This window comes from Crinia signifera, chromosome 6 (genome assembly GCF_055691185.1).
Source record: "Crinia signifera chromosome 6, ASM5569118v1, whole genome shotgun sequence".
NCBI classification, from domain to species: Eukaryota; Metazoa; Chordata; class Amphibia; order Anura; family Myobatrachidae; genus Crinia; species Crinia signifera.
Window position 1 is genome coordinate 48582444 of NC_139222.1, and position 144179 is coordinate 48726622.

The window sequence follows — 144179 nt, forward strand, 5'->3', positions numbered from 1 at the left end:
ACCCTATAAAATCGCATGCGATGCGATCGCAATTTGCTTAGTGGGCGCCCTGCTATTACACAAGTACCTTTTTATGTAACCAGGGAGACAGAAGAGCTAATAGTGTAGTGGATGTGTACACACCCACATTGCCCTGGCAACACTCACGAAGCATTGCTCACACATCCTTCTCGTATCAGTATATGGGTCGATCCGTTTCGACAGCTGTGACCATGCCCGTTTTCGTTCTGTTTGACCGCAGATCGCCAGGCGGAATTCAATGTCCACGTAAACGGCTGTGGATTGTCGATATTCGGCCGCGATCCCAACAATTCATGGGCGTAATCTACAAAACGGGCTCGACTGCTTTTAAAGATCGGGCCCGTTCTGTCAATCTGCCTCCTCAATACTGTCCGGTAAAGACAGCATTGTGTAGGCGCCCGCCGCTATTTACAATGGGGATTGAATAACACCCCCCCCCCCCCCCCCATGTCTGTCAAAGCTTTAAGCTCCAGGACAATGTGGTCCATAATCCAGCATTGTCTGGTAACCTGTACATATTGCTTTGTCTTGTATAAAGTGCTGCTTTCCCTTGTGGAAAATGAGGCATATTAATACAGTTGTGCAGAAAATTTGAGCATTTTGATTGCAACTTCCCTGTAGGATATAATATTTTTCCATAGAAACTGGTATTCGTAAAATAAGTATTACCTTAATGTAACAGTACATTTTAATTTCACCAAATTTTCTAAGGTGGAATTACTCTTACTGTATAGTATGTGATTGTGTAATCAATGTGGCATTTTCTTTTCTTCTGTTGTCCAATCTCCTTCTTCTTCTTCATCTTCTTCTTTTCACATTTATTTACATAAATTTATACTTGTTACATTAATTAATTGATTTAGCAAAAAGGGTTTTAACAAATAGTAGAAAAAACAAAAGTCCTATTTCTTATTTATCAAGAACAATGGTTGAGCGATGTTATCCATTCAACAATTTTCTCATTGGTTCATAAGAATATTAAACATTTTTTCTGGAAAAATGGTCCAGGATATCACCAAGTGCAGACACTTTGTTCAACATTAAAAACAATATTGAGCCTACTGCTCTGCACCTCTCTATACTGCTTTACACACCTCTGTACTGATCTACACCCCTCTATACCCCTCTGTACTGCTCTACACTATTTTATACTGCTCTACACCTCTCTATACTGTTCTGCACCTCTCTGTACTGCACTACACCCCTCTCTACTGCTCTACACTATTGTATACTGCTCTCGACCTCTCTATACTGCTATACACCCCTATGTACTGATTTACACCCCTCTGTACTGCTCTACACCACTCTATACCCTTCTACTGCTCTACAGTTTTTATACTGCTTTACACCTCTCTATACTGCTCTGCACCCCTCTGTACTGCTCTATACACCCCTCTGTACTGCTCTACACCACTCTATACCCCTGTCTACTTCTCTACACTATATTATACTGCTCTACACCCCTGTATACTGTTCTGCTCTCCTCTGCTCTCCTCTGTATTGCCCTACAGGCCTGTATACTCCTCTTCAACCATTTATACTTCTCTACACCCTTCTGTACTCCTCTACATTTCTCTGTACTGCTTTACACTCTTTTTTGCTCCTCTTCATCTCTCTATACAGCTATACATCCATCCCCTATGCTCCTACATACCTCTATATTGCTCTGTACTCTATAAAATAAATTGATTGGGTCACTTTTATGATACACTATGCATGTATAATATTATATCAGTATTCTTTATTGGATACTTCATCTATTAATGCTGTATATAGTACAACAGAAATTTGAGGTATGTTATTGCTCACTGAAGCCTTCTGAACAGGGCCGGACTGGCCATCTGGCACTTCTGGCAAATGCCAGAAGGGCCGATGGCCATGTGGGCCGATTTTGTCCATAGCCGCAGCCACACTGTGCTGTCCGAGCACCCATGTAATTTACATATTGACATCATGACGCGGCGCGAATAGGGGGGAGCTACGTGAGGTCGGAGTGACAGCGTCTTTTCCCTTCAACCTACCAATCTGCGTGGGCGGGAGGAGCAGCTGAGCGGGCTTGTGAAGTTTTAGTGGTCGGATCCTGTGAGCTCCTCCAGCCTCACAGTGCTCAGTGACAGTCATTACTGCAGCGGCAGCCTCCAGTATGCTGACAGATAACGAGGTGGGCAGCAGCTGCAGAAGGTAAAAGTCAGATCATATTACAGCAGGGGCAGCGATAGTAACTGGCTGTAACACTGACGAGGGGTCCACTGACTGATGCTGCTGATCGCAGCCTCCTTCCCTGTGACAGTGTGACTGCAAGAAGCAGCTTGGGGCTCGGTCAGCAGGCAGCAGCATCAGAGGGAGCATTTGCTAGCCTTTCCTCATTAGATCCAAGGGGTATGGGGATGGTGTATGGTACCCCCCCCCCCCACCCTTAGCAACTGCAGTCTCTTGGACTAGTACAGCTGACAGTAGCTCCTCTTGTAGCCACGCCCCCATGTCTCTGAAAGATCGTGCCTTATCCCTCACTGCTTTCCCCCCACATCCCCTGGTAGCTGCCCCCCCTCATATTGCCTTTTGTCATCCTGCCATGATCTCCACTTGCCCCCCCCCCCCCCTCCCTCATCCAAATGTGCCTCTGCCCTTTCCCTATTTGTGCCTCTGCTAACTCCTCTGCATGCCTCAGCCACCCCACCATCAGTGACAAAGACCATGTGCAGGGCAACATCATTTATCTAAAAGCAGGTAAACACAATGTGCCCTTGATCATTTTATACAGTATTTTAATTTATGTGTGTTTGTGTATATTCCTAGTTTTATGTGCATATAGATATATATCTCTATCTATCTATCTATCTATCTATCTATCTATCTATCTATCTATCTATATCAGGGCTGGGCAATTGCGGCATTCCAGATGTTGAGGAACTACACAACCCAGGATGCTTTGCATTAGTTTTGCTATGTGGCCATGCTAAAACTGATGCAAGGCATCCTGGGATGTGTAGTTCCTCAACATCTGGAGGGCCGCAATTGCCCAGCCCTGATATATATAGTACCTTAGCACAAGCGTAGCACTCAGTGTCTATTTTCTCTTCCTTTACTTATACAACCGAGTGCCGCACCTTTGTTAAGGTATCTATGCATTTTTCGTTGTGAGGACACATGGTGATTTAGCATCTGTTGGGCTAATTCAGACTAATCAGCGACTTTGCAGTAGACAGAGGGAAAAACTGCAGCCCATTCTTTGATATTCGACTGAATTGCAAAGTCGTTGATTAGCGGGCAAGTCTGAATTAGGATAATTGTGTGCATTGTGATTCAGGTTATTTAGTGCTGTTATTTAATGTGTAATGGGCATAACGGTGTGCGCCACATTGTGTAATGAGCATAACGGTATGTGCCACAATGTGTAATGGGCATTATGGTGTGTGCCACAAGGTGTAATGGGCATAACGGTGTGTGCCACATTGTGTAATGGGCATAACGGTGTGTGTCACATTCTGTAATGGGCATAACGGTGTGTGCCACAAGGCGTAATAGGCATAACGGTGTGTGTCACATTCTGTAATGGGCATAACGGTGTGTGCCACAAGGTGTAATGGGCATAACGGTGTGTGTCACAAGGTGTAATGGGCATAACGGTGTGTGCCACAAGGTGTTATGGGCATAACGGTGTGTGTCACAAGCTGTAATGGGCATAACGGTGTGCTCCATAATGTGCAATGCTACTTTTTGGGATGCCACGCCTCCTTTCTGTGCCACCACCCCCCCTTTTCGCAGCGCAAGGTTCCCGCCTACTGCTGGTGGGCCTGTGTGCTCAAAAATGCCAGGGCCTATTTCTGGTCCCAGTCCGGCCCTGCTTCTGAATACTGTATAATGGTGGTAATATAGTGGAAATACTGGTTGTTGAAATGAGGATAAGAATGCCAATGTAAAATGGGGAACCATTGTGGCCCAGCATGCTTCCTACTTTCCCTGCATGCTTGCCTCTCACAGCCAGCCGAGAAGCCGAGATTTTATGCTGCAGAGCAGTGAAATCCACCCAGCAGGAGAGATATTGTTGCCACCTCATCATTGATTCCTGGCGATCCACCACCACCCAACAGCCCCCCGGACAACAAGTGAGCGGGCGGAGTCTAATTCAGTAAGGAGCGGAGCTATTATCGCAACCCACGATCAGACAACAAAAATGCAGATTACACATAATGCCATACCCCATAATGTCCAAAACACATAATGACACACACCGTAATGTCCACCTTTACACATAATGCCACCCAACGTAGAGCCCATTACAAATTATACCACACAACACAATGCCTACTACACATTATAGTACATACAGTAATGCCAATTAAATATTATGCCACATATGTGAAGCTAACCTACTGTACATGCTCATTGCCAGGGGTTTCATTCTCATTGCCACAGGGGATAACATGCTCATTGCTAGGGGGAGTTACATGCTCATTGCTAGGGGGAGTTATGTGTCCATTGTCGGAGGGGGGGGGTGTTACATGCTTGTTGACAGGTGGAGCTATATGTTCTTTACCAGAGGAGAGTTATATGCTTGTTATCAGGGGGAGGGGTTGCTTACTAGTTGTCAAGAGGACTTGCACGTTCGTTGCAAGGGTGGGGGACTTACATGCCGTGCTCCTTTCCTCTGCGTCCACCAACAACCACCAACCCGTGGGCCCATTCTGTGGGCAGGGACCCCTCCAAAAATAGCCACAACCTTGGAAGAGACAGACACTAGAGGTCTGCCTGGACCTTTAGTGTCTGTCTCCTCCATGGCAACTGGCATTCACAGTAATGGTCACTCGAGCGTGTGAGACGCTCACACGTCCACATTCACCCATGCACTAGCCACCAGGAATGAGACGCTAACGGGCTGGACGAGGGAGACTCCATCTGTAGGGCACAAAGCGCATGTTCATTGTTGTATTGGGAAGTAACTCTACATAATGAGCTTTACATAAAGCCCACCAAAAACAATCATTTACTTCTATTTAGTCACTTCGCCCATCTAATGAGCATAAATCTACCCAGGTGTATAAGCAAAAATCAGCACACAAACCAAAACATGTAACTATATACACGTGTGCATGCAGCTATCCTTTCTCTCTACATGACTGCTGCCTTGGACTGTAAGCTCAGTTGGTTGCTTTGAAGTGTTCCAGTGTGCTAACAGCAATCTGCCTGCATGGACTTGGTTTGTTTGCACAGTTAATGGGTCTTGGAAAGACATTTCCTGACTGTGATCAATTTTCAGCACCATATACCTTCTCCCTGTTTTAAGCTAAAGATTTCTACACAGCTAAGAACGTTGAGATTGATATAATGAGCCAAATCTACAGAGCTTTTTTTGACACTTAAAACTTGATTTAAAAAAAACTTGAAGTAAAAAAAAATAGTTTAAGCTATATGGATAAAAGTAGTACAAAAACACAAGTTGAGCATGTACTCCAGGGTTGCCGACTTTCTCATTCTCCTCTCCGGGAGAAGCCCGGAGAGGAGAGATTCAGTAGCAGCTCGGGGGGCGGGGCTTAAGTGTGACATCACTAAGCCCCACCCCCATGCTGGTAAACCATCGAATTCAGTGATCTCCGTGGAGGGGGCGGGGCTAAAATGACGGGATTGTGTCATTTTAGCTCCGCCCCCTCCTCAGACCCGAGCCGCGATCCGGGGGACAGCGGGGGTCCCCCCTGAATCCGGGAGGGTTGCCCACCCTTCCGGGGGCCGGGAGGGAGCCCCGATTTTCGGGACACTCCCGGAAATTTCGGGAGGGTCGGCAACCCTGATGTACTCTAAAGATTGCAGCACTGTCCACTGAGCTAGTAAAGTATGAACAAGTCGATTAAAGGAAAAAAGTCATGAAAAAATCGTGCCGTCCTTGTCACTGTCAACAACGTTCCCATCCATTTTTTGCTTGTATTGATATTCTATTACTGTCGATCAAAATGCTGTCAACTATGTTAAATGTCTAGTCGCGTTTGTTGTGTCAAAGGTCAAAAACAGCAACTGCAGGTAGAAGTAGAGATGTACAGTATGTATTTTAATTGTATACAAACTTACAGTCTAAGAGGTTGTAATAAAGATTTGTGTGTGCGTGTTTGTTTGTGCATGTGTGTGAAAATATGTATGCATATTTGTCCTTCATAGGCTCCTACATTGATGTATGTATCTGAGGGCCAGATTCTCTAAGCTTCAACAGTGATAAAATGGACAGTGATAAACAGTCAGCCAATCAGCTCATGCCTGACATATTTCAAACACAGTCTGTGACATGGCAGGTCGGAGCTGATTGGCTGGCTGTTTATCACTCTCCATTTTATCACTTTTGAAGCTTAGAGAATCTGGTCCTCCATCTTTATTGTCCAACTTAAAATACTGGCAGGGTTTACACCAGGACTTAAAGTGGTCCTGGGGAGGTGGTGGAAATCTGTTCCCGTAACACCAAACATTTATCCCCCCCACCCATTAGGCAGAGCACAGACCAGTGCCAGGGAATTTGTACCCTACAACCCATAAAGGGATATTGTCCCACAACACATGGTAGCACAATCGTATACACATTACACCGCATGTAGTGCCCTTGATTTATATTAAATCACACAGTAATGCCCCTTATACACTTAATGTCCACAGTTGTTAGTGTTCACCTTACATTACTTACGCCGTGCCATAAGAAGAAGCCGCTGGGACAGGCTTTTCTGCTGGAATTACTGTTCAGGACTGTGGTAGAGGTGGAACTCAGTTCCCCCTACCATTAGAGGTGGTGGAACTCAGTTCCACCCCATTCCCCCTCACTTTAACCCCTGGTTTACACTAATAAAATACACCTTTTGGGGTCAGAGGGACATATATCTTATATTTAAAATTCATTGGTCTGTTTGTTTGGTCTGGCTATGCATTTGGACACCCCTGCACCAATTAGTATGGAACCAATGCAATGTGGTCGAGATGGATCCTGTTCAGGGTGTAGGAGTGTGGGGGACAGTTGGGTCCCTGTCAAATGGCACAGCAGAATGCGCCGGTCAGAACTTTGATCCAGGGAGCCTGTTCTGGTCCTTCCACTGGATGGATTTGATAGAACACTTCACAGAGTGGTAACATTGGATCCTAGATGACATACTAGGGGGGGGAGGGTTGAAACTTTGACCCAACTTAACTTTGACCTAGGGAGCCTGTTCATGGCTTTTGGATGGAAACTTAATAATTGAGAGATATGACCATAATCAATGACCTGATATAACCATAAATTAATTAAAGCTACTGGTGACACCCCAAAAACACAACCCTGGGGAGCTACTGTTTTTATGTTGATAGTTACATCCAACCTTACATCAAACTTAACAACTGTAAAATGTAAACATGGGCAATGGCGGATACTTCAGCTTATAATAAGTGTGGTACCGCAGACCCTTGGCGCAACTACACATGCTGGGTCCTACTGTATATAAAAGATATTGTAACTTATGCTGTGCCACCACTGCCTCACAGCAATGACAGTGTTAAGTGGTCACTGATGTGACAGACAGTGTGTGGGTCCTATAGAGGACAGCTGGGCAGATACCAAAATAAGAAAGAAAGAAGAACTTTGTAAATACATTAGCAGTTCTTAATTGAATATAAATAAATTACTTCTAACAAAGAGCTTTCAAATGAAATAAAGTAGTGCTCATCCTGGGAAGCAACTTGTATAGTATTGATCATCAGCATATGGGGCCTTATTCTGGTTCACTCTCAGAGGCAAATTCCTTCTCAAATGGACAAAACCATGTGCACTGCCGTTATAACGTGCAGATAGAATTAGATTTGGGCGGGGTGTTTCTTCAAAGTGAGATCTATATTGCAGTGTAGAAATAAAGCAGCCAGTATTTTCCCTGCACAGAAACAAAATTACTCACCCAAATCTAATTCTCTCTGCACATGTTACATCTGCCCCACCTGCAGTGCACATGGTTTTGTCCATTTGAGATGGAATTTGCCTCTGAGAGTGAACCAGAATAAGGCCCCTGGCCACATGGCTAGCCTGGAAATAAATATTAACTTTTAATGTGCACCACCTGTAAAGACATCATTGAACATGGTTACTGTATCAATAGATAGATAGATAGAAAAAATAGGTCCAGGAATTGGGGGTGGATCAGATTAAATAAAGAGAGAGAGAGAGAGGGAGAGTATATATTGTATTTAGAAAGAAAAGCACTCACAGGTGACTTTAAAGACTTTAAAATAAAACTTATCTTATGGAAAGTACATTTTGTCACAGCTTCTGATTATGTCATATTTAATTAAGAATCAGGAACTGAGAAAGAAACTTTTTTTTTCCGGACACTGACAGTGGCTTGCACCCATGTGCTCCAATCATTATGGTGCGACGAGGAGCAAATGGCCCATGAGCTCTGGGGGCAAAGCAGAAGAGGCCGCCGGCAGACCCCCCCCCCCCCCCTCCCCAAGGACTTCAGGTAGGAGCTACCACTGCTAATATCCTATCCCTAATACCAATAACGGTACTTGTTTCCTAGCACAGTGCCCATCGCATACCATCGCATGCCTTAACTAAGAGCCGCACTGTACAATTTTAAAATCACATCGCATGCCATTAAAATGGCATGCGATGCAATCGATGCGATCAAAACGATGATTTAATTGTACATTTGATTAGTATGTTAAATGCACCCCTGTCGTTAACGCAACCACCACTATTAACGCCAACCCGAAGCGTGGCGAGCGCAGCAAGCCCGCGAGGGGCAGCGGTACGCGTCCTCCAACCTTTCATACCCCCACTATCCACGTTGGCATGGAGTTGATTTTATATAGTGTGTCGAGCGCAGTGAGCCACCGTGCCCTAAGCGTGGCGAGCGGACGCGGAATACATGTGAAGTTATCCACGTCCCCGTGCGGGGCTCACTGCGCTCACCACGCTTCGGGCTCTGTGGCTCGCCGCACTATATAAGATCAACTCCATGCCGACGTGGATAGTGGGGCTATGAAAAGGTCGGAGGACGCGTACCGCCACCCCTCGCGGGCTAGCTGTGCTCGCCATGCTTCGGGTTGGCGTTAAGTGGCGGTGGCGTTAACAATGGGGGTGCATATAAGTGGCGGTGGCGTTAACAATGGGGGTGCATATAACATACTAATCACCCATCAGGGTGATTATACAATGAAATCATCGTTTTGATTGCATCGATCGCATCACATGCGATCTGGTCGCATGCGATGCGATCAAAACGATGTAATAAGATTAAAATCGTGGGCGCCGTGCTAGGAAACAAGTACCCCAATAACCTCTAACCAAGTCCTAATACCCTAACAGGCAGACTGGATCGGCCATATAGTTTTTATCTACTGACTATTCTTATCTACTGTAATTCTATTTTTCTGTGTAAAATATGCACTCAAAAGGGCAGACATTTAGATCACTTATTTTGCCATTGTTAAAGTTTTAGCAAGAACTAATACATAGAACATGAGGATATATATTGCAAGTTCATGTTTAAATGAATCTGAAGCTAATACAATCTTCAGTGCACTGTCAAAGACACATAGGGAAACAGCTTCAATAAATCCTGACCAATCCTATGGGACTTAAAATATGTTCCCATAGCTAGAAGGACCCCTGGCTTGTACTTCCAATATGTTGTAAATCTCAAGCTGCAAGACTTCAGCTACAAAGGATTCCATTTGGATCTTAGATACATGTAACACATAATGTAATATTACCAGCACCATTCCATTGGTAAGATGTTTTTACCACCTCTTGTTCTGACAGAAAAACAGTTATTTTTGGCAGTTATGAGAAAACGTTGCCAAATGTACTCACTTTACTGCAATGATACCCACATGATACCCACATTTTGGCTTTCAGGTTCCAACATATGTGACAGAAAATGTAAAACATTTTATTTTAAACTTTCTAAAATATTGATGAGTTTAAAAAGTGTTCTATTCTAAGAATGTATGTTTTTCATTATTTTGTCTTGTTATCACCATATAGAGGTAATTGTTAAATAGGCTTCCCCGTGCAGTTATTATTGGTAGTAATCCCATTCATGCTCTATGCAATGAGATAACCAGACAAGGAAAAGCATCTATTTTCCCTGGCAATAGGTCTTTTATATGTGATAAATAGTCTTGCAATTCCATGTTCTAATTACCGCCCCTGATGGATTTATTCTTGTTTTCGCTGGATAATTATGGTGTGTTTCACTCGCATTGAGAGCTCCTGTAACTGCATGTTATACAGCTTCCAAATGCAAATACCACGCTTGGGATCAACTTCAGACCTAAGACTGCTTATTGGATAAAGAAATAACAAAGGAATAGCCCAGGCCTGTCCAAGAAACAGCTTTTGAGTCAATTATCCAATTACTTTTGATCCATTAAAAAGAGGCAGCTACTTATTACACAGCTGTAATTCCTAAATCTTTCCTCCAATTTGGGCCAGAATACCATCAAATTAAAGATTATAGTCTACATATTAAAATGATATTAATGATATAACTGTAATTTAAAGTAAACATGATTTGGTAAACATCTGAATTGAGGAGTAATTAATAGCTAATGGGAAGAAAAGGGGAACAGAACAACTTGAAAGTAAATGTCACTAGAAAAAATAACTGATTGTAGGCAGATCCTTTATTACTTTTACTTTTGCTGATGTGTTTGAGATAATATAATATGCGCACACGTACCTGGCTCTAAAGCAATGTAATATGAGTGTTGTTACCATGTTGGAATTACTTTTCTTAACGAATATATGTTTCAAAATTCTAAATCCGACAAGCCTGAGGCAAAATCCTGACAATGTGTCAAACATTTTTTCAACATACAAGCTTGTCTGGCTTTTATTTTCTCTTTTGACAAAACACAGTATTGAATCTGTTTCAAATAAAAAAAAAACAACAGATATTACAGTAGTTTGAACTGTTGGAATATTTAATTTGGCAATAAACCACTACTTAGAATCAGTGGATGATTTTGCCTAGGGGTTGCGTCAAGAGAAACTTGTGATCAACAAGCCTTTATATGTTGTTTTTTAAACTAGATGCTTGTGCAAATTTACTATTTTGAAAAATTCATACTTAAGGGGCCCATACACGGTCCGTTTAACGGATCCGTTTGGGTCTTAATTAGCACGCATCGCATCGGATCGCATGCCTAGTGCATGCGGTGTGCATTCAATGCCATCCGATGCGATGTATAGCAAGTACAAAAAGTATGTGCAGCACATACTTTTTGTACCGTACTATGTGATGCGCGGGAGCGCGCATCGCATAGTACAAAACGAACGCTCCTTTACTTTCTTTTTCTCCCCTCCGGGAGAAGCCTGGAGAGAAGACGCTCAGCAGCACTTCAGGGGGTGGAGAACCGGAGTCTTACATCACCTCAAGTCCCACCCCCATTGCAGGATATGGGCCCCATTTGTGGGGCCCTGAGCAGGGGGCAGGGCTAAAATAACATGAAATTATGCAATTTGCATCATTTTAGCTCTGCCTACTCCGAAGAGTAGTGACTTGCTCATATTTCACCAGAGGGGGATGCCAAGGTCCAAGGGCATGTGGGAGGCTTGCCCACCTTTCGGGGGGTAGAAGGGCCACCCTCTTCATGACATTCCAGGTTGGTAGGCAATTGTGAAAAAAAGGGAATAGAAGAGGGCTGGGGAGAAGTGAGAGTGAGTTGGATCGAAACAAGTGGCAATGAGTTAGCGAGACATTGGTGCATAAGCTTGGCGTGACATACAGGGTACAAGCTTGAAGTGACAGAGGGGCAATGAGATGGAGAGACACAAAGGTGCATGGTCTAGAGTGAAGTAGGGAGATTATTCACAATTGGCAGGCTTTTAAGAAAAGGCTAGTTTGCAGTAGTCTTTATTATGACACTAATTCTAAAGAAAACATATTAACATGGCATACTAAATTAGTTTAATAGTAAAAAAAAAGTTCACAAGATGCTCTACTACCAAATCTTCTTTTACTGTGAACCTATGTTGTATGACAATGACTTTTATTCTGAGGCAGGCCGTCTCGATAGCATGTGATCTATATGCATAGTTAATACTGTCTGATGCTGTCTGCCCAAAGATGCTTCCTTTCATTAGGGATTACCTCAGAAAAACCACCCTATAGGTAAGGGATCTATTTTGTCAGCCTTTTAACAAAAAGCCTAAAGGACTTTTTGCCCTAGGGTAACGTCATCTAAAGTTAGCATTACTCACTGGGTCCCAGCTCTGGACTGTATCCCATTCTGGAGCTTTGTGAATAAGAAGTATGGACGGTGTAATGGTTAGCATTACTGCCTCACAGCACTGAGGACATGGGTTCGATTCCCACTATGGCTCTAATAGAGGGTACAAACGGTGAAATATGCACTATTTTTCTATTCGATTTTGCTTACAGAAGCAAAATCGAAATGAAAATCCAATAAAGAATCGAATGGGCAACAAATGGTTTTCTATATTCGATGCAGATTCGTTCCCAATGCGCGCGCCCGTGTAGTGTAAATTGAATAGAAAAATAGTCTTGTCAGGCAAGACTATATAGTACAGATCTGTACTACAAAGTCAAATCGAATGCATTTTGCGTACCATTCGTTTCCATCCCAATCAAATCCGGATTAAATCGCAAGCAAAATCACACTGTGTGTACCCACCAGGGCCGGTTTTTAATGGGGGCACAAGGGGTCAGTGCCCCTGGGCCCCCCTCTAGCTAGGCCCCCCCTGTGGTTGGCATGTATTTAAAATATATATATATATATTTTTTTTTTTAGCTAAAGGTTTTGTGTATGGGAGTGGGGTAGTGCTGCAGCTTCACCTATCTGCCAATGTGACAATGATTAATGGTGCTGAGCATTGGGAGCCAAGTGTGCAGTGCATTACTGGGAGTTGACTAAGTCCCATGACACTTTGCACCAGAGGGCAGAGACTGAGACATTTGTGCTAAGCTCTGATTGGTGGAGCTCATTACATGCTTCTCAGGCCCATGGATAACAACAGCAGCAGCCTAGTCATGGGAGGGTTTTTAATCAGAGGCAGCACTGGGACTGTGAGGTCTCCTACAGAGTAAGGTGCAGAGGGACAAACACAGGCTTTTCATGTGGTATGTATGTATGGTATGTATGTGTGTATGTATGTGAGATCAACTGAAGCTACCCATTGACCAAGTTTATGCTGCCTTTACTCTGTGTTTTGACAGTGTAATATTCCCCCATGCAGTTTGCGGCCAGTAATGACAAGTGCACTGGTACCCACTATAACTGTGCAGAGTTTGTATATTCTCCCTGTACTTGCGTGGGTTTACTCCGGGTAGTCCGGTATCCTCCCACAATCCAAAAATATACTGGTGGGTTATTTGGCTCCCATCAAATTGACCCTAGAATTTCTGTATGTGCGTGTACATGTGGTAGGGAATATAGATTGTAAGCTCCACTGGGGAAGGGACAGTTGTGAATGTTCAACTATACTCTGTAAAGAGGTTTAACCACGTTAATGACATTCAGAACATACTGCACATGACTTTTTTGAAAAACACACTACTTTATTTAGCATATATATATTGTTTACATGTATAAATGCATAATAAAAAATACATATATATTTTTCTTTATCAAAACGGAATATACTACAGTAAAAGTAAAAGAAATTACAAAAAGATAGAACAGATGTGCATAGTTGGAAGCTGCCTTCATGTTACTCGATTCCTTATTCACATTATCTGGGAAATCTAATGCATGGTGAAAGAATGCAAACACACACAAGGCAGAAATAACCCTTCACTGGAGAGCCTGCACCATTAGTGCAGGTGTGTATTATACATGCAGATCGATGTTCCCCTGCAACGCATCTATATATAAATATACAGCAGCTTGTGAGATCCCTATTACTGTTTTACGGAACTTTTCTAATAACATTCTCACGTGGTATATATTGAATTGCAGTATTACTCATAAAATCATAGTCTTAAGATCTACTTTTATAATGTAATAAATGTGTTACATTAAATATACCACTTTTTAGTATATATAAAATACCTCCCAACTTCTGATTGAATGAAATAGGGACACTCGAGTGGCCGAAAAGGGGGCGGGGCGTATGCAAATGAGGGCGTGGCTTATGCTAATTAGCCGCAACCTCATTTTCATACGAGAATAGACGCTGTGCGCATGCGCACAGCGTCTATTCTATTAGATTGGGGGGTCTCCCAACTGCCACCCCCCGCAGCGGGACAATGCCTGCAGCGGGTAGGACAGCGGGACAGGACCCGAAATCGGGACTGTCCCGCTGTAATTGTGACAGTTGGGAGGTATACTGTATATTCCTTTGCTATGAGTATGCTGACTGGATATTGCATGAATTCCTAGTGATCATTTCCTGAAATTACCTCTAATTTTTTAAGAAAAAGTGTCTGGAGTTTCACACATACAGATTGGTACAGATTGGTATAGAGGTATTCACATGCAGCCAAATCCAGCTGAATTCATTAGAATCTCTTGCGCCTCACGACACTTCAGCTCAGTGGCGTAGCCTGGTTTGGGGCGCCCCCCCCACCATTAATGCCCCCCCCGCCATTAATGGGGGACGCCTCCCCCCCCACCGGCCTCCCCACCCCAGCCGCCAGTGCCCATCTATGGAGGCTGTGCAATTATATTAAGATGTTATTTATTCGATTTTCTGAGCACCAAACACATTTTCAGGGGAATATAGGGTTAACGGTTCAGCTGTATAAAAATATACATTTTGGGTTAAATGTAATGAGTGCCATTATGTCAAAACACAGGTTTCAGCCACAGAATTAAAAGCTGCAATTTTAAAAACAACATTTCCCTGTTAAAAAAAATATTGCTGTTTATTACATTTGCTCTGATTGTAGATGTTGGTTGGTTTGTTTGCATTTGTCTGTGTGTCATTATTATTTGCCAGAGACATTCCAGATGCATGCAAGTCAGCAAAACGGGAGGATTGGTAAATTTGCTGACTTGTCTTCTCTGTGGTAGAATAACCTGCTCAGATCTTCCACAAACTCTGTGCCAAAGAGATATTTTGAATGTCTTAAATCAGTGGTTTTCAAACTGCAGTCCCCTGGGGTGCTTTGAGAGTCTTGCAGGGGTGTCTAGGCTTGGTGGTACAGGACCGAGCACATGACAGGTACCCACAATTTCCTTCAAATTTGGCAATAAAAAAACATTTGGTCTTAGAGGTGCCGTGAATAAAATGCTGACACTTAAAGGTGATGTTATTCAAGAAAGTTTGGGAACCACTGCCTTAAACCATAATGGAATGCTTAAATAATCAGACATTACTCTTAATGGGCCTGCCAGCTGAAGCTTACAGTCCACATCACAATGTTCTTCACTAAACAGCTTGGCTAACCATGTTTTGGAACCTGCCTAATAAGACTTTCCACTCCACATATACATTTAAATTAAAGTGGAATTATAGATGTAATTATGATGGGAACCAATTCCATTCAAAGATTCACCCCTGAAACACACATCTATTGCAAGCATTGCTTACATATACTGTATATATGCATATACTTAGTAAAGCTATAGGTAGATAGTGGTTATCCATACACTTGTGTTTGTGTTTATTAGTTCCATGCCAGTGTGACCCTGTACATTCTAATGACATATATATAGTTTGGTATTAATTACTCCTCTAAACTATCTGACTAATGGGGTGATCAGTATCACCCTTGACAGTAATATAGTTAATTCCTTCTTTGGATAACACAACTTAGAAGTGCAATATTCTTTTTTATATAGTAAGCAGAATTACACATTTCCTGTGCCCTTACTTTCAAGAGGTAAGTTACCAAGTCAAATACATTGCCACCTGTTGGTGTCCTTAAGCAATGACCACTCTCCACTTTACGATTTGGTAGATTTTGAAAGCCATCAGTGAAGACCCAAAGAGCAAACAGTGAGCGAAAATTGACTTAAAGTTCACAAATCAGTGCAACCATCCATTCTGCCACCAGTGCCAGAATGACAAGCATCATGTGTCTGTATCTATATATAGATATATAAAAAGCCCAGTATGTTCTAGAGTTCTGTGTGCAGCTGGAAGCTTATGGAGGGGTTGCCAGGAATTAGTGCTGGAGAATTTTCACAAAGTGTCCTCTGAGCCAGTATCCTAGGAGGAGTTTAAGTTTTCACCTTCCTGTGGATAAAGAAGAAATGATTGTCAGAAAAAGTTACACCTTCCAATCAAAACATATAGATGAGATTAATGGGTGTGGTATATTATGTCAACATTCAAAAGTATAATATTGATATTGCCAAAATGACATTGTGAATGTCAACAATGGTATTTAAAATAAACCTAAGTATAGGCCTAACTGAAATTGCAATCTAACCTTAAGTGCAGTTTAACCACAACCCTAATCTAAGGGCGGTATTCAATGAGGCTGATTCGCCAGGTTTTTATGGCGATTTTGTGCTGTAAGGCGAATTTTTGACAAAAACGGTGAATCACCCTATTTAATGACCAGATGGCGAATACATTTCAAGGTTTTTTTCGCCATGATTCACCGAGTAGCAATCGCTATCTTTTTATGGTGAAGTGGAATGTGAACTTTTAAAATAAAGTGTTTTGTTTTTTACAATTGGTGTAAAAAAAATAGGAATTTTATTCTGAGGAGGGGCATGTTATTTTTATTCATGTGCTGTAAGCACAAGAATATATATTTAATTTAAAAAAAAAATATTTTTTTTTTATTATTTTTTTACACAGACCAGCCAGCAGGGGGCGCCGGAGCTGAGCCGCTCATTAGATATGGTACTCTTTACCTAGCACGGCGCCCATCACGGGCATCGCGGCCATCGCATGCACTAAAAAACGGGTGCGACGCGATGGCCGCGATGCCCGCGATTTCCCATAGGGAACAATGTTAAAAGTGTCAATGGACGCGATTTTAGTGTTCAATGCCTCAATGCCCGCGATTTTTCCATAGGAAACAATGTTAAATGGGCCACAGAGCCCAAATAGTCCCCCTGAAGTCTGAAATGGCCCCCACAATTGTTAACGCCACCCCACGATCAACGTGAACCCAAAGCGTGGATATCCCCACTATCCACATCGGCGTGGAGTTGAGAATAGAATAGTGTGGCGAGCGCACGCGGATACCTTCACAGGTAAACGCGTCCCTTCGCGGGCTTCACAGGTGTCCGCGTCCGCTCGCCACGCTTCGGGCTCGGTGGCTCGCTGCGCTCGCCACACTATTCTATTCTCAACTCCACGCCGACGTGGATAGTGGGGGTATGAAAAGGTCGGAGGACGCGTACCGCCGCCCCTCGCGGGCTCGCTGCGCTCGACACGCTTCGGGTTCACGTTGATCGTGGGGTGGCGTTAACAATTGTGGGGGCCATTTCAGACTTCAGGGGGACTATTAGGGCTCTGTGGCCCATTTAACATTGTTTCCTATGGACAAATCGCGGGCATTGAGGCATTGAACACAAAAATCGCGTCCATTGACACTTTTAACATTGATCCCTAAGGGAAATAGCGGGCATTGCGGGCATCGCGTCACACCCGTTTTTTTAGTGCATGCGATGGCCGCGATGCCCGCGATTTTTTACCCCCGATGACCGCGATGCCAATCGCGGGCGCCGTGCTAGGTAAAGAGTACCTTAGATCAGTGGTTCCCAAACTGTGTGCCGTGGCTCCCTGGGGTGCCTTGGGACACATGCAGGGGTGCCACGGCTTGGTGGTCTAGGACCAACTCAAATTATTAATGGTTAATTATTTATGAGCAAAACCAGTGCTGGTAGCTGGCAATCATAGAATGTGTACCAACAGAAGCAAATCCTGCCCTTTACCACATAACTGCCACTAAAAATCGCATATAAACCCAATCTAAATAAAAAAAAATTGACCTAGGGGTGCCGTGAAAAAAAGTCTGATTCTCTAGGGTGCCGTGAATCAAAAAATATTGGGAACCCCTGCCTTAGATATTCATATATTCACTTCACCCGATCATTACATATGCAATGCAATCATTACACATTCATGTAGTAAATATACCCGGTCCCCTGCTGGCACCCCCGGGGGGCAGCCTGTGCTGCCTGGCACCCGGGGAGCCCAAATCCCCCCACAAACGTTCTGGGGCAGGCAGGGAGACTTCCATCTCCCTGCCTGCCACCGTCCTCAGGCTCCCTGCGGCGTCCGCCGCAGGAGCTCAAATTCGCCGGTCAGGGGCAGCGAGCCCCTGACTCATTGAATACCGGTGATAGGTTAATTTGAAAGAGCGCTGAAGAAATAAATAATTAATATGAATTATGAGCATCGGAATTAGTGGGGAAAAAAAGAGTGAAAAAATGTAAAAATATGGAATAAGATGACTAAGAGTGGTACCTGTAAAGAAAAAAGGTTAGTATAATGTTTACACCCTTTTGGGGACAAAAGGTGTAAACATTATACTAACCTTTTTTCTTTACAGGTTCCACTCTTAGTCATCTTATTCCATATTTTTTCATTTTTTCACTCTTTTTTTCCCCACTAATTCCGATGCTCATAATTCATATTAATTATTTATTTCTTCAGCGCTCTTTCAAATTAACCTATCACCACTTTACTACAAGAGCTGCTTAGACTAGCGCAAGTTTCCATTATTAAAACCAATCATTGAATACCGGAGCCGGCGAGGCTCCGGAACGCAGCGAGCAGTGGCGAATGTGCAGCGAATCCTAAACAGGATCCGCTGCACGTCGCCGGTATTCACATTGAATACCGCCCTAAGTCTTTCCCTAACCCTAATTACAGATTAACCCTAAGGACAGTATTCAATTATATTAATCGCTATGTGCAGTGAATCTTGTTTGGGATTCGCTGCACATTCGCCGTGTTCCGGAGGGCTGGAGCATTCACTGCCAGCCCTCCCTCTCCCCCTATTCAACTCCTGCTCACTGCCCCTGATGGCGGTTTTTAACCCCTCGGCGAATGCCACAGGGAGCCGGGGGGATGGCACAAGGCAGGGAGGTGGAAGCCTCCCTGCCTGCGCCAGACACTGTGGGGGAGGAGGGCTCCCGAGGACACAGGCAGTATAAGCTGTCCCCAGGAGGGTTGGCAGGGGATGTGGAGGAGGGAGCCACTGCGCTGGTCCCGCTCGTGCATATCTAATGAGCGGGACCAGTGTGCAGTGAATATGTAATGAGCGGTTCCCTCTGCTGACGTCATGTGTAAAAAAAAAAATTAAATGAAATATATATTCATGTACTGCAAGCACTGGAACCAAATAGCATGCCCCTTCACATAATAAAATTACTTTTTTACACAAAAAAAACTTTATTTTAAATAAACACCCTTTATTTTAAAAGACCACATTCCAGGTCACCTTTAAAAGAGGTCCAGGTGAATGACATCTTGCACAAAAAATGTTCACCTGTCTCTCTACAAGTAAAAATTTGTACCCAAAATAATGGAGCCTATTCAAATAATGTAGCATTAAATGATATGCCAATTTTTAAAATGTGTTCCGTAAATTACTGGAAAATTAAATTAAAGTCCCTTAATGGAAGAGAACATGCCACAATTTAAAAAAAAAAAAAAAATATATATATATATATATATATATATATATATATATATATATACATACACACACTATACTGTAAATCCATTCTCGTGAGTTACTAAATGCAATGCAATTGCTGCTTCATTTCATATGTATTCTATGTTTTGTAGAGTGTTATACCCTGTAGGTGTCACTGTTTCCACTGCTGACACATTGGACAGGCTAGGAGAAGGTATTGGACCAAGTTTTGTATGCTAACATCTTGTACATGCACTTTGGCAACATTTGTCATTGAGTGTAGTGTACATGCTATTGAAGTATAGCTATTATAATCCATTATCTTGTGAAAAAAGGTATATATTTTATGATGCCATGTTTTTGTATGCACTACAGCAGATATTTATATAACAAATATAACAAATTTAAATACTGGTTATTCCATACTTTTTTTTTGTTTATTTATTATACAATTATGCAATGTTCTTGCACAGAAAAAAACTCCATGTATTCTTCAATAGGAGTGAAGCAGCTTTTTTTGGAAGCACAATTAGTCAGAGAGTATAGTACTGTATGTCCACACGGTATAATAACCACAGTTTAAAAAAAAAAAAAGCAGAACCGATAATTGTTGGGCCAAATTTTAGCATAACTAGATAACAGAAAAGAAATACAATGTACACATCTAAAATAAATTACATACCACATTGATTCCACCTATAGATGTAATTTTTTCTCATTTTGCCCTAAAGGGAGGCAATTATACATTGGGCAGCGCGTGCACAGATGGACTCTTGTGTCATAAGTAGCAAAGGATTGCTCTTTTTGGAAGCACTGTCCTTTGTGTTTTTAATTGCTATTGTACATGTACAGATGTAGCGTCTGCCATTTAGCGGGGGTTTGGCGGTTGGATCACCAACCGCCAGCCCCTGGCAGCCGCCGGAAGGGGACGCGGGTGCACCCCTTCCAGTCGGTCCCAGCCACCTCGCCGTCGGTCCCCACCGAGTGCCCCCACCTCCCCGCACATCCCCTAACCCTGCCCGTCTACCTGAAGCGGAGACGGGCAGGGTGCGTATGCCCCGCCGCCCAGAAACTGGGACTCGTGTGCATGTGGGACGCTCGCACGTCTCAGTCAGATGGAGCACCATCTCGCCAGCAGGGGCATTCTGGCGAGCCCCTGCGCTGACTGATAGGCACGACATCTGTATATGGACATCATCAACGCCACTATGCACATGATAGGTAGCGTAATGTACCGCTTCCAAAAGGAGATGCATAGTACATCGAACCACAACATTTGAATTATTTGAATATACAATGCGACCATCTGAGGTGAGTACCGTACCTTATTTTTGATTACATTTTTTATTTAAAATGATAGACAGATGCAATGAAACTCTGCAGGCAGTGTACCAGGTAAGTTGGGCTTAGGCTTTAACCACATAGGAATTGATATAATACACTTACAAAGCAGATCATATACAATGGAACAAAGCTGGGCTGCTTGTATCAGGGCACTTTTTATCATACAAGGATGTACAAATGTCACAAGCCTGCCAGCGTCAGGTCCATGTAAATATTGGCACTGGGCAGCTGCAATTGTAGGGGCCTTCACACAGGATAGGAAGGTGGTCACACAATCAGAGCCTCCCAGTCTGCAGGCAGACAGTCTGTCAGTATGCTAAGAGGTGGATGGTTGAAGCTATTCAGAGTGCCGACAGCCATTCACTATAAAGTACAATAACTTGAAGACAGCCATGGTTAGTGTACACGAGCAATGCACTTTTGCCGCTTGTTTTTATGTACGTGGCTTTTAAGCTAAAAAGTTTCTTGACAAAGCCAATTATAAATTCAAGTATATGTTGGACTTCGACAAAGCCAATTATAAACTCAGACCTGATCGCACAGCTGTGAATTCGCAGGACAGGGGCTTAACGACAGACTGTGCATGCATACAGATCATAGCGCGCATGCAATAAAATCCTGATACTTTTTTGAATGCTGGCTGCAACCAAAGTTGATGGGCAGAATGCCGGCACTTGATGTTGATAACCGGCCCTTTTCTGGGAGTGTCAGGGAAAACACAGTGCCCAAGCATTTCAGGGGAATATTGTGAGGTCAGCTATGGTCCCAATCGGATTGCATCTATCACAGTACAAGGGAAATCCTGGGCTACGCAAAGACTGCACACATTGGAAAAAATAATAAGAAGGTGAGCATCTCATAACATTGAATGGCTGATCCAGCTAATTTTCACAAACCGTGCTAAGAAGTTCACAGGTTTGTACGGGGCAGGATTTCCCTCAGACTGTGCAGCGGCTATCAAATGGCTGGTTGTTCGCAGGGTGCTGCTATATTGTGCCGCATTGATCAGGTCTGAACAACCCCTATGAGACACAGTACAAAAGAACATTGGTGATATTTAATAGGATGAGAGATTCAGAAAGTGAGAGATTTGGTAAGAAATCTCCAGGGTTTTTTTTAAAAGCGGCAATCATTTACACTGCAAAACCAGTTTGATTTTGAAGTGTAAATAATTGCCGCTTTTTAAAAAAAACCTGGAGATTTCTTACCAAATCTCTTACTTTCTGAATCTCTCATCCTATTAAATTTCAACCCATATCTGTAAAACTGATTTTCTTCCAAAAAACTATTTTATAATGTGTATATATTTAATGTCAAATATTGCATACAGTACTAATAGTGCAACAGCAGAAAAAGAAAAACATGAAAAAGTGCAGAATAATTAAGAAGGAATTTTAAGAGAAATTCAAGTATTTTTCTAAATAAGAAATATTTCGGAATTTATTTTCCAAGACTGTGGCCTGCCCTCATCATTTAGAAAAGCATTCAGTGCACACAACATGTTGAATTCACCACTTTATATATTTCATTTTAGTGTGTTTATATGACGACACAATTTACACGTGTCTGTATATACATTTTACAGTTCCTATAAATGTTACAGGCAAAGGATGCGTGCTGTTAGTAAAGTATATTAGTGACGCTGTGTGTGGTATTGTCAATGATGTGCCTGTATAAGAATGTGTAATGATCTTCTATTTATAAATGGTTTATAGCTGTTGATTGATCCAATTATACTAGCTAAAACATGGCTGACAGAACTAGGCCACACTCCGGACGGTCTTGTGAAATGGCAATTTTACAGTGGGTGCCATATTATATATAAAAGCCAGATGTTCTCAGGTCTGACTTGGACAAAATGTTTCTGTGCAATTCTCACTTTAATAAACCAGGTTTTCCTGCAAACATTTCTGGTGACAGTAGCGCACACAGGGAGGGTTTCTGAGTACCCAGAAACCCCCCCAGGAGTCTTAGGGCCTTAGGTTGAAAGCTGAGGGTCCCCTCTTTCCATAGGTACAAGAATTTTAAAAATCGGCCCTTGGGAACCGGAGATATCTGACTTCAAAGCAGTGGTCCCCATCCAAGCCTGTTAATTGCTCTTCCCAGTCAGATATTTCAAGTTCTGTCTGACTTAGAGTTTTTTTGAGGGTATATTCCAAAAGCTGGGACTCTCCCTCTTTGATGGACACTAGAAGCTTGTCTCTACTTTTCCCAAAACCAGAGATATCAGCCTTCCAGCAGCTGGTTACTGCAGCAGCTCCACACACCTGGTATGTAGTTTTATATTCTCGTTGGCAGATTGCTCTGTCTCCTGAACTCTCATCGCCTAATCCCCAATACCATTTGGTAGGTGGGATTATCTAGTTTTTAATTACATTAAAATCTAAGAAATTTATTTCCGTGAACTGGAGATATCTGCAGTCAAGCAAGCTGTCCTCCCACCAGAAAATTATGAATAATAAGCCCACTCTACTATATACCCCTCCTCTGCATATTAAACATCCTCTACCACCCTGGAAGTTATGTATCAGGGCCCCTTCATTCAGCCCAATGCCCCCTTCTCCCACCCCATCTCCCACCATTTGTGCAGTAAAGGAGTAATTAGTGGAAATCACTGATCCAGGCGCTACATGCTGAGCAGTTGATATAATACCCCCCACCACCCGCGGGACATCAAAGCTTCCCCCACCCCTACCACTGGAGGATCGGTAGGGGCCCCATTACATTTCTATGCCCAGGGGTCTACACTGCTGTTTTATTATTATTATTATTATTATTATTATTATATTATTATTTATATACATTTGGTCTATCTATAATACTTTAACTGACCCGGCATATAGTGGGTCACCTAAGTGTCCATCTCCGTGCTTTTCTCCGCCCCTCTGGAAACCCCCTTCTGAAAATCCTGCGTTTGCCCCTGGGTGACATGTGAACATAGCTCTGGTAAACTCCAGGATGCGTATTCACATACATCTGTATTTTATTCCCTTGTACCACTCTGATATAAAAGTATACCTATAGGAGTCTGCTCAGAGACAATTCTATCACAAATGGAAGTTGAGTAGAGTTATAAAATTGATAGTAATCTATGCTTATTTACAGTACAATAAGGATAAAGTGGTTTACAAAAGAGGTATTAACTAGTGTGAATGCAAAAAAAGATGGCAATTACGAAATATAAGTAGACTCAAAATAATAATGACAAAGTGGAGTATGTTGTCAGGCAGAAAGAGGCTAAGGAGGTAATCAGAAGTTCAAAGGCACAAGCTGGGAAGAAAATGGCTTATGCGGGGTACACACCAGGACGACCCGCTCACGATGCACATCGTGAGCGGGTCGTCAGTGTCTCGTCCGACCCGCTCACGATGACGCGGGGGGCACGACCCGCTCACGATGTGCACCGTGAGCGGGTCCGATCCGATGGCGACCCGCACCCGGCTGTATGGTCGTCATTGAGATCCTACCTGCAGCAGGTAGGATCTCAATAACGACCGACCGACCCGCGGGACCGCGCATCGGATCGGTATCGGTCCACACCAGGTCAGAAAAGGGCCCAATCAGCACACAATCTACATCCAATTGATCGGAATTGGATCTAGATTGTGCGGATCGGGCCCTAGTCGTCCTGGTGTGTACCCAGCATTAGTCAATACGTAAAGGGGGAAAAAAAATTTCATGTATATAAGTGAGAGGAGAAAAGCAGATGAGGGAGAATAAGATTTAAAACAGAGAGTGCAATTCTGGTCAAAAGAGACAAGGCAATTACAGATCATGTAAATAATTATTTTTGCTTAGTATTCACTACAGAGATATAGGGGAGAAACCACAGTTACAGTGTGTTGTTAGAACATTCATACAAATAAGGCAGATACAGGGTCCTAACATAACTGTCAAAACTAAAAGTGGATTAATCAATAGGACCAGATGGGATACATCCATGGATACTATTAACAGAATTAACACAATTATTCAACCAGTCACTAGCTATAGGAATGAATCCAGAGGACTGGGAAATGGTGAAGGTCATCACACTGCACAAAAGTGGAAGCAACAAAGAGGCAAGCAACTACTGACCAGTGAGCCTTACAGTAGTATGGAAAATGATAAAGTTAATATTTAAAGTTTAAGAGAATAGTAGAATATCTTAAATCCAGCAATTTACAGGATCCCAAACAGCATGGATTTACTGGGGGGGGGGGTGACATGGCAAACATATCTCGGTACTCTTTACTTAGAAGGGCGCCCACGATTTTGATCGTGGGCATCGTTAGTAAAAAATCTCGGGCATCTCGGGCATTGAATGCACTAAAAAATCGGGTGCGATCAACCGACGAGATGCCCGAGATTTCCCATAGGGAACAATGTTAAATAACAATGTTAAATGTCTCAATTGACCCGATTTTCCTGTTCAATGCCTCAATTGACCCGATTTTTCCATAGGAAACAATGTTAAATGGGCCACAGAGGCCAAATAGGCACCCTGAAGTGTATAATGGCCACCCGAATTGTTAACGCCACCCCACGATCAACGTCAACCCGATGCGTGGCGAGCGCAGCGGTACGCGTCCTACGACCTTTTCATACCCCCACTATCCACGTCGGCGTGGAGTTGAGAATAGAAAGTGTGGCGAGCGCAGCGAGCCACCGAGCCCGAAGCGTGGCGAGCGCACGCGGACAGCTGTGAAGCCCGCGAGGGGACGCGGATACCTGTGAAGGTATCCGCGTCCCCTCGCGGGGCGCGCTGCGCTCGCCACGCTTCGGGCTCGGTGGCTCGCTGCGCTCGCCACACTTTCTATTCTCAACTCCACGCCGACGTGGATAGTGGGGGTATGAAAAGGTCGTAGGACGCGTACCGCCGCCCCTCACGGGCTCGCTGCGCTCGCCACGCTTCGGGTTGACGTTGATCGTGGGGTGGTGTTAACAATTCGGGTGGCCATTATTCACTTCAGGGTGCCTATTTGGCCTCTGTGGCCCATTTAACATTGTTTCCTATGGAAAAATCGGGTCAATTGAGGCATTGAACAGGAAAATCGGGTCAATTGAGACATTTAACATTGTTCCCTATGGGAAATCGCGGGCATCTCGTCTGTCGCATCGCACCTGATTTTTTAGTGCATTCAATGCCCGAGATGGCCGAGATGGGCGCCCTTCTAAGTAAAGAGTACCCATATCTCATTGACTTTTCTGACTGACTAAAACAATAGATAAAGGTGTGGCCATCAATGAAAAATATTGACACTGTCCCACATTGCAGACTGACAAATAGACTCAGATTCCAAACCCATGCTTTTAAAATGATGTGAATGTTCAAATATTCTCTTAAAGCGCTTCGGAATATGCGTGTACTACATAAATAAATGGTAATAAATAATAATAGTTGAATGGATAAGAATTTACATGATGGTTCAGAGGGTGTAAATGGCATGCAGAGGTTAAAGTTATATCTCTAACCTCATCTCCATTCATACACCCTCCCACCCTCTATGGTCGGCCGATGACTGTCGTCTCTCCTTTACCCTGATCACTGCTTCCCACGCTAGAGTACAGGACTTTGCCTGTGCTGCACCTCTTCAGTGGAACGCACACTGTCGCTCCATCAGACTCCCCCCAACCTTGCAAAACTTCAAACGGGCACTGAAAACTCACCTATTCACCAAAGCGTTCCCTTCCGCTGCATAAACTAGTCCTGAGGCTGGTTCACCTCTAATGGTGAGGTGTACCATTTTAACCTCCACATTGGCCCTGCACAGCAATTTTCACAAAAAAAGCATTCTAGTTTGCAGGGGGATGCCCAAAACCCTACCACTGGCCCTGCCTCTGCCTATTGGGGGTAGGGGAGGGGGGTAAATAGGTGGCATAGAGAAATGAGTTCCCTCACCTCTGCATGACCACTTTAAGTTCTGATGGAGTGCAGTTAAGGAAAAGGTTACAAGTGGGGTACCTCAGGGATCTGTACCTGGATCAGTGCTTTTTTAATAAGTTTGTTATGGACATTGCAAATGATGTCAAAGGGAAAATATGCATTTTTGTAGATGACACAAAAGTATGCAACTGTTTCACCAGGAGGGATAAAACAAATGATTGAGGATCTAGGTAGACTAAAAGGAACGGTCAGCTGTGCCGAAAAAAATTCAAATCATTCACTTGGGTCTCAAAAATCAGAAGACTAAATATCATATCAATGATGGGAACTACAAGTTGGAAAGGGAGTCACCATTTCAGATATCTTGAAGGCAGGTCAGCAATGTAGAAAAGAGATGAGAAATGCTAATCAGATGTTTGGTTGCACAGGGATGGAATCAGTAGCAGGAAAAAATAAGTAATAATGCCACTGTGTAGGTCCTTGGTACAGCCTCATCTAGATGAATGTCTTCAGAAGGATATAAACACATTAGAGACTGTACTAAGAATGGCATCTAAAATTGTGCAAGGTCTACACCAAAAAACTTACAAAGAAAGATTAAACTGATTTAATATGTCTTGATTGGAACAAAGAAGAGAAAGAGGGGACATGACAGAAACTTTGAAATATAAAAAGGGTTTAACAAGGTACAGGAGGGAGACATTCTTCAAAGGAAATAAGTATTAGTACATGAGGACTCATCTGAAACTGGAAGGAGGAAGGTTCAAAGGAAACTTAAAGAAAAAATTACAGAAAAGGTAGTAGATAAGTGGAATAGACAGAACAGCAATTTAAACATGATGGGATAGACATAAGAATATCCTTACAAAGAAATAAGGATCCCATAGGGCTGAAGTTACGATCCGGTAAATAATGGGCAGACTTGATGGGCCAAGTGGTTCTTATCTGTCAACTATTTATATGTCTAAAGGTTACATGTTGCTGGGTCAGACTGAAAATAGAGATCAAGGCATCAGATGATCCTAATCATGTTGCATCTATTCTGTTAATGGCTATCTCCTGTGAGGAGCTGATGTAGAGTTTGTATGTCCAGCTTGTAAAAACAGGACGGGACTAAGCAAGAAAGGTATTTGACTTGAGATGCATCCCTCTACTCTTCACAAGCATAGCATTGCCTATTAACATTGTGTGCTTTAATAAAGTCACTAAGAACAATTCTCAGTGGTAAGAGCTGACCTTTTCAATTATAGGATTTTCAGGTTTATGGGATTTTCTGTACTAAGTGCAAAAAAATTGTAGATGTGTTGGTACTTGTTTCCTAGCACGGCGCCCGTTGTGGTAGATCGCATACCTTAAGTTAAGGTAACTTAAGGTATGCGATAGACGCGATGGACGCGATTTTCTGTCAATTAAGTGGCTTTATTGCCGGCAAAGAGAAAATCGCGTTGATTGCATCCATCACATGCCATTATAATGGCATGCGATGGACACAATCAACGCGATTTTACATAGGGCTCAATGTTAAATTAGCTTTCAATGATAAAATCGCGTTGATCGCGTCGATCGCATGCGATGCGATCGACGCGATGGGCCAATGGGCCCAATTTTTGATTGTATATGCACCGTCATGGGTTTTAAGTATGTAATATGTCCCCCCATTGTTAACGCCATCCCGAAGCGTGGCGAGCGCAGCGAGCCCCGTGAGGGGACGCGTATACCTGTGAAGTTATGCACCAGAATGAAGCTTGTACAGATACAGGGTCGTATCTGTACAAGCTTCATTCTGGTGTTGGATCATTCTGTTGGATCTACTGATCAAATTTTATGTTTATGTATTATTGAACTGAAAGTTTTTATGTATTAATAACTGTAATAAATACAGATTTTTAACAGTGTGCAATTTCTGCGGTGAAAAAAACTGTATTGGGCGCACTCCTATTCCTTTTCTTGCTTCTATCTGTATCTGTTGTGCCTTTATTAACAGCAAGGCACTATAGAAGCGCTGCCCCCACACTAGCGCAGAAAAATGGCCACAAAACCCCCTTTGTTTTATAAATATATATATATATATATATATATATATATGCACAGGAATTACCTTAAGCCATCTACATTCCATCTACATTGCCATACATATAGGGGTACTGGACGAGACATGGTGTTACCCACAGAGCTCTACATACTGAGCAGCAGCAGCAGCATCACATACCCCTAGTTACGACCCTGTCATTTCCTTTTGTGTTTTTGTTGTATCCAACTGTACATCAGCCCTTGAATGTTTAAAGTTCGTTATTATGAATCATTTCAGCTCAAAACATGAAAAGCAAATACAAGCAGAGGAAATGAGGAACAAGCCTACATTTTATAGCAATATGCTCCAAACAGCAACCGGTCTGTTAGCATAATGGCCTTTTTAAACATTACCCTTGATCTTATCTCTGTTCCATTTGGTTCTACAAAGTAAGGTATGTGCCATAGTTATTGTTATAGATATCCTGCAAAAAGTTCCCTTCACTAGATCAGTCTTCACATAATGAGGGCTACATACGTGTCAGACAATTGACTTGTTGGATGGATAGTATTGGAAGAATTATGTCATTCTACAGCTGAGCCTATGGATCTTTCCAGGGATGGTGCAGGGCCGTCTTTCCCATTGGGCACGATGGGCAGTTGCCCAGGGGCCCTATGACCTAAGGGCCCACCCCAATGGGGAAGACAGCACTGTCCGTACACCCACTCCAGCCTGGGGTGGCAGCTCGGTCGGTCCTGTCAGTCATCCGCCCACTCTCCGCTGCCCGGCTCAGCCTCCTGCAGTGCGGACCCGCACCCCCCGCTGGATAGGCTTCGTCAGCTGACGGGCGCGTGCTCCGGCCAATCACAGCTTCGCAGCCTCCCGGGTACCTGGGGGAAGTGGTGCTCCGGCTAGCTGCACCTGGGATGTGGGAGGGCGTCCTGTGCTCCGTCTGCCTGACATCGGCTGGACAGTGTCTCGCTATTTGCCGGGTTGGTGGGACACTGAGATGCTGATTGGCTGAGAGAATTCAGTGGACACTGATTGGCTGAATTCTCTCAGCCAATCAGCATCCGGCCAGTCTTTTCAAAATCAGCAGTGCTTCCCGCCGACCCGGCAAATAGCGCTACAGCTCCCAGCCGCCGCTGCTCAGATCCCGCTGCCCATAGGTATGTGGTGGGGTTGTTTGTGAGGGGGGCCGTATGTGAGGGGGGGCCCGCGCTAGTGTTGTGCCCAGGGGCCCCTGACAATGTTAAGACGGCCCTGGGATGGTGGGATAGAAACAAAAGCAGTGGCAAGCCGCCAGTGGGCCATGCTATTATAAATCAGCATGACTTCCACTGTACTTGACAACAATTTTCCAAATAAGCTACTGTAAATCCAGTGAGCTTATGATTTCAATCAAATATGTTTACTTCCTTGTCTTTCTTTGTGATGGTACAGCCTAAATATGTAGAAATGCAATAAACATGATTTAAACGGTTACATCAAACTTCATTTTTCTTCACACATTTCCAATTCCAATGTATCTTGTACAAAAAAACGAAGACAAATTAACCGTCGATTGTGTTTCACCAAAATTGCCCTTTCTATGAGATGATATACTTTTAAATTACTACAACATGGAAAGCCTTGCAGGCTGCTTGCTTGGGTCATAAAGTTGGTGACCACAAAAATGTATCTAAAGCTTTAATGTGTAGTAATTATGCCTCAACCATCGCTTCTTGGCTTTTGGTAAGCTCATGGGGGGCATTTAATGAACCATGTATGTGCACAGCTGTTGCACACTAACATTGAGTACATTTACATTTTATAAGCGTGCTGCAATATTCATGTTCTGTCTACCCAGATCAACTCTGATTCCTTTCTATTTTGTTACACCTATACATAGGTTCTGTATGTATTTAGATTTTTGTGAGATCTAGGAAAGGGAAGGTCTGAGGAGTAAGAGCCGCATGGGGTGTCATGCCTCTGATTGTGCCAAAAATGTAATGTTGGGGGGACCATGATGATGGGAGTCACAGTAAACTGGAAATTGACTCTACAGATGGCATTGCCAACCGTGTCCAATAAAACACATTCCACACTAGTGTGCATTGTGGGTTAGTAAGATCTTCTTGTTTAATATTTCACATTTTAATGAGTACAAACAACCCAAATGAGTAAACTAAGAGCCATATTAAGACCCTTGGCAAGATACTGATTTAGCCCGAACCCCCAGATAAATCATACCCACCCTTATGTAATTATTTTATACATGCCCCAAACATTATTTTACCTTGTTCCGCTAATATGATGTAGTTATGCACAGAGAGACATTGGTGCTGGACTTTAAGGACGTACACTTACCCACCTTTTATTGTGCATGTGTTCCAGGTACACTTATCCCCTCGCCCCTCAATCTTTGTGTCTGCAGAGTATACTGTATACTCATTCCTCTACTGAGGATGGTTACCCACTTTACAAAGGTGCATTTCTGTACCAGGAAAACGCATCCCTGTCCTTCATATGAAGCTTCAACTTTCGAGGCCCAGTGGTTTACTTACTAAGATGGGAGTTCTGTTGAAGATGAGATGTTGCTATGGACAATCAATGAGATTCTATCTATTATCCCCTAGAAGGTGCTAAATAGATAAAAAGTAGATTCTGATTGGTTGCTATGGGCAACATAACATCTTTAATAGATCTCCCCCCTCCCCTCCTCCCCCGGCCAAAATATTTTAAGTTCTCCTGCGGTTTGCCAACACACATTTTTGAATCTTCTTCCTATGTTTTCAGAAAGGATTAAGTAGAATTTGTTTACTAGCATTTTAAAATAAGCAAAAGTAAATTGTATCCTAGCAAAATAAAAGGAGCAAATGCAACTGGGTGCTTATTATTACATATAATTATTAATTATTGATAGCCTAATGACTGTTATTACAGTACATTTCAATGTAGTCACCCAAGATGTAATATAATATTTTCAAGTATTTTTAAGTATTGGGAGATTAAAATTATATCAACCAGAAAAGTTAATAGGACAGAGTTTCACTATGTTTATTCCCTTGCATCTAAGACATTTCAGTAATTCTAACCTTCTGCTTTTGTTGTTATTATTCCTAGTACTTTCCGCAATCTGTATTCCCCTTCCCTTGCAGTAGCGAATTGCTACAAATGATGCACTGATTCCTTCCGATATTCATTTGCATGCCAGCACCCAAGATGCACTGGGGATTGCACAGCTGTATAGATCCGACTGCCTACAAGACTCGGCATCTGGCATCCAGATGAAACTTCATGTTATTAAAAGTTTTACTTTTTCCCATAACCACGTAAATTTAACCAAAAAGCAGCCAGTGGCCAAACAACAGAGAGAATGTCTTTATATAAGAATGATGCGGGAGGTCGTTAAAATTAAGGTTAAGTTGATTCCTTAACTCTTTTGTGTACAGTGGAAATAGCACTTGTAAAACTACTCGCTAAAACATAATTCATTTTTTCATGCATATAACCTCTGGATTTTTTTTATTTAAGTAATAATTATTTGTACTCTGCTTTAAGGGATTTGTTTTTGTTCTTTGAATTTGAATGCTACTTAGATGCTATTTAGACATATGGGGCTAATTACATTTAGAACGGAATTCTGTATTTCCATGTAAGTGCTGTGCCAACGTAATATAAACCATCATTTACAGCAATACAGACAGGCCAGGACAAAACAATATTCATTTAATCAACAATATTGCAAACAAAAGAGAGTGATGTAATAGAGAAAGCAAAGCACGTTTGATATATGATCTTTGTTTCACGTTGTGGTCTATATGAGAGCACACTACTGTAATTTGACAATAAACTCGTGTTGCTGTTATGTGATTTTGGAGTTCAACAATTATTCTACTATAGTTTTGTAAGGCGCAGTTTCAATTAAGTGTGAGTTTCTGACACTATCCCTCCACAGGATGTAGGAAAACATTACTTAATATTTCCTTGGGCCTTATAGAGGGCAAAGAAAAAATGGTAAGGTTCTACCATACAGTATAGAACATTTAGAAATGCTTGAAGCTGCACATAACAGGAGGGTCCGACCGATCCTTTCAGCTAATTGAATCTTCCCATAAATCTGCAGCTTTAGAGGGTATTCAATCTCCCGCCACTATTCCAGACAGGGGAAATAGCGGCGGGGACTTATTCAATGCTGTCTTCACCGACAGCATTGAACAGGGATCTCGCCAGAACGGACCCAACTTTAAAAGCAGTCAGTCCCGTTCTGCCGAGAACGGCCATGGATTGTCGAGCTCCCATCCGCATGGCCGTATCTCATGGCCACGCCCCCTGTTGACATTGCATCCTGCCTGCCGATTTCAAGTCGAGCCAGCCGAGAACGGGACCGGGCCCAACAGTCGTGACCCAGGGTTGAATATCTCCCTTTGTCTTGCCTTGTTTTCTTCATTCAAGTGCATTATGTAACTTACACAATCAGATTGACAGGTCACTGCCTTCAATAAAAGAAAATAAAAAAGTATTCATGAAAGTTCTGAAGTTAACAGTCCAAGAAAGAATGCATTAATGCGTTCTATCTGCTTAGCAGAGCAGTGAATGACAGGGGTACTCCCAATTGCACATTCACCATGGTACACTGCCGCCCAGCGGGACAGTCCCCCAGAAAATGGTATTGTCCCATGAAAATTGTGAATGTTGGCAGATATGGATTTCTATCTAAACTAAGAGTAAAGAAGTAAGAGCTATTTTAAGGTTCTCAGCTGAAGGTTGTGCTAGGCTTATTTAATGCAAAAGTGATGCATGGGAAGTGTATATACAAATTTTCAATAATGAATGTGAACATCTTCTCCTGGACTATGGTGTAGAGCAGTGGTAGCCAACCCTAGCCCTCGAGAGCTACCAACAGTTCACATTTTCCAGACAACCTAGCTGCTGCACTCATTAATCACTGACACATTTTAAAAGATACACAGATGGAGCTAATTAGCTCACTTGTGATTCTGTGAGGAGACCTGCAAAACATGCACTGTTGGTAGCTCTCGAGGACTAGGGTTGGCTACCCCAGGTGTAGAGCTATCAAAGCTTAGAAAGAGAGAAATAAAATACAAAAAAAATAAAATAAGCTCCTGACATTTTACATTCTGAGGTCCAAATTTATTAAACCTTGGAGAGAAATAAACTACCAATCTGTTCCTGGCGTTTTTTTAAATACAGCCTGTAACATGCCAGATAGTAGCTGATTGGTAGGTGCTTTCTCTCCCTCCACTTTATCTCTCTCCAAGATATGTTAAATCATCCCACTAAGTTATCAGCAAAAATGTATTGGTAAATGTTGACCTTGATAAGTACAGACTTTGACCATGGGACTATTGTTATTTAGGCTCTGATTACTTTACACAGCAGTATTAGTTCTTGCCCACGTGTGACCTTAGGTAATGCATGCACATTGCTGGAGGGCATGCAGTGGGGGCAAATCCCTCTCCTCAACGAAGACCTCCCAAATAGAGCTGAAGGACCAACGCCAGCTAAAGATGGCATTGAATCACTAATGTAAACTCCGAGAACTTCCAACTTTCTAAGTTCCTTAATAATTATTGGACCAATTACTAAAAACATGTGGAACTGACATTTTGCATGTGTAATAGGCTCAATATTGATGATAAATAGGCCCCAAAAATGATCACTTAAATAAAAATAAAATAAAAATTTTACACAGTTTTTAAAGTTTTATAGAATAAAGAAAAACTATGGTGAAACCACTTAATGCTTAGATATTTAGAGACATAAAGGGGGGTAATAGACTGGTTCTCTTTACATAATGGTATAAGCATTACTGAGGATAAGACTAAGGAAGAAGTTTTAAACACCTTTTTCTAATCAGTTTTTACTATGGAGGAGCAGGCAGAGAACTCTACAGACAGATATAAAGATATGAGCCCAGTAGAACTAAAAATAGAATTTACTGCAGGGGAAGTCCATAAGTGGCTTTGCAAGATAAAAAAAAAAAATCACCAGGACCAGACGGGATTCATCTGAGGGTTCTGGAGGAATTAAGGGAGTGTTAACAGATCCGCTGCATTTCATGTTCTTAAAATAATTTTCATTTGGAATACAAGTTCCAAGGGACTGGAGATTAGCGGAAGTAGCATTAATAATTAAAAAAGGGAAAGAGAGCACCCTGCAAATTATGGACCAATAAGCTTAACATTGGTCATAGGTAAGTTATTTGAGGGAATTTTGAGATGGTATCCTGGAATATTTAATGAGGAATAAAGGAATTCTAACCCTATAGATTGTAAGCTTGCAGCAGGGCCCTCTAACCTCCAAGTCTGTCTATTATTACCCAGTTTGTTTTATCACTGTCTACTATTGTAAGCGCAACGGAATCTGCTGCGCTATATAAGAAACTGTAAATAAATAAACTAGCATGGGTTTGGGCCGTTCATGCCAAACTAACTGAATTAGTTTCTATGAGGAAGCTAGCACAAACCTGGATAAGGGAAATGCGGTAGACATAACCTGAATTTTGCTAAATTCTTGGACATTGTGTCATATAAGAGACTGGTCAAAAAAAATGGATGAATTGGGACTAGGGAAAAAAAATTATACCTGGATAGAGAACAGAGAGTGGTTGTAAATGGTGCATTTTCAAAATGGATACCAGTATTAGGTGGTATACCACCTGGCTTGGCGCTAGGGCCTCTTCTATTTAACATATTTATTAATTATATAGACGATAAAATACTAAGCAAGGTGTCCATCTTTGTGGATAATACTAAACTATGTAGAATAATTTAAACAGATCAGTATGTCTGCATGCTACAGATGGACATTACTTCATGAGTGGGCAAATAAATGGAAAATGCAGGTCAATGTACAGTAGATAAATTTAAGGTCATGCATCTTGAGAGACATAACCAGTGAGCTACCTAAAATCTAAATGGGGTAGAGTTTGGCAAATCACATCTGGAAAAGGACCTAGGAGTACAAATAGATATCAAATGGGGTGCAGTGCTCAGTGTCATGGGGAAGCTACTAAGGCCAAAAGGGTACTAGACTATAAAAAAGGGACAAGATACTGTGGGGAAGATACGGTAATTAGGCCACTGTACAAAGCATTGGTTAGTCCTCACCTGGAATTTGGAGTGCAATTCTGGGCTCCACACTACAAAAAGGACATCGTAGAACTGAAAAAGAATATACAGCGAAGGGCAACAAAGCTAATAAAAGGGATGGAGTCCTTAAACTATGAGGACAGACTAGCCAAATTAGGAGTGTTTATGCTTGAGAAAATATGGTTGAGGAGGGGATTTAAACTAGAGGAGAGGAGAATTTGGACCCTCCGAAGAAAAGGCTTTTTTATGGTCAGGGCAGTAAAGGTGTGGAACTCTCTGCCAGAGGAGGTGGTGTTGGCAGACACAATAAACACAGATAAGATAGGCTTTGACAAGTATCTATTACAGTGTAGAGTGTACAGGGGCAAACTAATGTCAACATAATCATAGATTAGCTTAAAATAAAAACAAGAAAAAAAGAGTGCCAGTTGGGAAGATCACATCTAGATTAAACCCTTAAATGAGTTATATCATTTTAAAAAAGGAGGAAAAAAAAAAAAAGGTTGGTCTTCTTTATTCAACCTTACTGACTATGTTACTATGTATGTTTTTGAATAAACTGAACTACTGTAATTTTGGGAGTGGCAGCTCCTACCTTCTTGGGGGAGGGGGACTGCCTCTGGCCACGGGGGTACTGCGATGCAGGGACCCCCCCTGCCACTGCCGCTGCTGCTGCCTCCGCCACTCCCCCCCCTTCTCATGGTCCCTGGCGCCTGTCCTATGATGACAGGCGCTGGGACTGGCGCATGCGCAGTACAAACATATGTACAGCGCATGCGGACAGCTTCTATGGGCTGCTTCGGCAACAGCCCATAGAATCAATCTTGGTCCCGGCACCTGTAAAATATAAATGACTGGCATATATTGGTACTGCGCACATGCTGGTCCCAGTGCCTGTCATTTTAAAAGTTCTAGAGTTTACCAGGTGAGCCTCTGCATCCGATGCCTACGCTGATTGCACATCACTGCACTGCAGGTACCTGTCTGGGTAACATAGGGTAGCAGATTCCTTCTGGTTTTTTTTTTTTTGCCCAAATGGACTACATCAAATGAATAGTGCATCAAGGGCTTTGGATAACATACACTATGTAATATACCTGTTGAAGACTGAGGACAAAAACTTACTCACAGAAAAAACTTCAATTAGCACTTTGAAGTCTAAAAAAAGAGGGATTTGTAAATAGGTTCCGTTTGTTGACTTTTATGCAATATATTCATATGTTCATAGCTACAAAACATGGTAGATGGATAGGATCCAGGAGGCACAGTAATAGCGACTCCAATAAAGATCAATACATGAATATAAAGTGAAATAGTGTTGACATCATAGATAGATGGGGAGGGGGGGGGAGGTTCAGGATTATATTAGATTTTAAGCATTTCAGCTGGTCCTTTTTACCTCTATTAATTCGCGATTCTATTGTATTATTGGGTTTGTTACAAATTGTAGAGTTCCAATAACTGTAACTTTGTAAATTACTGTGTCCAATTTATTGCTGAAAACCCTGAATTCAAACGAAAATATTGCAAAATATAACTGTAATTAAAAGCATATTTGTTGAATGGTTTATTGGCTAATTTGCTCCCTCAATTTCATACTTATTATGCTCAGATGTACAGCTAGATCAGATACTAAAGTTCTTGGGAAATAACAGTGGGGTTATATAAATCACAGTATTGCAGTATGTGTAACATACCAAGAATATATATTAACAAGAATAAGGTGGATTCTTGTGTAGTATCCAGACAGTTTCGCTTGAAACACGTCTCAGATCCATCATTGCTTCACTTCAAAGCTCTTTTGCATGTTACTCACGGAGAAATAGGGAGCAACACACGTAAGAAATTTTCCCAGAGGGAGATGTTTTGGATCTTTACGTTTGAAATCATTTCCCTAGTGATTTGAATGCTAGTTTTGAAAGAGCTCTTTAGATGTTATTTTCACATTCTAAGAGAGTATTTATCAAAGCTTGGCAAGAGATAAAATTATTAGAGATAAAGTACCACCCAATCAGCTCCTAACTGACATCTTTCAATAACAGCCTGTAAAATGATATTAGTAGCTGATTAGTTAATTCTTTCTTTCTGAAATTTTTATCTCTATTTAGGCTTTGATAAACAACCTCCTAATGCTGGGTACACACTGGAATAACGGAGATTATTAGCGACATTGGAACAAAACCCTGTCATCCCAGATTGCATGTACACACTGGAGTAGGGATGGCCATCGACCATTGATGATTCAAAATCATCGATGGTTTATGGCCGATGTCGAATACTTTTGCCATCGATGGGGGAGAACCAGATGGTTTCCCTCCTTTGATGGAACAGCAAAACTATGTTTTGCTTCTTTTTTTTTTTTCAAAGTGCCAGGACACAGAGCAAAGCTCCGCCCCCGACATGCATGAAGCCCCGCCCCCATGTTTTGCTTGTCCCACAGGCCAATCAATCAAACACAATGGATGGCCATCGATATGTAAAAATATCGATGGTCATCCATTGCATAGTTTAGCACTTTTGATGGCCAGTTGCAGAATTGCCATCAATGGCAACCATCGATGACAATGGCAACGATGGCCATCCTTACACTGGAGTGGTGTTAATGAAGGATGGAACAATCTCTGTTCCGTCCTTCATACGCATGCATGGTGTCGCTACCTATGTCAGGTTTGATGTGCAGCACAACAAACCTGACATTGTCGCATGTGACCACAGGAGCGTACATATCGCCAGTACACACTAAGCAATGTAGGTCTGATCTGCACTACCGGATAGCATATTGCTCACTGTATGCCCAACTTATGTGACTGCTTTTGGTTGAGTCTTTTCTGAGATACAGTACACGGTATATCCAGAAAGCAATGAGACTAAATCCAGGAAACTTTTTTTAATTTAATTTTCAGATACATAGTTATTAATCTTCAAAATATGACCCTTGAGAATTGATACACCATTGCCAGCGTGTGTCCAAGCTTGGTACGCCTCCTGGAAGGCATTAACCAGGACGTCCTTGAGTGCCCTTGCCGTGACTGCTTCCACTTATATGCATATGGTCTGAAAATGGTGTCCTTTCAAGTCATCTTTGATCCAGGGGAACAAAAAGAAGTCCACCTGAGCCAGATCTGTGGGGTGGATGAAGCAGTATTATCATGTAGTGCTTGATCAGAAACTCCAACACTTGCAGCAATGTGTGACTTGTTGCATTGTTTTGACAGCAGACCCAAGTAGCGGCAATCTCCTTGCAGATGCAGAGGACCCTGTTTCTCAAGCATTGAGCACTCCCATGTAAAATGCACCTTTGACAGTTTGGCCCGGTAGGTAGAAATTCCTTGTAGACCACACCCTTTGAGACGAAAATGGCAATGAGTCTTTGGTCTTTGATTTGCTCATACTTAAAGATCTATGTTTAGTCACCTGTTATCACACAGTCAAAATTAGGCTCACTTTGCACACATGCAATAATTTGCAGAAAATCGCCACACGCTTGTCTTTTTGATCATGAGTCAAAACCTTGGGAACCAATTGGACTCACACCTTTCGCACATTCATTTGTCTTGCACAGTAGTATTTGGAATTCCCCACCTTTCTGCTACCATTCTAACACTCAAACCATGGTCAGTGTTCAAATCATTTCACACTTTGTCCACATTTTGCTCATTTCAGTTTGTTGAAGGTCATCCTGAGCATTGTTGTTCATTCTTAATGTCTTCTCTGCCCTCCTCAAAGAATTTAAACCAGCGTTAAACTGTTGCATTGGACAATGATTCCTCCCCGAAGGCCTTTTGAAGCATGGCAAGAGTCTCGGTATCCGGGTTCCTGAGTTTAACACAAGACTTGAATGCATATCATTGCTCATCTCGAACCTCGACCGAGGTAAAAAGGACCCTTCCTTTATAGCACAATCTGTACACTGTAAAGGCTCACAGACAACTGTCGCTGATGGGAATGAGTAGCTGAGACAACCCTCCATCCATCACGCCCTACAGCACCTATTTTGCGTGGCGTGAAAAAATTAGTCTCACTACTTTCTGGACAGACCCTGTATATATGAGCTTAGTCTAATGGCTTACTCATCTTTCAGGTTGATCAACTGTATAATAGGTCACATTTATGAAAGTAATGATCTCATACTAATCATTTACAATTTTAATTCATATATATTTTGTAATGAACACCATATGTGTCCTCTTTTGTGAGCACTCCTAGGGTCCATCCATAAAATACTCTCACCATGGCATATTAATATGGAAACGTTTCAGTGCCCTTTCATGTGTGGCACTTTCATCGGGTCAAACAAGAGTAACAAACAACCTTACCTTAAATACATTTCCACCCTGTGAGCCGACATCCGGAACTGGGACTGCCCGCCTGTACGTTCGCCACTATAGGATGACGTCACCATCAGTCGCATAGGTTAGTGCTCTCCATCACCAAAGACAGAGAACAACATCTATGAACTGTAGAGCAAACTAGTACACGGCATGTAACCAACATTATATAAATGGCAGCGGTAACCCTGCAGTCATCCATATGACCAATAGCACAATATTCCGATATACCCCTTTTGTGCACTACTCAGGGAACATCAGTAAATATAAATATCAATTGAAACTTATTACTTGTATAGTCATTGGTGTTATAGACACCATTGTTAATTAGACTAGGTGGCAGGACTATACCTAAAGATATGATATATATACTGTATGTTATATACTTTATATACAAAAAAAAATGTCTGAGTGTTTTTATGTGCATACTTGAAGATATATTCTAAGAATTTGTGAGGGCACCGGCTACTGGATATATTAGGCAAATTTGAGAGAATTTGACCTCTCTCTCTCTCTCTCACACAAACACACACACACATACATACTCTCTCTCGCTTGCTTTTTTGGGTATACAAAGTTTATGTAAAGCGTGAAGTGGCACTCAAGTTTTAAAATGTGGTAAAAGTAAACTTAATTTTATTTTATCCTCCACAAAAATCCCGGGAAACCTCCAGTAAATGTAGCATCTGGGTGGCGGCGGCACTCGAAGAAAATAAGGACACCAGGAGACTGGTGCTAATATCCATTCCCCTGGTGTCCTTATATTCTTTGAGTGCCGCCGCCACCCAGATGCTATATATATATATATATATATATATATATATATATATATATATATATAGAGAGAGAGAGAGAGAGAGAGAGAGAGAGAGAGAGAGAGAGAGAGAGAGAGAGAGAGAGAGAGAGAGAGAGAGAGGTCCCCTCTCTGCGCTCAGAAAAAAGGAGCAGCTCCTCTGAAGGATCCTCTGTTTGACAGGACCCAAGCAATAGAAATGAAAGGAAATGGGGTTTCAGAGGGCGCTCAATGAAATAAAACTATTTTAAATTAACAATTGATATTTAATAACTATAAAATGTACAATCATATAAAAACCCTCACTGGGGTGTTACAGATATACAAGTAGTGAATAATCACAGATGCATGTACAACTCTGGTTGGTTGGTCAATTCGGTCGAAGAAAAGAGAACAACGCGTTTTGTCATGGTTATGACTTCATCAGGGGCAATAGTGCAACTGATAACAACTGTAAATCATAACGATAAGCAATGAGTAATACATTCACTAGAATAAAAAGTATTGCAGAAAGGAAAATACAATATAGATGCAAGAAACAGTTTGGAGATCGAGGGGAGGAGAAAGACCAAGATGGGTATGTCACCTTAATAAACCTTAGGTGTCCCAGATCACCAACGGGTGGTATAGTGAAAACATGTGTCAGACACATTCCTATGTGTGTCCAAAATAAAGACATCCAGAGTAGAATTTTCAAAATAATCCGGAAAAGTCCAAATCACACTATACATAAATTTAACATATGATCAGGATTTGGATACAAAGAATATCGTAAAAATAGTACAAATAAAACTTCAATAAGACGTGCTTCTACATAACGAAAAACAAAGATTCTTCCTCAAATCAGGTTAAATTAGGGTGTAAGGTTCGGCTGGATGGAACCCACACAATCTATTAACAGAATTAATGGCTAAGCTTTAGCACAAAATAAGGATACCAACATCACAAAGATAAGGTACAACAAAGACCAAAATCAGATTATGCAAGTTCAGTGAAAACCTAAAGGCCCCCAATACACTAGGGTGACTTGTCCTAAGGACAAGTCAGCCCCGATTTACCCTGAGCTTCCCCGACAGCTCCCCGGGGGAGCTTGATAACATTTGGCACTTGATGTGCCATATTTTACATGTGATAAATCGGTTGCGATTTATCCCATTAAAAATCCGGGGAGCTGCAGGCGGGGGGGGGGGGGGGAGCGGCAGGATGGGAGTGGGGACCGGCCGGGGGAGTGACCGGAGCAGGCTGGGGGCGGGGTCCGGTCCTGGGTACCTGTAGGTGCAGGCTGTAATCTGTATTGTGCACTGGGAGAGCCTCAGCCTCTTCAGATGTAGCGGCGCTGCGGCAGGCAGGGTCAGGAGCAGGAACCGCAGATGCAGAGAGACCGGGTGCGCGGCGCGAGAATAGAAAGAAATCCCATTCAAAGGACTGGGCGGCCGCTGATTGGCTGAGAACTCAGCCAATCAGCGGCCGCCCAGTCTTTTGAATAGGATGGTTTCTATTCTCCCGCTTCTCTGCGGTCCCCACAGCGAGCGGGAGAATAGAAACCATCCTAGTCAAAAGACTGGGCGGCCGCTGATTGGCTGAGTTCTCAGCCAATCAGCTGCCGCCCAGTCCTTTGAATGGGATTTCTTTCTATTCTCACGCCGCGCACCCGGTCTCTCTGCATCTGCGGTCCCCGCTCCTGACCCTGCCTGCCGCAGCGCCGCTACATCTGAAGAGGCTGAGGCTCTCCCAGTGCACAATACAGATTACAGCCTGCACCTACAGGCAGTGTCGGACTGGGGCATGAAGGGCCCACCAGGGAAATGCACTCACAGGGGCACACCAAGGGGCGTGGCTTTTTTGAAGGGGTGTGGCCACCTGACCAGAGAGGAGTGGCTATACACTATGCGATTTTGGGCCAATTTCATCCGATTTCGGCACTTTGGGCCGATAATCAGGCAAAATCGGGCCAAAATCGCAGGTGTGTAACATCTGATCCGTAAATCCCCCACCCTGATAATAAAGCACATTGGTCCCACAGATAATGGTCCCACAGATAATAATACAGCAAATAGCCCCCCCAGATATAACAGCACATAGGTTCTCCACACACAGATGATAGTAGAGCACGTAGGTCCCCCCACATATAATACAGCACATAGGTCCAGGGCCGTTTCTAGACAATTCAGCTCCCAGGGCGAATAAATAAAAATGCCCCCCCCCCAAATACATAACATGGTAGTGAAGAAATTGCGCGCGCTGCAGGCGCGCCAAAATAGGGAGTTTGGCGTAATTCCCGCACTTAAGTTGGCGGGCTGAAGGCCACACAGTGACTTAGTATGCCTCACAGATAAAGACCAAACAATGACATGCTACTTAAATCATTATACACTGTTTATCCCTGATACCAATTACACATTACGCCGCACACTGTGATGACAATTACACATTACGCCACGCACTGTGATGTCAATTACATATTACGCCGCACACTGTGATGACAATTGCACAATATGTCGCACACATGATGCCCATGACATACTATATAACACTCCGCAATGCCCATGACATACTATATAACACTCCGCAATGCCCATGACATACTAAATAACACACCGCAATGCCCATAACATACTAAATAACACACCGCAATGCCCATGACATTATATATAACACTCCGCAATGCCCATGACATACTATATAACACACTGCAATGCCCATGACATACTATATAACACACTGCAATGCCCATGACATACTATATAACACACTGAAATGCCCATGACATACTATATAACACACCGCAACGCCCATTACACCTTTGACACATAAGTGCCACTTATCTACATGCTCAATGCCAGGGGCTTCATGCTCGATGCCAAGGGGGTCTGAATTTGCTTGTTGCCAAGGTGGACAGAACTGTGCAGCGGCCTGCTCCCGGCCGGTATTTTCAATTCAGCGCACCGCCGGTGGTGTGCAGCAGGGAGGGTGGGAGCGGTGGTGTGTGCAGCAGGGAGGGAGGGTGGGAGCGGTGGTGGTGTGCAACAGAGAGGGAGGGTGGTAGCGGTGGTGGTGTGCAACAGGGAGGGAGGGTGGGAGCGGTAGTGTGCAGCATGGAGGGAGCGGTAGTGTGCAGCAGGGAGGGAGGGTGCAGCAGGGAGGGTGGGTTGCAGTCATGTGCAGCAGGGTGGTTGCAGCAGGGTGGGTTGCAGCAGGGTGGGTGGGTGCTGGGTGGGTGCAGCTTGGTGCAGGGTGGGTGGGTGCAGCTTGGAGCAGGGTGGGTGCAGGGTGGGTGGGTGCAGCTTGGTGCAGGGTGGGTGGGTGCAGCAGGGTGGGTGGGTGCAGCAGGGTGGGTAGGTGGGTGGGTGCAGGGTGGGTAGTTGGGTGGGTGCAGGGTGGGTAGGTGGATGTGTGCAGGGTGGGTAGGTGCAGCAGGGTGGGTAGGTGCAGGGTGGGTAGGTGGATGGGTGCAGGGTGGATAGGTGGGTAGGTGCAGCAGGGTGGGTAGGTGGATGGGTGCAGGGTGGGTAGGTGGGTGGGTGCAGCTTGGAGCAGGGTGGGTGCAGCTTGCAGCAGGGTGCGTGGGTGCAGCTTGCAGCAGGGTGGGTGGGTGAGCCAGCCGCCGGTTAGCTGCTCACTTCACCTCTCCCCCTGCCTATGTTGCATGCTGCGTGCTGGGCCCTGAGTCCCCCGCTCTCCGCTGTGTCTGCGAGAGACTAAGTGAGACGTGCTTCTGCTATGTAAAATTCACATCTCCCGCTGGACCGCTAGCCAGTTGATTGGCTGCTGGACCGCAAGCGCCCATTGGCTGGCTAGCGGTCCAGCGTGAGACGTGAATTTTACATGGCAGCAGCACGTCTCACTGCCCGCACCCTCCGCCTCCAGCTGCCCGCCCCGCCGCCTCCAGCTGCACGCCCCCCACCCTCCGCCTCCAGCTGCACGCCCCCCACCCTCCACCTCCAGCTGCCTGCCCCGCCGCCGGTTAAGTCATCCGCTAGCTATTGACTACCCGGCGGCATATTGTGAAGCGTTAGGCCCCGCCCCACTGTAAAAGTGGGCGGGGTCTTAGATGACAGGGGCCCACCGGGGAATCCCCCGGTTCCCCCCCAGGCCAGTCCGAGCCTGCCTACAGGTACCCAGAACCGGACCCCGCCCCCAGCCTGCTCCTGTCAATCCCCCGGACGGCTGCACATGATTAATCTTATGTGCAGACCGTCCGACATCCGGATCTGATCCGATGTACACGGGACCGCGCATCGGATCAGATCGGATGTCATACACTACACAATTTGCCCAGTTTCACCCGATTTCTCGGCCCAATCCTCCAGAATCAGGTGAAATCGGGGCCAAATCGCGTAGTGTATGGGGGCCTTAAGATAGGTCCACAAGCACATTTCAATATAATGGGATAGATACTTACAATGTGTTCAGAGGCAGTAGGTGCATACAGCATGAATCCACCACAGTGAATGAATGGACTGACTGTCAAGCGTGTTTATATAGCATAGATGAAGTGACATCACTTCCGGGACTAATATTACAAAAAACCTACTAATATAAACTATCATTGTAAGTGCCGATGCGATGCGATTTTCCTATGCAATTTATTCAGTGCTCTTTTATTTATATTGTACAGGGTGTACAATGCCATTAGGTATACAATAATGACATACAATGAGGTTTTAGGCACCCCCCCCCCCACACACACTATCCACGCCACCCCGAAGCGTGGCGAGGGGCAGCGGAACGCGTCCTCCGACCTTTTCATACCCCTACTATCCACTTCGGCATGGAGTTGATTATATATAGTGTGGTGAGCGTACGCGGAATACATGTAAAGTAATCTGGTCGGAGGACGCGTTCCGCTGCCCCTCACGGGCGCTCACCATGCTTCGGGGTGGCGTGGATAGTGGGGGGGGTGCCTAAAACCTCACTGTATGTCATTATTGTATACCTAATGGCATTGTACACCTAATGGCATTGTACAGGTGCAATGCAATGCAATGCAATGAGATGCGACTCCCCGGGGCTAAGAGAGCAGTGAATAAATTACATAGGAAAATCCCATTGCATTGCATCGCACGGCCGTTATAATGGCCCATGCGATGCAATGCGATTTTTCTATGGTGCCATACGTAAGAAACTTGGGCGCCGTGATAGTACACAAATACCTGGCATCCTTATTTTGTGCTAAAGCTTAGCCATTAATTCTGTTAATAGATTGTGTGGGTTCCATCCAGCCGAACCTTACACCCTAATTTAACCTGATTTGAGGAAGAATCTTTGTTTTTCGGTATGTAGAAGCACATCTTATTGAAGTTTTATTTGTACTATTTTTACGATATTCTATGTATCCAAATCCTGATCATATGTTAAATTTATGTATAGTGTGATTTGGAATTTTCCGGATTATTTTGAAAAGTCTACTCTGGATGTCTTTATTTTGGACACACATAGGTATGTATCTGATACATGTTTTCACTATACCACCAGTTGGTGATCTGGGACCCCTAAGGTTTATTAAGGTGACATACCCATCTTGGTCTTTCTCCTCCCCTCCATCTCTAAACCTGTTCTTGCATCTATATTGTATTTTCCTTACTGCAATACTTTTTATGGTACTCTTTACCTAGAACGGCGCCCATCGGGGTGATCGCGGGATCGCGGGCAGTACATAAACGGCCGCGACGCGATGCCCGCGATCACCGCGATTTTCCCATAGGGAACAATGTTAAAAAGTCAGATTGACCGCGATTTTGCATTCAATGCCTCAATGCCCGCGATTTTACCATAGGAATCAATGTTAAATGGGCTACAGAGCCCAAATAGGCTCAATTAACCCTTAAATGTCACCCCAATTTTTTGACGCCACCCCACGATCCACGCCAACCCGAAGCGTGGCGAGCGCAGCGAGCCCGCGAGGGGCGGCGGTACGCGTCCTCCGACCTTTTCATGCCCTACTATCCACGTCGGCGTGGAGTTGAGAATAGAATAGTGTGGCGAGCGCAGCGAGCCACCGAGCCCGAAGCGTGGCGAGCGCAGCGAGCCCGAAGCGTGGCGAGCGCAGCGAGCCCCGCGAGGGGACGCGGATACCTTCACAGTTATACGCGTCCCCTCGCGGACTTCACAGGTGTCCGTGGCGACGCCGACACCTGTGAAGCCCGCGAAGGGACGCGTTTACCTGTGAAGGTATCCGCGTCCCCTCGCGGGGCTCGCTGCGCTCGCCACGCTTCGGGCTCGGTGGCTCGCTGCGCTCGCCACACTATTCTATTCTCAACTCCACGCCGACGTGGATAGTAGGGCATGAAAAGGTCGGAGGACGCGTACCGCCGCCCCTCGCGGGCTCGCTGCGCTCGCCACGCTTCGGGTTGGCGTGGATCGTGGGGTGGCGTAAAAAAATTGGGGTGACATTTAAGGGTTAATTGGGTCTATTTGGGCTCTGTAGCCCATTTAACATTGATTCCTATGGGAAAATCGCGGGCATTGAGGCATTTAACATTAAAATCGCGATCAATTAGGCTTTTTAACATTGTTCCCTATGGGAAAATCGCGGTGATCGCGGGTACACGATTTTGATGTACCCGCGATTTACCCGCGATGCCCGCGATGCCCGCGATTTTTTACCCCCGACGCCCGCGATTCTGATCGCGGGCGCCGTTCTAGGTAAAGAGTACCCTTTTTATTCTAGTGAATGTATTACTCATTGCTTATCGTTATGATTTACAGTTGTTATCGGTTGCACTATTGCCCCTGATGAAGTCATAACCATGAAGAAACGCGCTGGTCTCTTTTCTTCGACCGAATTGACCAACCTACCAGAGCTGTACATGCATCTGTGATTATTCACTACTTGTATATCTGTAACACCCCAGTGAGGGTTTTTATATTATTGTACATTTTATAGTTATTAAATATCAATTGTTAATTTAAAATTGTTTTATTTTATTGAGCGCCCTCTGAAACCCCATTTCCTTTCAAATATATATAAATAAAATAAAAACAGCATTGACAAAGTAGGGACAACATGTTGATGTTGGTTCCTAGAAAAGAGGGCATGCACGTTAAGGTTTCACGTGACTGGAAGTCATAGGCACGAAGCAGGAAAATGATGTGCCAAAATGGAGATTTATTTCTGTTTCTAGATGCACCAATTTATTTGTACATCGATCAGCTTTATTAACTAAAAAGAAGAGTGTGTTGTCTGGATTCTATGCAGCCTGGTAATGTGATGCTAGGATGAGAGATATGTGACAAAGCTGGAAACCTACCACATGCTTCCGGAAGGAATCCAGCTCTTAATGCTATAAGCAGGCTGCAAAATGGAGTTAGAACTAGACAAGCAAAACAGAGCACAATGGCTAATCATCTTTATATAAGGATACAGGTAACTAGGCGAGATGAGAAGCAAACATGTGCTTTATGCCAGCCAATTGGAAGAGAGCTAGGGTGAGTTTCACAATATATATAATTATTATCTTAACTTATTATTAATACTATATATAAGGGTGATAGTTATATGATGAAGTAAGATCCATTCAAAATGTGCACCATTTGCTGCTAACTTTTACATCTTAAATGCACTTTCCCTGTGGTGGTAATTATTATTGTGGATACCGTTACAGTAATTTATTTTGGAGGCGCTCTATATCAGCAAGTGCAATACCAATTGAGCTAAAAAGAAGGGAAGGGACTGTGCTTAAGTTTAGAGATAATTTTACTATGTTCTTATTATATATATCGTGCATCTCTGAAGCTGCTGACCAGTAGTGGTAGAACCATATGTTACACAGATAATTTTACATATTGTTTTATTTTGGCCTGTTATTTCACTGGAATTCTGCACTTACGCTCACTAACATTCTACACCATTAGGGGGCCTTCACTTTTTATTAATAGTTCACAGTTGTACCACATGTGAAACACAGGTTCATCAAAGTAAAGCTGCCACCTCAAGAGGACTTTACCGTATTGTCTGAATATTCCTTGGCCAAACTTACAACTGGAAGCTGTTTAACCTAACTTACTGATTCTTCTAGTCAGGGACATGTGGAAATGTGGTGGAGTTGTCTGCAGCTTTTCATTACATTGATAGGTAAGGTGTTTCTCTGTTAAGCAGAGATGTATCAAGCCTGGGGGGGGGGGGGGGGGCATATGTAATAAGTTCTGCGTTTGCCTGAGGTGCAGGCTGCCTTTACAATGCCTTGTAAATGATTGCTACATTAAAAAAACTGCTGAAATTGGACGGCATCCCACATGTCCGACAAATTCAGACCGCTTTTACAGCAGAGAGATAAAGTGGAGACATTGAGCAGCTTCTAACTGTTCACGGCTTCTGTCACATACTGAGCTGTATAATGGACAGAAACCTCCCTTTAAAGGTTCAATGTAGGGGTGCTAAGTGGCTTTTTTTTAAATTATAGCATGGCCTGTTAAACCTATTTTGGCACAATGAAAATATCAATAAAGAACTTCCATAAACCCATTAACTTCCACTTCCCTCTTCTTTTTATAAAGTGTTACAATTTTTGCTCAAACAAAATGTATATCCACACTCCAATTTTGCAAGTAATGGTCTTAATCTATGGCCAACAACTACCATCAGCAATAAGCAAAACCAGGCTTATTAGTATAGATCTAAGAATATTTGCCCAAATTGAGGCTCTCTGCATTGGTAGTTTACATCTTGTGAATGATTGGCTGATTGGGAAATGCAGCTATTGGATCCTTGTTTGCCATGGATGCTAGTAATTTGTTTACATCCCTTAAACATTGCAAATAATTCTATCATATAATTGCTCTTCTTGTGATAATTCTGTTAATAATTGGGGGGGAAAAAGGGGGATGGGGAAGTAGGCCTGGGGCACAGGATTAATTTGTCGTGGATGGTGAAGGCATGCTCCATACAACACCCGGGAGATTTCTTCATATCCTATCTTGGATATTTTTGTTTGCTTGTGATAATTCTGTAAGCTGTTCTACAAATGCATTGTGAAGTTATACATAATTAAAGATGATATTTGCATTTAATACTTTGAATAGTAGTTTGCTGGCTGAAAAGTACAATTAGTAAATTCCAGTAAGTAATTAAACCTATATTACATCCCTAAATGTTCATGCACTCCAAATATTATGTAACATAGGTTACCAGGGGTGCTGAGTCGTTTGATGAGCAGGTAATAATTACTGGATCAGGTTCAGCTGTGCAGGGGAAGAATACTCCTCCTTGTCTTTTTCGATTATTTTTCATAAACATTTTTTAGCAGACTTTGGCCACATCCTCACAATCTTACCAGTCTTTCCATTACCCATACCATTAGCTGTGCCTCTCTGTAGACAGTCATGTAATTTATAATTAGAGACGTGCATGAAAATGAGTGTTTTGGTTTTAGGTCTAATTCATTATCATGTTTTGGTTTTGGCAATTATTACCCTTAAGTGTATTGGTTAAGATTTGGATTTTGATACTGAACAAAATTTATAAAACATAGATAATCATTGATAATACATCTAAAATCATGTCATTTTTTAAATGTGAATTTTAAATTAGGATTTTAAATGTGAATTCTATACTGTGGTAAGATTTGAAAAGTGGCTTGGTTTAAAACAATTCTCCTCTGATGATCTGGACCAGGTTTTGGTTTGGTTTGGATACACAACATTCTGGTGGATTTGGATTGAGAGACCAAACTGCACATCTCTAGCTATAATGACAGAATATTTCATGTAAAGTTGACTATTGACTGCATTAACACTATATAACATGCTATGGCCTCTGGTGTTGCCTATGTCACAATATTAAATTCAATTTGTAAGCTTGATTAAAATATATTAAAGACCTTCTCTGTCAAAATGCTAAAATAGTAATGAGTAATTACATTTTTCTGATCGGTGTGACCATAAAAGTCTGTTTATTGATGTTACCTGTTAAAGGATATTTCCATCGAAAATGTACACACCCAAATGCCATGTAACTCGTATGCAGCCTTCAGGATCTCCAGTGGGACCACGGGCCATGTGCCACCTGTCATTCCTCTATCCACTCTACCACATACAGCATGTTGCTGGTGGACCATATGAGCAAATAGTCTAGTAGTATCTGAAACACTTTAATTGATCCTACTGAACTAATTGTTCTTGGAAACTAAGTAACCTTTGGGAACCAGGCTACATTTACTATAAATTAGTTGACCCAGTATTATATTGGCAGTTTCTGTTGAAATTATATTTTATAACCAACTCATATAGGGTCTATAAGTATTTATGGATGAAAGTATATTCAAATAACTGAATAGTTGTTTAGGTTAAAACAATATACAAAATTAAATTACCAAGTTCAATAGTTCCTCCATAGAACCCCCCCAATTAATATACAGGCATGTCCAAAGAAAAACTGCCCTGTTTGCAATAGAAGGGGAAAAGTGATAGATCAACATATTATAAAATGAATTATATAGCAAGTTTGTTTAAAAAAGACAAGCTAAGCCTTTTCTTAATTCTAATTGTAATTTGCATTGATCCAGAGAAAAGAAAAACATTATGGGACAATGTGGCATAACAAAGCGGAAACAATTTGTACCTTATTCTAAAAATGTAGAAATGAGAAATTCTCTGGAATTAGAAAATAGAAAATAGTGCAACACCTTTTTCAAAAGGGGGGGAACAATTTATTTTGCACTCACAATTTCCAGGATAAAAGACAGCATATAATCACCAGCCGGTGACAACAAATGGGAGGTTACACCCAGGGATCCCTCCACCGAAGTAGCCAGGCTCCGGACACCTTTCCTCTTGAGGTGGAAGCTCCAGGGGTTATCCCGTCTCAACAGTAACAGTAGATAAGCAGCACCAGTTTATGCCATAGTTTAATCATTATGATGCTAAAACCTTGTTACTTCTGATCATTAGTGTTGAGCCCTCTTCCTCTGATCCTTCATATAAAAAGTTAATTAGAAAAATCTTTTCATTGACCGTTAACAAATTTATACACAGCTTGTAAAATAAAAGAAGCTGCATATGTTGTACTTTCCCTATCTCTCTCTCTCTCTCTCTCTCTCTATCTCTCTCTCCTTTATCTCTCTGATAGCTCTGCAAAAATGTCTTCCTATTTTTCTATCCGTTTTAAATCTTAATTTAAAAATTCTTATATAAAAGAAAATAACTAATTATTAAAATCTGTAAACTATAAGTTTGAATGAATGTACTATTTGATTCTGGTCTGTTGAAATATGTGTCATTCATCATTAAAGCACGTTAATGAAAATATAGTTTACGTTTACAGCAGATTCTAGCTTGAAAGATACCTGAAGCAGTTGATTTTTTTTAATCCTGCCATTCTTACAGTTGCTTGAGAGAGACGTATTCCTGTGGTGAATCTCTCATCGTCTTTTCAAGAGAGGCGACCAAAATAGAATTAGCTGTGATGTATCCATGCTGAAAGAACTGTATTTTGAAATGAAGATCAGTCCATGTTGCTGTACAGTGCTTCTTCTTGGCCAGGCTCCTGTCCCTGGTGTAATTCCAACTAAATTCCTCTTGGCTGACAGTTTAGACAAGGTCAAAAGTTGCTGGAAATCTTTAACTTACTGATTCAGCACAGACAATAAAACCAGGATTTCCATGTTCAAACTGCATTGTCATCAAGGAGTAAATGTTACTAATGATGATACCATACTTAAGAATTGTGGACAGCAGACTTTCTGTAAACTGATGACACTGCCATACTGAAGAATTATTTAATACAAATATATCAGATATTTTATGTCTCCATCTTCCACTTGACACAATGATCTAGACAGTTAAACATTTAACATTCCCAAGTATAAAATGATCAGTTTCCATAAAAACAAACAATAAAGGGATCAGGATGATTTGCAAGCGTACTGCAAATCATTCAAAGTTTAATGTGTTTGCTTATAAAAACAGTCATAAAATTCTGCAAAAGAAGCACATTTCAGGGTAAACTTACTAATGCTTGATTTTGAAAATTGTAATCAATCTATATAGATATTGTGTTTCATAGGTTAAAATGAACATTTACTAACAAAAAACTTTATATGTACATTTTTAAATGTTAGTAAATGTGTTTAAGCCCCTGAAACACAACATCGATTTTGAACAATTAGGGGACCTTTTCAAAATTACTAAAATTCAGTAACTTTACCCCTCCATGTCTCATGTACAGTTGGATGCAAATACACACCGAGGAACTCCATGTTGCGAAACGATCGTCTGTGGAGCCTATTACCGCCGCACAAAGTGGTCCCCGCTATGGGCAATTTACTAAGTTGTGAGTTCTATTTAACATGGTATGTTGTTATAGACAACAAATTAGAATCTACTTCCTATTTATTTAGCACCTTCTAAAAGATAATATATAGCATCTGATTGGTTACCCATAGCAACATCCCTTGAGAAATAGAACGCCCATTTTAGTAAATTTCCCACTACATCTTTAATCTGATATGGTTACTTATTCTGCATTTTTTATCCTTATGTCCCCTTGTGACAGGAATTTTTGAGAAAGCATCTGCTTAATAGGAATAATTATTGTGTGTCCTTATCTCAAAGTAAATGATCACCTTCGGGCTGCAAATGCAGGGTTGCACTGGGACTTTGAAACGGTTCAGTCCCTGTGCGACCCTGCATGTGCAGTCTGTTCAGATTGTTTAAGCGAACCAGCAATACTGTGGGGGTGCAGCAGAGTGTGGGAGCAGCATCGGAGGCCGGGGGAGGAGGCAGCATTTAGAGCTGGCGATGCTCCAAGTGCTGCCTCCTCCATAGTGTTAAAGGGAAACGGGTCACTCGACCTGATTTACCCGTTCACACTCACAGCAACACGGCAATGAACAAAACCCTTCTTTTTACCCGGTTCGTGTTGATACCGGTGAACTGTAGCTGGTAACCAACTTCACAACGAACCAATTACTGGCTCGAACCTGCAAGAAACGGTCATGAACCCGGTAATTTTGTGCAACGTGAAAGAGGTATGATCCAAACCATTATAGATACAAATGTGTTTTTTATACTGATTTCAACCATCTGTATTTCATTCTAGAATACACTGTTTATACCTAACAACATTGTTACTGCTGGTATTGACATATTCCATTACTACCTATTTTTGCAGATTGAAAGATACATAATGTCAGAAAAATAGAATTACTGACTCACACTGTGTTTAATACCCCTTTCACACTGCAGCTCTTAACCGGTATATTGCCGATTTTTTAGCCTTTTAAAACAGTTAGAGCTGCAGTGTGAAGGCACCAGTCTGCATTTACCGGTTACAAATAACTGGTACTTGCAAACGGGTTAAAAGCAGAGTCCTACTCTGGCTCCTTCAGAGCCGTTTTTTATGCAGTTTGAACGGCTCTGAACCGATATATGGGACTCAGTAAGCAGTGAGCACTGAGCTGGCTATCAGCGAAGTGAATATTTAATGAGCGGGACCCACTCATTAAATATGTGCATATGTAATAAGTGGCTCCCGCTCATTAAATATGCACTGCGCTGTCTTATAGATACTGTCTCTCCTGTTCTCCTAGCTGCTTTCACACTGCAAAACTGCTTGAGACCCAGTATTTATGTGTGTGTTAAAGGGTAATATACCGGCTTTCACCTGAAATGTGAAAGGGGTTTAGTGGCTCAGACCCGGTTTAAATACTGTTTCAAAATACTGGGTCTTAAACGTTTAGGAAATGTTAAAAGCAGTATTATTTTCATGTCACTGGGATACACCAACTGTGTTACTATCCCTAACTGAAAAAACTTTTAAACTATTTATGTCATTGTTCATATGTGTGTCAATATGTATGTGTGGTAAGTGATATATTTTTTATATAAATATTAAAAGTTAATTTTTAATACCATCATCTATTCATGAGGATTATGCCATTCATTATTTTCATAGTGATTCATACTTTCAGAACTTGGCTGGGAATTGTCACAGGTCCTGAACATCTATAGTCATGCATGTTATTTCTCCAATACTCCTTACTAATATACTGTAGGCATAGACATTTTTTCAATAAGCGTGCCCCAGAAAAAAAGAGACTCCCTTTTCTTTCTTTCTCAACTTTCTAGAACAGGCCTGGCCAACTTGTGACCCTCCAGCTGTTGTGAAACTACACATCCCAGCATGCATCACCACAGTTTTATCATTCTCTAATAGCAAAGCTGTGGCAAGGCATGCTGGGACTTGAAGTTTCACAACAGCTAGAAAGCAACAGGTTGGCCAGGCCTGTTCTAGAAGATAATAGATAGAATCTGATGGTTGCTATGGGCAACATCCCATCATCAATAGAGCTCCCATCTTAGTAAATTTATACCAAAGTATCAGTTTATGCAATATTCTGTTTGAGTTATGCATTACTATTGCTCATAGAGTATACTGCCCCCTGAAGACATAATAATAATAATAATAATAATAATAATAATAATAATAATAATAATAATAATACTATGGCCCTTATTCTGATCGGTGCGGCCGGATCCGAATATGCGGCCAGGACCGTGCGTGCAAAACCCTGCCTTCCATACGGATCGCCAACTCCGTCCGTACGCGGTAAGAAGCTGGCCGAACGGACCGCACGTGTATTTTTCATGGAATACGCCTCCTCCATCTCAGGGAACCTCCCCCATCATTCGAGTGGTCCACCAGCTCCCGCAACCTCAGACCACACGGACATTTTTCCGTGCAAAAGCAGGGATCTGGGCGGGCAGCTGACATCCGGCGATGTCATATGTCCGCCCCCTACACGTGCGTCACGACTGCATTACCATACGTACGCCCAGCGTTTGCATGGGAACGCCCATGAAACGCGGGGCGTATGCATATGGTAATGAGCCCAAATAGCCCTTCACGCCCCTCTCCACCCCCTGTTCGGAGTGTTCACATTTCATGCGGGATTTGGCTGTACGCCCCGCTCGCACATGCGCAGAGACGCCTCTGCACATGCGCAGACACAAAACATCGGCGGCACGAACGCACGCGGATATTACCGCGCCAACCAGAATAAGGGCCTATATTTCTGCATCAATTAGCTACAGGTTGAGTATCCCTTTTCCAAAATGCTTGGGAACAGAAGAATTTTGGATAACAGATTATTCCGTATTTCTGAATATTTTTGTATTTCAATGAGGTCTCTTCTATAGATTGTAAGCTTGCCCTCCTACCTTTTGACTGTCTGTAAATACCCTGTTTGTTGTATCACTGTCTCCTTTTGTAAAGCGCAATGGAATATGATGTGCTATATAAGAAACTGTTAATAAATAAATAAATCTTGAGGTATCTTGCATGTCTGTTGTTTAAACACATCAAACACATGAAATGCATACAAATTGATTTTATTTGTGCATGAAACAAGGTTTCAAAACCTGAAACAAAGTTTGTGTCCTATCTGAGGCACTGAATTTGTATGCCAAGTAATCATTTTCTTGCACATATTTAGTGCCAGTTACATATCATATCCTCAGTAGTGTGAGCTACAGATGTCCCCAGCAAAAAAATTATAATATTCTGGAAAGTATGGATAAGGGATATTTGCATAAGAGATACTCAACCTGTAAAAGTTCCTTGGAAAAATATCAAGTATTCAAGCATAGAGATACTCATATAATGAGTATTCAAGCATAGAGATATTCATATAAATTATACTTCTCTTTAAATAGTGTTATAGCACTGAACATTGTGTTGCATAGTCTTCTTTTCCTAAAAACATAAAAGTAACAAGTGTTTTTTTGCACTGATTTGTTTCCTAAACATATCAGGGATACAGTAAATAGCAGGGGCAATAAATTGTGAAATTCATAATTTTTTGCCCCAATTATTTAAATTTTTAGCTCTGGCCTGGTAAGTTTTAATGACTCGGAACAAAGAAAATAATGCATTTTTCTACAATGAATTCTAACATGTTTTGGGATGGTATTGTAGTAGAAAATATACTGTTCTATAATTATCTTTTTTTTTATTACTCTTTGCTTTATTACTCCATGCTGTAGATGATTTTATTTCAATCTTTAAGGAAAATGTAAGTTTTCAGTAATAGGACCCTTTAACAAATGTGTGATGAAAGCATGTTGTAAACCACTTATTTATTAGTAGAGCTGATAGCAGATTATTGTATAAATTAGTAAAGCTCTTGTGTTATAGATAAAGGTATAAAACAGTGGTGGCTCCAGAGATGGGGACGCAGCACAGTTTTAATTTCAAATAGGGTAACCTCACCAACTGCCAGTAAGTTAGTTTGGAATGGCAGTTGGTGTCAGTTGGTGTGGCTTCCCTATTTGAATTTTGAACTGTTCTGCAGACCGTTCTCTGGGAGTAGAAATTTGCAGAAGACAGAAACAAGATTAACTCTGATGGTAAGAAGGATGTTTGGGGGTTAAAAAGACAGACACACTTTAGAAAGCATGAGGCAAGATTAAAAATAAAAGAAAGCATTTTATTGCTGTCACATAGTATAAAAACGGAATAATGTGAGATTTTTCATTTTCATACAAATATAAAAATATATAACATATTATATAACATTGGATTAATACTCTGGATAAAAAAGGTTATATCTATTTACAAAAAAAGAATATTTAATTAACCCCATTCACTGCACTAGACAACAGTTACAGGGCTGAAGCATGTCTTTCACGGCATTTGGGTAATTCATGCTACATAAAATGGGTATTCCGTCAATAAAATACGTTGATGTCACATTGTTTGAACTGTATTTCCCAAACCAGCTATTGCAGTGTGAAATCTGCCGCCCACTTTGAACTTATAAAAAAAAACCTATGTTCAGCTTAGAGAAATATATGGAATGGCTCTGTTGTATACAATACTGGCCCGCATACAAACAGCTGATGGATCTCTTGTTCCAATCACACTAATTGCTGGTGGAAGTTTACAAAACATTTCAGTTTTTGGTTTACATGAATTTACATTCTTTCCATATTAAAATCAGAAACATGCACAGATTTTTACCCACCCATTGTTAATGTATAGCTCCTAACCTCACACACACATTACGTCTATAGGGACAGACAATATATTTCCTAATCTAGATCTACAGATGGAATAAGCTATTTTATTTAACAATAATTCATTTGAGAACTCCATTCAGTAGTTTGTAAACTTGGCATACTCAAGAAATCCAGCACTGTTTGGGGAAAAATTAATCAAACATTCTAAAGAAAACAATTGAAGGTGTTGCCCACAGCAACCAATCAGAGAGACAGCTAGAATGCGATTGGATGTTATAGAGAACACCCCCATTTGCCTCTAGAAGTGTTGTTCCCATTCTGCTTCTTCTTGAATGTGTTTAAATTGATAACAGTTGCCAATTTAGAGAGGACCTCTCATTTCCATTAAAACCATGTTTTACTAAAACATGTTTTTTTTTTTTCAACTGTAGTATTTACTTTTTTATTTTTTGAAACTTATTATCTTAGCTAAATCTGAGATCCATGCATGGACTTTGTTGGCCTTGAATGCTGCTAATTTAAATTGATGGAAACATTCTAATTGACACTTGTTCCTCAGCTGTCGAGACACAATGGAAAAGTAGTATCTAGTTTTAATTCTGTATCTGTGCTGGGTGTGGTAAATGGTCCCAACAGTCGGGATCCCGACAGTCATTAGCTCGAGTCGGGATCCCGACTGGCCGGACTCAGACAGCGGGGCAAGCGCAACAAAGCCCCTTGCGGGCTTGCTGTGCTCGCTAAGCTCACCACCTATTCTATTCTCCCTCTGTGGGGGTCGTGGACCCCCACGAGGGAGGATAGCCGGTGGCCGTCAGGATCCCAACTTTCGGTAAACTGTCCAGCACCCATCTGTACTATAGGGAGAGATTGTACACAATTTTGTTACAATCAGATCTAACAGTCCAAGAAACCTTGGCAGAAAGAGAACTAATTGCTGATGATATAGAGCAGGCATGTCCAACCTGCGGCCCTCCAGCTGTTGTGAAACTACAAGTCCCATCATGCTTTGCCACATGATTGCTATTAGGGAATGCTAAAACTATGGCAAGGCATGCTGGGACGTGTAGTTTCACAACAGCTGGAGGGCCGCAGTTTGGACATGCCTGATATAGAGATACATATAACTACAAGTCTATAGAATATATATATATATATATATATATGTGTGTGTGTGTTTAAAATAGGCATCTGAAAAAGTGGTGTAAAGTCACTGCGATGAAATACAGAGGTAAGCAAGTTCATGGTAGATAAAAGTATCACCATATATAATAGATATAAAATGTATCGATAAGAACAACAGAAAAGGTGTATGACTGCACGAACAATTCTATTTAGTTACTACACATCTGGCTATTCATCATGGATGATCCTTTTGTGGTTCAGTCTAGCCCCTTTGCTGCCAGTAAGATTAACCACACATTACTTGCTAGTTAACATGTTAATGGGTTTCAATCACTCTTTGGTTCCTGGCAGTCTAACCTCAAATGCACCTCTGGGGCATCTAATTTATACCCCTCTTGAAGGGCTGGTATCTTTAATTAAAGCAAGGCCCTTCACACAGGAGCAAGCATGTCTTGTAGCAAGGTCAAGGGGCAGTAGAAAGATGAAAAGCAGCCCATGCACAAAGTATCTTACTACAAGGGAAAGGGGGTATAATTCCACATAGCTCCTCCAGATTTATTTATATGTGGAGGTGGGAAGGTAAAGGCAGCAAATGGGTTGTGCAGCAGCCAAAGGAGAATAACCAGATGTTACATTCATTACTAGTAACCTTTTCCTAGGGTTGCTCAATTAAGCAAAGTGTTACAATGCATAACCCTTGCCACACTGGAGATGCAGGTGGCGTTTGCAGATCTACTGCATGCTAGTAAACAGCAAGTGTCATTTGATTTGTTTGTGACCCTGAACTCAGCTTGTCCAATGGCCTCATATATCAAATTATAAATACAGCTGCGGCAAGTGAGGGCAGGCAGTACTTAGACTAACATTTTGATTCATGGTTAGTTTTAATGTAAAATAAAAGTGCCATATCAAATGATCAGCTGCCAATGTGGTCCCAGCAGGGATGTGGAACATTTGTCACTTCAGCTGTTGTTGAACTTTACATCCCAGCATGTCTTGCAGCAGTTTTAGCATGGCCAAATAGCAAAACTGTAGCAGAGCATGCTGGTATGTGTAGTTCAACAACAGCTGGAATGCCAAAGGTTCCACATCTCTGTTTAGCTTTGTATGCAAGGTGCCCTTTTTCTACTGATATCCTGACTGTACCTTTAACCAATCTGTACATTTTAGTTATGCTGACGCTACCACGAATCTATGGTATATCATAGCCAGGTATATCAGATGTCAATCTCACAGTTGTCTACTAAAAGGCAATTTATGAACATGATGATTGTACCATTTAAAATTGGACTTTAATGTGCCGCTATCTCTGGATGTTACAGTGTCCATCCCACAGATAAATCAGAGCAACTGCTATTCAATAAGAAATAGAGATAATGTCCACTTATGGACTTATAGACCAAAAGTATAAGAATATCCTTACAATGAAATAAAGATGAAGTTTACCAAAAGGTAAAAAAAAGGCGCAGACTAGATGGGCCAGTACTTTTCTGTTGTCAAATTCTGTTTCTCTTGGTTGTGCTAGATAAATGACAGTAGGTTGCTTTGGGCAACTTCTATACTTGTCTATCTACAAGGCTTGATACGTCTTCTCCTAACCTTCTGGCCACACCCCTTCTGGCTCATCCTACCAGCATGGGATTTTTTCACCTCCATGATTAGACATTCAGTGAAGTGTGTATATACTATAGTATGTTTCTGCATTGCTGTCTTTCCCAAAACATAGGATGCAGCTGCTAGTGATAGAGTCAGGCAGACGGACGTATGTATAAGATTCACTGAGCATTGGAGTAGACAAATTAACATTGTCCTTGTGCTGATGCTGTTAGCCTGTGCTTATATATGTATTAATTTTGTTCTCCAAATGTGACATTCAATAAACAAATTGTAGCACGTGTGGCCCTGGTGAAAATCCCACACAAATGTGTTTTCTACTTTCTTTCGGAGTTGAGAGGTAAACATACATAGAAAGTTATTTCTGTGAATTAACTGCAGCTGTATAAATCCCGCACAAGCTGGAAGAGTTGTAATGTATAGCTTGAGTTTTGGTTAATTTAAGAAGTTACAGAAAAATGATGCGATAACAGACGTGCCATAAGGGACAATGGTGTCACGTTAAACATTCTCATTACTAAAGGCATCTCTTCCTGTCTGTTACCAGTGGACTCGGATGACTACAAAGCAGAGACTTGTCTGCATGTGTTTGTATTATGGCACTTGCCTGTTGGATTTAGACATAAAAACAAAACCAATGTTTTGATGCAGGTTAAAAAAATATTCTCAAATCCCAAGAGGCAGCTGGAAAGGTCTTTGTGCGGTCTGGGGAGAGCGGGACCAGATGCTGACTGAGTTTCTGTGAACCTCAAAATAAAACAAAGGCAGCTGGGAAATCTCATATAGGAAAAAAAATCCAATATTGTCCTTTTTTCTGAAACTTTTTGGAAAAGAATAATCATAATGATTCATTTCAAACCTGTGGTGATTTCTTTGTGGGAAAGGGCAGGATCTCATAAGGTTTGCGAGATCTGCACATGCATTGTGGGGTTGGCCATAAGGCAAGAAGCATCACATTAGAAGAAGCCTGATGCACTGTGGGTCTTGCACAGATCACCAGAGGGTGGAGTTTTCCTTCCCCCACTCTGGCATCCGAGATGGTTGATACATTTAAACGTTACAGATTCCTGCCTCAACACCTTATTACATCTCCCAAGGTGTGTTTTCAACTTCTTTAGCAGTGAATCCCTTGAATTAACTGGCATAGAAGCTTAGTAAAATTTTCTTTTTTTTTTAGAATTATTTCACATGATGTTCCCCAAATTCCCATTAGTTTCAAAAGTTTCAACAGTAAAGATAATTAGCAAGGATAATATTGCCTGGTATGTTTTTAATGGAATATGAAAATAGGGGGTATATTTACTGAATGCTGATTTTTCTTTTTTTTTAACTCTTATTAATTTTTCATCTTATAGGGCTAAAAAACACATTTATTAACATTTAAAAATGAATTAAAAAATAATCTGTATTTTAATCTTGGAATTGAGATCGATATTATTCAATCTAAACTCATGCAAAATAGAGCATAAGTAAATATACCCCTAGTACTGAGAATTTTTGAAGTCACTAGACATACAGTAAACTACTCAATATTGTAGATATATCCTATTAACGACACCCTTAAAAAACAATTTCAGGGGATTTTTCTGCTGATAAATATCTCTGTAGGAAAATAGTGGCCATTGCCTATATTGAATGAAACAATAACCCAGGGCTCTCTAAAACATTAATACATCACTAAGTGCAAGTTGTGCCCCACCCTCCATTTTTCACATTTCATTAAGCAAGGAAAGTTACATTAAATGAAATATTATATATGTATATATTTATAGAGCGAGATAATGAAGCATGGTAATTATTTCTATGGAGGCTATAGTCTTGAAAGACAGTTATAGTGTGTGATAATGTCTAGCCCCTTCTACGATAATAGAACTCACAGTGCTAATGTCTGAACCTTGCATAAATCAAGATGCTAAATGGTTTTACTTGTAATCATTTTTTTTTTTGTGTGTTTTGCGGCTCCGCTAGGTACTGCTCATTGGGATGTCCCGGCATCGGGAAGGATACCCACTCAGTCTTTGTGTACCATGTGGGTTCTTACAAGGCTCAGCATGAGATACATTACAAGTTTCCGGGGTACAGGCATATGGTTGCCTGTGGTGGTCATGTCTTAGCACATTTCATGCCGGGAGTGGACGCTGCACATCTGCGGATGCCTGCTTACTTGTTCAAAGCTTTCTCCAGGTACTCCTGGATCCATTTAATCTTGGGGTCCAAGCAAATCTGTTTTCCATTGTGCTTAAGACGAGCCCTGTGAAGGATCAGGGAATAACAAGATAAGGGAAAGAGCTACAGGTTGGAAGAAAACAGCAAGTAGGCAGAAGAAAAGTTTGTGAAAATAAAGACTTTGCAACAAATAATATCATGTTTTTTATCATACAGCTATTTTATTGGGAAATCCTGGCCAATAAATCATTTCATTGGCTGTAAATATTCAAGGAAGGACAGGTGTGGATATATGCCAAATTTCAAAAAATACAGAAAACAATCTTTATTTGTGCTCAATAACTCTTGATAACTTTTATAAAAGGCTAATAATTATTGATTGTGCAGCCAATGAAAAGCTCTTAAATCTCTGATAATGTAAAGAAGTAGCTTTAATGCATGGGACGATAGGACGTTATGCAACATATTGATTGGTTGTAAACCCTTGATTACTCTTCTTAAAGTTGGTACTGTATAGATCCAGCAGCAGCACAATCCGGCAGACAAAATTTATGGAGGCTATTTATGAAACACAAATCAGAAGTTTGGGAAAACTGAGGGTTTTGCAAGATTTGAAGAGTTGTGACAAAATTAGATTTAGCTGTGAATGGAGAGAATATTATAACAATCTAGTGGATCTATTATGTTTCATAGAAATTATAAGGTGTCTTCAGCATTGGGAAAGTATGACCTTGGGGGTATCAATGCATTATTTTTAACATTTAAACATTTTAATTTATCTGTAACCCCTAAAGATGCTGTGGGCCATATGTTAAAGAAGAATCCAATCTCCCGACTTTGTTTAATCAAACCCCCCACAAGCTATCTCTGCTATCCAGGCCTCCTAGCCTTTGAAATTATAACACAGCCAGGACTCAACCAGGGTTCAGGATGCAGCTGATTAGACAAGCTGCAATCATTTTCTGGAACTGTTCTTATTTAAACAAACACCACACAGGACCATGCAAATGCTCTGGAAGACTCTAAATGGTCATATCTCACAAGTGATATTAGAATAAGAGTGATAACGAAATAGATTAGTTGAAAACACACATTATGCAGAAGAATAATTAGTATTAACTAAGTATTTACTATGCAGCATTTTTTTTTTAATTGTGGGATTTCTTTGTACTTACACAATCTGCAGAGAGCAGTTGGTGGTGGAAAGAATCTTCAGGTGCTTGATGTTGCTCTTGGCAACGTTGCTTTCATAGTATCTGCAGGGACATCGGTAAGTCAGGCTGACGGGTTTCTCTGTGGGATGAAAAGACAAACATTGAGACTTAAGACCCCTGAGTGGAGCACAGCCATTGCACAACAATTAGTCATCTCTACACGCTTTACAGATCTATGTTGGAAACATTGCACGGTTGGCCTTTTATCGGTTATAAATCAGTTCAGGTTTGGATTTTGTTTCTAAATTGTAAATTAACAACTTCAAGTTTTTGAAAACGCAGATGTGACTGCTATAGAATCAGAATCAGAATCAACTTTATTGGCCATGTGTGCTTGCGCACACTAGGAATTTTTTGTGGACTACAGTGCAGCATCAAGCAGGGATGAAATGGGGGGGGGGGGGGTGAGGAGGGGAGACAATACATACATTCCATTGAGACAATATGCACATTACATTGAGAGCATTTAGACAAAACTTGCGGGGATCACATGCCCGCCGAGCTGCACAGCGCCTAGGCAGCCATCTGTTGCGTTTTACTAAAGGAAACATTGACAAAACAAACTGGGTAGTAACAAACCGACATAGAGGTAGGAGTTCTGCTTCTAGGTGATTTAAGTATCACAGTGATGTAGTAAATGGTTAACAGAGATCTTAATGATGTCATCATCCAGGCTGTGCTGAGCGACGCAAATTGTAAAGCGCAAAAGAATATGCTGCACTATATAAGAAACTGTAAATAAATAAATTGTGCCATGTACAAGCAAATGCATATTTACACCCCTCTTCCTAGTATAATCTGTCCAACAGATAACCATGCTCAAAGCCCAATAGCACTTTGAATCACTTTTTTGGTTTTCTAGAGCAAATTATTTATAAGTAAAGTAGACTATTTGGAGTTATGTGCGATCTTTGTCACAAGATTACATTAAAATATTTGAGAAACAGAAATTAAACATAAGACAAAATTCCTCAAATAAATAAAATGATCATCTTAATAGTGTAATATATAACAGCTTTAGATGTTATTGATAACAGTTTTCTTTACTCACAGGATTTAATAACACTTTTACAATAATTTAATTATTTACAGACTGCAATGCTGTTTATATGCGTTGATGGCAGGAAGAAAAGTCGGCCTACGTATAAAATCCCATAGAAGAATAATATTGCTATCCTACCAGTAATGTGTGATAAATGTGGAGCTTTAGAATAGTACAGGTGTGGGATGCTAATGTTGGGGTGAGTAAAGGCATCTGGGAGATTTGATTTCGAGAAATGCCTGAAAGATTAGAGTGGGGCAGCTTCTTCATTGTTTTGGAGGTAGGGGATAGTACTCAGACGAGATAACGGGACAGATAAGCGAGCACTTAGCTGCACTGTTATTCTAGTTATTATTATCTTATAATGGTTTGATCCTCAGGCTACAAATAAATCTGTTCCAGGAGGTGAGGAAGCCAAACCATGCAAGGGAAATTAAAGTTTTAACTACTGAACAAAGGATTAACCCTGTTTGGGACAGATTGATCAGAAAAACAAAGCTTTAACCATATGCTCCCAGAGAATGGAGTAGAATTAATTTCAACATACTTGCTTTGAGTAACAATAACAATGTAATACTGCCATTGTGTCTGTATTCCTGGTTTCAGGTTTTAAATTCAGAACAGGGTAGACTTTAATTGCATTTAATGTATTTACACTGCAGTGGGTTATTACCTTAATGATGTTGAAATATGGCGTAATTTACCTCTGTGTTTGGTCACGCTTGACAATATGGGCATACATGTGACATCAATCACTTATGAAAATACTTTTACACTAGACTCCATGGGTAAAATGTAATAGGATGAGAGATTCAGAAAGTGAGAGATTTGGTAAGAAATCTCCAGTTTTTTTAAAGTGGCAATCATTTACACAGCAAAATCACACTGGTTTTGCTGTGTAGATGATTGCCACTTTAAAAAAACTGGAGATTTCTTACCAAATCTCTCACTTTCTGAATCTCTCATCCTATTACATTTCACCCCAAGTGTCGCATCCTGTTTGATAGATAGTACTCCAGAAAGGTGGCAGGTTCCCCGAAACTGTTGAACTAAATAAAGGACCTATTTTACCAAGCCTGTGAGTGCCACCTTTCTGGAGTACTGTGGAGTGAGATCTAATGTTGGTTGGAACAGGCACTCAATCCCTTCTTACTTGTAGTTGCCCTGGTGCCTTCCTCAATTACTCCAATCCAGGTGGAGGGTAGATAGTGATGTGAAGAGGCGGCACTCAGGTCTTTGAAGAAATATTTCAGGCGAGAAACACCATAACTTATATCAACGTTTCAGTTTTATTATAAACTTTCGTCAGGATACCTATATATACCACATATATATAAATATATTATATGTGTGTGTGCGTGTGTGTGTCTGTGTGTGTGTCCACATACATCTTGGCTTTTTTTCTCAATCTGTAACAACATGTAATACATGGCTTAGCTGTTTTTCCAAATGTAGCAAGTAGATGGATTCTAAAAAAAACTTTTGCAGCAGTAGAATATGTATAAAGTAATAGATTAGAGAAGCACATTTTTAAAAAAATCACAAAGCGTGACTTTTGCAGAGTCAAAGTGTGCCAAATTGTGCCATACATAGCACAATAAAACCAAGAAAGAGGAAACCCTTGTTCAGATTGATAGTGAAAAGACTGTCCTATGGGTTGCCATTGACTTTTGATGACTTTTGATGGCTAGCAAACATGGATTTGTCTACATTGTTGGTGATACAACAGTTCTGTCATCAATGGCAGATAATGCAAAAAAAAAAATATCTCCCATTGTATAGCACCACTTTTACTACTCGTTGTTTAGCTGCCACCAGTCTGCAAACATATTCAGAAAAGCATATTTTGCTATAAACATTTTAATATCAACTGTGTATTACAGTTTGTCAGTAGTAGAAAATGTTCCAAATCCAAAACACTTCCAAATAGTAATCTGATCCGACAACTTAAAGGGCAACGATCATCCAAACACGGCCCTGTGTGCTGTGTACTTTATTTTCATTCCTGGATCCTGTTCTTGTATGAGGCAGATATTTGTATTAATTCTCCCCCTGATACTTTCAGTAAGCCTATTTGAAGTGATTAATTAGTACCAAAGATATTTGCCTTAGATAAATACACAGTGATTTAAAATAAATATATCTGTAATGTTATAGCATTAGAATAAGGGTTGAATATATTTTTGTCAATCTGTCTATTTTTATGGTTAGTGACTGGCTCAATTCTTCATGTGCTGCAATGGCCATGATACCTGATGATTACATCAAAGTAACATTCCACAAATAGTTGAGTAGTGTTACATGTGTGTATTGAGAATTCGCTGAAACAATCTATTTCCTCACTCGAGGAAAACAACAAACTACTAATATTTGTCAAATCCAACATAACCCATCACTTATGCAGGATGCAAGTAAGTAACCAATCACACAAAAACGTATATAAACTCAACCTGTGAGCAGCAGTCAGTTTTATAAGCAAAAGTACAATGATGAATTGCTATACGTGTGGTATATTAGGTCGAAAGTGGACAGGTTCACAGTGTCTAGGTTGATCTCAAAAGATCGACGTACATGCAACTTGGGAAAAAGACTGACACAATGAAAGGTCAACATGGAATTGGGCGGCACATAAAAAGGTTAGATACCTAGCTCCAACACCACTGCATTCATCACATGTTACCATTTCCAATCGTAGTCCATGTGGATTATAATGTATGACGTTCTACCTGTACAATATTCATATATATATATATATATATATATATATATATATATATATATATATATATATATATAGGCGTAGGGTCCTGCACTCACATCCAGACGAGTTGATTAGCAGGGGTGCACCACTAAGGCAGTCCAATTCAAACAGCCAAATATATCCAAAATGCTTAATACAAAGCAGGGGCACTCACCAATTTTTGCTTTAGTCAGCAGTTTTAATGCATAGAGTCACTCAAAAGAAGTCGACGTTTCAACCCTCAAGGGGCCTTTGTCAAGACATACAGATTAGCCATCAGCACAGCAGGCAAAGAAGGTATATACTGACACATGCAACTACAGCCATATTTATACCCCCTAGATTGCCAACATTACTCACATCTGTGAGGCTCAATCAGCCATTGGTGGTGCAGTGAAACGCACACATATTTAACCAATATATCAGTGTCTGCGGCCACATAACCATATTGTATAGCTCAATCGGCTTAGCATTAGTGGGGGCACAGCATAACATAGAATAAATGCGAAAACGAGCGTTTAAAGACCGCTAATTACCTTAATACTTGAGCCCTGCAGCAGCATACAGACCGGAAGTCCGCATGGTGACACGCATTCAGCTTCCGGTTTTTGCGTTCCAGCAGCAAGTCAGCTGGGACGCAAGGAAGCCGAAGAATGGGGCTGAACTGTAGCTCACACGTATAGTGTGTGGGCGAATCCCCGCATAGTATAGCCAATTGGCAGCCGCTAAGAGAGACATATACAAAGCGGTATAGTGTGGCAGGGAAACACTGACGAATAGCTATATTAAATATAGAAACAGAACATGATGTATGCTATTTTTAAAGCAATGTTGGTCTACACCAGGGGCATATTATGACGGTTAATTACAATAAAATACATATACACAATGACTAGAAAAGGAAACTTATGAAAAAACATAAAGTCTAAGGAAAATAAACTTAAAATCTAAGGAAAAATAAAGATATAAATATATTTGACCAGTGGTTATTATACTAGATAAACATCACTTCATAATCACTGTTTCATTGGAGAAATACGCTGAGATGATTATACTCATTTAGACCCTTTGGGTCGATGGTATTTAGGCGATTAATCCACCTTGCTTCAAGTTTTTTTAGTTGAAGTTCACGGTTACCGCCCCTTGGATTTTTCTGTACATGGTCGATGAGCATACATCTTAAGCTGGACACTTGATGCCTAGCTTGCATAAAATGTCTCGCGACAGGCTTATCAGAGCTGCCGGCCAGCAGTGCCGCCTTGATCGAGGTTCTATGGTTAGCCATGCGTTCGCGGAAACAGCGGGTGGTGAGTCCGGTATAGTACAGTCCGCATGGACATATCAAAATATAGATCACGTGATCCATAGTGCAAATCAATTTCTTATTGATACGAATTTTTTGGCCACTGTGTGGGTGGGCAAATGTTGCACCGGCCATCATTGACCTGCACGTAGTGCATGTAGGGCACTTGAAGCAGCCCTTCTTTCCAGAGGTCAGCCAGGTAGATGTCTTCAATGACGGATTCATCATTGGCCTCATCAGCATCTGTCGGATGTTGGGGCCCCGTTTATAGGCATTCATGGGTGGCACATTCTGGTCTAGTGCAAGAGCAGGATCCGATCCAACTATTGGCCACAGTTTTTTATATATCGACTGTGTGAGTCCAGACTGATGGTCGTAAGTGCTGACATGGACCATTCTTTTTACTTTGGCGGCTGGCTGTGACTGTGTTGGAGCCTCAAATTTATTTATGGCTTTCTTGAGACAACGGTCAACACTAGTGGGTGAGTGCCCCCTCTCTAGGAATCTTAGACGCATTTCCTCCAATTGGATAGCTGCGTTGTCCTTAGAGGAATTTATCCGGAGGACTCGCAAAAATTGCGAAATTGGCAAACTCTCCTTGGTAGGCGCTGGATGTTGGCTGTTGGCGTGTAAGAGAGTGTTTCGGTCAGTCTCTTTCTTGAACAACGTCGAACCGAGTTTAGACCCCTCTCTATATAGCCTTACATCTAAAAACTCAATAGAGTCACATTTGATATTGTAAGTGAATTTTACAGGCTCATTTAGATTGTTCAGGTAATCAATCATCTCAATAAATTCACATTCAGTGCCAGACCACAAAATAAATATATCGTCGATATATCGATAGAAACGGAGTAGTTTCTGGCCAAATCTGGGATATATGTGGGTCGTTTCAAACGCCGCCATATATAGGTTAGCGTATGATGGCGCTATATTTGAACCCATGGCGGTCCCATTTCTCTGCTCAAAGTACTCCGCTCCATACATAAAGAAATTTTTTGTCAAAATTAACTGTACCAGACTAAGCAGGAATTCAACTGGTGGATGTGTGTGCCCTGCCTGGACTAAACTTTCTCTCAGTGTGTCAATACCTTGCTGATGTGGGATTATGGTGTATAATGATTGTACATCCATCGTGCACAACCACACATCAGCAGGTAGATTGTCGACACACATAACCTTATCCAGAAAGTCTCCCGTGTCCTTAAGGTAGCTCGGGACCACCTTCACGAGAGGCTGAAGAAATTGGTCAACGAAGACCGCAAGCGGCTGGAGGAGTGAACCCATGGCGGAGATGATAGGTCGCCCTGGTGGGTCCTCCAGCCGCTTGTGGATCTTCGGTAGCATATATATGATGGGACAGATGGGGTGGTCAACCGACAGGTAAAGCATAGTTTTTTTATCTATCCACCCCGCATTCAGTCCCATAGTCAATAGATCATCTACAAGTTTCTTAGTAGTTTTTGTGGGATTTTGTTTAAGGTGGACATAGGTATGTACATCATCAAGTTGCCTCCGAACTTCCAAGTCATATCGGGCCCAGTCTTGAAGCACAATCGCCCCGCCTTTGTCGGCGGGGCGGATGACAATATTGGTGTTATTTTTAAGTGACTGAAGAGCCTGCCTTTCAGCTACCGATAGGTTAAAGAATTTGGGCTTAATGGCACCCATCTGGTTCTTTTCACTTTGGGCCATTCTAGAAAATGTGCCTATACTGGCATTTCTAGAAACCGGATCATAAGTGCTGGGTCTTGTAAGTTGGTTAGAATGCAGCATTTCGTCATTAGAGTTGTGAAATTGTTCTCTAAGGCGCAGCTTACGGCAGAACTTGTAGTGATCTACTGACCACTCAAACTGATCATGCGGGGTGGTCGGTATAAAGGAAAGGCCATATGAGAGGACCTTCCGCTCACTCTCACTGAGCATATGGGTTGACAAATTAAAGATCATGTCTGTTTCTTCTTGTCTCTTGGGTATCTTACCCTTCCACCCACCCCTCCTTTGGTGGTTCCTGCAGCGTTTCCTGGCTGGTATGGCGGGTGATTGGGCTGGCCCTGACCTAAAAAAGGCTGTCGCCTTCTAGAGGAGCTATCAGATGTGTCCCCCTCCGAAGAGGTGACAGTATCAAAAAATTGTTGTTGCCTCGGACGGCGTGGCCTTGGCGGGCGACGGCCCCGATTTTCAGAAGAATCTCCTGTAAGCCACCTGTATACCTGGTGATTTTTATAATCACTGTTGACAGTGTCAAGTTTTTTCCGTTTAAATTGTACCAGGTCTTGGTGGTAGGTATCGACTTGATTTTTTAACTTATCAAGCCACGCCTCACTTTTATCGGCTGTTAACTTTTTCAAATGTGTTGTTTTAAAGCTCTCTAGTTCGGTTCTAACCTTCTTAAGGTCGTTGCCAACCTCTTCAATAACAAGTAATATTAGGTCCGCGGAGCACTTGTTGAGTACTCCGCACCACCTCGAGCAAAAAGCGGGGTTGTTACGGCCCAATGTTGGGACGTTATGAACCCTGAAACCTCTAGGGATCTTTTTATTGCGATGATATTCGCTAAGGAACTGCCCATGTAGCAACAAGTCAGTCTCGCGCTTGCGTAGGCGTAGTAATTTATGATAAAGGTCGCTAGAGGTCTCAGCGGGCAGGTCATGAAATTCTATCTGCTCAAAGTAAATCTTATCTGCATCGTCATCTGTGAGTGAGATAAATGTATTTTGTGCAGATGCCAATAGAACCTCATCAACAATATTAGCTCCAAATTGCGTCATAATCAGTCATATATGAAAGAATGTTATCCAAAAACACAATTGAGAAAAAAAGGGAAAAAATCTCTTAAAGAGAAAGTATATGATCTTTTCACATATATGTGACCAGGCACTGAATGTGATATATATACCTATAACCACTGGTCAAAGAGAAATACAACATATAAGGACATAATAAAATATACTGAACTGTCCAGTAGAGTCCATGTATCAGTATAGTCAGCCTGATGTAGCCAGAATTCGATATTTGGAATTGTAAATTGTAGTGGCAAATATTCAATGGGTGCAGGGCAAATGGATTCAATCCTGCTGGATCCACAATACTTAGGCGTAGGGTCCTGCACTCACATCCAGACGAGTTGATTAGCAGGGGTGCACCACTAAGGCAGTCCAATTCAAACAGCCAAATATATCCAAAATGCTTAATACAAAGCAGGGGCACTCACCAATTTTTGCTTTAGTCAGCAGTTTTAATGCATAGAGTCACTCAAAAGAAGTCGACGTTTCAACCCTCAAGGGGCCTTTGTCAAGACATACAGATTAGCCATCAGCACAGCAGGCAAAGAAGGTATATACTGACACATGCAACTACAGCCATATTTATACCCCCTAGATTGCCAACATTACTCACATCTGTGAGGCTCAATCAGCCATTGGTGGTGCAGTGAAACGCACACATATTTAACCAATATATCAGTGTCTGCGGCCACATAACCATATTGTATAGCTCAATCGGCTTAGCATTAGTGGGGGCACAGCATAACATAGAATAAATGCGAAAACGAGCGTTTAAAGACCGCTAATTACCTTAATACTTGAGCCCTGCAGCAGCATACAGACCGGAAGTCCGCATGGTGACACGCATTCAGCTTCCGGTTTTTGCGTTCCAGCAGCAAGTCAGCTGGGACGCAAGGAAGCCGAAGAATGGGGCTGAACTGTAGCTCACACGTATAGTGTGTGGGCGAATCCCCGCATAGTATAGCCAATTGGCAGCCGCTAAGAGAGACATATACAAAGCGGTATAGTGTGGCAGGGAAACACTGACGAATAGCTATATTAAATATAGAAACAGAACATGATGTATGCTATTTTTAAAGCAATGTTGGTCTACACCAGGGGCATATTATGACGGTTAATTACAATAAAATACATATACACAATGACTAGAAAAGGAAACTTATGAAAAAACATAAAGTCTAAGGAAAATAAACTTAAAATCTAAGGAAAAATAAAGATATAAATATATTTGACCAGTGGTTATTATACTAGATAAACATCACTTCATAATCACTGTTTCATTGGAGAAATACGCTGAGATGATTATACTCATTTAGACCCTTTGGGTCGATGGTATTTAGGCGATTAATCCACCTTGCTTCAAGTTTTTTTAGTTGAAGTTCACGGTTACCGCCCCTTGGATTTTTCTGTACATGGTCGATGAGCATACATCTTAAGCTGGACACTTGATGCCTAGCTTGCATAAAATGTCTCGCGACAGGCTTATCAGAGCTGCCGGCCAGCAGTGCCGCCTTGATCGAGGTTCTATGGTTAGCCATGCGTTCGCGGAAACAGCGGGTGGTGAGTCCGGTATAGTACAGTCCGCATGGACATATCAAAATATAGATCACGTGATCCATAGTGCAAATCAATTTCTTATTGATACGAATTTTTTGGCCACTGTGTGGGTGGGCAAATGTTGCACCGGCCATCATTGACCTGCACGTAGTGCATGTAGGGCACTTGAAGCAGCCCTTCTTTCCAGAGGTCAGCCAGGTAGATGTCTTCAATGACGGATTCATCATTGGCCTCATCAGCATCTGTCGGATGTTGGGGCCCCGTTTATAGGCATTCATGGGTGGCACATTCTGGTCTAGTGCAAGAGCAGGATCCGATCCAACTATTGGCCACAGTTTTTTATATATCGACTGTGTGAGTCCAGACTGATGGTCGTAAGTGCTGACATGGACCATTCTTTTTACTTTGGCGGCTGGCTGTGACTGTGTTGGAGCCTCAAATTTATTTATGGCTTTCTTGAGACAACGGTCAACACTAGTGGGTGAGTGCCCCCTCTCTAGGAATCTTAGACGCATTTCCTCCAATTGGATAGCTGCGTTGTCCTTAGAGGAATTTATCCGGAGGACTCGCAAAAATTGCGAAATTGGCAAACTCTCCTTGGTAGGCGCTGGATGTTGGCTGTTGGCGTGTAAGAGAGTGTTTCGGTCAGTTTCTTTCTTGAACAACGTCGAACCGAGTTTAGACCCCTCTCTATATAGCCTTACATCTAATTTGAATTGGACTGCCTTAGTGGTGCACCCCTGCTAATCAACTCGTCTGGATGTGAGTGCAGGACCCTACGCCTAAGTATTGTGGATCCAGCAGGATTGAATCCATTTGCCCTGCACCCATTGAATATTTGCCACTACAATTTACAATTCCAAATATCGAATTCTGGCTACATCAGGCTGACTATACTGATACATGGACTCTACTGGACAGTTCAGTATATTTTATTATGTCCTTATATGTTGTATTTCTCTTTGACCAGTGGTTATAGGTATATATATCACATTCAGTGCCTGGTCACATATATGTGAAAAGATCATATACTTTCTCTTTAAGAGATTTTTTCCCTTTTTTTCTCAATTGTGTTTTTGGATAACATTCTTTCATATATGACTGATTATGACGCAATTTGGAGCTAATATTGTTGATGAGGTTCTATTGGCATCTGCACAAAATACATTTATCTCACTCACAGATGACGATGCAGATAAGATTTACTTTGAGCAGATAGAATTTCATGACCTGCCCGCTGAGACCTCTAGCGACCTTTATCATAAATTACTACGCCTACGCAAGCGCGAGACTGACTTGTTGCTACATGGGCAGTTCCTTAGCGAATATCATCGCAATAAAAAGATCCCTAGAGGTTTCAGGGTTCATAACGTCCCAACATTGGGCCGTAACAACCCCGCTTTTTGCTCGAGGTGGTGCGGAGTACTCAACAAGTGCTCCGCGGACCTAATATTACTTGTTATTGAAGAGGTTGGCAACGACCTTAAGAAGGTTAGAACCGAACTAGAGAGCTTTAAAACAACACATTTGAAAAAGTTAACAGCCGATAAAAGTGAGGCGTGGCTTGATAAGTTAAAAAATCAAGTCGATACCTACCACCAAGACCTGGTACAATTTAAACGGAAAAAACTTGACACTGTCAACAGTGATTATAAAAATCACCAGGTATACAGGTGGCTTACAGGAGATTCTTCTGAAAATCGGGGCCGTCGCCCGCCAAGGCCACGCCGTCCGAGGCAACAACAATTTTTTGATACTGTCACCTCTTCGGAGGGGGACACATCTGATAGCTCCTCTAGAAGGCGACAGCCTTTTTTAGGTCAGGGCCAGCCCAATCACCCGCCATACCAGCCAGGAAACGCTGCAGGAACCACCAAAGGAGGGGTGGGTGGAAGGGTAAGATACCCAAGAGACAAGAAGAAACAGACATGATCTTTAATTTGTCAACCCATATGCTCAGTGAGAGTGAGCGGAAGGTCCTCTCATATGGCCTTTCCTTTATACCGACCACCCCGCATGATCAGTTTGAGTGGTCAGTAGATCACTACAAGTTCTGCCGTAAGCTGCGCCTTAGAGAACAATTTCACAACTCTAATGACGAAATGCTGCATTCTAACCAACTTACAAGACCCAGCACTTATGATCCGGTTTCTAGAAATGCCAGTATAGGCACATTTTCTAGAATGGCCCAAAGTGAAAAGAACCAGATGGGTGCCATTAAGCCCAAATTCTTTAACCTATCGGTAGCTGAAAGGCAGGCTCTTCAGTCACTTAAAAATAACACCAATATTGTCATCCGCCCCGCCGACAAAGGCGGGGCGATTGTGCTTCAAGACTGGGCCCGATATGACTTGGAAGTTCGGAGGCAACTTGATGATGTACATACCTATGTCCACCTTAAACAAAATCCCACAAAAACTACTAAGAAACTTGTAGATGATCTATTGACTATGGGACTGAATGCGGGGTGGATAGATAAAAAAACTATGCTTTACCTGTCGGTTGACCACCCCATCTGTCCCATCATATATATGCTACCGAAGATCCACAAGCGGCTGGAGGACCCACCAGGGCGACCTATCATCTCCGCCATGGGTTCACTCCTCCAGCCGCTTGCGGTCTTCGTTGACCAATTTCTTCAGCCTCTCGTGAAGGTGGTCCCGAGCTACCTTAAGGACACGGGAGACTTTTTGGATAAGGTTATGTGTGTCGACAATCTACCTGCTGATGTGTGGTTGTGCACGATGGATGTACAATCATTATACACCATAATCCCACATCAGCAAGGTATTGACACACTGAGAGAAAGTTTAGTCCAGGCAGGGCACACACATCCACCAGTTGAATTCCTGCTTAGTCTGGTACAGTTAATTTTGACAAAAAATTTCTTTATGTATGGAGCGGAGTACTTTGAGCAGAGAAATGGGACCGCCATGGGTTCAAATATAGCGCCATCATACGCTAACCTATATATGGCGGAGTTTGAAACGACCCACATATATCCCAGATTTGGCCAGAAACTACTCCGTTTCTATCGATATATCGACGATATATTTATTTTGTGGTCTGGCACTGAATGTGAATTTATTGAGATGATTGATTACCTGAACAATCTAAATGAGCCTGTAAAATTCACTTACAATATCAAATGTGACTCTATTGAGTTTTTAGATGTAAGGCTATATAGAGAGGGGTCTAAACTCGGTTCGACGTTGTTCAAGAAAGAGACTGACCGAAACACTCTCTTACACGCCAACAGCCAACATCCAGCGCCTACCAAGGAGAGTTTGCCAATTTCGCAATTTTTGCGAGTCCTCCGGATAAATTCCTCTAAGGACAACGCAGCTATCCAATTGGAGGAAATGCGTCTAAGATTCCTAGAGAGGGGGCACTCACCCACTAGTGTTGACCGTTGTCTCAAGAAAGCCATAAATAAATTTGAGGCTCCAACACAGTCACAGCCAGCCGCCAAAGTAAAAAGAATGGTCCATGTCAGCACTTACGACCATCAGTCTGGACTCACACAGTCGATATATAAAAAACTGTGGCCAATAGTTGGATCGGATCCTGCTCTTGCACTAGACCAGAATGTGCCACCCATGAATGCCTATAAACGGGGCCCCAACATCCGACAGATGCTGATGAGGCCAATGATGAATCCGTCATTTAAGACATCTACCTGGCTGACCTCTGGAAAGAAGGGCTGCTTCAAGTGCCCTACATGCACTACGTGCAGGTCAATGATGGCCGGTGCAACATTTGCCCACCCACACAGTGGCCAAAAAATTCGTATCAATAAGAAATTGATTTGCACTATGGATCACGTGATCTATATTTTGATATGTCCATGCGGACTGTACTATACCGGACTCACCACCCGCTGTTTCCGCGAACGCATGGCTAACCATAGAACCTCGATCAAGGCGGCACTGCTGGCCGGCAGCTCTGATAAGCCTGTCGCGAGACATTTTATGCAAGCTAGGCATCAAGTGTCCAGCTTAAGATGTATGCTCATCGACCATGTACAGAAAAATCCAAGGGGCGGTAACCGTGAACTTCAACTAAAAAAACTTGAAGCAAGGTGGATTAATCGCCTAAATACCATCGACCCAAAGGGTCTAAATGAGTATAATCATCTCAGCGTATTTCTCCAATGAAACAGTGATTATGAAGTGATGTTTATCTAGTATAATAACCACTGGTCAAATATATTTATATCTTTATTTTTCCTTAGATTTTAAGTTTATTTTCCTTAGACTTTATGTTTTTTCATAAGTTTCCTTTTCTAGTCATTGTGTATATGTATTTTATTGTAATTAACCGTCATAATATGCCCCTGGTGTAGACCAACATTGCTTTAAAAATAGCATACATCATGTTCTGTTTCTATATTTAATATAGCTATTCGTCAGTGTTTCCCTGCCACACTATACCGCTTTGTATATGTCTCTCTTAGCGGCTGCCAATTGGCTATACTATGCGGGGATTCGCCCACACACTATACGTGTGAGCTACAGTTCAGCCCCATTCTTCGGCTTCCTTGCGTCCCAGCTGACTTGCTGCTGGAACGCAAAAACCGGAAGCTGAATGCGTGTCACCATGCGGACTTCCGGTCTGTATGCTGCTGCAGGGCTCAAGTATTAAGGTAATTAGCGGTCTTTAAACGCTCGTTTTCGCATTTATTCTATGTTATGCTGTGCCCCCACTAATGCTAAGCCGATTGAGCTATACAATATGGTTATGTGGCCGCAGACACTGATATATTGGTTAAATATGTGTGCGTTTCACTGCACCACCAATGGCTGATTGAGCCTCACAGATGTGAGTAATGTTGGCAATCTAGGGGGTATAAATATGGCTGTAGTTGCATGTGTCAGTATATACCTTCTTTGCCTGCTGTGCTGATGGCTAATCTGTATGTCTTGACAAAGGCCCCTTGAGGGTTGAAACGTCGACTTCTTTTGAGTGACTCTATGCATTAAAACTGCTGACTAAAGCAAAAATTGGTGAGTGCCCCTGCTTTGTATTAAGCATTTTGGATATATATATATATATATATATATACAGTGCTATTTTTGTAGGAAAATAGGTTCAGGAACTGTGGGCGGGGCAGATGTGGGCGGTGATGTGGGTGGAGCTACAAAAGGGGCAGGGCATCAATTGTTGTGGCTGTGAGAGGAGAGGGTTCGTTCAGCTGTCAGAGGGAAGGGAGGTTAGATAGACTGCAGGGGGGTGTTCGGTTAGATTTAGCAGCACATCCAGCCTCTTCTCCCACTATTGCCAGCAGCAAAGAATTCCTTATGTACAAACACTCAGAGCTACTAAAATTTGACCAATGCCCCTGATACTATGCCGCACACCATAATGCCCCTGCACAATATGCTGCACACTGTAATGCCCGACACATTATGCCACACACCGCCATTTCTCTGAAACATGATGCAGCACACCACAATGCCTATGATACTATGCTGCACACTGTAATGCCCCTGATACATTGTGCCACACATTGCAATGCCCCTCACACCTAATACATACCTCCCAACTTTTGCAGTGGAGAAAGGAAAACTGTATATGTGCGTCCCGGAGGCACGCAGCAAATTTTTTCAGGGCGCAGTTTTGTCGCTGTGAGGGCATGGCCAGTGCTGTGTGAACTGCTGCCCATGCCTTCAGCCCCTCAGCCTGCCTGATTAGACGCATGCACATGCATGTGTCTAATTCCCGCAGGACTGTCCCAAAAAATGGGATGTCACACAAAAATCGATACACACTGACTATGCCACACCACGTTGCCCCCCACAGCAAAGCTTCTAATAAATTATAAATTTCCTGCTTGTTGCCAAGGCGGTTAATTTCTGATGCCAAGGTGGTTAATGTCGGTTGCCAAGCGTTGTTAATGTCCGTTACCAAGGGGTTAATATGCATTGCCAGGGGTTCTTGCTCGTTGCCAAGGGGGGGGTAATTTCCGTTGCCAGGGGTTCTTGCTCGTTGCCAGGGGGGGGGGAGTTAATGTCCATTGCCAGGGGTTCTTGCTCATTGCCAAGGGGGGAGTTTAATGTCCTATGCCAGGGGTTCTTGCTCATTGCCATGGGGTTAATATGCGTTGCCAGGGGTTATTGGTTGTTGCCAAGTGGTTTATATCTGTTGCCAGGGGTTAATGCTCAGTGCCAAAGGGGGTTAATGTCCATTGCCAGGGGTTCTTGCTCGTTGCCAAGGGGGGGGGGGGGTTAATGTCCATTGCCAGGGGTTCTTGCTCATTGCCAAGGGGGGAGTTTAATATCCATTGCCAGGGGTTCTTGCTCATTGCCATTGGGTTAATATGCGTTGCCAGTGCTTATTGGATGTTGCCAAGGGGTTAATCATTTTGCCAGGGGTTAATGCTCGTTGCCAAGGGGGGTTAATTTCCGTTGCCAGGGGTTTTAGCTCGTTGCCAAGGGGTTAATATGTGCCCGGCCACCCGCCCATAAGTTACTGCTGCTGCCCCTGCCTTACCCTGCACACAGTGAGAAAGACGCTAGAAGTCATTTTTCACTTCCAGCGTCTGACAGGAAGCACAGCTCTGCAGCGTTACCAGGAAGTCGCAGAGCTGTGCTTCCTGTCAGACGCTAGAGGTGAACTATGACTTCTAGCGTCTGTCTAACTTTGTGCAGGGGATACCAGGGGCAGGGGCAGCTGACGGGCGGGTGGCCGGACACGCAGCGGCACATCAGTGGGGCAGGCGGCGGAGGTCCCGGAACGCCGTTCCTGATGACCTCATTTTGCAAAAGAGCTTCAGGAACGGAGTTCCGGGGTGTACCGGCACAAAAATAGCCCTGTATATATATATATATATATATATATATATATATATATATATATATATAAAGGTAAGTGCTTTCTTTCAGTATGTGCTTCTCCTGTCTTTTCCCTCTTGAAACAGGAAATCAACATTCTTTGTTCATCTTTGTTTTAAAGACTTCAGGGCCTATATATCATTTTAGAAAAATAAGGTAAATCCTCCAAAAATAGTTGTCTTGGGAGAGTTTGTGCATATTTTCTGATTGGGGTCATTTACCAAGAGAGCACCACCAAAGATATTGGAGTATCTGTTGCAGCCGCCCTACTAACAACCACTAAAGCGGTCCCCATAGTCCCCATTTCTAGCTAACATCATCTTTAGATGACGCTAGCCATTGTAGCCTATATACTAAAAGATGGCAAAACTTTTCTAAGAGGAATCCAAAAAAATTATCAAAGTTAAAAAATAAATAGTGCTGGCTGATTGTCTTTCATGAGCAATAGCTTAGTCTGGTCCAATCTCCGAAATAAAGTAGCGATGTAAATGATCACTTGGGTCTGGCTGTTCTTACATTGCCCTGATATAGGACAATACAGAATTTACTTTTCCACCATCCCCATAGACGTCTAAGTGAAATATTTTATTTTATTTATGTGACTTTTATGTTAAATTAAAAGAGCAGTCCTGTCTAAAATGCCTGACACACTGCTTTCCTCAACATAATACAGAGACACCTTAACATATTGGGCCTCTAATGTCTACAACAGACTCCCTCCTCTTCCTGTTCATCTCGATTCCAGATACAATCCTAGCCATATTAGTTTACAAACGCCAGCCTGGAATGTCTTGAAATGACTTCTTAATGTGGCATTAGTGAAGGCCAAGAAAACACAAGGCCGGTCTGGAGAATAACCCTCATTAAAACTGATTGCAGTAGCTTTTGTATATTGAGCTGCAAATGAGTTGAAGAAAATTAACATCAATAGAGAACTGGTAGTCAATGATTTGCCAATTAGAACCAATGTCAGCAAGTGTAATTAATATAAACTACGATCTGAAATACTGTAAACATGTCTGTCGTTCCTTGTATTGAGTTTCAGCACATACATTTTTCTGCTAATAGAAAACTCTTTATGTAAGGAACTAGATAGCTCTGTGGTATTATTTGAACCTTAATGATTGTGGCGAGATTAACTAAGCCTTGAAAAGTGATAAATGACCAGCCAATCAGCTGCGATCTGTCATTTTTTCAAACCCGGATGTTACAAGACAGTTATGGGCTGATTCGCTGGTCATTTATCACTCTCCATTTGATCACTTTTTAAGCTTAGTACATCTGGCCCTATGTTTTATTATATTTAACAATATAAATACAAATCTATTATAATAATATTAGTAGTTCATCCCCAGTAGATCTTTGTTTTGATGAAGTGGATGAAGTTGTTATGGAACAACGTTACATAACAAAGGGGAGCCATGTAGACATCGAAAGCTAAGGTGCAACGGTCCAACATCATGGGGCCTTGTCCAAGATAAAAAAAAATCAAAGAATTGCTGTGGCCACTAATATATCGATCATAATTAGCAAACGTTATTTATAGTCTTCCACAAGTATCCGCAGTGCCATACAGAGGGCAAAACAATAAGACGGTACCGAAAGTTTAATACCGTAAATAAGTGCTGAGAGGGGGGAGGAAAACAGGCACTCTTCAGCCGGGCCTGTTGGATGGGTTCTGTTGCTACCCCTTTCCCATTATAAACAGCTGCTGGGGAGAGAGAAGACTGCTGCAGTACCAACCTCTCTGCCTAGCCTAGCAGATACACTACAGCCTGCTGCAATGGGGAGAGAGGCAACTGCAGTTGCAGTGTCCTCACTGCTTTGCGACCACACAGAGATCTTTTTAAAATATTTACAGAGAAGGGGTCTGGCCACACCTCCATACATTGGCCACACATCCCTCTGCATACCTGGGCCCGGCATGGCTGTAGACAGTCAACACTGGACAAGTAATAAATAGCAAAACAACTCTTAACAAAGCAACTGACACGAACAATGTAATGTAATTATTCACCATAAGCTAGAACCCTTGCCTATTAGGGTCAGTGTAGATAATGGGTCTAGTTTGTCAGAGGAAACAAAAATAACAGAGTGGAGCCCAGGGTCAGTGAGTACAATCAGAAGTTGTAGTTTGTGTGTAAAGGTGTCAATACACTATACAATTTGGCCCTTTTCTACACAACTTCGTTGCAAAACTAATGCAGTATCACACGAGAGGCTGCAAGGGATACCTCAAGCTTAACTTATAGGGGGCCCAACTATCATAATTTCTATGGCACTGATCCCAATCACTGAGTTTATGCTTGGTGGACTTGGTGTTTGGTTGGATCAGGATATTATGTAGAATAACCAGCAATGGGGCATAATTTCTCCCCATTTTGTATTTAGAAATGTTGAACTGTATGACATGATTTTATGATGGTAATAAGAGGAGACCATCTCATCTGTGTTATTTCAATTACCTCACTGTTGTAAAGAAAAGAGGTTCGTATATTATTATAAACAGTGGGATTATTGAAATAATACAATGAGATGCAAACACCAAGCCCACTTCAGCATAAGCCCAGCTCTATAATAAAACTTAATTAATAGTTTCATCAAAGGAATATACAAGAAAAAAAAAAAATTGTACAGTCATGTAACATATCCATCCTGTAATCTAATGTTAATGTTTATAAATATAAGTATATCTTTAAACATATAGTAGAATTTGTCATCCGCTGCTTTTTTTCCCTTTTGGCAGCAAGATTAATTAAATAGTTCATTTAACTCAGGGAGGGAGTTTTTATCCAGCCATAAACAGAAATATAAATGAATAATTCCATGGACACTTTTGAAACAAAAGTCGTTGGCTTCATCTAGTTTTACGATTTGGATTTTTGGCAAATTTGCCAAATAATAAGCCGCCTATTTATCTTTAGATGAGAATATTGGCAATAATATGTGCTGACAATAATTCTCACTACTTTTCAAAACGATCTGCAGCCAATGGGTTTATTCCCAAGAAAGCCTATTTCACAAGAGAGAAAGTAGCCTATTCTAGACTACCCTAGTTCCCTACCCCTTCCCCTCAAAAACAGGACACAGGATTGCATGCTCTTAACGCTACTCCAATTTGCTCTACCTCTAGTATTAATAAAATTGCTAAAAGTAATATGATTCAAATCCTAATACATTTATAGAACAGTTTATCTGGATTCAAAGATAAAAACAATTAGCAACACAGTATTATAGCATTTTAGAATGAATTAAAAAGTCCATTACTAGAGGAATATCTGCAAAAATAGGCTTATTTGGTTGGTAATATCCCTTTTACACTAAACCAATTTCCCAGGTTATTGCCAGGTCTACCCAGGTCGGGCCTCAATGTAAATGCCCATGGTGGTCCTGTTTGTCAGATATCCAGGTGCTTGTAATGCTCCAAGCGTCGCCCGTCAAGGCGCTGCACCCATGAGTAGTGTGAAAGACGCCAACCAGGGAATAATGTAAATGCAGTAAAATACGTATCTTACCCAGGATTTTGTAAAGCACAACGGAATATGCTGCGATATATAATAAACTGTTAATAAATTAGTAAATAAATACATTTTGGTGTAAAAGCAATATAACAGAGAGCACTAGCTTGAATTTAACTGCATTAAAGCTCAACCTATGTTCTGTTTAATTGATGTTTTACATCTATATTTATGAATGATAAACTAAATGCACATTTTGCGGTTAACTTGTATTTTGGCCTACACTCTGCGGGGCATTATAAGTAACACATAGAAATAATTCGCTGAATGGCGCCTGAAAGATAAGTATCATTTGATTCTAAGTTAACCCCTCATCACCAGTAAAATTAGAGTGACTTGTGCAGAGTCAAACTTTTTTTGTGTGTGCATGTCATTTTCCTGTGTATTCTATTTGTGTAGTAAATGCCATTTAGTAAATGTAGTAAATGGCTGTCATTGTCAAACATACATTTTTTATTCTTTTTAATGTTTTTTTTCACATCAGCAGAGTTTAAAGCTGCCATGTAATTTTAAGGATCATTAGCACAAAGCCTTTGCCCTTATTGTACATACCATATATCAGACACAGATGCTTTGTTGCAAAATATATTATTTCTACCTTAGCTATTTATTTATTTATTTATTTATTAACAGTTTCTTATATAGCGCAGCATATTCCGTTGCACTTTACAATAGCAGACAGTGAAACAACAAAACAGGGTATTTACAGACAGTCAAAATGTAGGAGGGCCCTGCTCGCAAGCTTACAATCTATAAGGAAATAGGCATTGATACATAAGAATAGATACTGTATTCTTTATTGCATTGATTCCACCAGAACGCAAGGTTCTATGACTGGTTCTGGAATTTGATAAGCTTGCCTGAAGAGATGAGTCTTCAGGGAACGCTTATAGGTTTGGAGACTGGAGGAGAGTCTTATTGTGCTTGGGAGGGCATTCCACAGAGTGGGTGCAGCCCGAAGAAAGTCCTGCAGTCGGGAATGGGAGCGGGTAATGAGTGTGGATGAGAGACGCAGATCTTGGGAGGAGCGTAGAGGTCGTGTTGGATGATATTTTGAGATAAGAGAGGATATGTATGTTGGTGTAGTTTGGTTTATGGCTTTGTGTGTAAGTAAAAGAATTTTGTATTGAATACGGTAGAATACAGGTAACCAATGAAGTGACTGACAGAGTAGCTTTGCAGACGATGAACATCTGGCTAGGAAGATTAGCCTTGCAGCTGCATTCATAATGGACTGTAGTGGTGAGAGTCTGTATTGGGGAAGGCCAATAAGGAGACTATTGCAATAATCAATGCGTGAGATGATGAGAGCATGGATTAGAGTTTTTGCAGTGTCTTGTGTAAGGTAAGGGCGAATTTTAAATATGTTTTTTAGGTGCATGTGGCATGATTTTGAGACAGATTGAATGTGGGGTACAAAGGAAAGTTCTGAGTCAAGGATAACACCTAGGCAGCGAGCTTGAGAGGTAGGAGTGATTGTCATCTTCTCAACAGCGATAGAGATATCAGGTTGGTAACTACTATTTATTGGCGGAAATATAATTAATTCTGTTTTTGAGATATTAAGTTTGAGGTGGCGAAATGACATCCAGGATGAAACAGCAGAAAGGCATTCAGAGACACGGCTCAATACAGATGGGGACAGGTCCGGGGAGGATAGGTAGAGCTGAGTATCATCCGCATACAGATGATACTGAAATCCAAAGGAGCTGATTAGTTTGCCAAGAGATGAGGTATAGATTGAGAAAAGCAGGGGACCTAAAACTGAACCCTGAGGTACTCCAACTGAAAGAGGTAGCGAAGAGGAGGTAGAATCAGAGAAACGAACACTAAAGGAGCGGTTAGAGAGGTAGGATGAGAACCAAGAGAGGGCTGTGTCTTTAAGACCTATGGATTGTAGTGTTTGCATGAGAAGTGTGTGGTCAACAGTGTCAAAAGCAGCAGAGAGATCTAGAAGAATTAGTAGTGAGTAGTGGCCTTTAGACTTAGCAGTGACCAGATCATTCACAACTTTAGTCAGTGCTGTCTCTGTGGAGTGTTGGGCACGAAAGCCTGACTGATGCGGGTCCATTAAGTTGTGTGAGTTAAGAAAGTGTGTGAGGCGAGTATAAGCAAGTCTTTCAAGTAGTTTGGAGGTGCATGGAAGTTGAGAAATGGGACGGTAGTTTGAGAGAGAGCTTGGATCAGAATTCTGTTTTTTCAGAATCGGAGTAATAACTGCTTGTTTGAACAATGAAGGAAAGACACCAGTAGAGAAAGAGAGGTTACAGATTTTAGTTAAGATTGGAATGAGCACAGGAGACAGAGATTTACTTATTTGCGAGGGTATAGGGTCAAGAGGAGAGGTAGTAGAGTGGATGAATGTGCCTTAATGTATATCATGTGAATTGCATTACCAATTGGAAAATGCATATAGTGAGCTTCAACTCCCTACAGGTTTGTATCAAAATAAATGAAAGAAATAAAAAAAAAATGTAAAAAGTATATTATTTTAATAAGCAAATGTCCATCTCTTTGTTACCTGATGATGATGATGATGACTAAGATTATTTTTATTATTTCTATAGGATGCCACAAAGAGTTAAACATCACAATACATAAGGCAAAAGAAGACAAAACTGTAACAGAACTGTCTAGAAGGTACAGTTATCATACACAAAGGTTAAAAGGTCAAAACTAAACACATGATAAAGGGACAAGTTGAGTCACTAGGCCAAAATACAAGATAACCGAAAAAGGTGTAATTAGTGTATATCATTTATATATATTTAGATTTAAAAGTTAAATTATACATACAGTAACTTAGAGGGAGCCTTAATGCAGTTAAATGCAAGCTAGTGTTCTCTGTTACCAGACCATTTAGACGTCTACTTTCTGTAGACCCTGTAGATGCTGATTCCCTTTGCTTTTTGTTTTAATCTTCGGATCTAAAGGAACTGTTCTAGAAATGTTCTAGGACTTGAATCATTTTATCCTGTATCAGTTTTTATTAATACTGGTTACATTCATTATGTATAGTCCTTGGCTGTGCTCAATAATTACCATATTGTAAAATCATTCTATCGCCTCTGTCTTTTCAGTGATGATAATGAGCATGATGACATATACAGTAGCTCTGTATTACATGTTAGTCATTGGAATGTTGTAAATGAAAGGCAGCTTCACTTAATCCAGACACCAGTGGACACAGCCTCTCTTATAAGCTGTTATTATCCAATTTAAATGTCACTCTATCTCTGGACACCCCACAGTTAACCGTTTTTACGTCAACGGAGCTTGGACATTTGTAAATATGGAGACTCTAATGCTAAATCCTACAGATGAGATAGTTGTCAGTTGCAGATATTATTCTGAGAGGAACAGAGAGGAGGGGGTGATACCTTAGCCTTGCTTCCTAAACTCATGCAGGCATCTGCAGCCAACCTTGACATTTCAGTTTTCACAGATCATCCTATCTCCAACAGATCTGTTAACATTAACCCTACAAAGTGGACGAATGGTTATGGCATTGTAGGCTACTAAATTTCCTTCGGGGACATTTTGGAGGCTTAGAAATCAATCACTTTAAAGATCAGCTACTTTATTAGGTCAGCGAAGATATGAACTCTTGGACTCCTAAGTAGCATCTTGGCATTCAGATGTCAACAGCAGAGGTCAGCAGCTTTTTCAGGGTTAAAAGTGCTAATCGGCTTTGACTCTAGTAGTGACAAAGTCATAACTCTGATGTATTGCTAATAGTAACATTAAAGGAAATGATACCTAGTATAGAAGTTTTCCTTTTGAAGCATTTGCAAAGGGCATTTGGGCAGCGCTGGTTGTATATATATAGGACTCAGTTAAACCTCTGCATTCTGCATCCTGGATTAGCATCTGCAATAGAGGCCAGACCAAGCACATATATTTCTACTATGGGTTTGAAATTATATTTTGATTATGCTTTATTTAAAATACACAGCTCAGAACAACCAGAGTGACAGTTTGACACATGAAAAACACTTTATTAAATTACTGGCTAAAAGCCTATCAAAATGATGGCTTCTGCAATGTATTTTGAGCTGTGACTGTTTTTACTTTCACTTTGAGCAGTGACAGTTTTCAGTTTATAGCCCACAAACTCCCCAGTACCTATCTGCTCCTAATGCCAGTCTCTGTCTTCACAGCTCCTTCTCTCCATATCCAGCTAGTTTTAAATAGATCAGTGTCCCAGCAAAAACTGCTTTCACATATTGTTATGATCTTTAGCACTCAAAGAAGTAATGTTGTCCATTGAGTGGCCTCTAGTGGTCACTGGTGGTAATTCACTTCATAGAGGTGAGGAGTAGTTAGCCTTTTTGTAAACATAGATTATACCAGTTTTTCCCCTTTGAAGATAGGTACATTCAAATATGGTTCCTGGTAATGTAAAGAAAAAAATTGGTTATTCTTATTTAACCTTTTTCAGAGTTATATTTGTGTCTATAAGGGGCCTATTGATTTCTCTTTATGGGCCCGTTATTAGGGAAAGATTGGGCTGCTTAATATTGTTTTCCAAGCACCATCTGAACAACCTATACAAAATATTATGTGCAGCAATGCAGGGTGCCATGTTTTACAAAGAGGGGTGCTGTGAGCTAAGAGGTACATTTGTCCCCACAGCAAATGGTCACTTCTCCTACTTGGCCCCTCCTACAAGCCCCTAGTGTGGCTAAAGATTCACCCTCCTCACACACCAACATCATCTTGAGATGGCATTGGCTTTCAGGGCCTTACATTTCCTATAGGAAGGAGGTTTGGGGTTTTTAAGATGGATCTGAGCTGATCCCCTGCTGCCATGTGCCCTTGAGCTGTATGCATGCATTACGTGAGGTTACATATACAAAGTCGGTCAGATCAGGCAGGACCTCCTCTGCACCGAAATGGAAAACCAATTGTAGGCTACAAGGTCATACTGCAACACTGATACTGAAATATTTCTATCCTTAAAACCTGGACTGTAAGGCTGCCTTGAGGACCATGATTGAGGGCCCTGCCTTAGCAGGAAGCATTGCAGTCCTTGTGGCAGTGATTTTTTATGCTATTGCTTGGAAGTGGGAAGATTATTAAGATATAGTTACCCATGAAGTCACTGAACGCCAGCTAGACTGCAATGTTCAGTAACGATTGTCACAGATGCGAACACACTTCTGTTATATCACCCACTATAACATACATTGTGGAATATTCTGAAAGCATATTGCTTTATTAAACATGACTCCACTAAATAACATTTACACAAAGAACTGGAGGCATTGCCAATTAATCCTTTTTTTATATATATATCAACCATATTTGATTTTGTCCATCACCAGCGGCATCACAAAGTCTTGCCTAAGCACAGCTGCAACATAACGAAGGCCAAGTCAATAGATTGTTATCATCTTAAAGTGCATTTTAGCTGCCAACTGCTCCTATTTCCAAGGATTTTTTATTTTTTTGTAAATCTGTCCTAAATTAAGTGAAAACTATACATTTTTTTTGTCTTTAATTGAAGAACAGCTAAGCCACTGACTGATATGTGTAATGACAATTATCAGCGTGTTCCTAAAAACATGCAAACAAACAATAAATATACTCTATTGCAGCTATGTTTTATGGAAACTGCTTTCAAAAAATGGCAACAAAGATTTGAACCTACTGTGTATGTCAGTGAGAGGTTCCCAGACTGTGTGCCACAGCACCCTGGGGTGCCACAGGACAATTGCAGTGGTGCTAAGGGTTGGTGGTCCAGGACTAATTCAAATGATTTATGTTGAATGTATTAGCCAAAACCAGTGCTGGAGGCTTTCAATAACCAAACATACGACCAACAGATGCAAATAACTGACCGTAAGGGTGACATATAAAACACAGTTTACTTAATTTAATATTTTTTTCTGAATTTATAAATAAGAACCTTTTGGACTATTTGTGCAATAAGAATTCTGGTACACTAGGGTGCTGTGATTTAATAAAGTTTGGAAATCATATATGTGCATGACTGTAAATTTTAGTATTGAAAGTATTTGGGTGCACTACAAAGGTGCCACTTCCTCAAGACTCTCATCTCTGATCCTTTATCGCTGCACTTTCTCTTCCCTGTTTGACTTAAGCCATGGTGAGCTTGTAACATAAACGGTTAAATGAGCCCAATAAAAGGAGGTAACACAGCGTGTTTGCTTAGTTCCAGAAGTGTCACACACTTCAGCACCGATAATGGATGCTCAGTGCTTCTAGTCCGGGAACTGATCTGTATCAGTGCTTCAGTACATGATGTGTACTTATTATTATATGATTTGTGCATGCAACATAGTTGCATATATCTACAGTATCACACAATAAGGAGCTTACTGTATCCAAATAGAATGCAACAATAGACATTGTAACACCCAACTCTAGTTTTCATGATTTTGAACAGTAGAATGAGAGGTTAGCAACAATGGTCATATTCAAGTAATAACTTTTATCTACTGTATCTTTCTATTTCTCTATCTATCTATCTATCTATCTATCTATCTATCTATCTATCTATCTATCTATCTATCTATCTATCTGTAACTCTTTATTTTTCTATCTATTTATTTATTTATTTAAATGTAGTCCTACTTTTATATGTGATATATAACACATTTCAATGTAAGACACATTAGGTATAACTGTAAAGAGATATGACATATTTAATGTCTTTAATTGGAATATGAACTGTGTTTTCTCCTGTTACACGGGCTGTTTCACTTTCTGGAATTTTTATGCACAGGAAATCATAAAAATCTAAATCCCATCTGACTAATTAAATCGCCCCATTCTATCCTCTGTGCTGCATTACAGAGTGCTAATGTCAGGTTACGTGCCTGCAGTCAGACGTATTTAAATGCTGGATGCGCGCAGTACAAGCGCAAGGGGGCAATTGCGTATAGGCGGATCCCCCTATAGGGGATCGTGTGCAGATATACTGTAGATACACCCTGCAGGAATACACACCACCTTGTCCGTGGAAGGCCATTGCTTTTGGAAATGCATTCAGGAATTAAAATTGGATATAGAGTTTAAAGAGACAATTAAATACGTTATTTTAGCGCAAATCAACGCCAGAATTATGCTGATAAAAACTAGGAACAATGTGGCGAAGAGAATAAAATATTAGGATGCCGATGAAGAAAGCAAAACTGTAACAGGTGTAAATAATAATGGGAAATGGAACAAGCACAAGTTGGAGAAACTACCCAAATCTTTGTGTCTAGGTTTATCTGATCCCACAAAATATACAGAGGGATAACTTAATTTGTGTCTGGCTGGTGGTCGGGCTATAGCTGCAGCATCTCCTGCCAGTGATTAGACTATACTGTATATACATAGCACAGTATATACACTGAAGGACAGAGATAAGGACCAGGGGTGGTCAGCTCTCAGACCTGATTTACCTACAGTGTGTGTGTGTGTATATATATATATATATATATATATATATATATATATATATATATATATATATATATATATATATATATATATAATGCACCCAGAGCTAGAGAGCTCTTCTGTAGCCAATCGTGATTAGGCAAATGAGGGACCGCAATAAAACTCTAACTATTCCATTTCTGAAGTGTGATTAGTCAGGAATTGGCCAACACTCCCTAGTACAATAACGATGTAATTCATAGCAGATCCCTCAGCTTCCTATGTGACTTATTATGGAGCCAGTGTCTCCAACTAGCAAATGAATAACACAGAATGAGACACATGCATAAAAGATCTCATATGTCTGGATCAGTGAGAGATTACTTTTATAGATTTATTATATTACTACTATATATTTATATATATATATATATATATATATATATATATATATATATATATATATATATATATATATATATTACCTTGCACGGAATGTATTGAATTGGACAAACAGTTACATTCCCTTAATTCCAATGGGATTCTGTGTGTAATCCAGAATGAGAACAATAGTTTGGCACATGGTAATTACACCAAGTGCTGGAAAGTGCTGGGAAGGCAGAAGAAAACCAGAGTGAAGCGTCCCTTATTGTTTTATACATGAGAGCTAGGAATATAGTCATGATGTAACTAAGCCGAAATATTCTTTCAATCTGCGGTTAGGTCAAGCCAAAGACTTCAAAGCAAATGAAACACAAGCGCAGGTACAGTATATAATGTGGCTGTCATCATCAGCAATGGGCATATTGGATCAGAGTACTGTATAGTCTACCATCCATTCTGCCTTCCTGCGTTTACTATACATATAATAGAAGGTTGTCATTTTTATTGATAGGTCTATTTTGCTAGATAGATAGATGAGAGATAGATAAATAGATCTAAATCCTGATAGATTAGATATGTATAGACAAAAATCTATCCATCTATATTTATAATCCTATCTATCTATCTATCTATCTATCTATCTATCTATCTATCTATCTATCTATCTATCTATCTATCTATCTATCTATCTATCTACCTACATAAGATCAAGGTTTAGCAAATATGAGGTGTTAACTCTGTATTCACATGTGAGATAATTGGAAGCCTGCAGTACAATGCTGAGCCTGTTTCCTCTCCCCACACCTCACTGGTCCGCATCGCCTGTGATACTTATCCTGCTACATACAGCCAGTGGGGCTATACAGCCAATATAATAATAATCTCCTTTATCATTCTGTTTGTTTGGCCCTAGCAGACCTGTGAGGTTATCAGGGCGCTGGGACTGTTATCCTCCACGGGCTCAGCTGCCGTAGTACTTTTCTGCTTCCCAGATGTTGAGCGCTGATATACTGGCCCTTAGGGTAGGTTTTTTTTGCTGTGTCTCATCAGAAGATGTGGTCCTGTGTAACCAGGGCAGACCCACACCCACTCTGGCTGCTGCTCTCTTTATCCTGCTATGCTAATGTTGTTTATGCTTGCCTTTTTAATGTAAATACTGCAGACCCCCCAAATAAATCCCTTTTTACTCGAGTACGCTCTAGGAACAAGAGGGGGTCAAGCATTTGAATGGCTTTGATTGAAGGTGTTCTTGGTTGACAAAAGGCACAAATCTCAGGTGAACCAACCATGATGGAAATTACAGGCGTTCAAGGGACTCCTAAATCCAGGATGGGGGGGTTCTCAGAACATCTGCACGTTTCCCTGACAGTCCTTAATCCAGTCTCGTCTAGGATTTTACCTATATGTAGTATTATACAGCCCAGATTGTGTGAGCACATACAGGGTAATGTTATGTCTACATGTTGGAGAATTTGCAATATTGCAGGAGGCAAAAATAACAAAACATTTCCTTGTATGTTGCTTACAGTATAGTCACAGACATACACAACATCGATGTAATCTAGTATAAAATAACAAAACATTTCCTTGCATGTTAGTTACAGACATACGCAACATCGATGCTATCTAGTATAAAAAGACAAACATTTCAGCCGTGTATAAGACATTCTTACAGCAGAACAAAGACATTCTATGTACAAAATCCTAAAGACTTGTGTATGTATCATCAAAGGTTTAAGATGAACAATCGAATCTTTGTACATTATTGGTTAAATTATGTAAGATAGTAGTGAATATAGAACATTACTATGATAGATGATCTATCTATCTAATCTATCTATCTATCTATCTATCTATCTATCTATCTATCTATCTATCTATCTATCTATCTATCTATCTAACTGACTGCTCCTGTGAGGGTAACAGGGCATTATTCTATAGACCATATTTCATGATCTATAAACTCCAGGACTCTGTACTTATCGGTCATGTAATTGCTAATTAAAAGTAAATTAGGCTCCAGTATTCTTGCACACCCAGAACTAAATTGCGGGGATTAAACGAAATAACAAATAGCTTAGGGGAGAGCTGCTCAATTAAGGACGATTTAAGTGACTGCTTGGAGACAGCGATATTTTAGTTTTTGATGGAAGCAGTGAGATGTAACAGGACAAAGATGCGAATTAGTCATCTGCGAATCTGCTGGGTTCGGTGCTGCTGGTATCATGAATGCATTCAGCCCCCAATGAGTGGCACACACATTTCACCCATGCGTGTGCGTTCGCTGCGAGGTGCGTCTGATCCAAGCACACTTTATTGAGGCGCTGAGGATCAGGAGTGAGGGAGTTGGGACATCATTTTCTATAGATGCAGTAATTTAGTAGGATATAATAATGAACTTATATAGAGGACACATATACTCAATACAGATATCTGCAGCAAATTCTAGAGGTAAACCACTTTCTCTTTACCAGCACATGTGGTCTAGTATATTAGTCATGTCAGTAAGAATACTGTGGGGCAGACACACATGGAACAGCTGTAATTTCTTACACACATTAAAAGCAACAACATGTAACGTTGTCACTGTAAAGCATAAGATCACACCTGCATTGCAACAACCCACCTATCAGCTAAAGTGTCACAGTATTGCTACAGGAATCGCACATAACTATAAAGCACATTTCTGCACTCGCAGATGCGTTTTATATAAGCTTGATACTCCACACCTCGGATAAGTCCATGTAAAACTACTCAGCATAAACATAATAAAGCATCAGCTTTTATAAACAGATGACTTATCAGTGCACCAACATTTCTGTTCATTCGCTAATACAGACTTTTCTTTCCAAAGTCAATGAACTTTTATTGCTGCACAAGATGACCCAGATCCACAGCACACACCCCTTCCATACACAGGTTCTGGAGCAGAGCTCCCCTATAATATCTACTTACCCTCAGAGAGGCAGATAGTCCCCAAGAGAAGGGTAAGTACAGCCAGGCTCCTAGGATCCATGCTGCTGCTGCTGCTGTTGCTGTAGTACTGTATGAAGCTGTTTTCAGAACAAGAGTGAGTCTGCGAATGAGCCTGTGGAGTGCAATGTGGAGAAGTCTGGAAGTGCAGGGCTGGGGGTGGGGAGAAAGGACAGTGATTTATCACCCCTGGCATGTTATTACATCCTTCCTCTATTAAAATAGTTGGATGTAAATCAGAAAAGCTCTATTTCGGTATAGGTAGGCTATCTTCTAATAATACAAATTATTTCAGCAATAGAAATCTCTAAAAACACTAATGTGATGTGATCTGTCCCTGGGTTGCTTGGATAGGTTTCTTTGTTGAAGGGGGATAGTGGGCCCTGGGTGTTAGGTAGTGTTTGGTTGGACCACTTTCCATCTGTTACATATTAGTTAGAAATGCTGGACATTGAGCTGTTAGTTCTCTTGTCACCTAGGCTGTCTCCATACATTCAGTGCTGGGGAATACAGTAAGCGCAGCCACAAAGGTGGAATGTAATGGACTGGGGTATCTTAACCCTTTGAGTGCCGAGTGAATTTGTCACAATAGGTGTGAAAATTGCCAAGCAAACATTTGTATTCATCATAATGACCTGTAATGTTACCTTATATAGAAAATATAATCTTTTATTTTTTTTTATTTAAATTGAGGCAGGACAAATAATTATCCCAAGGCCACATCATCTTCATCATCATCATCACCACCACCAACGTTAGCTGTTGCTGACATTTAAATGCCACAACAACAGCAATTCTCACTTTTGCCGACAATTGAATTTCAACATTAATTGTCTTCATTCACATTTTTAGAACATTCAGGGGAGGAGGTAACAAATCTTATGCTGGGTACATACCAGAACTATTTGGGCTCAATTCTCTCAATTCCAACACACCTTACCACCGATTGTATGTAAAAAGAGCAGGATTGTGCGTGGTTTCAATGCGATTCCACTCCAAAGCACAACCTCGCCGGTCGTTTGGTCCCTTTGGAGTTTTTACCTGCTGCACTAAAGATTCGTCATCTACATTGGATTGGGTACTGATCTGTGCAGATTGTGTACTCCTATCCAATCGTGCAACCGCTGTATGATTTCAGGTGCACGATCATGGTCGTTCTGTTGTGCACCCTACATTAGAGAGAGAGAGAAAGTTGGCAGAGATAAAATACCAGACAATCAGCCATGAACTGTCATTTTTCAAACACTGCATGTAAAATGGCAGATTGAAGCGGGTTGGCTCATACTGTACTTTAAATCTCTCCACTTTATTTCTCTCCAAGGTTTGTACATTAACCCTCTTAACAGTCAATTTACAAAATCTATTCATTTCCCCCCAGCTTGGTGATTTTGGTGGGGCTAACTACACCTAGGGAAGATTCAGACCTGATCCAGCCATGCGATTTAGCAGAGCGATTAGATAGCCGCTGCCGAGTCTGAAGGAAATTCCGCCCTGTGCAAGCATGCAAATTGCTTAGGACAGCTTGCAAAAAGTAGCTGGATTGGCGATTAGCTGCAAATTCATTCGCAACTCACTCAGCTTCTAATGATTTTTCCAGTATGTGCAGGACTTACTCAGTGGCTGCGATATAGAAGCATTCGGATCGGGCCGGAGCTGACGTCACGCCTTCCCCATAAACATAGAAAATAGCCGTTACCACCCACAAATGCCGGCTTTCTGTAATTCAATCTGGCCAATGATAGAAATGTAGCAGGATTTAATAGCGGGATGGCATCGCGCATGCTCGGTACGATCTGTATACATGTTTAGTCTACCGATCATAGCTTGTGCTGCAAATTGGAAGCTGTATGATCAGGTCTGAATAAGCCCCCTAGTTAGGATAGGAGAAAATTAAAATATAGTAATTACTTTAAAAATCACTGGATCAAAGTGGGGGTTGAAAACAAACACAGTGTCCCATTAAATTGAGTTTTAGCTATTTAAAAGTCATTGTGTATGATAACTGGAGCTCCAACCAAGCAGCTCCCAGTCCCAACTATCATTTTTCATAACATGAGAGTTATGTGTGACAAGCTTCTTCCTGACTCAATCATTTTTTCTTTGTGGCTCCTGGGTTAACTGCTGCTACTACCAACACCTGAGGGATGCGGGATCATTTGTCTACAACAAGAAGATAGACAGCCATTAGGTCGACACCATTAGTTTGACAACTCAATATGTCGACATGCTTTTAGGTCGACATACCATTAGGTCGACATGTCATTAGGTCGACGTGCCATTAGGTCGACACCGCCATTAGGTCGACAGTGTCTAGGTCGACAGTCAAAAGGTCGACATGGTTTTTTTCACAGTTTTTTTACCCAAATGTCAACACAATCGACATGGACACAGTTTGAAGTGAACCGCAGCCCCTCGCATCGCTCGCTTCGCTCGCAATGCTTCGGGCATGGTGCCTCGCTGCGCTTGGCAAACTATTATAATCTAACTCCACGCCCTAGTGGATGGTAGGGCATGAAATACCGCCTGTTGGCACATGTCGGCTCAAAAAACAGTGAAAAAAAAACCATGTCGACCTTTTGACTGTCGACCTAGACACTGTCGACCTAATGGCAGTGTCGACCTAATGGCATGTCGACCTAATGACATGTCGACCTAATGGTATGTCGACCTAAAAGCATGTCGACCTATTGAATTGTCGAACTAATGGTGTCGACCTAATGGCTGTCTATCTTCTTGTTGTACACAAATAGTTTGGATACCCACCTGAGAGGCAGGGACCTGACACCCAGCCCCAGAGTGCAGATCTCCCTATGTCCATGCACTGCACTGCAGCAGATTGGGTGAGGTGCCAGGATAGGAAAGAGAAGTATTAATTATTAAATTGCCCCCCTCTAAAAGGACGGTCTAGATCCCCTGGTTCCAAACAAATAACCAATTGGCAATAGAGCAGATTAATCTATCCTGTGTAGTTTTAGGCAGAAGTAAACAACAGTTTTACTTCTAATCCCCCAACTCCAATGATCCTTTTTCAAGTCTATCACTAGATTTTTAATAAATGATGTCTCTTAATTGTGTTTTTTTTTTCTTATCCATGGTGTGATAAACTAAGTTACATTATAATTCATTCATCTTATATAGGGATTCAACTAAAAAACATAGCCAGATTTAAAAGTCTTAAGCTGAGTACACATATATACAATTGTCGGGCCGTTCTTCCGTTCTGGGTCGGACAGCCGTTCAATTGTATATGTGTGTCCGCTGTCCCGTACGAGCAATAAACGGCAAAAAACTGTCTTGACCGTCCATACTCGGTCGGTCGACGGTTCTTTGCTGTTTAATTTTCATCCGACAGGACGGCCCCATATCGGTACAAAAGTGCAGTGTGTACGCACGTTCGACCGATATGCTGCCGTCCTTGCGACTACACTGCCAAAGCTGGAACGCCCATGTGGGCGTTCCATTGCTGCAGCATCTCTGGCAGGGTGACTAAAAAAAAAAACCGGCGTGGGGTCCCCCCCACAGCCGTAACCAGCACCAGGCTGAAAGAGCCGGGGCTGGTATTAAAAAATCAGGAAACCCGACAAATAGGGCTTCACTGATTATTAAAAACCAGCCCCAGGCTCCAGGTCCGGGGCTGGTTCCCGAAATACGGGGGACAAAATGACCAGGGGTCCCCTGTATTTTAAAAACCAGCCCCAGGCCAAACCAGCCAGCAGGGTAATGCCACAGCCGGGGGACACTTATTATATAAGGTCCCGCGGCCAAAGCATTCAGCCCTCTGACCGGTCAGCCTGGCCAGGGGTCCTGGAGGAGTGGGGAACCCCCCAATAAAGGGGTCCCCCCCTCCAGGACTTACCTGACCAGGCTGAAGCCTGGTGCTGTCCCCGGTGGCCCTGTGCGGTGGCCACCGGGCTGATCATTGTGTAAAAAAAATAGAGTAAAAACTATTGTTTTTTCCTGTGGAACTATGAGTCCCAGCAAGCCTTCCCTGCAAGCTGGGACTTGGAGAACCACAAGTCCCAGCCTGCGGGGCATTAAAGGGCCCGCTGGGTCTTGTAGTTCCACAGTAAAAAAAAATAGTTAAATAAATAAATACACACTGACACTTTAGAAAAATAAAAGTTTAATACATACATTACACAAACACACTGATACTTACCTATCTTGATCCCGTAGGTAGGTCCCAGGGTCCGGTCCGGTGGCTTGGTTCCGGGTCTGGTCCGGGTCTGGGGCTTCAGGGCTGAAGAGTCCAGGGTCCTGGATCCGTAGTAATCCAAAGGGGTACCTGGGGAAGGAAATCCTACTCACCTGTCCTCTGGCGTCCACCCCGGCATCTTCACTTCAAGACGCGCTGCTCCCGGCTGCTGGTACCCGCTCTGCTCCGCTGTATACTAGAGACACAGAGATCCTTCTTCCTCAGCGTCTCTGCTCAAAATGATTTCTGGCCAATCAGGAGCCGAGAAAGTCAGCTCCTGATTGGCCAGAAATCATTTTGAGCAGAGACGCAGAGGAAGAAGGATCTCTGCGTCTCTAGTGTATAGCGGAGGCGGAGCGGGTACCACAGCAGCCGGGAGCAGCGCTACTTGCAGAGAAGATGCCGGGGTGGACGCCACAGGAGCAGGTGAGTAGGATTTGCTTCCCCAGGTACCCCTTTGGATTACTATGGATCCAGGACCCTGGACTCTTCAGCCCTGGAGCCCCGGACCCGGACCAATCTGGAACCAAGGCCCCGGAACCAAGCCACCGGACCGGACCCTGGGACCTACTGACGGGCTCAAGATAGGTAAGTATCAGTGTGTTTGTGTAATGTATGTATTAAACTTTTATTTTTCTAAAGTGTCAGTGTGTATTTATTTAACTATTTTTTTTTCTGTGGAACTACAAGTGCCAGCGGGCCCTTTGATGCCCCGCATGCTGGGACTTGTGGTTCTCCAAGTCCCAGCATGCGGGGGAGGCTTGCTGGGACTCATAGTTTCACAGGAAAAACAATAGTTTTTATTCTATTTTTTTTTACACAATGATCAGCCCGGTGGCCACTGCACAGGGCCACCGGGGACAGCACCAGGCTTCAGCCTGGTCAGGTAAGTCCTGGAGGGGGGGGACCCCTTTATTGGGGTGTCCCCACTCCCCAAGGACCCCTGGCCAGGCTGACCGGTCAGAGGGCTGAATGCTTTGGCCGCGGGACCTTATATAATAAGTGTCCCCCGGCTGTGGCATTACCCTGCGGGCTGGTTTGGCCTGGGGCTGGTTCTTAAAATACGGGGGACCCCTGGTCATTTTGTCCCCCGTATTTCGGGAACCAGCCCCGGACCTGGAGCCTGGGGCTGGTTTTAAAAAATCTGCGAAGCCCTATTTGACGGGTTTCCTGATTTTTTAATACCAGCCCCGGCTCTTTCAGCCTGGTGCTGGTTACGGCTGTAGGGGGGACCCCACGCCGTTTTTTTTTAATAGGTAAAAGGGTGACAGCTATAATTATGCCCTAACCCAGCCCATTATGATAATTTTGGTCACATGTGACGTGTCAATAGCCCAAATCGAGACAGTGTGTACGGTGGTACAACCTTTTTCTTGCGACTGTTTGGATGGGAGTACATCAGACGTCGCAAGTAAAATTGTACAGGTGTGTACGCGCGTGTCGGCTGTTGTTTGTGGACGGTCCAACGGGAGTACGGTCGGCCGAACGGTTGCCAGAAATAGGGATTGTATAGATGTGTACCCAGCTTTGGGGAATTTGTTAAAAGGTTTTTGTGCAATACATGTAAAGCTTGTTAAACAGTTAGAAATAATGTGCAGCTAATGGGAAGACTTTAAAGGGTAGATGTATGAAGCAGTGATAAGGGAGGAGAAGTGATAAAGTGACTGGTACTTTATCACCGGCCAATCAGTTCCTAACTGTCCCTTTTTAAACCCAGCCTGTAACTTAACAGTCTTCAGCTGATTGGTCAGAGATAAAGTACCAGGCACTTTATCAATTCTGCTCCCTAATCACTGCTTCATACATCTACCCTTTAAAGTTTTCCCATTAGCTGCACATTATTTCTAACTGTTTAACAAGCTTTACATGTATTGCACAAAAACCTTTTAACAAATTCCCCAATAAAGGGTTTTTATTATCCAGATGGTGACAACTTTTAACCAATTTGTCTCTTGGATTAAGCACTCTTCTGGAAAAAAAAGCTTTGGTCTAATTGGAAGCAATGTACACATAATAGGATCCCATTTCTATATGTGCCAATTAACAAATCATTTCTTAACTATATTCAAAATACAATTGAACCATGTCATAATAGGTTATACCAATTGATTATGCTTACCTCTTCAAATGCTCTTGTTTAGAGTGTATGAAATAAAAATCTCTTCTTAAAATAATCAAATTCAAATGAATGAAGAAGTTTTATTAGTGCATATGGAGCACTAAATATAGTTTCCAAAAAGTTCAATCTTTATACATTCTAGAACAGGGCTGGGCAATAAACAGCCCTCCAGCTGTTGATGAACTACACATCCCAGCATGCTTTGCCTTAGTTTTGCTATTTGTCCATGCTTAAACCGATGAAAGGCATGCTGAGATGTGTACTTCATCAACAGCTGGAGGGCCGCTTATTGTCCAGCCCTGGTTTAGAACAAAAAAATATCATCCATCAGAGCCTATCTGCCATTGACTGTATACACATATCTGTATAAGGAGTAATCTGTGACTATAAATACATCTTATTAGCTGGGGAAGGAAGTGGTTACCTAGGTAACTACAGGTAGGTGCCACCAGGGATGCTTGTGCTAATAGCTGCCACTTGAAAGAGGATTTGTCAACCCAATACCAAGAGAAGAAAAATACACAAAAAGTGGCGCTTGTTTGATGAAAGGGATATAAAATATATATATATATATATATATATATATATATATTATTAACAAAAACAAATTAAAACATAATAATAAATTACACATGCATGAGTAAATTTTGTAAAAGGTACCAAGTTTTGGCTTAAAATTTCTAAAACCACTAATAGGTTTAATAGGACCAGAGGATAGGTGAAGTGTGTGTTCTCACACAGGGGAATCACTGTCCCGTTGTGGTAGGGACCTGTAGATGCACCAATAATACCAGCTGAAAATAAAGTTGGAGCAGTTTGGGCCCGTATGAGGGCTGTATAGTTACCCAACGCCGCTAGAGGTTCTTAATCCTTTCTGAAAGCTTTGCAGCAGTATGTCCTCAAATTGATGCGGCCAAATGGGAATTGGCAGATGGTAATTTGTAATCCAAGCTGGGTTTGTATTGGAAACCAGCAGGAGGCCAATGCTCACAGTTGGTGGGCAGATGTATTTAGCCGGAAATAGTTCCAATTTTTTTTTTTTAAGTATGGTAAGTAGGTGCAGCCAGGTCTCAGTGAATACTTGTAGCCACGGTTCTCTGGTCCAGGGAATGATTCCTAACGCGTTTCGCTGTTTGGAAGTTCAGCTTTTTCAAAGGTATTTACTGCACAGAATAATCCACCCAAATCTAAATCCCTCTGTACCTGTTACATCTGCCCCACCTGCAATGCCCATGGTTTTGTCCATTTGAGAATGAATTTGCCTTTGCGATTGAAAAAGAATAACCCCCTATGTGTGTAAACTGTGCTACAGGTGGCATTATGTGCATAAGCGGCACTAGAGGGGGCATTATGTGTGAAAGGGGCACTACAGGGGACATTATTTGTATAGGCAGCACATGGGGCAGTATGTGTTTAAGTGGCTCTAGTGGGGTTATTATTCTGTACGCAGCACTACAGGGGGCATTATGAGCAAGTGGCACTAAAATGCCATGGTGGGATGGGGGTGTGCAAAATTAATAATTACACCATGGCGTGACCTTGCCAAAGCCGTGTTGCCGGGGGCAGGGCCAGTCAACAGCTGATGGAGTGCTCAGCGGCGCTGCCTGGCCCCAGGAAATGCAGTGTGTGTGTGGGGGGGGGGGGTGGTTTTAGGGAGCGCTCCCCACTGGGAAAGTTTTTGTGGGAACGCTCCCTAAAAAAAACACTACTAAAGGGGTTAAAGTGCATGGCATAATGTGCAATGGTCATTAAGCCATGTCCAGCATAATAAGTAATGGACATTACAGGGGAAATTTACTAAAGGAAATTTGTAAAAAAAATAGGTGTATTTGTATCCAGAAATACACTTATTTTTGGCATTTACTATCCCGAAAATACGGCAATTCGTATTCATATTGATGTGCTATCAATACGAATACGAATTGCCGTATTTTCGGGATAGTAAATGCCAAAAATAAGTGTATTTCTGGATACAAATACACCTAACTTTTGCAAATTTCCTTTAGTAAATTTCCCCCTACATGTGTTGCATAATGTGTAATAGGCATTTCAGTTTGTGAGGCTTAATGTTTAAAGTAAATGACTGGGATGGGGGCGGGGGGGGCATACGTACCCTTGCTTCAGACATCTTGTCACCTACTGTAGCTACATCTCTGATTATAACATGTCACAGATGTAATGATTTGTGAACCAGGATCAGGCTGAGTGTCAGGGATATGGCCAGGCTCGGACTGGCCTGGGGGGGAACCGGGGGATTCCCCGGTGGGCCCCTGTCATTTGAGACCCCGCCCACTTTTACAGTGGGGCGGGGCCTAACGCTTCCTATGCCGCCGGGTAGTCAATAGCTAGTGGATGACTTACCCGGCGGCGGGGCAGGCAGCTGGAGGCGGAGGGTGGGGGGCGTGCAGCTGGAGGCGGAGGGTGGGGGGCGTGCAGATGGAGGCGGCGGGGCGGGCAGCTGGAGGTGGAGGGTGCGGGCAGTGAGACGTGCTGCTGCCAAGTAAAATTCATGTCTCACGCTGGACCGCTAGCCAATGGGCGCTTGCGGTCCAGCAGCCAATCAACTGGTGGCTGCTGGACCGCGAGCGCCTATTGGCTAGCGGTCCAGCGGGAGATGTGAATTTTACATAGCAGCAGCACGTCTCTCCCTGTCAGTCTCTCCCAGACACAGCGGGGAGCGGGGGACTCAGGGGCCGGGCCCAGCACGCAGCACAGGCAGGGGGAGAGGTGAAGTGAGCAGCTAACCGGCGGCTGGCTCACCCACCCACCCTGCTGCAAGCTGCACCCACCCACCCTGCTGCAAGCTGCACCCACCCTGCTCCAAGCTGCACCCACCCACCTACCCACCCTGCACCCATCCACCTACCCACCCTGCTGCACCTACCCACCCTGCACCCACCCACCTATCCACCCTGCACCCATCCACCCTGCACCTACCCACCCTGCTGCACCTACCCACCCTGCACACATCCACCTACCCACCCTGCACCCACCCAACTACCCACCCTGCACCTACCCACCCTGCTGCACCCACCTACCCACCCTGCACCCACCCACCCTGCTGCACCCACCCACCCTGCACCAAGCTGCACCCACCCACACTGCACCCACCCACCCTGCTCCAAGCTGCACCCACCTACCCACCCTGCTCCAAGCTGCACCCACCCACCCTGCACCAAGCTGCACCCACCCAGCACCCACCCACCTACCCACCCTGCTGCAACCCACCCTGCTGCACCCACCCTGCTGCACATGACTGCAACCCACCCACCCTGCTGCACCCTCCATCCCTGCTGCACACTACCGCTCCCTCCATGCTGCACACTACCGCTCCCACCCTCCCTCCCTGTTGTACACCACCACCGCTACCACCCTCCCTCTCTGTTGCACACCACCACTGCTCCCACCCTCCCTCCCTGTTGCACATCACCACCGCTCCCACCCTCCCTCCCTGCTGCACACACCACCGCTCCCACCCTCCCTCCCTGCTGCACACCATCCTCCCTCCCTGCTGCACACCACCAGCGGTGCGCTGAATTGAAAATACCGTCCGGGAGCAGGCCGCTGCACAGTTCTGTCCACCTTGGCAACAAGCAAATTCAGACCCCCTTGGCATCGAGCATGAAGCCCCTGGCATTGAGCATGTAGGTAAGTGGCACTTATGTGTCAAATGTGTAATGGGCGTTGCGGTGTGTTATATAGTATGTCATGGGCATTGCAGAGTGTTATATAGTATGTCATGGGCATTGCAGTGTGTTATATAGTATGTCATGGGCATTGCAGTGTGTTATATAGTATGTCATGGGCATTGCGGAGTGTTATATATAATGTCATGGGCATTGCGGAGTGTTATATATAATGTCATGGGCAGGGGCGCTGGAACGTTTTTAGGTTGGTGGGGGCAAGATATAATCTCATTTTGGCGCCCCCTAAATTGCTATATGTTACCCCCGGGCACTATACACACTGGCAGCGGCATATACACGTGGGCATTATACACCGGGCAGCGGCATATATGCATGGGCATTATACACAGGGCAGCTGCATATATGCGTGGGCATTATACACAAGGCAGCGGCATATATGCTTGGGCATTATACACAAGGCAGCGGCATTTACGCATGGGCATTATACACAGGGCAGCGGCATTTACGCATGGGCATTATACACAGGGCAGCGGCATATACACGTGGGCATTATACACCGGGTAGCGGCATATATGCATGGGCATTATACACAGGGCAGCGGCATATATGCGTGGGCATTATACACAAGGCAGCGGCATATATGCGTGGGTATTATACACAAGGCAGTGGCATTTACGCATGGGCATTATACACAGGGCAGCGGCATATACACGTGGGCATTATACACCGGGCAGCGGCATATATGCATGGGCATTATACACAGGGCAGCGGCATATATGCGTGGGCATTATACACAAGGCAGCGGCATATATGCATGGGCATTATACACAGGGCAGCAGCATATATGCGTGGGCATTATACACAAGGCAGCGGCATTTACGCATGGGCATTATACACAGGGCAGCGGCATTTACGCATGGGCATTATACACAGGGCAGCGGCATATACACGTGGGCATTATACACAAAGCAGCGGCATATATGCGTGGGCATTATACACAAGGCAGCCTAGCCGCCTCTCAGTGCGTGGCCGGCGGTGCTAATACTCGGGGAGGTCAGCGGGGGTCACAGACCTCTCCGCGCTCCCTCTGTCACCTGGCTGCGGCAGTCCCCGGCGCCGCGTCTCCTCACGCTGCTGGAGGTCGGCGGGGGTCACGCTGACGTCCCCACTCTGCCGCTCAGCCTCCCTCTCTCCGTCCCCGCTCTGCCATTAACCCCTTCTCTCCTGGGGCTTACATAGGCGGACGGGCGGGGGCTGGATCAAGATTAATCAGCCGCCAACTTGCACAGCTGGTTTAGCGCCTCAGTAATTTTGGGGGGGGGGGGCAAGCTGCCCCCTCGCCCCCCCCGTTCCGGCGCCACTGGTCATGGGCATTGCGGTGTGTTATTTAGTATGTCATGGGCATTGCGGTGTGTTATTTAGTATGTCATGGGCATTGCGGTGTGTTATTTAGTATGTCATGGGCATTGCGGAGTGTTATATAGTATGTCATGGGCATTGCGGAGTGTTATATAGTATGTCATGGGCATCGTGTGCGACATATTGTGCAATTGTCATCACAGTGTGCGGCGTAATATGTAATTGACATCACAGTGCGTGGCGTAATGTGTAATTGTCATCACAGTGTGCGGCGTAATGTGTAATTGGTATCAGGGATAAACAGTGTATAATGATTTAAGTAGCATGTCATTGTTTGGTCTTTATCTGTGAGGCGTACTAAGTCACTGTGTGGCCTTCAGCCCGCCAACTTAAGTGCAGGAATTATGCCAAACCCCCTTTTTTGGCGCGCCTGCGGCGCAAGCAATTTCTTCACTACCATGTTATGTGTTTGGGGGGGTGGGGCGGCATTTTTATTTCTTCGCCGTGGGAACTGAATTGTCTAGAAACGGCCCTGGACCTATGTGCTGTATTATATGTGGGGGGACCTACATGCTCTACTATCATCTGTGTGTGGAGGACCGATGTGCTGTAATATCTAGGGGGGCTATTTGCTGTATTATTATCTGTGGGACCTATGTGCTTTATTATCAGGGTGGGGGATTTACGGATCAGATGTTACACACCTGCGATTTTGGCCCGATTTTGCCTGATTATTGTCCCAAAGTGCCGAAATCGGATGAAATTGGCCCAAAATCGCATAGTGTATAGCCACTCCTCTCTGGTCAGGTGGCCACACCCCTTCAAAAAAGGCACGCCCCTTGGTGGGCCCCTGTGAGTGCATTTCCCTGGTGGGCCCTTCATGCCCCAGTTTCGACACTGGATATGGCTTAATATAGTTCTTTCACATGAATGTAATATTGCACATTAAATACATAGACAATGTAGTTAAAGAACTTGATGAAGAAACACTTACAATAAAGATCTGGGCCTTGGAATATAGCCCAATCTGCAAAGCTAGATGCCGGGGCTGTTTTGTAGAGCCAGCTACACAGAATACATAAGTCTAAATGCTGGAGTGAGAAGCAATACTGGGGCACGATGCTTGGCCAGCTGCACAGGAGATATAGGCTTAGATGCTGGGGTGTGTGGTGCCATACCAGCTGCACGGGAGACACAGGATTAGATGCTGGTTGTAGAGTATTACCAGCAATTCAGGATACATAGGCATGGGCGCTGCATTCAGCAGAATAGATCACAGGGGGGGGCTGCTGCTGGACATGATGCTGGCACCCTCCTCCCCCAATACTCCCCCCCCCCCTTTCCACTCACTCTCTGCTCCCAGTCCCACACGCCATGCATGGTTGCAATGCCTGTACAATGCAGACGATAGGCTCCGGGACTGGTGCATGCGCAGTATTAATGGCGGTACTGCACATGCTCATACCTCGGCTTTTATGGGCTGCTTCAGCTGCAGCCCATAGAAGCCAAATTGGGCTGCAAGGCATAGATAGGCTACAGAAAAACCTCCCAATGGGGCTGCCTGTTATTTCGGTGACTGACAGGTAGGACTTCCAACAGTGGGGAGGACTACTGCAGGCCTGCAACCCATAGGAAAAAACTGCCACTGCGTGTAACCATCAATTGTAAACCAATTGATGGATTAATCTATTGATGGTACACTTGGGAATTTGCAAATAAGAAAGGTAGTTGGCACATGCTCCGCAACTGATCTTGTGACAAACATCACAATCATTGGTATGAAGAAAGCATTGGTGGAAACCATTGACGTTGTGGAATCAACCGAAAAACTATCGCAATAGGGCTAACTGCATTAAAGGCTGAGAACCATAAGTTACCAATTGGCATATCTACTAATCAGTGGTTCCCAACCTGGGGTACTAGTACCCCTGGGGGTACTCTGCAGACCAGTTGGGGGTACTTGAAATTAATATTGGTAATGGCAGAAGATGAAAAAAAGTATTTTGATGGCAGAAGAAGACGTCCTATTGCTATGGAGAAGAACCATGTTGTGTCACTTATGGTTCTGTCTTCAGCGTCATCAGCATCTCATTGTGCTTTTGCCTGACCAGCAATCCAATGGGAGCTACCCATGCTGCCCTCAGACATCAGCGATCATCTGCCCCGTGCTGACACGGGTAGAAGAAGCAGCGCCATTAATCCTACAGGTGTTAGTCGGAACCCTGGAGACAATACACAACCAGCGGCCAGACATGGAAGCGCACGATTCCTGTCCGCTACTTCTTAATATAAGGACATGCATAAGGATACGCATACCGCTGACTTCCACTCCACTCATAAGTACTGTCTATATTTTAAATTGAGAGGAGGAGGTACTCATCAATGAAAAGCCTAATGAAGGGGTACGGGAGAGAAAAAAGGTTGGGAACCACTGTACTAGATAGTATCTAGTCAGTTTTGCATATGGTAGTGTAAGCCAAAAAAATACGCAGGACCAAGAGCAGAGACTCATGCCCAGATTGTTCAGTACCTGTCACCAAAATCAGTCATTCTAGTATTCCAGTCAATTAACCACCCATTGCACTGTATATTGGACTGGATAAGTGTTCAGTCAGTGTTCAGGGCAGGACAAGAATTATTTGTTTGCTGCCTTGAACTCGACTGCAAGAGAGAAAGCTGAGCTGCTATTCGTCTCCTGGCCAAGCAAGTGTCCTTCAGTAATAAAACTGCAGCTTCATGACTGACACATTATTAGGTATCTCTGAGTGTTTACACATTTGTGTCATAATGTGTTAATGTACAATACAGAGTCTATTACATAAATTTTCCCCCATGTGAAATTAAACTTAAAAATAAAAATGTATTGAAAAACAAGACTTGACCTTTAGACAATGTTATCCTTGGCACATTGTTGAGTGTTCTGTGTTACGTTTTGTCTTTACCCTGCTAAAATGATTTGAACTGTGGGCCTTATTCTAGTTCACTCTTTCAGACAAAATCCTTCTTAGATGGACAAAAACATGTGCACTGCAGGTTGGGCAGATATTACTTGTGCAGAGAGAATTAGATTTGGGTGCGGTTTTACTTCAAAGTGAGATCTATGTTGCAGTGTAAAAATAAAGCAGCCCGTATTTACCCTGCACAGAAACAAAATAACTCACCCAAAACTAATTCTCTCTGCACATTTTACATCTGCCCCCCCCCTGCAGTGCACATGGTTTTGTCCATCTAAGAAGGATTTTGTGAGAGAGAGTAAACTAGAATAAGGCCCTGTGTTTTTTTTTTTTTTTGCATTTTACACTCATTCACATACAAGAGTACTACTCAAACTACTTTTCTGGCCATGTGTGAATGTGATCTCAGCAAACGTGACGAGAGCAGTGCCTGATTAATCAATAGGTTTATTAAGCTGCAGCCTAGGGTCCAGGACTTTGGGGAATACATTGCAGATGACAGCAGAGAAATAAAATGAAGGCCTAATTTATTCCCTGCTTGTTAGCTATCATCCGACCCAATGTACTGTGGGGGGTAACGTTCTTAAGGTGACTGATAGATGGCTGTGCCATTTTAACTGATGGAGCCATTACTTTATGTACTTTATGAATTGTGGAATAAGAATTCCATGCTAAAGTATAAGGAGTTGAAAGCTGAAAGACAAACGAACGGTTCGCAAATCAATCAAATCATAGTCATGGTTTTAACAATTGTTAGATAGACCGAATGTCACAACATTATTCGTGACAAATTGGCTTAGCAAGTGCCACCTGGTACCTGGTTTGATAAGTCTTTACTACTACACTATAAAGCTTCTTAAGGTGCCCACACACATGGTGCGATTTTTGAATGCGATTTGAACTTTTTAGCACGGACTGGAGGGTTTTTTGAAGCCTCTGCGACTGACCTGAATGAACTAGCGCAGACGTTGTGACATTCTACGTCAGTTTCTGCAAGGATCTGTGTGTACCATCCAAAACCGTTCAATCCTTTAATAACAATAAGCCATGGTTCGGCAGTCAGCTTAGGAAGCTCCACTGGGCCAAGGAGGGGGCCTACAGTGGTGGGGGTAGGGCACAGTACAAAGAGGCCAAAAAAGAGCTACGCCAGCAAGCTGACAAAGCATCTCTCAACCAACGACCCTGCAGCAGTCTGGCAAAGCATGCAAGCTATTACCAGCTACAAGAAAGCCCAAAGCCCAACTCCAATGCTAAAGGAACTTGTTGAGCAGCTGACTGAGTTTTACTGCAGAATCAAAAAAGGAGCCCCACCACCATTGTAAGGTGGCTCCACCATCACACCACCCTGACCGACACTCCGAGGTCTTGCAGGTGGACCAGGAGGAGGTAGATACTTTGTTCAAATGGGTCAGACTTAGGAAGGCTGCGGGTCCTGATGGAGTGTCGCCATCTACCCTTAAGACCTGTGCAATGCAGCTTGCATCCATCTTCACTTAACACCTCACTCGAAACAAGTAGGTTGCCCGCCTGCTTCAAATGCTCAGTTATTATTCCGGCTCCCAAGAAGTTGGCTGTGTAGGATCTAAATGACTACAGGCCAATCACACTAACATCAGTGGTCATGAAGGCATTCGGAAGACTGGTACTGAACCATCTGAGGGAAGTGACCAACACCCATCTAGACCCCCTGCAGTTTGCCTACTGAGCAAACAGAAGCGTTGAGAATGCAGTTAACCTAAGGCTGCATTATATCCTGGAACACCTGGGTCATCCAGGCACCTATGCGAGGGTCCTATTCATTGACTTCAGCTTGGCATTTAACACAATTGCCCCCACTATCCTACAGCCAAAACATCTCTCCCTAGGAGTTCCAGAATCTACCTGCTCATGGATTGGGGACTTCCTGATGACATGGAAACAGGTGGTGAAAGCCAGAGCCTTCACATCTGCCATACGTACGATCAGCACTGGTTCTACCCAGGGATGTGTCCTTTCCCCCCCTGCTCTTCTCCCTCTACACTAACGACTGCATCTTAAGTGACCAGTCAGTAAAAATCATAAAATTTGCTGATGACACCACCAAAATCGGCCTAATCAAGGAGGCAGATGAGTCTGCATACAGACGGGAAGTGGGCAGGCTTTCACAGTCGTGCGGCAGAAACAACTTGGACCTAAACCCCATCAAAACAGTCGAGATGGTAGTAGACTTCAGGAGAAAACCAAATGTCAAGGTCCCAATAGCATTTTCCAAAAGAGTGGTGTCATGGATAGAGACCTTCAAATTCCTTGGGACAAAAATCTCTAGCAACCTCAGATGGGAGCCCAACATAACTTCCACTGTCAAAAAGGCCCAACAGCGGCTGCTCTTCCTGAGGCAACTGAAACATTTCAACATTCCACAGGAGCTGCTGCAGCTCTTTTACACTGCTATCATGGAGACCGTTCTATGCTCCTCTATTACAATCTGGTATGGAGAGGCCAATGAATCTGACAAATGAAGCCTGCAAAGAGTGGTGAGGACAGCAGAGAAGATTGTTGGGGTGGACCTCCCCCTGTAAGGGAACAATACTAAGTAGGGTCAAGAAGCGAGCTGGGAAGATCCATAACTTTTTTTCATATTCTCCCACGCTTCAGGTCCATCCCTGCCAAGTCATCAAGAACCACAAAAAGCTTCTTCCCGATAGCTATTCAGCTATTGAACAATACACTATAAGATACTGCTAATCTAAACACCTAACTGCTCTGTCTAACCTTGCAAATCATAACATGTGAATTGTCATTTGTATGCGCAACTGATGCAATATATGTATGTCCTGTTATCCCTCTTGTACCATGCTTGAAGCTGCACTGTATCCACAAAAAATTCTTAGTATACGAGAGTATACTGTACATGGCCAATAAAGTGATTCTGATATATAAAAAAATGTATACATGTGTAAAATAGGAATGCAATTTTAATACAGGAGAGAGTTTTAATGACTTGTGCAAGTATAGGATCAAGAGGAGAGGTAGTCAAGTTTAGAGTTGCCAGCAGTTGCATTTTATTAATCATTGTAAGCACTTTATGTGACTGAATATGTTGGAAAACAATCACAGAGGAAAAGACTATGGCACCCAAATGTGGACCTCCTACAAGAGGAGACTGTAAAACAATAGATTAGGGATTTTTTTCAGGATCAGGTATCCTTAATGGATGTCTGCAACAACAAGACTCAGTAGTTGGAGATGGCTAAAAAGCAGATTATCCAGTTCTTTCAGTCCTATTACAGAAAATGCAACATTATAAGGATATTGACCAACTAGCACATTAGAAAGCTGTGCATATTGGCCTAATTATAGGGAAATCGTGGTTAAATGTCCAGCTTGAACATTTTATTAGAGACTATTTTTTTTTAATTCTTTATTATTTTTCTTTGTTTTCTCTCTCCTTTCATACATCATTATCATTTTTACATTTAGACATATATTATCATGGCAATTACAGTTACATTATTATAGTTACTTATTTTCGGAGAGTCATCATATTTAAATTAAATTTCATATGCATGTCTCTTTTCTTCTCATGGTATCAAATAATATCATACATATTTTCCATAAATATCAGGAGATGCAGTCATATTGGGTCGGATTCATTTACTCATTTCTGTTACGTTATTTGGGTGCGGGGTTAAAGTGCATTATATTAGCTTCTCATCCTTTACCTCCTCCCCCCCCCCTCCTTTAATTATAGCTTGTGTTTTTTTACATTTAAAATGTCTATATTCCCCCCTCCCCCTTTCCTCCCCTTTTCCCCTATATATAGTGTTGTGTGTGTATTTCTTTTTGGATCCTTATGTGATAAGTTTTAAATAATTGTGTTTTGTGTTTAATAACTTTGTGTTCTTGTATTATTTTACTGTGTATTGCAGTGGTTCCCAAACTGTGCGCCGTGGCTCCCTGGGGTGCCTTGGGACACATGCAGGGGTGCCCTGGGTTTGTGGTCCAGGACTAACTCAAATTATTAATGGTTAATTATTTATGAGCAAAATCAGTGCTGGTGGCTGCCATTAATAAAATGTGTACAAACAGTAGCAAATCCTGTCCTTTACCACATACCTGATCTTAAGAATCGCATATAAACCCAATCTAATTAAAATAAGTTTGGCCTAGGGGTGCCGTGAAAAAAATGATTTTACTCTAGGGTGCCGTGATTAAAAAAAGATTGGGAACCCCTAGTGTATTGTGTTGTGTATTTTATATTTGGATCCTTGTGTGATATATTATAAAAACTTATGTTTTGTGTTTCATGGGTTTGTGTTCTAATAGTATTTTACTGTGTAGTGTGTTTATTGTCCTACATATCTTGTGTAAGTGGGAAGATAAGAAAAAAAAAAGACACAATTAACTCCCCCCAACCTCCGCCCCCTTTTATCTCCTTCCCATATTTTGCATCTCCTGTTACAGTATTTTCACATTTGCCTTTTCTCACTTCCTCTTCTCATCTCTTCTACTCTTCCTTTCCTCATCTCTTCTTCCCTTCCTCTCCATTCCAATATCATGTTATATATGCCCACAAAATCCATATGTTTCCATATGGACAACACACCACTATCTTCTACATATAACAAGACAAAAAAACAATATCTCAAACTTTTTCCCTTACATTCATGTATGGCCTTATTCTTTAGGTTAAAGTATTATTAATCATTCACCGGTCTCCCTATTTGATTATTTTCAGTGTTTGCTTTGTATCTCTCCCCTTTAACTCATTTCTATAGTAAATTTATACTATCATACCAATATCACAACATTAATATTAATTCTCTGTCCATATTATTTCTTTTATATTCTATTTTCACTGTCTATTGTAATGTATTCCATCTATCCCATTTCTTATGGTAGGTAGCAATTGCTCCTCTAGTTTTATATGTAAATTTCTCATGTCGAGAGGTCTCATTCACTAGCGCTCTCCAGTGGCTAATATTAGGTACCTCTGTTGCTAACCATTTTCTTGCAATCAAAACCTTTGCCATTGTAGTAAGGCATAGTACATAATGATATATTATAACTGAATGCGTCTCTCCTAGATCTAATCCAAATAGATATATTTGTGGTGATATTATTTCTGGGAGAGTAGGTTCAGTTTTTATAATGTCCCTCCATACATATTTCCAGAATTTAAATATCTGTGGACAGCTCCATATTAAGTGCCAGAAATCCGCATCCTCTGCTCCACATTTAGGACAAACTGTGTTGGAGCGTAAGTGAGCCTGGTATAAAGACACTGGTGAGTGATATACTCTATGCATTACATATAAATATATTTGCTGATATCTTATACATGGGGTTGTCAGCCATGTTTTCCCTAATATTTGTATCCACTGTCCCTCAGTTATGCTTCCCAAATTTTGTACCCATTTGTTTTTTAGGCGGACAAATATTTGCGGGTTTATATAACTGTTCAGCATGGCATATACTGTTGATATCTGTTTACTTTTTCTGAGCTTGTATACCAATATCTTTATGGGTGATCTATAAATATCCAAAGTTAATTCCCCAAATTGTGTACTTATCCCATGTCTCAATTGTAAATATCTAAAAAACATTACATTTGGTACATTATACTCTCTTCTAATTTGTTCAAATGTTTTAAATGTCCCATCTTCATATATCTGTTTTATTGTATTATTAGAGACTATTGGTATCCTGTATGTATGCGAGTATTACTGTACCTCACACTGGATCATTTTCTCAATTTTAACAATTCTTTAAACTAAAAGTTTAAACAATTAATGCGAAAGGAATCCAGAGACCTTGTAAAACTTTAAACATAGCACCAGCAAAATGTAACAAGCTTCAAAAAGTGATAAAATGAAGAGGTTCAGAAGTCCCCTGAAAAGTCTGAGCCAAATTGCATTTGAAGTGTTAAAAGGCATACAAGGGCCCTTATTCTGGTCGGTGCGGATATATCCGCGTGCGTTCGGGCCGCCAATGTTTTGTGTCTGCGCATGTGCAGAGGCGTCTCTGCGCATGTGCGAGCGGGGCGTACGGCCAAATCCCGCATTATATGTGAACACTCCGAACAGGGGGTGGAGAGGGGCGTGAAAGGCTATTTGTGGTCATTACCATATGCATACGCCCCGCGTTTCATGGGCGTTCCCATGCAAACACTGGGCGTACATATGGTAATGCGGCCGTGACGCACGTGTAGAAGGAGGACATATGACATCGCCGGATGTCAGCTGCCCGCCCAGATCCCTGCTTTTGCACGGAAAAATGTACGTGTGGTCTGAGGTTGCGGGAGCTTGTGGAGCACTCGGTCCTGCATTCGATGGTCTGCGACCATCGAATGATGGGGGAGGTTCCCTTAGATGGAGGAGGCGTATTCCGTGTAAAATACACGTGCGGTCCGTTCAGCCAGCTTCTTACCGCGTACGGACGGAGTTGGCGATCCGTATGGAAGGCGGGGTTTCGCACGCACGGTCCTGGCCGCATAATCGGATCCGGCCGCACCGACCAGAATAAGGCCCAATATGCCATTACATTGAGTTCTAGAAAAGGTATAACATTATAATGTCTGACGTCAGCTGACTTTTTCTGGGCCGCTAAAATCAGATCCCATTACATTCCGGCTACAAACTTTTTCACATTTTTACAATTGTTTTATTTGAACTTATACAGCCAGAAATTACATTTCAATAACATATGATTGAGATTTCATAATACCCTGATATTGTGTGAGAGATGAGTTAAAGTACCAATCAATAGCTCTTTTCACTAAAGTACACTAGTGAACAAAGCTGTCCTTTGCGTTATTAATCGCATATGTTAGTGCATATTTATTTTATTTATTATTAACAGTTTCTCATATAGCGCACGCATATTCCGCAGCGCTTTACAGAGAATATTTGAACATTCACATCAGTCCCTGCCCCAGTGGAGCTTACAATCTATATTCCCTACCACATGTACACGCACACACAGACATTCTAGGGTTAATTTATTGGGAGCCAATTAGCCTACCAGTATATTTTTGGATTGTGGGAAGAAACCGGAGTACCCGGAGGAAACCCACGCAAGCACGGAAGAATATACAAACTCCGCACAGTTAGGGTCATGGGGTGAATTGAACCCATGACCTCAATGCTTTGAGGCAGTAATGCTAACCATTACACTATCCGTGCTGCCCCAATAATTATGTATGTGAAGCCTGGTGATGTTTGGCGGGATGCAACGATGCATCCTGCCCTGTGTTTGAAAAATGGCTGAAACTGATTGATTGGTACTTTATCTTTCTCCAAATTTTGATCAGTCTACCTCAGTATATCTTTTTTTTTCATATTGTTTGCTTCCATCCCAGGACACATGGCATAGACATAGAGTAATAGATTGTGCACTCCCGTTCGCTCTCTTTGGTGTGCAGGTCTCCATCTGCCTGTTTGTTTTCTCTCATGTGTCCATCTCCTGCTAGGAAAGATGCACAGACTGACTGTGACAAATTGGTAACCACTGTTGGAGTTTACAGTAATGGGACAGATTGCCAATGATTCACTGTTGAAGACAGGCTAAATCACACAACATGGAGTGATGTCTTAGGGTTGTTATTTATACTATTTGGGCAATAAATGACCAGTGGAAGTAAAAAAAACAATATGCTTTGCGTCAAAAATCAACTATCTCTGAAACATTTACGTACTGCCAGGTTGGGGGTCCATGATGCAAATTGTGTCATGAAGCTCCCACTACAGCAAACACAAGGATCTGATCCAGAGTGTAAATGCCACCATAAACTAGGCAATTTACCTGCATTTTGGGCTCCTGTGTGTATATTCAAACAAAGAAAAAACAGAAGTGCAGCACTAATAGATTTTAAAATGAATTGGATGATCTTTACATTCATATATTTTAATGAGCAATAATTCAAAATTACACAATTAGGTATAAGACCATATTGAACCAATGACCTCAGCGCTGTGAAGCAGTGATGCTAACCATTACACCATCCATGATGCCCTCACCTCAATAATCAGATCACATGACCAAACAATCTGAGCTTGATCATCCAACTAATTCAATGAAGTAATACTTGAATAGAATAGGAGGCAGAGGCAATTGGAATTACAAACATGCACAAACCATAAAAATTAAATAATTCATATTTATTTAGTGGATGGTTTAAGGTAATTAAAATGTCAATTTCTGGGATTGCAGTGATTAACACATATCATTGGTGGCAGGGGCAGCCAAAACTTCCAATTTCTTTTCAGCCTTATCTCCCATTGTGTCTCATCCGCCTCTTTCCCCCATGTTCCTGCATCTCCAGCATCACATGTTTCTCCAAGTCTAGCCAGCCCCCTTCTGTACCACCAGACTCATAGTGTCTCTCCAGCCATCCTCCCTCTGTCTCTCTGGTACCTGGGTGTCTTCCCAAACAGAGGTATTGTGAGGGTGCCATTGGTACACGCTATGCCTTTGTTCCCAACTCCAGCCACTTCTGCTCATTTTCTCTCCAGCTTCAGACAGCCCCCTTCTATTTATCCCGGTGCCTATCTACCTCCAGCCTCCTTCTGTCTCTCCAACCTCCCAGTGCCTCTTTAGCTCCAGACAGCTCTTTCTGCCCCACAATGTCTCTCCAGCTACAGGCAGCCCTCACATCCTAGGGCCGTATCCCACATTCTTCTGTGTCCTCTAGTTGCTTCTCTTTGCAAATAAAATGGTCTTCCTTTCAGCTGTGTGGCAATGGCTTAGCATCACATGCTCATGACATCACACTCTCCATGTTGCAGTACACAATAAAACTTTATTGCACCAGCTGATGGTGGTGTAAAAAAAATCAAAAGACAGCGACTTCCCATACTTCATATATAGCTCTTCCATTAGTCGCTACCTGCATCACTGCATGAGCACAGGAAGCAAATATGGATGGATTTATCTGTGGGCAGTCTCCAGGATCTGTATCCACCAGCGGCATGCGGTGGGGTGAGGCAGGTGAGACACAGCCTTTTTTTGTCATACTAACATATATGCCAGAGTTTTGAATTTATAAAGTATGTCAATAATACAAAAAATATATTAAAAAAAAATCTTATTTTTATTATTCTAATCATTTTTATAGTCAAAACACTGGAGTAAAAAGCTTATGGCAGGTGAGGCAGGTCCTCACCTGGCTACATTTTTTTGCAAAAAACTCATGTGTATAATGCTGGCATGTACCCCTGGGCTCATATATTGTGTGCAAATCTGGCTCTGGTAGTTGCCAGGGACTCCGCACCCATTTAACTCACCGCACGTCCTTGGTATCCACTGTACCCTTCTGTCATCAAGCCTGCTCTTTAGTACCATCCTGACAGTGGGCACCTGGAGCCCAATGCCACTATTGCCTCTGGGAGTTCCATCACTCCCTTAAGTCCCACCCACTTTGTTAGTTCCCAATTGACCCCCAGATCTACTATAAGCTATCAAGGCGTGCGTGAACCTGGTCTTTCACTTACTGTGTCCAGCAGCACTAGTCTCCAGGATCTGCAGACGGTCCACTGCGAGTGGATGATCACCAGCATCCACTACAGTAACTCAGTCTTGTTCCAATTGTTCCCTCTATGGTGGCTGGCTTCCTCCTCAGGTAATCATTTTTGCTCTTTTGTATAATGTAATGACCAGGCGCCCCGAAACATGACCTCATATTTGGAACCAAATTTCTATATCCACATATAAAAGGAAGTTCATCTACACTCTCCTGTGTCAGAGTATAGACTTTCAACACATACTCCAGCATTATAACCCCAGTGCTTCCTTGTGAAATTTTGTTATCATTTCCTGCAACTGCCACTGGCAAGGAAGCCCAGGAACAGAGCATTGTGGTGGGTCATGTTGAAAGGTATGGTTTGGGTTCGTAATTGTGTGCACAGAAATGTTAGACCATGGTCCTCTATTTTGGGTATTAGCCAATCCCAATGTATGGCTGAATCTACAATTTCCATCCTTTAGTGTGCAACAGAAGCAAGGCAACAGAACAAAGTAAGCATGTGCAACATTAATGCAGTAATCATACAGAAAGCATTTTTGTTAAACATTTAACCAACCTAATTGAAGGGGCTTTCCTAATTTTACTAACCTATTAAGGAATAAGGAATATGTCATACACACTACACCACTAAACCAAAGGTTTGTCCTGGTCATCTACCAGGACAAAAACGAAATCATTTCTATGCATTTTCGGGCATTTTATTTTATTTGATTTCTAGATAACAATAATATGAATATATTCTTTTATTTTGTGCTTTTGTGTTTGAAGTTACATTACATATTCTGACATTACGCTGACTGCACTGTCTGTATCCTCGGCAGGTCATGATTTTCCCCTGTTTAACTGAACTGAAAACTCACAAGAGTTCACACAGGCAAATCTTTGGAAGATGAATGCATGATGGAATAAATAAATGGGTACAGAGTAATGGCCCATTCTACATTACCCAATGCAAGAGAGTTCAGACAATACATACCACATGCTGCTTTTGTTAAAGTGTTTCTGCGTAAATGAGGAAGCATCTGAACAACAATGAACTACAGAAGTCGGAGGCTGCTTATAAAGAGAGTCTGTAATATTATATCTATGTAGAAATACTGGTAACAATTATTGTACATTAAAATTCCTCTAAATTTGCAAATCACAGGAGGATCATTTCCAAAAAATAAATAAATCAGACTGGGAATACAGTGTATGATCTTTGCACCAGCCTTATTCAAAGCACTGAACTGCACATTATGCGTGTGGCTCCCAAACTGGGTGCTGGGGCTCCCCCAGGAGTCTTTGTAGGGGTGCCTCGGGCCCAGATTTATCTCAAAATTATTTAAGGTCAATGTGATAGGCAAAGCCAATGCTTTTGGCTTCCCATCATAAACTATGTGGACAAATAATTGCATCCTGTCCTTTGCCATATAAGTGAACCTAAGGTTGACATAAAAACTATTAACGTATAAAACTTTGGAGTGATAAAGTGAAGTTGACCAATCAACTTTTTTTAAGTGCCATTATTATAGCACAGTCTTTAAAATGACAGAAGCTGATTTGTTGCTTTGGACAACTATTCTGATTTATTTATCTCAAAGGCAGGATGCATTCCCCCCAGTGGGAGATGTCTTATGGCTTTTAAAGAGTGGTGAATACAAAATTTCTGATAGCAAATACTAAGCTCCTACCTATATTTAAGAATGTACTTGACAAATGCTAGCTGCAAACTGGTCGGTTACTTTATTCTTCAAAAGGTGGATTAACAACACATTGGGCAATGACCAAATTGAGGGGTTATTTGCCCAACACATTGGGCAAATAACTCCTCAATCTGTGTCTTGTAAATGAAGCTACCCTAAATTAAAGCATTTTTGTGAGTCTCTGCACTGTGGGCTGCCCGGTATTGGCTCTCCCCACCATCAGCGCTGTGCATCTCCCTGCTAGCTGCATTGCTGGCTTCCGGTGTACTAAACAACCAGGATGCCAGGTCACCTCTGCATCCATGGTTGACTAGCTACATAAATGCAAGTGCTACCTGTCTGCAGTTGGATCTCCTGTGATTGGAAGGACTCTCTTTTAAATTCACTTGCATGCTCTCTGGTCCTGGATTTGTCATGGATACACTGTCCACCTGTTTCTTGTTTTGGAATATTCTCTGCCTTGACTGCTGAATAGTTGGTCATTATTCTCCCAGCTCATCGATATCATTATTCAGTAACCACTGAAGCAGCCAGGCTGCCTTCTCCAAGCTCCTGCATATCATCATTCATATCATCATTCAGGAATTACTGAAATATCTGGCCTGCATTCTCCCAGCTCCTGCATATCATCATTCAGGAATTCCTGAATTGTTGGGCTGCATTCACCCAGCTCATGCATACCCTAATTCAGGTATCTCGAAAATAGCTGGCCTACATTCTCCCAGCTCCTGCATCCTGATTAGCTGGCCTGCACTTCAACTTCAGGTCAGTCCAGTCTCCAGCTTTATTTCATCATATGCTGCTGTTATTGCCCCAGTCTAGTTCAGTATCACGTGACCCAGGCAGAGGGCTGCAACCTGTATGTTGGGGGTCGCAAGTCCATATCCCCTTGCGGGCAGGGCTTAAAGTGGCCATGCAGAGGTGGGGGAACTAATTTTTCTATGCCACCTAATTAACCCCCTCCCCCCCCCCCATTAGGCAGAGACAGGGCAAGTGGTAGGAAACTAGAATTCTTTTCTGTGAGAATTACTGTTCGGGCCCAATGTGGAGGTGAAAATGTTCCACCTCACCATTAGAGTTCCACCCCATTCCCCCTCACTTTAACCCCTGCTTGTGGGATTTCCTGGCTACCACCCACCCACACACACACACACACACACACACACACACAAATGATAAACTCAAAGCCTCTGTCCTGGTTCGAGACAATCTCCTGATATCTAACCCAAGTACGTCTTCACCTAAGTGTACTCTAACAATTTTAACCAACATACAGTAATAATATGTCTCACAGCAAATAATTATATATATATACTGTATATTGCAAGGGTGGTGGGGTCCGGCACTCACGGTTTGCTGATGATTTTTGCTGGGGTGCCTTCCTCTGGAACCGGCTAAAGTTCCTATATAGGTGTGTAGAAGCAGGCGGCACTCGTCAGACTTGATAGTGGAGAAATAAAAAGCCTTTATTTATCCGACGGCGTTTCGGGAATTAACCTGTTTTCAAGGACATACGCCTTGAAAACGGGTTAATTCCCGAAACGCCGTCGGATAAATAAAGGCTTTTTATTTCTCCACTATCAAGTCTGACGAGTGCCGCCTGCTTCTACACACACATATATATATATATATATATATATATATATATATATATATATATATAGCATTAAACTAAGATAGTGTGTATGACATTGTGATTGATTGTTGCTTGCTCCTGTGGGGGCCAATGTGTTTGTTTTTTCCTGGGAGGGAGCAATATTTGTGTTTTATCCCCTTGAGGATAAAGAACAAATATGGTGTGCCTTGACAATTTCAAAATCTTGTTTGGTGTGCCGTGAGTTAAAAAGGTTGTAGGAGAACCCTGTATATTGGGAATTTTAAAAAAACTGTATAAAAAATTAAGTCCAAAAGGAGGTACAAACATTTACAAAAGAACAAGATAAACAAACAGAACAGAATATTTCTGGTTAGGCAAAGACAGATTAAATAAGGCAACATTTTTTTTTTAAACAGTACACAGAAAATACAATACATGTCCTCAGTACAGGACTCCAGCAAAGAGCAGAGAAGAGCTAAGGAATGGTGACAAGGGGACATGGACTGCATAGAGAGATGCAGTGCAGCTGCTATCACCAGGCAGATGTTTTCTGTTCACTGTCTTACACAGTGGGACATCTCCTTTCATGTTCTGCTTTATCAGACTCTCTAACTCATTCAACCCTGCAATGTTTAGCTGGGAGATATGTTTATCTTGGGGTAAATACAGCTGAATATAGGGGCAAATAAAATGGTCCTTTTACATTAGCAAATTTGAAAGGTCACCGAGTAAAACGTTTGACAGGAAGAGGAAAAAGTAGTGATAAGGATATCTGTGACGATATCTGGTAATCTTCCTATTGCTGCCATATACATGATCTGACGCTCAATTTCACAATACATAAAGCCGTTCTCAGCCTAATGGAATCTAATTCCTGATGAATAATTCTGTTGAATTGAAGAACTGTCATTCTTTAATTCTTTTGAATTGAAGGTACGATTACATCTATCTTAATATCTCAGGAATTCTATGCAATTTTACTAATTAATTAAATTACAACTATTCTTGCTTTTTACAAATATGTAGGCTTCCAAAATAAGGAATAAGTACTATAGCTAAGTAGACAATTTATTATAAATAGATTTTCTTAGAAATGTCACAGTTTCACCAAGTTGGGACAGTGAAAGCTCCAGTAGCACACTGGGTAATACACTGTAGTGTAAGGATGGTCCAGCCACAATCCAGCAGCAGTCCTCTTCAGTGGATACATCTGGCTGCTACCCGTGGCCTGACCCCATGTAATACATTAAATCCCTAGCACAGCTTTTTTGCCATCCAGCCTGAATCGGGTCCCGTAATAAAGCCCATAGTACAGATGGACGGCTTTTTTAGAACTTCCTGTATTAAAGAAACCAGCATATGGCTCTTGGACTGGTTCTGGTTCCAAAAATACGTGGACAAAAACTGTGGAGGACCCCTGCATTTTGGAACCAGCACTGAGCCCCAACAGCCAGCAGGGTGATGCCACACACATGCGATTCTTCTAGTCAGAGCTGAATTTCCCATTAGGCACGTGCCTAGGGGCGGCACATGTTTGGGGGCATCACTTGGATGCCTGTGATAGTACTGTCAGCCCAAAATGTACCAATAACTGCAAAATATCCACTGTACTGTACTATATTCCATTTTAAATGGATAGGACATGCAGATACTGCCCCTGTAAACCGTCCTACTTAGTAAATATGTATTCATAATAAAAGAACATGTCACAGTTAGTGGCTTTTTTATAAATCCATTATATTGGCTATTAGCAAATGAGGGCTTATAAGTAATCAATAAAAATAATAGACGGGGTGGGGGGGTGGCGTTATTGTTGTGCCTAGGGGCGCCATCATCCCAAAATCCGCCCCTGCTTCTAGTGCGTTGGTCCGGGTATTGCAGTTTCTTATTTTAACCCTGGAGTGCTACAGAAGAAGGGGATCAACCTGTGTGGGTGTGGGAAGAGGTTAGTATGTATGCAAGTATGTTGTATGAAAGGTGCATGTATCTGAATACAATTTTACTTTTCAGGGGGTGTGTGTGTATTTATTTTAACATTGGTCATGCTTCATGCTACATTAAAGGGCTCTTTAATGCCCCGCATCCAGGGACTGGTGGTTCTTAAAGTCCCTGCATGCAGGTGAAGCATGCCGGCTTGTTGTTATTTATTTATTAACAGTTACTTACATGGAGCATACATATTCCGCAGCGCTTTACAGAGAATATTTGACCATTCACATCAGTCCCTGCCCCAGTGGAGCTTACAATCTATGGGCCTTATTCTGGTCTGTGCGTACTTTCCCGAATACTTACGGATGGCGTTTTTTAGCCGTCTTCGCATGCTATGCGCATGTGCCACGCATGGTCTCCGTACTTGTTCTCACTAATACTGTACAGAAATGTGCACCGCAATCACTCGGGAAATATGGGCGTATTATGGGCGTCATTCGGAAGTACACAGGGGCGTAGTTTCAAAGTGGGCTAAACTGGGCGTAAACATGGGCGTGCACGAGGGAGTGCACTAATTATGGTACGCGTACATTCGGACAGCACACCGAATGCACGCGAACCAAAAGGCTAGAAATGTGGTGTTCATAAGCAAGTATTTCTTTGCGGACACCACTCGGTCATGCGCTAGGCAATCGGAACGCCTAATCACTACGGGCGCACCTCAACCAATGTCAGCTGAACACAATACAATCCACTCCTTTACTCATTACTCATTAATTACACGCTTGTCAGTGCATCAATTGGAACCATTGCAGCTTAAATGGACCATTACTAAACACACAAATATATGCTGCAGTTTGGACACACATTTACACTGCAACCAATGGACAGAACTTACTATCACTAATATAAATATACATGTCACTTCTACATTTAACAATTAAACCACACATTTGGGGATAAAAATATAAATTTATTACAATAACTTAAAACAAAAAATTGGAAAAGCATGTTTTTCGACACATGTAACAAATTAAAAGGTACCATGCCAGTAATGTACACAAATAAAACAAAATAAAAACATGTATTCTTGACATACATAGCCACAGCAGAATCATTAGGAACACATCAGGTGGCTTCACAACAAAAGTATAGCACCAACACTTCAACTACAGCAGACAGTAATGGTAGCCGAAAGAGGGAAAACAGGGGAACCAAACAAGACATTCGAACCGAGGGCAAATGTGGGTACCCTCTGCACGGGATTGGACACAGGAAGCTGACACACACAGCTAAATGAAAGATTTGGGAAGACATAAGGGTGGAGATTAATGCGGACACAAGTTCATTTGCGGGCACGTTTGGCCCTGGAAGGCTCCTTGCCACGTGCAGCAGCTCTTCGGCCACGGCCACATTGTGCTGGTGGCCCAGGTGGAGCAGATGCTGGTGAAGGGGGGGATGGTGTTCCCCCTCTGCCAGCAGGGAGTGCTGGTGGTGGAAATGCACCAGAAACGGATGACAATAGGGCCCTATTGCTGGAAATTAGCTCCACCATAAGCTCATTATGGTGGAGGAGGAGGTCATTTTGGCGCAGGGCTTGATCTGCCAGCACCTGCAGGCTTGCAGCTATTGACTGCTGGGTGCCAGCCATGGCCTGCTGGGCCTCAGCCATAGCCTGCTGGCTCCCAGCTATTGCCTGCTGGGTGCTGACCAAACCCTGCATGATCTCCTCGGTCCTACGCATCCGCTCTGATGCTAACTCTCCCTGCTGGTGAATCTGCCCAAGCACCTGCACCCACCTGTGGTACTCGGGTTCGGCCGGTGGCTGCTGCTGCACATGGCTGCCACTGGTGGCAGGTGGCACAGACTCCTCAACCTCCTCAAGAGATTCTTGACCAAGAGGTGGGGATGCTGGTGAAAGAGAAAATTACAATTACAACACATTCCAAGAAAATTAGTACCAACTACTTATGCCATGGCAAATAATTACCTTCAACAAAAGCAGCAAACACTTCCGCTGGGACCTCGCTATCCATGTTGCTCACCCCCCGGACCTCCTCTACTGCAATGCAGCACTCGGCCATCTCCTCCAGGGGGGTGAGCTTCAGGCGGCCTGGCATGGGGCCAGCCCCAGAGGTGTGGCTGTGTTCCCACCGTTTGGTCAGTTTCTTCTTGAGGTTGGTTTTAAAGTCGTGCCACCTGCAATCAAAGTTTACATATTACTACATGTCACTCCTGATGTTTGCTGTAGCACCCATTGCAATCTGCAACAGATTACAACATGTGCTTCATTACACCAAACTGACATTATATTAAACTATAAAACCAACCCTTAGAAGATACACTCACCCTACAATAACTATCGACAAAATGACATGGCAATCATGTCTGTGGCTCCAAGCAACGTGACCGACCATTTACCAACTCCATCTAACATCTAATTTCAACATTACTGGTCTTGTATTGCTCAAATGTAACACACATGAACTTGCCTCTTCTTGATGTGCTCCGCCTCACGAACTTGTGGAGCTACCGCATTAATCTCTGCAGTTATGTCCTCCCAAATCTTCCATCTCCTTGTGTGTGTCAACCTGTCCTGTGGACACTCGATCCAATCCCGTGCACGGGTTACCAGTATGGCAAGCTCCTGCGGTTCGAATGCCATGTTCCTGCTGCTTTGTTCCTCTGTTGGCCTCTTTCGGCCACGCCCATGGCCACGGCCACGGCCACCTGTCGCTGTACTTGAAGTGCTGGCCAGGCTACTCTGTTGGGAAGCCACCTGTTGTGTTCCCAATGATTCTGCTGAGGCAGAAGATGGCCCAGCTGCAGATTGGGCTGATGTGGATGGCCCAGCTGCCTGCTCTTCTCCCACTGGCTGGTCTGTGGTAAGGGGCACAAAGGAGGTGCTGGAGTCCAGGCGTTCAAAGAGTTCCTGGCACTCCTGGTCTCCCTCAGATTGAGATCCAGCCATGTTTGCAACAACTTTTTTGCTTTCTAGCACACCTTTATATACTATATGTGTAATTGGCGTACATCAGCGACACCCTGCGTTCCGTGCGGCAGCGTTACATACGGCAGTGTACGCCGTGCTGTTTGTGCGGCGCATAGGCCACGCTTATAGTAGCGGCAATTCGATTTTACAAAACCTGGTGTACCTTCAAAGTCTAATTTAGGAGAAATGTTGTAAGATTTACTAAAATGGCCACCTCCAACGTTATGAAATCATAAATGCTATCTGTGAATGTTCATTAGTACTGTGCTATTGTTGTGAATGTCCTAAAAATGTAAGTAACCCAATCCATTTGGAAATCCAGCCCACAAGTCATGCAATAGTCATCACTGATGTCATGCACAACACATGTGATAGGCCTATAAATAGTGGTTTGCTGCTAGATTCATTTGTCTCCAGATCTGTATTGTGCCCGGGTCTAAGGTAAGCTCTCCCATGGTCATTGTACAGATGATATACATTAACAATGTAAGGGTAATAATGTAAGCACCATTGGTTCACATATTACAGATTTTTTGGTCAGCAAAGGCTTGTTAGCATTAATGAATCATGTTACCTGGCCACCATTTAACACACAGGTGTTAAACCTGTGTGCCACCATATATTGGTGAACTACATGTCCCAGCAATAGTTGAAATGTGTCATACTTCAATGTGAACTACTGTTACAGTTCACAATGGAGGTTATTCATGTTACAACATTCCCTTTCACACCATCAGAAGGCGCACACTTTGCTGTGCCATGCATTTTCAACCAACATATTCTTTCAATTTGACATTGATACATGTGTCAGACTACATGATTTCATGATCAATTGTTCTTACATATAATACTTAATTAGTGTTTAGGTGTTAAATGTATTCGAGATATTTGTGTTTACAAAGTTGTGTGGTGAGGTAATATTATTGTTACATCATTGTAGATCATTATGGATATTCGGGACTTCACTGGGCGGCCGTCTATTGTACGTATGGATTCATCTAATGAGACTAATTTTTTGGGATGAGCATTCTTTGCATAGGTGTTCCATTTTTTTTTATCATTTCATTGTAGCTTGCTGAAGCAATGATGGACTTCAGGGCTAATAGCCTAAGGGCACTTGCGGCTCACCCCACTCGTCGCCCAAGGAGGCCAGGACGTGCAAGAGTCTTTCGCACACGGGTGACACTCTTTGGGATGCCCGATGATGAGGTACTTACTAGGCACCGGTTACCCCCACATGTCATTCTAGATATACTCTCTTTAATTGAGAGTGATCTAGAACCTCTTCATGGGCTCACGACGGCAATTCCGCCTCACACTCAGCTGCTGGCGGTCTTGCATTTCTGCGCCTCAGGATCATTCCAACAAGTAGTGGCAGTACTTGCTGGAATATCCCAGCCTGCTTTCAGCAGAATCCTGAGGCGTGTGACGTCTGCCATGTTTAGGCGCAAGGGGCACTTCATGGCCATGTCTTTTGCACAAGAGACCCTTCACAGAAGCCAGCAGGCATTCCATCAAATTGCTGGCTTCCCTAATGTGATAGGGGCTGTGGATGGCACCCATGTACCATTTGTGCCTCCATCACGAAGTGAGAAGATCTATAGGAACCGAAAATTGTTCCACTCACTCAACGTGATGGTGGTATGTGGCCCATCCATGGAAATTCTCGCCTTCAACTCGAAGTTTCCCGGAAGTGCCCATGACTCTCATGTTATCCGACAAACCGGGATTGGGCAGAGACTCCAAGAGCTTGAAGGCCGTGATGCGTGGGTTCTGGGTGACTCCGGTTACCCATGTACGCCCTGGCTACTTACGCTGTACAGCTCTTCAGCACCAGGCCCACAGGAGGCATTCAATAGGGCGCATGTTGCCACCAGGCAAGTGGTGGAGCGCTCAATTGGCCTGTTAAAGGGTCGATTTAGAGTGCTCCACCGGACTGGTGGTGACTTACAGTATGCGCCTGAAATGGTGTCGAGGATTGTGGGCTTGTGTGCATTCTTTCACAACATAGCTGTGCGGCGTGAGATACCCTTTGATGAGTGGGAGGTTCCATCTGAGCCACAAGATCCTCCCCTGCGCCCATTCCGCTCCCCGGAAAGCCGTCATGGATACCAGCTGCGGGACTCTGTTGCCCAAAGATTCTTCAGGTACATTTTTGAATGTTGCACAGACCAACCCAATTTCTGATCAATTACACCCATCAAGGTGGAAAATGATGTTAATTTTGTGTACTCGCAATTAATAATTAGGCACCATGGCCTCTTAATGCCAATATCAATTGCAATAAGTATTATGTTTGAGGTGTATTGGTTTTAGACCAATATTGCAGGTCACAATTATACCTTGTTCATCGATTTTAAAATGTTTTTTATGTTTCCAATATTGTAGCTGAGGATATCATCCATGTCTGGTGAGTAGATTGATTTTCATACTTTTTTCACCATGTATGTTTGGTATGTGTTGGTGATTATGTCATTTGTATATTATTATTATTATTATATATATATATATATATATATATATATATATATATATATATATATATATATATATATATATATAATTATTTGTGTTTTTTTGTATGGTTTAAATATTTTTGAAGTAGGAGCCAGGCAGGCAGGCAGGCAGCCAGCGTAGGTGTATAATGTGTCCAATATAATGGTGTAGTCAGGAGAACTGTACGTATGTGTATGTGTTTTTTTAAATAAATGTACGCATACACATTAATGCAAATATTAAGTAATGCGAAGTCCAGCTATGCGATGCCAAGCTATAGCACGCGTTGCTTGGCGGTGCGTTGTTTTAGGCGATAATTGTAGCGCATACACACTGTGCATGAAAAAATGAACAATAAAGTTAATACCAAATAACAATCTTAACAACCAATTACATTGCATGATTGTTTGTGTTGGGCCATTGGGAAAATGGCGACTTCCCAACGTGCTGCGCCGTTCAGTGATGCCGAACTAAGGGCCCTGGTCTCTGTAATGGAATGCCCAAAAGCGGCATGCCTATCGGGCAGCACGCAGACGGATCTTTGCACGCACACAGGTGCGGAGATCCGTCGCCCAATTGGTGCGTCGCTGGTCGGATCTACGCCGCCGCCAGCCAGAGCTTTTGCAACGCCTAAGGCAGCAGATCGCAAGATGTGAGTTTATATGCTAATATTACATATTTACCAGTGAATGTTTAAAATAGATTCTTTATGTAAATGTGGGTAAATGGCTGTTAATGAATTGAAACATCAATCACTATATATATGTGTAACTTCCTGTTTGACATGCTGTAATGTGGGTATAATATGTCATTGTTTTTGGTGAGTGAAGGATGAATGAACAAATCATGTGCCTTATTTATCACTCTGCATTTAGAATTTTTTTACAGCACGTGAACGTGCAAGACAGGCCCGTGAGCAGGGCCAGGAGGAGCAGGGCCAGGAGGAGCAGGCCCAGGAGGAGCTGGGCCAGGAGGAGCAGGGCCAGGAGGAGCAGGCCCAGGAGGAGCTGGCCGAGGAGGAGCTGGCCAAGGAGGAGCTGGCTGAGGAGGTGGTGGCCGAGGAGGTGGTGGCCGAGGAGGTGGTGGCCGAGGAGGAGGCCTGCGAGGTGGTGGAGCTGGAAGAAAGTGGTAGGTAAACATAAGGCATCATTAATAATTGTTGGTACTACTATTTGTTATGTACCACTGCTGAATCTAGTGTGTTTTACTATATTATTAATTAATAAACAAAAGTGGGTTACAACAGACACACTTAGGGGTTATAGGGCCAAGCTGCAAACGTGGAATCTGGAGGCTCACGTAGGTGATGAGTGTTTATTTATGGAGGGTCTTTCTATACAAGCACAAATAAAACATCAATGGAGTATGGTCACAAGTCACAAGTGGGCAGTATGGTCACATGGTCACAAGTGGGCAGTTCCCCTGGGCCCCCCTCTAGCCAGTGGGCCTGTGTTGTTGCCATGTATTTTTGAAAGATATTATGTAGGATGGATTGACCTTAGAAATTGTTTGGTGTATGGAAGCGGATTAGTGCTGCACTTTCACCTATCTGGCAATGTGACAATGATTCAGGAAGTAAGGGGTAGAGGGACTAGGCTAGCCTTTTAATGTGGTATCTATCTATCTACCCATCTATGTATCTATCTATCATGCAGTTTAGCTATTAAGCAGTGACATGCAGGTATATATGTATGGCAACATGTGGCATGTTGTAGTGGATGTAGCTTTCTAGTAGATTGGTGAGTGTTTTGGCAGGAGAAGAGTGAGTGAGGCTCAAGTGTTGTTATGATTTTGATACATATATTGGCAATTTTATCAGTCACATATTCTGTAGTGTAAGCCACTGTGTGTGTGTGGCACCATCTTTTTTATTTTCATTAGAAACAGTATTGCCTATGTAATTGTTTGTATGTATGATTTATCATGCTGTAGGTACTTAGGATTGACTGTACAAGGTCTACCTGAATAGCATAATTAATGTTGAACCCCCTTTAACATGCCCACAGATGACCAGAGGGAACAAGGCGAGGGTGTGAGAGGGGCCCTCCTCAGGCTGCGCCAGCACCTGGTCGTCATGGCTGCAGAGGTGCAGGACCTCTGCTACCTCCTGCTCTGAAGCATTTTTTTTTATGGTTATTTTGTATGTTAATAAATTTTTGTGATAAAAGTTAGAAGTGGTCTGTGTGTTATTGTATTATTTTACAGTATAAGTATAAATATAAGTATATAAGTATAAATAGTTTTGTTTATTTATGTAAGGTGCAAAAGGTATATACAGTATATAGATGGGTTTATTGCATACAAGTGGTTGAAAGTGAAGGGTAATGTAAAGATGTACATAGTGTGTTGATGTGTATGTGTGTGTTTGCATGTGAAGAATAATTGATGATGTGGTACTTGTTTCCTAGCACGGCCACAATCGCGGGCATCGCAGGTAATTTTTAGTGGTCTGCGATGCGACCGACGCGATGCCCGCATTGAAATGCATTGAAAAAAGTCAAAATCGCGTCGGTCGCATCGCAGGCGGCTAAAAAAAGCATTAAATGGTCCAGACGCGATGCCCGCGATTTCCCATAGGCAACAATGTTAAATGCCTCAATTTACCCTAATCAACATAGGGAACAATTGTAAATGGGCCAGAAACCCCCCAAAACACCCCTGAACAGTGAAATGGCCACCCAAAATTAGTTAACGCCACCCCACGATCAACGTGAACCCGAAGCGTGGCGAGCGCAGCGAGCCCGCGAGGGGAGGCGGTACGCGTCCTCCGACCTTTTCATACCCCCACTATCCACGTCGGCGTGGAGTTGAGAATAGAATAGTGTGGCGAGTGCAGCGAGCCACCGAGCCCGAAGCGTGGCGAGCGGACGCGGATACCTGTGAAGCCCGCGAAGGGACGCGTTTACCTGTGAAGGTATCCGCGTCCCCTCGCGGGGCTCGCTGCGCTCGCCACGCTTCGGGCTCGGTGGCTCGCTGCGCTCGCCACACTATTCTGTTCTCAACTCCACGCCGACGTGGATAGTGGGGGTATGAAAAGGTCGGAGGACGCGTTGATCGTGGGGTGGCGTTAACTAATTTTGGGGGGCCATTTCACTGTTCAGGGGTGTTTTGGGGGGTTTCTGGCCCATTTACCATTGTTCCCTATGTTGATTTGGGTAAATTGAGGCATTTAACATTGTTCCCTATGGGAAATCGCGGGCATCGCGTCGGTCGCATCACATGCGATTTTTTAGCCCGCATGCGATGCGACCGATGCGATTTTTTTACCTGCGATGCCCAAGATCATGATCGGTGTGGCCGTGCTAGGAAACAAGTACCGATGATGTAATATGCATATATAACACATGGGCGTAAAGGGGCAAGAAAGAATGTTGTGAACTTAGCATGATGTAAGGGTTAATCTAAAGTGGCAGTAGTGTTTAATTATCAATTAGATAAATAATAGATGACCATTAAAAACAATCCCTTTTTAATGAGGTTGCCTAATTGCATAAGTGGGTCATGTTACAGATTTCGGTGTTCAGATAATAGTGGTGATTTGTGCGTAAATACACCGCATCGGTGCGTACGGGCAGGTTCCTGTCCGTTCTGACGCGGTAAGACCGTGCATACGCTGTAACACCGTGCAGACGCTGTAAGACCGTGCAGAATCTGTGTGTGTCCACCGCACACGCAAAGGTTTGGATGTCGTCCGGAAACACGCCCTCTTCTTAAAGAGTGAGTCTGTCCGAATGCGGAGGACCGGTGGGCGTTTTTTCGTACGATGTCCGCACAGCGTGGCGTGCGGACCTCTCCGAAATAAAGCGGAAATATACGCACCAACCAGAATAAGGGCCTATATTCCCTACCACATGTACACGCACAGACATTCACTCTTGGGTTTATTTACCCGGAGTAAACCCACCCAAGCATGGGGAGAATATACAAATTTTCGACAGCGCAACCCGATGTTATTTTTTTTTATAATACGTTTTTATTCTAAAAACATCAACCCTGGACGAGTTAAGTCTGGGGGACCCCTTTATTGGGGAGATCCCCTTACACTCAGAGACCCCATCCAGGGCTGACCAGGCACGGGGGTGTTGATTTGGCCAGGGAAGCTTAAATGAAAAATGCCCCCTGACTGTTGCATCACTCAGCTGGCTATTGGAGCCCAGCCGTGGTTCCAAAATAAAGGGGACCCCTACTCTTTTTGTCCCCTTGTATTTTAAAAGCCAGGACTGGTCCTAGAGCTCAACAGTAGCAGGTCAAAGAGGCCGGAGAGATTTATGCTGGGGGGGGGGGGGACCATGGCAACCCCCACATCATTTTTTTTTTAAATGAAAAGATTCGCTTTTGAAGTGCAATATTTTTGTCAAGGCAAAATGTGCGATTTTACCAAAAAAATAGCACATGTCTAAAATCGCACCCTATTACATCTTCTTTTATAGTCATAGCAGTAAAGATGTAAAATATGTATAACCTCTACAGCTGTAAGATATTTTGGTTAGTCAGGCCTCTCATTTTTGTGATACATTGTATTATACAGTAGATGGCTTGAGTTGCCTGTTCAGGAAAATAGACAGTCAAGTGGAGGGCAGACAGGTCTGCATGTGGCATAAGTATGACAGTGATATACTGTACCTGTTGGCGCTCTGTATATGATCCTGACTCTTTGTTTATATTTGACCCTGGAGCACAGCTTGTCCCAGCAGGTGATAGATGCTACTGGACAGAACACATGTAGCTGGCAGAGATAAGCTGTGTCACCTGAGGGGGTGATTAGACCTGCCTCTGCCCTTCCTGGTATGTCTGGGCCATAAAACGAGTGAGGTGCTATGTGGTGAAGGCTTCACACCTGGGAAGCCACAGGGCAGGATGAGAACAGCCCGAAGTTCCCTTGTCATGTGGTTTATGAAGATATTTTTATGGGGTCAAATCCCCATTCTATGGAACACCTTGTGGTAAATGTGATATCATATCTTTACAATTCACTCTGTACAGGATTTGAGTTTCAGTAGGGTCTTTGGAGATATCTGTAGGGTCTTCGGAGATGTCTGGTTTATTAGTTGTAGTATTAGATTTGAAAACAGAATTCTGCATCATAGATTGACCTCCCAGGTGTAAAAGAACTCTCTGGATAATCACATTTTTGGCTCCCAAAATATTTTTGAAGCTAGCAGTACTTATTTTGCCATGTTCATATTATGATGTATGGAACTTAATACATCTGACATGATTAATAACTTGCCATTTTACACAGATTTGGTCAGTTACATTGTTCTAAGGCAGGGGTCCTCAAACTATTTTGCTCTGGGACCCCATCAGACAATAAAAATAATGACAAGACCCCAGCCAGTGACTGCAGAAGGTCATCACATCACATGTGTAGGCAGCAGACAGCACATACATGGCAGCATTGTGGAGGCACAAAATGATGGGAAGAGTCTAAAATAACAGGCAATTCAACAGATTTCTCCGACTCCTTGAATCACTGACTGAGATTAGAAAAGTCATCAGCCTGATGGTCAGCAACATGGAGTCGTGACCCCATGCTGAGAAGGTCGGGACCCACTTTGGGGTCAGGACCCACAGTTTGAGAACCGCTGTTCTAAGGGCATATCTAGGTAATTTCACCAATGCATTAAAATTATGAAAATACATAAAAGTGACTTCACAACCCAAACACATCCAATGTTCTCTCACTTTCATGTTTAATACATAAGAAAAGGATAAACCATGTACAGTAGTATATTAGGAAAATTTAATACTTTGTGAGGTTTCATGCTATGCACCATGGGGGCAATTCAGGTTGGTTTGCAAAAGCAAACTCCTTCTTTAATGGAGAAACTCATGTGCCCTGAAGGTGGGGTGGATGTAATATGTGCAGAGAGCCTTAAATTTGGGTGAGTTATTTTGTTTCCGTGCAGAGAAAATAATGGCTGCTTTATTTTTATACTGCAATTTCGTTTCCAGTTGAACACACCCACCCAAATGTAACTCTCTGCACGTGATGTAACTCTCGGCCCCACGTGCAGTACATATGGTTTTGTACACATTTGGGTGTGTACTTGCAGTACACATGGTTTTGTCCTTTAAAGGAATTTGATTTTGCAAACCAACCCGAATCACCCTTCATGTGCAACCCACAAACCACTGATTCCTTTTACGTGTCAGTTTACAGTATTGGGTACCCTAATATGGGAAGGCACAAAATAGTTGGCTGTTGGAGGGCTCTCCAAGACATCTCAATTCCAATGTGTACAATGAAGCAGTTTTAATGGAATATGTATCCACCTGCAAATCAGGCCATATGTGTACTACATGCTGTATATTTTTTAAATATTTTTATTCTCTGTATACAATGTTCCAACAAACCGCCTGTACTCTCTATCTAGTAGTGGAACACATTTCTCAGCACTCCGTATCATGGATTTGTTTACATATCTCACACTCATAGGGTTTATGAATAAGACATTATACCAACAGTGAATAAAGCGCTTGTAGACATGGGGCAAATATAAACTCAGCAATGATAGTGCCTCTAAGAAAGGAATAATAAATAATGTTATACTAAATAAATTAAAAGTACATAGCGGTTTATCAGTGACTACCTTCGAATAGCTGCATGTGCTGCAGCAGCTTCTTCCCTGGTGCTGTCCGCAATGGTTTGATGCTGCTTCAGTTCACTCCACTTTTGGCAGACACAAGATCAAGAAGCTAAGCAAAGATTCCAATGGACTTTCCAAACCTCATTAGCCATCTGAATTATCAGTAAGTCCAATTATTATTATCAATTTTATTTATAAGGCGCCACAAGTGTTTCCCAGCTCCGTACAAAGGAACAGTACAGGCAGACAGAACTTAACATTACAGTAGATAAATAACAAAAATAGAGTACAGGTAGAAGAGCGCCACAGTTCAATACACATTACAGCTTAAATGTAAGTATTGAGGACTTGATCAATGTGCTACTAAGGGCTGGTGGCCAAAGATGGAGATGACGAGTATGTTGACGAATATGGTCGATGAGTGTTTGAGTATGGGAGAGCTGTGAGTGAAATGTGAAGAGAAGAGGGCTTTGACAACAGGAGGGAAAAGGGCCCTACTCCGAAGAGCTTACAATCTAGTAGGGGATAATGGGATCATAACCCCTTGACTGCCCTGACATTCAGCTCATCTATTCATAATACAGAAACAGAAAAATGCTCACCTGCAAATAATTCAAATAAGCCCTTGAAATATCAGGTCTAATTCAGACCTGATCACTGGGCTCAGGTATAATTCGCCCCGCCAGAGTAAATTCCCGCCCCATGCAATTGCTTATCAGGGCTTGCGAAAATTAGCTTGTTCTGCAAAATCTATGTGTTTAGCCCAGGATTTACTTGGTGGCAGCTATAGAATCAGTCGGATCGGAGCTGGAGCTGACGTCATATGCCCTCCCCTAAAACGTTGTTTTCCCTGACACTCCCAGAAAATGGACGGTCACCACCCTTAAATGCCAGCTTCATGTCAATCAATTTGCGATTCGTGGTTACTATTATACAATCCCTATCACTAGTTATACTAGAATACATCCTCTGTTCAGTGACATTATTCTCTCAGCAAACTATAAGACTATTGCAGGCACATTACTTATGCAAATATGAATTACAGTGAACAACACAATTTATACATCCATGATTTAAGCAGTGTAAGCAAGTTATAAAATAAGAAGTGGGTTAACATACATAATTGGCATGGAATTTGCATTCCAAAAGAAAACTCAAGGGGTGACATTCTATGAACTCCGATTTGCGTTTTTTTTGCGTTAATTAGACAGCAAAATGGCGATATCGCATTTTTCCTTCAAATCGGCAATTTAATGGGATGCGCTAAGGGACTGAAATCGCATATTATGTGCGTTAAGGCATGCGGACCAAAAGTGCGACATTAATTCGCATTTTTATCGCATCCAGATGTTTTCGTACAGAAAACTATACAACTCGCTTATTTAATGCAATGCGCATTTGCACATCGCAATTTTTAGGTGTCTAATTATCGCACTTATTTCAGACCAGGGTCTGTTTGGCGAATGAGCCAGAACCCTGCACAGATCGCAATGTTCTGTGCAGGGTTCTAGTTTTAAAATTAAAATAAACGGTTAAAATGAAAAAAAAAAAAAGCGCGCGGTGTCCCCCGCCCGAGCATAACCAGCACCGGGCTCATTGAGCCGGTGCTGGTGACATAAAATCAGGGTCCGGCACTGGTTCGCAAAATACGGGGGACAAAATGACTAGGGGTCCCCTGTATTTTAAGAACCAGCACCGGACCCAACCAGCCATCGGGGTAATGCCACAGCCGGGGGACACTTATTATATAAGGTCCAGCGGCCAAAGCATTATCCCCGTGGCTGGTCAGCATGGGCAGGGGTCTTGGGGAAGTGGGGACCCCCCCAATGAAGGGGTCCCCCTCCTCCAGGACTTACCAGCCCATGCTGATAGTCCGGGGCTGTCCCCGATGCCCCTGGGCGGTGGGCATAGGGCTGATGAATAGTGTAAAAAAAAAAGAAGTAAAACTATTGTTTTCTACTGGCGAACTATGAGTCCCAGCAAGCCTACCCCGCATGCTGGGACTTGGAGAACCACAAGTCCCAGCATGCGGGGCATTAAAGGGCCCGCTGGCACTTGTAGTTCTGCAGTACAAAAAATAGTTAAAGAAAACACACTGACACCCTGAAAAATAAAAGTTTAATACACACAGAACACACACACTGATACTTACCTACCTTGAGCCCGTAGGTCGGTCCCTGGATCCTGGGTCCGGGCTCCGGGGCTCCAGGGCAGAAGAGTCCGGTTCCGGGGCCTTGGTCCTGGTTCCGGGGCTGGTCCTGGGGTTCCGGGGCTCCTGTCCTGAAGAATCCGGGGTCCGGGATCCGAGGTAGTCCCCAGGGGTACCTAAGGAAGGAAATCCTACTCACCTGGTCCCCGGCGACGACCTCGGCATCCTCTCCGGCTGAAGCGCTGCTCCCATCTGGTACCCGGCTCACAGGACTTCACCGGCGCAGAGATGTTTCTTCCTCGGCGTCTCCAGTCAGAATGATTTCTGGCCAATCAGGAGCCGAGAAAGTCGGCTCCTGATTGGCCAGAAATCATTCTGAATACAGACGCCGAGGAAGGAACATCTCTGCTCTAGATGCGCAGAGATGTTTCTTCCTCGGCGTCTGTATTCAGAATGATTTCTGGCCAATGTTTCCTTGCTGTATTTTTTTTCGGTACTGGTTTCCTAGCACAGCCACAAATCTTGGCCATCGGGGGTAATTTTAGTGGCCTGCGACGCGACCGACGCGATGCCCCCGATTTTTCCATTGAAATGCATTGAAAACAGTGAAAAATCGGGTCGGTCGCGTCGTGTGCGCCTAAAAATGTTTAAATGGTCCACCCGCGATGGCCGCGATTTCCCCATAGGGAACAATGTTAAATGCCTCAATTTAGCCGCGATGCCCCCGATTTCCCATAGGAAACAATGTTAAATGGGTCAATTTACCCAAATCATCATAGGGAAGCATGGTAAATGGGCCAAAAAGCCCAAAAAAACCCCCTGACCAGTGAAATATCCCCCCAAAAGTAGTTCACGCCACCCCGCGATGAACGTGAACCCGAAGCGTGGCGAGCGCAGCGAGCCCGCGAGGGGCGGCGGTACGCGTCCTCCGACCTTTTCATACCCCTACTATCCACAAGGGCGTGGAGTGAGAATAGAATAGTGTGGCGAGCGCAGCGAGCCACCGAGCCCGAAGCGTGGCGAGGGGACGCGGATACCTTCACAGGTAAACGCGTCCCTTCGCAGGCTTCACAGGTATCCGCTGCGCTCGCCACGCTTCGGGCTCGGTGGCTCGCTGCGCTCGCCACACTATTCTATTCTCACTCCACGCCCTAGTGGATAGTAGGGGTATGAAAAGGTCGGAGGACGCGTACCGCCGCCCCTCGCGGGCTCGCTGCGCTTGCCACGCTTCGGGTTCACGTTGATCACGTGGTGGCGTAAACTACTTTTGGGGGGACATTTCAATGTTCAGGGGTGTTTTTGGCCCATTTACCATTGTTCCTATGATAATTTGGGTAAATTGAGCCATTTCACATTGTTTCCTATGGAAAATCGTGGTCATTGCGGGTAAATTGAGGCATTTAACATTGTTCTCTATGGGGAAATCGCGGGCATCGCGTCTGGCCCACCGCACCCGATTTTTTTGCGCATGCGATGCCCGCGATGGCCCCGATTTTACCCCCGATGACAGCGATTATGATCGTTGTGGCCGTGCTAGGAAACAAGTACCTTTTTTTCTTTTTAAGTTTTTATAAGTATTGCTACATATCTGTCTTGATGTAACATTTTCCTGCAAGAAGGCAGGGCAGTCATTGGCGTCAGTGACACAGTCAAGGTCATACTGGTCAACAGGGTACAGGCAACTCCCTGGTGGGTGCCATTGCCTGGGGAACACACCCCTTCCTATAAAGTCAGGTACTAGACAATGTATTTGAATTATAAATTTTTACTCTATTAGAGAGTCAGATATGGCCAGATGTAATAGCATCTGTGACCATGTAGGATTCTGGATGAACCCTTTTAAAGGGGCAAGCATGGTTTTGCCTTGTTAATGACTGCCCCTTTAAAAAAAACTCAGAGTTTGGCCGGCATCCAGCATAGCCACCAAACTTGCAGGCTATAACATTTGGTAACTGGTCTCTAATTACTGTCAAAGACGCTGCGTGGGCTAGTCTCTGCCTATGGTAACTGGCCATTCTCCTTCCACTGCATTTGCCTGTTGGGCACTTCATACCCCAGTCTGTCACTGCATATGAGGTGCTGGAAAACTCCCACAGTGCCAATAAGGGGACATTGCTTCATGGGCTGCCCAGCATTTCAGCTCCTACACGTAATGCCACAGTGTAGCACCAAGGAGGCTAAAGGTTGATGTCACCCGGGTGTGGTCCGCACCCCCCTAGTGATGCCACTGGCACTAGCATCAATTCCATTCAATTGCTCTCACCAAGAGGCTGCAACAAACATATAAAGTTACCTCCCACAAAATGATCTTCTTACAAATAGAAAAAAGTTCAAATTAGTGAAGATGTTGCTTAAGGTAATGAGGTGTCATCAAACAAAGGGCAGTGTTGTTTAGAAGATGTACTAGGATATTTTCTATGTTCGCCTACTTGTTGTAGAGTTCAAATTTCATAGGTGTTACCATCATTGGGGGCGGGAGCTGTCATCATTGGGGGCGGGAGCTGTCACTGAAAATGAGGAAACAGAGTTCTGCATCTTTCCAAAAATCATACTTGATGAAATATAAAAATACCAGGTTGCTAATAGCTACAGCTGGGTTGCTAATCGCTACTTTTAAGATGCATGGGCATATATATATAATGAGTGCAGGATGTGCAGTGCATGCTGGTCACCTGATCCAGGGGGACCACACTGCATACCCTGCACCCATGCATTACATTTACCTCAGAAATCACTGAAAAAATGGAACCACCATTGCCTGAAGATCTCACCATGGGCCTTATTTTGGTTCATTCTTTCTGACAAAATCCTTCTTAGATGGACAAAACCATGTGCACTGCAGGGGGGCAGATGTAAAATGTGCAGAGAGAATTAGATGTGGGTGAGTAATTTTGTTTCTGTGCAGAGAAAATACTGACTGCTTTATTTTTACACTGCAATATAGATCTCACTTTGAAGTAAAACCCCACCCAAATCTAATTCTCTCTGCACATGTTACATCTGCCCCACCTGCAGTGCACATGGTTTTGCCCATCTAAGAAGGATTTTGTCAGAAAGAATGAACTAGAATAACCCCCCATGTGCAGGAAAGATATCTGGGAACATAAGGCATTCCCTACCACACTACCCGGGCAGCACAAAAGGGAAAGTATTCTCCAAAACCAAAAACTTAATAAAATAGTGGAGGACAGTCTGGATATCAGCAGCTGTTTGTCTTAAGATAGGTTGGCTTTATCTAAATGAGGCGAATAATAACACGTAATGTGAAAAACTACCCATGTGGACAGGCCCTTAGACACGTTACCACAATATTTTGCGGCCAAACATTTTCCTAAAATAATATTATATGTTTAAAATATCAGTGCATTTCTGTCCTGTAGTCGGGAGACATTGTTTAGACAGAATGTAGATGTACTTTCCTTTTATTGTATGTATAAATGCTTCCCCTCTGAAAGAGCTTTATTTTTACAGCTTAAGTATTATTATTGTTTATAAAAAAAAAATGTTTGGAGGGAGCTTTTTTTTACTAGCAGGAATGTGTAGCAGAGCCCCCTTTTTGTCTGCACCTGGCATCTGTCCTGAATATACTACAGGGGTGTCTTCCCGGACAGGGAAAGTCTCCATAGCCAAAGTTATGGATTTATAAAAATTTTTATCTGTGTTTAATTTTTTAACAATATTGTTTTATCTATATTAGATCGGCAAAGCATTCTGTTTAGCTGTATAAAGGGTTATATCAGCAACCGTATATATAGATTCGGCAGAGGGCAGCACTATCCAAAACATTTCTTGTACAAACTATTACAAATAGTTAATATTTTAAGTTGTGCATCTTACGCCATATGGCACAAGCAGGGTAGGTATACACATCTGTATTTTAAACAGTATTCTGGGCTCCTAAAAATCTCCTATTCCTGTATAATTAAATCCAAGAGACAGACACCAGAAGATCTCTTTCTGTGCAACGGATCTGGAATAGAAAATTATATTCAATTTTTTTTACATTTACATATTAATAATGTTGTCTAGGCGGTTTTCCCATTGGATGATGCATTATAAAGCTACTGAAGAAATTTTCTTCTCTACCAAGGTGCCAAGATTTGTGCTGTGCATGACTTAATATTTCATGGCCTTCACATAATATTTAAATTTATTGAACTGGAACCGTTGTGCAATCCAATCAGAAAGGTCATCTTTTACACGTTGATGTTGTGCACCAACTGTTTAAAGAGCATTTTGCTTGAAAAGTGATAAGATGGAGAGCAAAAAACGAGCAGCCAATCAGCTGCTAACTGCCATGTCACAGGCTGTGTTTGTAAAATGTCAGGAAGGAGCTGATTGGTTACTTGTTTATCCCTCTCCATTTTATCACTTTTCAAGCTTAGATTTTACAGTACAATTTTGTGGGTTCTTTTGTTGAGTTCTAATTATTTTTGTTTCCTACTCTAAACTTAAACTTAAAATGTAGACTTTGAAAATGGAGAGGATATGCCTGTGCAGGCTTGAACCCACACACCGACACAATTGCTACTCATCCAATTAATTTACGAATAAGTAGAGATAATTAATTTACATCCACGTCACAATTACAACCAAAATCCTACTGAAACACTGCAGCCATCATACATTAGTCAAAATGTTCTTTTCTTGCAGAGGTGCCTACTTATCAAGCAGACTTTTCATAAATGATGCTGAAACTGCAGTTTATGAATAATTTTGTGTAATAACCATACTTGGCTACTTTTGAAAACTAATTTCAGGGAGATTATATATGGTAATAGAATTTTGCACAGTGCCCCATTGAGTCGGCGTGTCATGCTCCACCCAAAGGGCGTGTCTAGTTCCATATATGGAGAGATTGTGAAAAGAGACAGGAGGGTAGGCAACTATGATAATAACACTTTGTTAGAACAGAACAGAAGAATGCAGGAGACTGACTACCACTGCTGATCGCAGTCCCTATTATCAATGGGTCTACAGCCTGCTTGCACATAGGTAAAAACTTTATAGAACAGTAAAATAAAGGCCACTTTAAAATAGTAATACTGTTATACTGTACTAGTTTTTTTTCCTTTGTTCCTTACGCAGAGATGTGTTCATAATCATATTAATCTATAGTAGAGCAAACATGCTGCTGTGGTTTCTGGATTTTTTTCCCTTGCATAGTTCATGTTGTTTTCATTGGTTTCACAGCTGGGATAATTATTTTTTTATGATGATCCCTGCTATGTACTAAATAAAACACACAGGGACAGTGATAACGATAACCACCGTCCATGCACGATACGTCCCCAGGGTATCAGAGGAGTCCTCTACATTTTTGAAAGACTCTTCCTGGGAAACTAGCACTGTGCATGTACACAGGAGTAAATCTTTTAAAGGGTCTAAAAATGAAGAGGTGATGGTGCGTGTATCAACCAATCAAATTTGGTCTATCATTTTCTTCAATAGAGATACGATAGACTGATTAGTTGCTATCGGCAACATCACTTTGTTTATTTTTATTTTTTAAATGTTTAGAACTTTAGTAAATTTATCCCACATTGTCAGTTTCTGGAGGCTGCAGGTGTTGCCTCTGGAAATTCCCACATAGGCAAAAAGAGGTTTACTTCTACTGAGGAAGGAGGGAGTAAACCATCAGGCGCTGTGGAGCCCTTGTGGCACCATATAAATAAAGGATAATAATAATAATAACTAACAGAACACACAGAACAACCTGCCAGAGTGAAATCCTTTGGCGGCTGCTATGAGATCAGCCTAATCATGGTTGGAGCTGAACTCGCACACCCTCCCCTAAAACGCTTGGGCATGCCTGTCTTTTTTTTTGGGGCACTCCCAGAAAACGGCTGAATATCACCTCTAAATGCCGGCTGTTGTGAATGTCTCTAATGATCAAAAAAGTAGCAGGATTTCACCGCTGGACGGCGTTGTGCACGTAGTCAGTCTATCGATAATCAGCCAATGTGCAAATTCGCATAGCAGCGATCAGGTGTAAATTAGGCCCATAGTATTCCCTGATACTAATAGGGATTGCGGACAGCAGGAAATGTCTGTGAAATCTCTTGCAGTCTGTAGAACCCAGTAGGGATGCATAAAAACATGCAGAAACTGAATCATTTTATGAACAATGGCTTGATAAATAGCCCTCTCAGATATACATTATTATTAACACTATGTTTCATAAATATTTTCTTTTCTATAAAATATCATGCACCATTGAGGTCATTCTGTAATGGGGAAACCCTGTTTAGACCATTTTATTGTATGTTTCAGTGCTTCAGTGCTTTATTTTTACAGCTTTACTATTATTATTGTTTAGTATAATGTTTAAATGGAGTTTTTTTTCCACTCGCAGGAATGTAGAGCTGAGCCCCTTTTTGTGTGC

At 42.5% G+C, this 144179-nt stretch overlaps 1 protein-coding gene across 1 annotated transcript; it reads right to left on the reverse strand.

Annotated features, from left to right (window-relative positions):
* Positions 1–13532: 13532 nt before the first annotated feature.
* Positions 13533–94791, reverse strand: CXCL12 (C-X-C motif chemokine ligand 12). The gene is made up of 4 exons (XM_083146131.1): positions 94563–94791; positions 64014–64131; positions 62837–62923; positions 13533–16171 (listed from the first exon to the last, which is right to left on the reverse strand). Exons 1-4 carry the CDS (start codon positions 94774–94776, stop codon positions 16156–16158), a joined length of 435 nt encoding a protein of 144 aa, XP_083002257.1. The 5' UTR covers positions 94777–94791; the 3' UTR covers positions 13533–16155.
* Between the last annotated feature and the right edge of the window lie 49388 nt (positions 94792–144179).

What these genes read in the sequence shown, in the direction of transcription:
- CXCL12 (XM_083146131.1), bottom strand. Translation starts at nt 94,776, where the DNA reads ATGCCAGGGGTGATAAATCACTGTCCTTTCTCCCCACCCCCAGCCCTG. An exon ending in GACTATCTGCCTCTCTGAGG is followed by an intron (nt 64,132 to 94,562) that starts GTAAGTAGATAT and finishes TTCATCCCACAG; the next exon opens with AGAAACCCGTCAGCCTGACT. An exon ending in AACTGCTCTCTGCAGATTGT is followed by an intron (nt 62,924 to 64,013) that starts GTAAGTACAAAG and finishes GATCCTTCACAG; the next exon opens with GGCTCGTCTTAAGCACAATG.